This window comes from Artibeus jamaicensis, unplaced genomic scaffold (assembly GCF_021234435.1).
Source record: "Artibeus jamaicensis isolate MK-2021 breed Jamaican fruit bat unplaced genomic scaffold, CSHL_Jam_final contig_432, whole genome shotgun sequence".
Lineage (NCBI taxonomy): Eukaryota > Metazoa > Chordata > Mammalia > Chiroptera > Phyllostomidae > Artibeus > Artibeus jamaicensis.
In genome coordinates this window covers 10,150,970-10,295,148 of record NW_026521828.1, presented here as the reverse complement: position 1 = coordinate 10,295,148, position 144,179 = coordinate 10,150,970, and the positions used below count along the sequence as shown (strand labels likewise).

General features: G+C 43.2%; 2 protein-coding genes across 4 annotated transcripts; one reads left to right on the top strand and one right to left on the bottom strand.

The window, feature by feature from the left end:
* Positions 1 to 49,100: 49,100 nt before the first annotated feature.
* FAM114A2 (family with sequence similarity 114 member A2) lies at positions 49,101 to 75,514 on the bottom strand. Of its 2 annotated transcripts, none has more exons than XM_037156903.2 (14): positions 75,457 to 75,514; positions 71,684 to 71,928; positions 71,257 to 71,356; positions 70,720 to 70,812; positions 64,879 to 64,970; positions 63,348 to 63,482; positions 62,449 to 62,607; positions 61,718 to 61,841; positions 57,467 to 57,546; positions 54,420 to 54,542; positions 53,798 to 53,937; positions 51,931 to 52,003; positions 51,430 to 51,483; positions 49,101 to 49,605 (listed from the first exon to the last, which is right to left on the bottom strand). In XM_037156903.2, exons 2-14 carry the CDS (start codon positions 71,912 to 71,914, stop codon positions 49,504 to 49,506), a joined length of 1,506 nt encoding a protein of 501 aa, XP_037012798.2. In that variant the 5' UTR covers positions 71,915 to 71,928; positions 75,457 to 75,514; the 3' UTR covers positions 49,101 to 49,503. The 2 variants fall into 2 exon arrangements, with proteins under 2 accessions (XP_037012798.2, XP_037012797.2); XM_037156902.2 differs by having other exon boundaries at positions 75,436 to 75,508.
* Positions 75,515 to 75,520: 6 nt separating this feature from the next.
* MFAP3 (microfibril associated protein 3) lies at positions 75,521 to 92,584 on the top strand. 2 transcript variants are annotated; one of them, XM_037156905.2, is made up of 4 exons: positions 75,538 to 75,587; positions 84,305 to 84,401; positions 85,264 to 85,740; positions 89,099 to 92,584. In XM_037156905.2, exons 3-4 carry the CDS (start codon positions 85,446 to 85,448, stop codon positions 89,890 to 89,892), a joined length of 1,089 nt encoding a protein of 362 aa, XP_037012800.2. In that variant the 5' UTR covers positions 75,538 to 75,587; positions 84,305 to 84,401; positions 85,264 to 85,445; the 3' UTR covers positions 89,893 to 92,584. The 2 variants fall into 2 exon arrangements, with proteins under 2 accessions (XP_037012799.2, XP_037012800.2); XM_037156904.2 differs by lacking the exon at positions 84,305 to 84,401 and having other exon boundaries at positions 75,521 to 75,587.
* Positions 92,585 to 144,179: the final 51,595 nt, after the last annotated feature.

The window sequence follows — 144,179 nt, the reverse complement described above, 5'->3', positions numbered from 1 at the left end:
CATTCCATTTTAGCATGAGGTTGCTGAGGTCCGGAAAGCCAAAGTAACCTAACCAAGGTCAGAAACAAGAACAATGTCTTCAGGATCATCCTTTCCTCATCGCCACATCTTTTTTTTTTAAAGATTTAATTAATTTATTTAGAGACAGGGGAAGGGAGGGAGAAAGAGAGGGAGAGAAACATCAACGTGTGGTTGCCTCTCACATGGCCCCCACTGGGGATCTGGCCCACAGCCCAGGCATGTGCCCTGACTGGGAATCGAACTGGCAACTCTTTGGTTCACAGCCCAAGCTCAATCCACTGAGCTACATCAGCCCTCACTGCCACATCTTAACTGCTAATTCCACATCCCTTCCACCTGAAACTACCCATCTCAGCACATCTGCATTCAGTAGTACATCTCTTAAACCCACCTCCCACATCAAAACTCATCCACCCAGCATCACAACACAAGTTTCTGCTAGTTGACTGTTGTTACACTGAGAAACTGAAAGAACCCTAAAATGTTAGAGTAGGAAAGTCTTGAACACATAATCTTATTCATTTCCCTCATTTTAAAGATAAGAAACAGTGTCCCCCAAAAAAGAAGGGACTTCATAGTGTTTGTAAACCAAGGGATATGCAGAATTGGAATACAGGAAGAGAGTAAGTTAGAATGTCTTCTTATATTAATTTTTATGTTGAAACTGAGATATAAATAGACCTTTACTGCTACATATATGCACACAACAGTGTAGTGCATTATCTAAAGTACACAATGGATCCTGAAAGAAGAATGAAGTTACAAAGCTCAGAGGAGACAAAAGTGGGCCCTCTTTTGGTTTGTTTTACAGTATTACAGTATGTTAACATTTATATGCTCTAGGACATCTCTAAGGTTGTTAACTTCTAAAATGAAATAAGGCTGCTAAATAGTGAAATATTGATACTGCTTTTTAATGAAGTAGAAAGTAATCATGATTCATCTTTTATGCCCCACTGAGATTAGCTGATTATTTTAAGGGTAAATACTGAAGAGTTGTTGAAATGAAATTAAAGATACTCTTTCTTATAAACATTTAAATCTTCAAATTTTGACTGAAAAAAGAAAAACCTCTTGCTATGGATAGAGCATTTTGAAAAGGATCTTTGAAATGTTCCCCATTTTATATTGCCTAGGTCGAATCCTGAAAAACAATTCTTTCTAACCTGTTTAAATCTTCCAAATGAAGAAATTCAGTGGTTCTAACCCAATTTTAAAAATAATCCAACTAACTGACATCTTAAAAAGATAGAAATTTCTAGCTAAATTTCAACCAAAATCTTTACATGAAATGGATAGAATTTTAAAATGAGCTTCATGATTTATAAGGTACATCCAATTACACCCTCTTCTAACTGGATCAACATATCTCTCTGCAATATGTGATTTTGATGGTAAAAATCAAGTGTCAAAATAAATTCAACTTAAACAAGAATTTAAGATATCAAAGTCTTAAACCAAGGTTTTTTAAAAAGCACAGTAAAGCATAGTTCAATTATATTGATCTCTGTAAAATATTAATAATGTTTAACTATTTTACATGCTATATGAATTTACATGTTATATTTAACTGAATGCAAAAAAGAGTTTGCTTTTATTTTTAAATGTTTCATTTCCATTTTCATGCTTTTAGAAATTTAGTTTGCTGAACACTTTATAATGTACTAAATATCTAGTACAGTAGAACTTGAATGTAATTTTAAACATGCATATATTTGAGGCATATGCTCGACAATATTTTACTGAAAGAACTGATCCAGAATGTTTGGCAGCTTGTGCTCTAAAGGCTCCTTCCTCACAGCTGGGGATGCAGCAGCCCAAGGCCCAGAAGCACTCTGGCCTCTAGTCACCTTTGCCAGAGGAAGAGCTGCTCCACATCAGATGCCAAGTTCCTGCCATGGCAGTGGCCAGATAAGAACAACTAAGTCCTTTGAGTTCCCTGAATCCAGAGGAAACCCCAAGGGTCACCCTCCAGCCCTATCTCCAGTCTAACAGGCTATAAGCTATTTGAAAAGCTTTACAGACTTTGAAATTTGTGCCAAGCTGGTACCCAGTCATGTTAATACTCTCCTTGAATGTCTTCAAAATTTCCCCCTTGCCCAAAGTTTATAGCCCATGGACCTTTCCTCATTTTCCACTGGGTTTCTTTTACCAAATATAAAATCAACCTCACAAAAGGAAATAGGTTAAAGACTTTGGGGACATCAATTCAATGGAAGTGTAGGTAGCCATTAATGTAAGGAGGTAGTTACATGATTATTGATATGATATAGAATTATGTCTAAGATATAGTATAAAGTAAAAAACCATACATACAGGGTATGTACAAAATATATGTGAAGAATAGTCCCCCTCAACACACACACAAAATTCTAGCTAAAGTTACCTCTGAATGATAGGTTTAGGGTCAACTTTTTTCCTTATCTGTATTTTTTCCTATTATAAACTTGCATCATTTGCATAAAAAGTTGTTAATTGAATTGATCCAAGCACACATTTTCACTGAACAGACCCTAGTGAATGTTTTATTTACAACAATGAGAATGACAACTACCCCCAGCCAGAGAATGACAGTTTTATTTTAAAAAGCCCTTCTTAGTGCATTATCTCCTTCAACCTTTATAACACAGTGATATTCCCAAAGCACCATATGAAATTGTCTCTCCCCTGCAAAAAACCCTTTCTAAGCCTATCTGCTATTTCATGGAAGAAGCCCAAAATAATTTGCATGACATTCAGACCTTTCATAATCAGGCCTTACCCTACCACTTCAAGTTTGTTTAGTTCTGCTTCTCACTACCATGCATATTCCAAGCCACCCTTTGCTGAATCCACCATATATTTCCCTACCTCTTTTTGTGCCTTTCTCTCTACAATGGACATTCTGTACGTTCTGCTTTAAAAACACCTGTTCTTTAAAACACAAATCAAGTATTTCTCTATTGAAAAGTCATTACTCGGGCATCCTATTCTCTCTATCCCCACAGCCCTTTCCATTTTCTTTTATAGAATGCTTTCCTATGAGAAAAAGACCTGTTTATTCAATTCTAAGGTCTCAAGAACACACACGATTCCTGGCACATAGGAGGTACCCAATACCTACTAGTAGCTGCCTTAGAGAAAAGCAAGGCACCCTGCACATGACATAGAAAAGAAGTTAGATTAAGAAAGTATTCCCAAGAGACCCAGCCAGATTGATAATGGAAATCTCAATGTGCTTCAACAATAAGTGACAAGACAGACCCGCCCAGGAAAAAACCTTGCAGCTGCTCTGTTTGAGTCGCCCCACTCAATCAGGACTCCTAAATGTCTGAACTTCTCCTGTGGTCTCTGCCACCTAACGACAGAAATTGGATCCTCTCCAGGGACCTTTGGGAAGCCAAATAACCTGATGGAAGCTTTCCATGGTCCTGAAGCTTCATCCACCCATTTTCCTTCACTGTAAGGAATTGTGACACCAGTCCTTCTGTAATAGAATTATTCTTGGCTCTAGATTAGAAATGCAGTGGTCAGTAGACAAATAATAATTCTTCCTTCCTGAAATTTAAATTCTATTAGTGGATAGACACTGGATAAAAAAATATATGCTCACTACTGATAAAGACTATGCAGAGAATTAGAGTAAGGTGACATGACAGATAAAAATGGCCTGCCTTAGGCCTGACCAGTGTGGCTCCATTGGTTAGGCATCATCCACAAAGTGAAAGGTTGCCAGTTTGATTCCCAGTCAGGGTACATGTCTGGGTTGCGGGTCTGGTCCCCAGTCGGGGCATATACGAGAGGTAAATGATCAATGTTTCTCTCTTGTGTAGATGTTCATCTCCCTCTTTTTCTTCTGCCCTTCTGCTCTCTAAAAAATGTTTTTAATTAAAAATACATGCATACATACACACATACATAAGGCTACATTAGATGGAGTGGTCAGGAAAGGCCTCTCTGAGAGGATGGTATGTCAGAGAGGTCTGGAGACAAGAATCTGCCAGGCAAACTAAGGGCATTCCAGGCAGATAAAACATTGTGGGGAACAATGAACTTGGTGTGTTTGAAGAACAGAAACAAAGCCAGTGTGGCTGCAGCATGCTAAGTGAGGGAAACAAGATCTGGGAGAAAAGGCATGATCAAATAGGGCTTTTTATACTCTAGGAAAGTATTTCTGTCCTTTCTGAATGTGATGGCATAATCTTGCTGAGGAGAACTTTCTAGGCAGGGCCTACAGATGGATGGAGAACTCCACTGAACTAATCCTGAATCTTAATCCTTGGAACTAGCCAACCTTGTGATTTCTCTAGTAATATCAGATGATCTAATTTTGAGTTTAAAATAAAATAAAACAAAATTGAATGTAACAATCAAGCTACAGAAAATATGGGTAAGGACTACACAGAGGTGAAAAGTAGATTATTTGTAAGTCTATGGCAGATGAACATCAAACCCAGGGAAGTCCAATGGAAATTTGATAATCAGACCACTATAATGTAAACTTAATGAAGGCAGCGCCCTTCCTGTCTTATTTAAAACTAGATCTCCAGAGCCCATAATGGTGCCTGGCTATATTAGGTCCTCAATGTATACCTACTGAATAAAAATGAACAAAATTATGTGGTGGCCATACAAATCTTCATCTTCATACAAATCTCATACATCTTCCCCAGGGAAGATGAAGCCCCAGGGAACATGATTCACCAAGGACCCTGCTGATGACCTCCACCAAGTTTCTCCTGGTCTGTACCCAACCAATGGCTTAGTGTAGTAGGGACACTACAGCATCCACTCCTGAAGACACATGACACTCCTGATAGCCTCACTGAGCTTTCCTTTGACTGCATATCACCTATGATGCTTCTACTGAGACTTCCTTCCCTCTCTCCTTCATTAGGAGTCAGATTCATGAAGCAGTCAAATAGGTCTCTCAGACTCCCCTCTCTTCCTCTCCAGTTTTTTCCCAGTTGTTTCCACTAGAAAGTCCTTGGATATTCAATCCCGTCTTGGCTTCTGCTTCTTGGAAGACCCAGACAAAAGCAAAGGATTTAGGGCACTACCCAACTAAGCTAGATACTTAACAGAATCTCTTACTCCTGCAGAAGTACATCTACTTATGTACTTACTTCCAAGGCAAGAATTATGTGACCCTGAAGCTAAAATGGAGGGCAAGCAAACAACTGCTCCTAAATGGAGAGGGAAGTTGAGACAAGTTGAAGGAAGAGACTGAAAATCTTTCTTCTACTTTCTCCTGTTTCTTATTGTATAGGAGCTACTTTATATCTCTAGTTTCATACCATAGTAAATTTTATTTTTAATGTCTTTAAAAGTTAGTTCCTGCCCTGGCTGGTGTGGCTCAGTGGATTGAGCACCAGCCTGCAAACCCCAGGGTTGCCAGTTTGATTCCCAATCAGGACACACGCCTGGGTTGCAGGCCAGGTCCCCAGTAGAGGGGTGCATGAGAGGCAACCAGGCATTGATGTTTCTCTCCCTCTCTATCTATCTCCCTTCCCCTCTGTCTAAAAATAAAATAAATAAAATCTTTTTAAAAATAGCTATAGCTATAATTTCCTCTCTAGCTATAATTTCCATAACTCAAAAGTATTTGAACAGAAGGCAGTTTCTCATCCAGTCCCTCGAATTGCGTTTGGTTAATAAAGGAACCAGTGGTTGTGAATTATAAAATATTTGTGCTGTGCTTTAAGATCTACAAATCTCTTACATATCCTTGATCAAAATTTATTCTCCCAACAATCATGCAAATTGAGTGAGAAATATTAGCTCCATTTCACAAGGGAAGACACTGTCATTTAAAAGGCAAAGTAACTTTGTAGTAATTTTACAGAATACAGAGTACCCAGACCTAGGTCTTTTGACTTGGAGCACAGATCGCTTTTGTAGATACTCCATAAAGTGGATGCCTTTTTCTTTCCCAGCAACCATTCCACTTCCTTCTGGTTAAAGTACCTCTCCCCCATTTTCAGGTCATGTGTTAATTATGAGATGAATCCACTACAGCTCCAAAGGTGAACATGTGACCCAAGTCTGGCCAATCATAATACTCAATCACCCACGGAGAGGCACATAACTCAAGCAGGGCCACTGAGAGCCGCCTGAAATCCTTGCTGAATCCATTGGGGAAAAGGTATTTTCTCACATGGGTTGCTAAGCTGGTAGGCTATAAACCATGTTACCACCACATGCAAACTCCCTGCCTGAATGAATCAAGACAGTAAAAAGCAGGGCTGAAAAGTAGAGAAACATGAGCCCCTGATGATTTGAGAACCTGGATCCAGCTATGCCTAAAGCCATGTATCCTAGACTTTACAGTTATGAGAATCAATAAATGCCCTTTCAAAGATTTAGATTTTAGTTGTGTATCAGTCAACTGCCAAAATCTCGATGAAATGAATCAATATTATATAAGAAGCAATAGGAACAAAGTTACCTTAGAAAGGAAAAACATAATAATTAAATAATTTTTATGATTTAGATATAGAATTTCATGTGGCTTTATGCAAACCAATGCCCTCACCACTCATGTTTATTTCCCATTTCTACCAATGGCAGAGAACAGAACTGAAATGAAGAACCTGTGAAAGCGTTTTTCCTTGAACTTCAAGGACTCAGTTGGATAATTCTCCCTGGACATGTTAATGTCTTCACCAGAAAGAATAAAACATAATATCTATAATTCTATGAGCTTTAGATTGGGGAGGGGTAGTTGGTCACCGAAGTAAAGAGATGAAAAGTGGAGATGATAAAGCCATCTCTAAGATTCTCAAAGGAAAAAGAGGAAAAACTTTATATCATTACTAGATAATGTTAGAATTTATGACTGCAGTCTCATCCCACCACTCACTATTCCCCTTTCTCTATTTCTCTCCATAGCACTTACCTGACACCCAGTGTGCGCACTTGTTTCTTTATGGCCCACCCCCCACCAAGAACATGGAGCTCTGTGCAGGCAGTGACTGTGCCTGCTCTCATCCACTGTTCCCAGAACAATGCTGGTGCATAGTGAGTACTCACAGATAGTGGTGGAATATTTGTTGAAAGATATTTGCATTTCTCTAGCTCTTCTTCTAAAGTATGTATTATAGCAACATTAAAATATTATAGCAACACCTATTGATGATTGTGTTCAACTATTTACATAGATGGACCTATAACAAAGCAAAAATGTGTGTTGTAAGCCACACCTCCATTTACCATAGAAATTGGAACGATGGTTAACTGAGTCATGAATTGAGGTAGCATTGCCTTTGTAGCAAAAGCTACTCAAAAGCAGCAAAGAGGCTGTAGAATTGTGCTGTTTAATACATTAGCTACCAGCCACCTGTGGCTATTGAGCAATTGAAAGGTGGTGAGTCTGAATTGAGATGTACTATAAGCATAAAAAAATACTCAGAATTCGAAGCCTGAATACAAAAGAATGTAAAATATCTAACTGATAAGTTTTACTTCATTACATGTTGAAATGACAGTATTTTTTTATATATTTGGGTTAAATAAAATATATTTAACAATCTCTCCTGTTTCCTTTTCTTTAACATGGTTATCAGAAATTTGAAAATCTCTGTCTCGCACTCCTGGCTTATGGCTCACATACCAGGAAACCGAAAACCTGAGCCTTGAACAGGTGGCCCACCTCCTACTTCTACTGGACAGATCACTCTGGGGTGACAGCAGCACAGACTCAAGCCTGGAAAGTCAAAGGACTGACCTTGAAGTGCTTTGCCATCCTCTGGCTTGATCATTCCAGGAAGCATCGTTATAATAATTGTTGTAGTAAAACTTTCTCTTGGCTACATATTTTTTCTCTTGAGTCAACTTTTTAAAGGCTTCAGGAGATACTGCATTTGTTGTACCAAGGACTTCCGGTAGTGGAAGCCCTGACAGAGCAAATGCCATGGGAGCCGCCGCGATGTGCCCCGGGTACGTGAAATGTTTCACTCATCTACTCTGATACCAGAGACAGTTTGATATCTCTCTGTTTAAAAAATCTCCCACACCAAATCAGCAACTGTGGATAAAAATGGCTTCTCTTAATCCTTTTTCCCTTGCTGCATTGCAGTTCATAACGTTCTTTCTCCTTGAGATTCCTATTTCATTTCTATCAGTTTTATATGTTTTTTCATCTAGTCACATTAACAGGGAGACTGAAACTGTTGGTTAACTACTTTTGGTATCTATTTCGTTTCCTGTCACTCAGAGTGGGGTTAGATTAGGCTTCATAGTGCCCTTCTCTGTAACCCAGTATTGCTCTCAGAAACAAGGCCTTCTAATTCTTTCAGTCCTGGTTCCCAGGAGACAACAGCTGAAATGAATGAATGCATCCTTCTAAGTTCCCAGGATACTACCTACATTGTTTAGCTGATTTCTCAAAACCGAAAGAAACCCGGAGGAACTGCTCTGATTTCCCACAATCCAAGGTTTGGACCCCTTCCCTGCTTTCTCATGCCGAGTCTACTGGTAGACTTGCTTGTAGAAGGACTGGGAGGCAGGGAGATCAGGGAGTATGGTCCTCAGAGCAGGTAATCCAGAATCACCTCTAATATGGAATTGTGATGACATGTGTGAAGTGTTGTCACCTAGGAAGCCCATTAGAGACTTGGCACCTAGGGATTTTATTGCATTTGGGATTGCTCATGTAGCAACCCCCTATGTAGCACATGCCCAAATCCCAGACCCCCAGGAGGAAAGCAAGGGTGCAGCATAAACCACATTGTTTGTAGAGACAGTTTATGCACGATGGGGGAATCTGTTAAGAGAACAATGGGCGCCTCCCCAAAGCTGTTTCCAGACACCAGCCAAGGGCCCACCATGCAAGCAGCTCTCTCTCAGCATAGTTTTCTCAAGGCTGCTATTTCAACCTTTTTCTGCACAAGTGGGAAAGGCTTCCCTCACCCAGCTATGAGAATGAGAACGGAGAAAAGGTCACCACTTCAGAAAGGGATCTAGGAAAAATGCAACTCAGTCACAAAAGGTTGGACCCAGAAGTGGGCCTTCATCTGTCACAATATAAGGAGCTACAGATATGCTGTCCCCTGTGCAGAAGTCTGTGGAAGGTCATAGTAGTACCAACTACTTTAATGGTCACACAAAGTAGGTGACAAGTTCCCAACTCTGAGAGAATGTGGCTGTTCAGCCGGAACAAGTGGACAGAGATCACATGGTCCTTACTGAACAGTTCTTGTATCCTGAGGGCCCATTCACACTAGTAATCCACTCCAGCAGAAAGGCAAAATCCTGAATGCTAAGGACTGAAAACTAAGACTGTCTACTGGGGGCTGAGCAGAACTGAGTCTCCTCCCAGCTCCAGTGAAGGAGATGAACTGAAGTTGCTAGGTTGTAGCAGGAGTAAGGAACAAAACTACCAAACATTTGCAGTTGAGTGTCCCAATCTTTAGGATGTGACTATTTAATTATTCACTCATTGCACATAAGCTCTAACAGTGCTAAAAGGAGTAGTGTTGGCTATTACTAGAGTTTCTTTGGTTGCAATAAAATACTCTTTTTGTCATTCAGAAAATAAAATTTAAAACACTTGTAATTCAAGGAACATTTGCAGAAATATTTTTGCTCTGTTCGGTCATGAGGTTAGAACTACAAATATGTATCATATGTTTGAAGAAAAATGCCCTTAAATCAACAAGACACAAGGGCTCTGCTGAAAAGAGATTTTAGGGGCAAAAAAAAATCCTCTGGTGCTATATAACTACTCCTGCCTTAGAATTGGAGTTGTGGATATTTAGGTGATTGTTTTTATTTTTAAAAGTGACTTTCTAAAAATTCCTGGCATCATCTGAGAATAACCTCAAGGACAAAGAGAAACTCTAACTGCAGGAACACTGTGGGTAGAACGGACAGCTCTCCCTGGGTAGGACTGAAGAGCTCTGCTACGCACAGTTCCACAGAGTTCCTGCACTACAGCTACAGGAACATCTTCTATAAACACATAAATGTCTGCTATAATCAGAAAAATCCTTCAGACACCAACCCCAGGGGAAGACTGCAAAGCAAGGTGGGCCCATCTGTTAGCTCGACAGCAAGCGCTTGGAGACTGTGAAGGCACAAACAATGTGTTCCAAAGAGCATCTTACTCCTCACTCTGATTCTGTTATACCGATTGTCATCTGTTAGCAATTTGCTTTTTAAAAGACTAAAAAGTTGAATTCTGAAGTCAAGGGGAGCCACCATCTTTGTTAGGTTGGATAGGATCTAGGGAATTGTGAAGAAGAGATGAAAGTTCTGCCTCAGTGTATTAATGATAAAGCAGTCTATTCAGAGATGTAATCATCCAATACAGCGCTGTGTCCCATGCTCGTGGAAAAGATTCTCTAAAAGCCTTTAGTTGCAGACATCTTTTATCTTTCTCCATCTTCCTTACCACTAACAAGTGGTAGAAATAGTTGTACTTGGTATTTACCTTTGGGAGGAAATCTTGTTATGTTAAAAATGCACTTGATGATGCTATCGTAAATCTGAATGTAAAAAAACTAAATTGTGCTCCTGCTGAAAAGCAGTGGGAGGACACAGAGACAGTGATCAAGTTATCTTCGCCTTCAGTGAGGCTAGGCAAATGACAGTTTTTCCCATCACTCTCTTGGTTCCCAAACTATATTAAACGTCTTCCGTCTGTCTGTAATTTCTCCCCCGCACCACATATTTTTAGTTGCATTAGACAAAATGCATCAAGCCTAGCATACACTCATATTTTAAATGGTTGTGTCCAGAAATCTATTAGATTTCTTGTGAAGAATTTTTCAGTGTCAGAGTCAAGGTACAGTAAATGGTTTATGCAAGTGGAAAGGAAAACAAGAATAGTGGAGCTGCTTGCCACCCTTCCTCTAATTAGAGCCAGTCCACCCTATCTGTACGTGTCTACACATGTGTGTATATATGTACATGCATGTGCATACAGATATACATCATATGATTGATTTGGAAAAAGACTGTTGCAAAAAATAAAAATTTATAAACCATTTACAAAAACAATGGATTAGTAGACTAGGAATCAAAGATTAAACTCCTATGCAGCCTCAGGCAAGTCACTTCATCTCTCTAAACCATTTTATCCTGATCAGCTAAATAAAAAGGGGCATCTCTTCTGGTGTCCAAAGTTTCCTCCAACTCTGGAAGTTTGTGATGCTTTGGTGGTGAAGGGAACATACAGAAGGAAAGAATCAAACTGTCATGAGCATAAAGAACTCTCTCTGGAAATCAGAGCAGCCATAAACACCCTCAGAAAAAGTGAATTGCCTTTCCTATATTATATCAAATAAAAGACTTGGCAAAAAAAATGCCACTTCGAGTTATGTCTGAGTTTCCAGACACTTTCTGAGACAGCAGCAGAGCTGGAGAAAACAGCAGTCCACACCTTGCACTAAATGCAATGGCTGTGCTTGCCTGGAGACTCCTCACTTTGCTTTCGTACCCCTCCCCTCGTGACGTACCCAACACTAGTCTACCTACAAGCAAGAAAATCCTCCATCATCCTGGAACATTCAGAGGGTCCACAAGCTGAGATCTGAGACTAAGTTCTAGCAGTTCTCTGGAGAGGCAAATCATGAATAAGGCCCAAGTGACTCTGGCCCATCAGCTACCCTTTTTAACCTTTCCGTCTCTGACTCTTCAAGCACAACGTATCAATTTTATGATGCTCTGCTAGAATCTGATGCTACAGAGATGAATAAATCCAGTTCCCTCTTTGAGAAGCCCCTTAATGAGGAGGCAGAGGGCACCCACTCATTATAGAGCTGAGAACTCTGATGGGTGAGGGCAGAGCTGTCTTGGGCTTAACTCTCTATTCAGTGTCTACTAAAATGCCTGGTACTCAATAAATAATAAGTGCTTAACAAAGGCTTGTAAAATGAATAATGAACCTATGGAGATATAGAAAAGAGTGCAATTAAGGTTGACTGGGTTGTGCATGGAGGAGAGTGCAACTGAAACTTTTCTACTTAGTCACAGGAAGACTGATAAGGTATGAAATGCCAGATGAGATTTGTTGCTGTTCTAGTAGACATTCATCTTATCAGGATTCAAGAAACTTTCAGCCAAAGGAATAGATCTCTCATGATAAAAGTTTAGGCACAACTGAGAAGGGTTTTGTAGGAGTTGTTCTGTTTAGCTTATAGGGTAGAAAGGGGAACATGGACATGTTTAGTCTAAGTTCTAATATCTACCCAATGAATCTATACTTCTTTGTATTGCCCTCACCCCTACCTTCCAGGAATATGTACCCAAGGCAACAAATGAATTATGATTTAATGCCCTAAACACACTCACTTAATTGAGAGGTGCCAAAACACTAAATCCTCAAAAATATGATTAATATATTTCAATTTACTCAAACCTTTTTCTCCAATTATAATTAACAGTGTTATAGTTAGAATTGCCAAATAAAATACTGATGTCCAGTTAAATTATAATTTTCAACAAATAAATATTTTTAAGTATAAGAATGTCTTAAATATAACATGGGGACATACATAAACCCACAGACCGGTTAAATCTGGCAACCCCAGCTGTAAGAATAGTTAAACATAGTGAAGAAAGGGGTTCTTTAAAAAGTTACCACTAATTCTGAAGCTCATGTGCTAAAACTATTCCCTATTTTTCCATATGGTTCCAATTCCTTGGAATTCATTAGTCCTACAAACATTTTACCTCTTATGGATATTCTTATGAGATTGTGGCTTAAAATCAATTGAGTCCAGATATATAGAACACTGTAAGGGGAAAAGCTCAATACAGTTTAGCTAAAAAAGACAGCCTGCCCTACGCAGCACAAGACCAGGCTCACAACAGTAACTGTAAACCCCTTTATAGCGTCTGCAAAGCTCTCCGGGGACACAACATGACCCTGCCCCCCCGTCACAGTTGCTAGTCCCTTTTCTTTTGAAAATGGGACTGAGAGATTCTAACTCAATCTAGGCTAGTTCCTTGTACAGAGGAGATACAAATTCAGGAGCTATGACAGTGCTATAATCTAGCATCCCTGTGGTCCAAGAAGAGAAGAAAACTGGTCTTTGGGGTTATTTAAAAACTAGTAGACAAGAGCAGACATTCAGAAAGGAAAGAAAGTCCGGAGACTGAAAAGTCTCATTGTCTTCACTCCAGCCCCTGTCGGGGTTCAGCTGAATCTCTGCCTGTGACTCCCACAGCAGTGCAGGGGGAGATGGGGAACCTTACAATAAACCCCTGCTCTCACTTAATCTAGTTCAAGTCATTTTTCCCTTTTCTACTGACAGAGCCCCAGCTAATACTGCCATCGATTCATTTTTTAACCTGTCTATATTCACAAAAGATTTCAGACACCCATGAGTAAAGAATGGAAAGGCAGATGGGTAGAGGGTAGGGTCATTTCTTCCTGAGAGAGCAATCATAGATGGGCAAAGGAACTAAGCCGCTCACTTTTCAGGATCTTTTGTGGTGGTGCTAAGACGCAGCAGGCCCCCAGTAAGGGGAGCAGAGATGGGCCCTCCCAGAGCCATATGTGGGTACACACACCTGGGCGTACATACACGTCCAATGTGGCTGCAATCCAGACCTCAGTGACGCTGGGAAGCAGAGGACAGGCAAGTTCAAGTATAAGAAGAAACTGAAGATGATGGCACACTGAATAGAACATACGGAAAGAAGACACAGGTAAAAAGATGATTTCTGTGCCCGTTGTCCAGGAGAATAAAGGTGCCACTTAAAAAAAACAGAAATTAGGAAATACTAAAACTAATCTTAAGTTATGCTCCATGTACAATACAACTATTTATATTACTATCTCCAAATTATCAGCCTTCTTTTGACTTTCAACAAATCCATGATCTTCCCAGATTTCAAAAAGGTGATTCAAAAACTACTACCTCGGGTCTAATCAGAAAATCAGGAAGAAAAAGGAAAAGATTCATAGGAATAAAACTGATAGAACTGACCACACACACACAAAAAAAAAAAAAAAAGAAGAAAGAAAGAAAGAAAAGAAAGCCCTGGCTGGTGTGGTTCAGTGGACTGAGTGCTGGCCGGCATTCAAAGGGTCACCGGTTTGATTCCCAGTCCCCAGTGGGAGGCACACGAGAGGCAAATATACATTGATGTTTCCCTCCATCTCTCTCTTCCTCCCTTCCCCTCACTCTGAAAATAAAAAAGTTAAATAAAATAAATAAATGATATAAAAAAGAAAAAAGAATACATAGAGTTAACAAGGATAAATATCTCAGTGTAAACATCCCAAAAGAAAACTGGACCACATATGAACAAAAAAAACGTAAAGTAGGTGGTTGGTAAATTTAAAGTCTCTTTATCTAATAACCAAAACATAAATAAAAATAAGAAACTGACTTCTGGCCGAGATGGAGATGTGGGTGGAAATAACGTACCTCCTCGCGCAACCAAATTTAAGGACAACAAAGATTCAGAAACAAAACACAACCAGAACAGACAGAAAATTGAAAAGTACCGAAGTCCGACAACAATGAACCGTTCATCCAGACCGGTAAGAGGAGCGGAGTCAGCGGCTGGCAGAGAGGGGTCCCTGACAGGAAGAGGCGGTGGCTGGCAGAACTGGGTGCGGGGACAAATTGAGCAAACTGTGCGAGACGCATAAGGCGGCTGGCTGACCTCAGACACACATTCACGTGCAGACAAACCAGGCAGGTTGTGCGGTCAGTGAGACAGACCACACAACCCAGGGCCCCAGCGCTGGGAAATAGAGCCTAAAAGCACCAATTGAAAAACTTTCGGGGGTTGAGGTGCCGGGAGAGGTGCCCAGCCTAACGGGAGAGTTCATTGGGGAGACCCACAGGGTCCTAGAACATACACAAACCCACACACCCAGGAACCAGCACCAGAAGGGCCTAATTTGCTTGTAGGAAGCGGCAGAGGGGATCGAAATCCGAGAGAGAGCGAAACGCCATGGCTCCCTCTCTGACCCTGCGCCTAGTCAATACCCAGCAACTGGACTGACCCGCCCTGGTGAACACCTAAACGTTCACCCCTCAAACGTAACAGGCACGAACAGACCAAAACATTATGGCTCAAGAACAGTTCAAAGCCCCAGAGCCAATACTTTTAAGTGACCAAGAGATAGCCAACCTGTCAGATGCACGGTTCAAAACACTGGTGATCAGGATGCTCACAGAACTGGCTGATTTTGGTCGCAAATTAGATGGAAAAATGAAGGCTACACTAAGTGAAATGAAGCAAAATGCATAGGGAACCAATAGTGATGGAAACAAAACTGGGACTCAAATCAAGACAGTGGACCAGAAGGAAGAAAAAAAATGACCAACCAGAAATGAATGAAGAAACAAGAATTGCAAAAAATGAGAAGAGGCTTAGGAATCTCCAGGACATCTTTAAACATTCCAACATCCAAATTATAGGGGTACCAGAAGGGGAAGAAGAAGAGCAACAAGTGAAAACCTTATTTGAACAAATAATAAGATAACTTTCCCAATCTGGCAAAGGAAATAGACTTCCAGGAAGTCCAGGAAGCTGAGAGAGTCCCAAAGAAGGTGGACCCAAGGAGGAACACAACAAGATACATCATAATTACATTAGCCAAGATTAAAATGAAGGAGAGAATCCTAGAAGCAGCAAGAGATAAGGGGACAGTCACCTACAAAGGACTTCCCATCAGACTGTCAGCAGATTTCTCAAAAAAGACCTTACAGGCAAAAAGGAGCTGGAAAGAGGTATTCCAGGTCATGAAATCCAAAGACCTACATCCGAGATTGCTCTATCCAGCAAAGCTTTCATTTAGAATGGAAGGGCAGATAAAGTGTTTCTCAGATAAGGTCAAATTCAAGAAGTTCATCATCACCAAGCCCTTATTATATGAAATGTTAAAGGGACTTATCTAAGAAAAAGAAGATAAAAATATGAACAGTGAAAGGACAGCAAACTCACAGTTATTAACAACCACACCTAAAACAAATGCAAACTAAGCAGACAGCTAGATCAGGAATGGAGCCACAGAAATGGAGATCACATGGAGGGTTAGCAAGAGGAAAGTGGGAGGAGGAGAAGGGGGGAGAAGGTACAGAGAATAAGTAGCATAGACAGTAGGTAGAAAATAGACGGGGGGGGGAAGAATAGTATGGGAAATGTAGAAGCTAAAGAACTTGTGATAAACGGACATGAACTAAAGGGGGGAATGTGGGGGGAGGGGTGTGCAGGGAGGAGGGGAATGAAGAGGGGAAATGGGACATCTGCAATGACATAATCAATAAAATATATTTTTTTAAAAATAAGAAACTTATTTTTTACCTATCAGATTGGCGAAGTTGTAAAAGAACAGTAACCTTCAGTCAGCGTGGGCAACCTATGGGAAACACACTGTAGTGGACAAAAGAGAGGGTTCTTAACACTTCACAAAGAGCACTGTGTCAACACATATGGAAATGTTAAATGTGCTCACTCTGTGACCCAGCAATCTCACTTCTCTGAATTATTCCCCAGGAAAAAGGGCAGTGACATGTAGTTATTACTGCAATATATTCTCTGTAGATATGTTTAAAATAAAACAATGAAAACTTTTCAACTTACCTTTCAATCGATTAACAGGAGGAGTGATCAATAAACTATATATATCTGTACAATGAAATACTGTCCAAATAACATGATAATGTAGGTCTATATTACACGTATTGGCATGGAAAAGATGCCTACAATCTAGTACATGATAAAAGCAGTTGCAAAATAGTACAGAAACTGTCATCCACTTTTTCTCATTTCTAACATACATATTTCACATGCAACTTTATGATAAGGAGAAAAAACTCCATACGCACATTCACTACAGCCATCAATAGTGCTTATCTCCAGATGGTTGAATTATAGCTGATAATATACTTTCTTTTTTAAAAAATGTATCTTTATTTTCTGATTTTTTAAGAGAAACTTTACTATCAGAAAAACAGCTATTAAAAGCATTACTATATAAATATCTCAATGAGAAAAAATCACAATTTCAATAGAAGTAATTGGCCAAAAGATACCAGTGAGCAATTCACAAAAGTTTAAATAACATACAAACATATGTAAAAATATTCAGCTTTACAAGTAATCAAAGAGATAAAAATTAAAATATTTACATCTTTCAATTTAACATTTTTATTGGTTTAGAATACACAGTCAAGGAGTATTTATTTGTTTTTTTTTAAGATTTTATTTATTTATCATTAGAGGGGAAAGGAAGGAGGAGAGAGGGAGAGAAATAGCAATGTATGGTTGCTTCTTGTGCGTCCCTCCTGGGAACTGGCCTGCAACCCAGGCACGTGCCCTGAATGGGAATCAAACTGCGATCCTTTGGTTCACAGGCCCGTGCTCAATCCACTGAGCTACACCAGCCAGGGCTCAGTCAATAAGTATTTAAACAAACATGATCAAACACTGTTAGTAGACATATAAGGTGGTATCATACTTTTGGAAAGCAATTTCTTGGTATTTTCAAAAAATCTTAAATTTAATTTATTCATATATGTTAATGCAATATTTCTATTTTGAGTAACATTTTATTATAAAAAGCAATTTTCAAACAAAAGAAATATCTATCAACTGGAGAATGGTTTGGTGTATCTTAGAATATCATTAAACAAGTATATTTCTGCAGATTTATAATATAAAAGGTGTACATTCTTAAAGCATATAAAGTTAAATACATACATTTTACATATACAAACTATATGTGCATATGTAAAAACTAAGTAAAAGAAAATAAAAAATGTAACAAATTCTTTAAAATATCTGTGACTAGTAAGACTAACATTTTTCTTCTTGTACTTTTCTGCATTTTCAAAATGTTAAGCCACAAACAATCATTTTTATAACTGAATTTTCTGTCCAATATTTTTCTCTAGGCCAGGCAGATCTTCTACTCATTGTTTCTACTCATCGTTTTCTATACATTGTTGCACGTCCACTTTGTCATGTCACTCCCTCGTCAAAAAACTTCCTCCAGCTGTTCACTGCCTAGGATATCAAGTTCAAATGCCACATTGGCATGACTTTCCAAGACTCGATAAGCTGCCTCCAAGCTTCTGACCTGCTTTATTTTTTACTTCTCTCTGAAATGGCACCCACACACTTGTTTCCAACCCTCAGTTCATTCCTGGCCTCAAACCTTGGTCCCGGCTGTTTCGGCACCTGAATGGCCTCTCCCCATCACCTAGGACTCATCAAGAACTATCACTCCTTGTATGGTTTTGACAAGTCCCACTTCTTCAGGAAGCTTCCTGTGATTACTCTGGCTGTCCTGACCTCACTCTTCTCTAGCTCAGTCTATAGCTTATGACTCACTTTGGCCCTTACCTTACTCTGCCCTCCCTGGCTAATGGAGACAGCATTCTTCAGGTAGGCTATGTCTTGGCACAAAGAGACCTCACACACTTAAACCCGCTAAAAATATCTGAATACTTGCAAAAATAAGCCAGAAACTTAAAGGGAAATGTCCATTCAAAGCAAAAAACCAATAGAGCATTTCTCAGATGTCCCCAACACTTTCTCCGCCAAACCCACGATCTTCCCTGACCTGAAAAACTTCACCATTCAGGAAGGATTTACCCAAGCAACCTGTGCATACATGGATCCCATGAGAGGAAATATTTCTAGACATTGGAACTTCCTGATCCTTGAAACAGTCTTAGCATCGGTGAGGCCACATCTTCACCCAGGAAGGAGAAAAGTAGATTCTGTGCCCAGAACTTCCTCAGGAGCATAGCTCTTTCGAGCACCCCAGGGAGCCACTGTCCCTCCCTTGGTTACTGCACAGTTCACAAGCATACGGCTCCACCACCAATGAGACTGTCAGGGTGAGGGAATGGGAACCAGCGCTCGCTGATCACTCAACATAATCATCAGGGTCACCGTCACATTAAGCACCACGAATTCTGAGTCCCTCACGTGGACCCAGTATGTAGCACACATTACTCAGGCCTTCTGATAACGCTGCAGGGTAGGTATATCACCTCTGCTTTTTCAGACAGAGACACAGGGTCTCAAGGTCAGTACTTGACCCAAGGTTGCGTACCTCAAGAGTAGCACAGTCAGGCATGAAACCTGTCTTCGAAGCCTCTATCTTTCCACTACCCTGTGGGCCTCTCAATAATCCTCCACATCTACTCTAACCTGTTAAAGACCATCTCAGTCTAGGAATCCTTCCATTTGTCTAACCTAATTCCTTCTTGCTGCAGCTCCAGTTCTTTCCTCCTGTTCTGTTCTTAGAGGAACTGGTCCCCAGACTTTGAAATAATTGCTCTTCAGCCAAGATTGTTAAAGCACCCCTTAACCAGCTTTTAGGCTCAATCGGTCTAGGTATTTCCAGGACTGATTTTGGAGACCAGTATCCATTTCCTTGCTCTTGTCCCAAACACTCTGCTGCTTCCCTGCAGCCCTTGGACGTGCACTCTCCATTGTGAAAGGTTCTTAAGAATTTCCGGGTTTGTTTTTTTTTGAAGGTATGACAGTTGGGGGTAGGGAACCTTCCATCTGTCCAAACAGAATGCCTTGTTCCTGAGGGAAGAGAGATTAGAGGAAAGCTCGGAGGACTGGGGCCAGGGAAATAACATCAAGAATGAAAATAGATGAGTTTAAATGAAGATGGATCAGAAACACAGGATTAAATTTCCCCTGAGGCCTTCGATCTTACCAGGAAATGTGCTGGATAAAATAGATATGGATTTGATTTATCAAATGCAAAAGTAAAAAAAAAAAAAATTGGCAAGATGCTGAGTACACTCCCAGCCCACTGACTGTCCAGTTAGGCACTACGTCTGAGTAGGCATCAAGTCACAGGCAGGGGACAGCCTGGGTCTCCCTGCAGCCAGCATTTCCAGGCAAGGTGCCTCCCGTGATCATTCAGATAGGAGGCAGCAAGTGTGCAAGAGTAAACACCAGTCTGGGAATCAGGAGGCCAGGGTTCTAGGCCTGCCTCCTCCACTAATGACTGGATGACCTTGGATGACCTTGACAAGTCCCTTTACCTCCCTGGGCCTCAAACTTAACTTTCCCCAAATTTAAATGCAAGGGCTTCAGACTAGAATCTTCATCATACACCACTCGTCATGCATGGTCTCAGAGAACGCCACCTGGGCGCTGGAGGCTCGGAGCACTCCTCACCCTCCCAGGAGCAAGCGCACCGGACAGCACACAGCCAGGCTCGGAGCCCTCGTGAGCTGGCAAGGAGAATCAGTGCTCAGAGAGCAGGGTAATGACTTCGTGCACAGTGCTATTCTGCTCTTGGTGCCGTACAGACAGGCCACAGATGCTTCCCCATGGAGGGCCACACAGCACACTGCCTTTCCCACAGCCCCGAGTGCTTCTGGGCAAACAGGAAGAGCAAGGAGACCATCAGAAGCATGACTCCTCTCTTGACTTCTATTTTGGAAAAGCCTCACCTCACTGAGGTGCTATCTTAGTCTCCCCAGCTGTCATAACAAAATACCACAGTTTGTGCAGCTTGAACAACAGAAACTTGTTTTCTCACAGTTATTGGAAGCCCAAGATCAAGGTGCCATCAGGGCTGGTTTTTGGTGAGGCCTCTTCTCTGAGCCTACACATCCCTGCTGTCTCTTCCTTCTCTTACAAGATGTCAGTCCCAGCAGATTAGACCCCACCCTTATGACCCCCCCCACTTAAACTTAATTACCTCCTTAAAGGGCCCACCTCCCAATACAGTCACATTAGGGTTAGAGCTTGAACCTGTGAGGGTTTTTGTTTTTTTTTTTTTTAGATTTTATTTAGTTTTAGAGAGAGGAGAAGGGATGGAGAAAGAGAGGGAGAGAAACATCAGTGTGTGGTTGCTTCTCATGAACCTCTTACTGGGGACCCAGCCCACAACCCAGGCATGTGCCCTGACTAGGAATCAAACTGGTGACTCTTTGCTTTGCAGGTTGGCACTTAATGCACTGAGCCACAGAAGCCAGGGCTCAACCTGTGAGTTTTAGAGGGGACACAATTCAGTACAGAACAGGGGGAGTCCTACAGATTATTACAGAGAGGAGAGGCAAGAGGTGAGTTTAGAAGTTTAAGAAGCAGAAAATGCCAGAGAAGGAAATGTCCTCCAGGGCTTGAGCGGATCAAGGACAGCTGCCTATGAGCATCTCCTGCCCCTTGCTGGGCTGGAAGTGCTGGAAACTCAAAGGGGACACCTTGTGGTACAACTGGAGAGGCTGCCCACTGTCCCTATGTGTAATCCCCCAGGGGTCACCTGCCTACAGAGGCACACAGATTTGGACAAGGACAGTGCTAGCTGTGAATGTATAGACAACGGGTTCCAGCTGCCCACTAAGCACCCAAGACCTCAGGACATCTCCCCAGGCTCTGGCACAAGGAAGAACCCCAGGGATGACTGAAATTCGTCCCATACCACCCAAAACAATGAAACCTTACAGTATTCAACTTGTGTGAGAGTAAGCTTCACACTTGACACTCTGATGTTACTGCCTATGAGAGGGGTAAAACCCACATAGAGCAGAGTGAGCAGAGTGGGAGTCAAGGCCACAGAAGGCAGGTCCGAGCCCTGGGGAAAATGATTTGCGGGATTCCCAGCAAAGGTGGACCAGCTAAACCTCCTTATGCAGGACTGGTGATGATAAGCTACACAGTTGGCCCTGACCCCTTTAGGCCCCAGTGATTCATCCTGACTTAGCCACTTTCATCGACTTGGTGGGAGGAACATTAGTTTCCAGAAGTAACAACTTACCACAAACCTGATGGCTGAAAACAACAGAAATTTATTCTTTCACAATTCTGGAGGCCAGAAGTCCGAAATCAAGGTGTTGGCAGAGCCAGGCCCCCTCCAGGGACTCTAGGGGAGAATCTGTTCTTTACTTCTTCCAACTTGGCTGGTGGTTGCAGGTGCTCCTGGACGTGAGGCCACACCCCTCCAACCCTAACCTCCCTCCTCATGTTGCCTTCAGAACTCCCTCTGCCTCTCTCACAAGGATACATGTGATTGCACTTAGGGCCCACCAGATAACCCAGGGTGAACACCATCCTCTCAAGATCTTTAACTCAATAATAGGGTTCATTCACAGGTTCCCAAAATCAGAAAGTGGGTATCTTCTGGGTGGCATTCCAGCCTCTCACAAGAGGATCAAGAACTTCAGAAGCTGGACCAGGTACGACCCTCTTCACGACCAGTCAGGCCACCACCACAGCAAGGCCGAGAACAGGAAGAGCTCTTGAGATCTGCTGAACAAAGGGTGTTTGAACAAAAACCAACATGATAAGAACTAAAGCCAGGACTTAACAGTAGATCCTGCATTTTTGGATTTTTATCGACTAGACAAACTTACATCCAAAAAGAGAGGAGGCGGCGGCATACACCGAAAGGTACCCACATAGGACTTTCAGCTCTTTAAATTGCCCAGTGAGGAGGATGAAAGAAAATGTCATTTACTTTCATAATCACTTCATAAAAGAAAGAACATTTTAATACCAAAAGGAAGGTCATTGCCTCAGAATAAAGAACAGTCCTTAAAATTAAATAAACCCAGCCTCATTAAAAAAATCACTTCACAGTCCTTTTTTTCCTCCCCAGTTTGCCACAGACAAATAAAGATTCCATCACAGACCTACACCAGCTTGTAAATAGGCATTTGGAAGCACCCTCAGAGAAAAAATGGAAGGGGAAAAGCCACTTAATCCCAGGAATGACGGAATGAACATCTATCGTCCTTGGGGCCTCTGCCTCCCCAAAACGCCCCCAACCGACCATCAGAACTCTAAAGCATCGGCCTAAGCATGACCTTTTCCTACCACGAAGCAGACACAACAGCCTCCTGCCAGGACCCCTGGACAGCTCCTGAGGGGTGACAGCTTTGACTCCGCGCCTGCTGATGCTGGACCCAGGCCCCTCCCTCCAGCCTCTGCCCTCAGATTTCTTCCCTCTCATGACCAACTCAACCCCACCCACTCTGCCTCTCACAAGTGCTCCCCTTCCACTCTGCGACAACGTCCGCAAGGCCCTTGCCACCTCAGTGCCCATCACTCATCCCCCCAAGCCTCACCAGGTGGGCCTGCGGTATGCACAGGCTCCTAGGCACACCTGTGCACCCTTCAAGAGCATCTTCCCTCCTCAGGGAGGCACCAAAGGACTTTTCCAGCAGCATCTGTGTTTTAAAGACTTCCTACGTGTCTGTTGCCCATCAGCAGGCCCAGGCGAGGTGAGCTCCAGGTGCCGCGGCAAGAGCACAGGGCACATTCTGCCAGGTGCTACAGGACCAGCAGACTCCACTGCTGGACTCCATAAAGACTTCAGGATGTCTCACAGAAAGAAGCCACTGGCTCCCTAAGCCCAGGCCTGGTGAAGCCCCTGGAGCTACATAAACAGTCCACTCAGGACTCTGGTGTGTTGCTGACAGACCTGAAATATGCACAGTAGTCCGGAGGACAGAAAAGGACAAACGTCTTAAAAATGAGCCAGACCAGAGCTGGAGGGATGAAGACATGGGATGTGCTGTTCACTGCGTATACAATTTCAGTGTTGAAAAATGAGTAAATCCTAGAGAGCTGCTACACAAGACTGTGCTTATAAATAATACCTATGTACACTCAAAATCTATCAGGAGAGTAGATCTCCTGTTATCTGCTCTTACCACAATAAAAAATTAAACCTAATACATTATTTAAAAAAGTGCATACTCTCCCTGGCCAGTGTGACTCAGCTGGTTGGAGCACTGTCCTGTTAACCGAAAGGCTATGGGTTCAGTCCCAGGTCAGGGCATGTACAGGAGGCAACTGGTCCATGATTCTCTCTCCCATCAAGTCTCTCTCTCTCTCTCTCTCCCTCCCACCCCAACCCCACCTGTCTTTTCCTCTCTCTCTAAAAATCAATAAGCATGTCTTCAGGTGATAATTAATTAATTAAAACATGCAGACCCTTTGACCCTGTAATCCCAATGCTAAGAATTCTAAGAAAACATCAACGACTCGTCCACATTTTAGATATGAGTATGTTTATCACAGTTATATATAACAGTAAAGCACTGGAAAAATTGGAAATACCCATATATTGGAACCTCTTGCAGCTAATAAAGGTTACCCTGTAAAAGAATTCTTAGTGACATTTAAAAAACAGTCAGTGTGTAATAATAACTTGAAATATTTATTGGTATTTATTGCCACTGTGAATAACTGAGAAGAATGAGAACTATTGTTGTATTTTTAACTCTCCCACACAAGCCAAGACTGTGCTCACTACCTCAAGGGAGATTTGTGTTGCGAGACAACTTTCACTCTGGGTTCTGGTTCTTAATTCTAAATTCATTGGGGCGATCTGCAAGGAGCAGGGAGAAGCTGCTGATGGGGAGAGAAGGGTGAGAGAAGGGAGGGGTGGGGGAAAGGTTGGCAGGAACCAGCTCGTGCCCACTCCTGTCCCAGCACCGCCTCCCCACCTCCCCACCCACCCTCCCTGGCTGCAGCACAGGCAGATGGCAGTCCTCAGGGGAACAGAGGCGCGTGCCCCGTGGGGCTCTACCCAAGTCCCAGCCCCGTCCTGCCTCACCTGGCAGAGAACCTGCCGCAGCCCCACCCTCAGAGGACCTCCGCATTTGGCAATGAGTCCACATTCACACACAACCTGAGACAGGCCGTCGCTGTTGCCAGGCCAGTTCTGAGGACACCCAGGGGGTAGGTGTGGAGAGAGCCTCCAGTGAGGCAGGGTGGATGTGCAGAGTGAGAAAATGTTTTATTTAAAGAGCTAGTGCCCAAATTTATAGAATAGAATCCATATTGACTGTAGGAGCAAAGTGGAAAAAAATCGTATCACAGAATGATGGGTGTGCCTCATTCCATGAGGAAGGTAATATCATTACTCTCACTTCAAAGATCAAGAAACTCAGACACAAGGAAACCAAGCAGACCCCTGAAGGTCGTGCAGCTATCAAGCATCGGTGCAAGATTCTGAACCCAGGCCATCCAGTGCCAGAGTGTCCCTGACCTTCCACTGCCCCCACAGTCCACCACACCCATGGGACTGCGCCACTGCAGAGAGGACACTCAGAAGTATAAACACTAAAAGGCCCATAGAATGACCTTGGTCGAAATAATTTTTCTCTGTGCTCTCGTCTTCAGTTTCTGCAATGAACATGCATTTCTTTCATAATTAGAGAAAATTAACTTGTATTTAAAACAGAACCGAAAGGCCTCTGTGTTCCCTCAGGTCCCCAGAAGCTCCCCAAGCTCAGAACAGCCCTGAGGCAGAGCAACGCCTTGCAGCACACACAGCCTCTGGGACTGAGCTCCCGGCCTTGCTCCTTGCCCAGGAGCAGTCCAGCTGCCTCTCTGGGGCCCAGGGGAGGAAGCCACATAGACAGAGGGCTCCACTAAGTAGCCTTCCTCCCTCATTCAGAGACTCCAAAAGGGACCCCCAAAGGGCAGACCCATGGTGCTACTTTCCCTGCCCCCAGGCCCCCATTCCCTGAATCCCCTCACTCACTGGGTGGGCAGGCTCCTGGGGGCAGTCAGGCTGATGACGGCTGGCAGTGTGGGAGCTGCCCTCTGATTGATAACTTATATGGAAGGTTCTCTCCCCTCTCCCCGAGGTAAGGTCTGGCTTGAGCTCTTCATTTTAGCAGGTCCAGGGGCACAGAAAGTCCTTTTCTGCCTCAGGCCCTCTGGGCTTGCTCTGCCCTTTGAACACCCATCATAGGACCTCACCAAGTCCCAAGCGGAGCATCCCCAGGCCAAAGGTCAAAAGAATGAAACAGGACCAGTGTAGGTAGCTGAATGGCTATGGCACTGGACTGCTGGGCTGGACGATGGTGGGAAGAGTGGGTGCCCTGTCCCAAAGGGACAGCCACTGTGCATCCCCAGCTGGGGGTTGTCTTGCAAAAATAGGGGCTGTGCTGCAGAATGTCTAGTTTTCCAAGAGAAGCCAGAAACCTGGATTTCCATGCAAACTATTCAGACTGTTTATAACACCTTCCATACACTACCACAGGCACCAACAGGTTGCCTCTGGTCTCTCTGCAGAGTCCCGGTGGTTGAGGTCCACCCACAGCAGCCTGACCATCGCTTACCTGCCTTCTGGCTCCCCACCCCACACCCAAACTCAGGCCTTCCCCCCTCGCGCCTGTCCTCAGCTCACCCCCCACCCGCAGGATGTGCCGAGTGTCCAGGCTCTAACCTTGCTGGCTCCACTGCCCAGGAGGCAGAGTAGTGGCCCCTGAGCTACCCAACAGAAGGAAGGAGTCTGAGCCCCCTTCCAAAGGCTGCCAACCTCGTGTGACTGCCTGACAGCCTCGTTGCCAAATCACCAGGGAACACAGACAAACGCCTCCCCCGCCCCTGGAGCTGGCGAGCTACTTCCCACCACATCCTGTCCTCCCACCCACAGTCTGCAAACCAGCATGTGTGCCTCCACGGCACTAATTGCTGGCTGGCTGATGATGCTGAAACAGCCTTCTGGCTCCTGGGTCCCACCAGCAAGCAGAAGCCAGGCCAGAGCCTCAGGAAGGCACTGCCTGGACCCAAGTGGGCGGGGACAGGGATCAGACCCCTGCCCGGGGCCATGAGCCCTGGGATCCTCACCCTCATAGTCTGGGGCTGACCCCAACATTTTTCTAGCTCTGGGGCTCGGTTCCCATACTCCCCAGGACCAGCCTTCCAGCTGAAATAAAACTGTCAATCTTCCGGCCTCCTCAAGCCCTACCTCCACTGACCCACAGAGAAACAGCCTGAGAGTTTAGCTCTGGAGAACACAGCAGGGAGATGGAGTGACCTTCTCCAGCTCTTCAGTCGGGTGTGGAGATGCCCCATCCCCAATGCCAGCTTCCAGGCTGAAATCCTTCACTAGGTCAACACCCCACTGGGCAGTGCCCCAGAGCCGGGGGCTCATCATATGTTAGCTCATCGAATTCCCACAGCAGCCTGATGAGGCTGGCATGACATATCCTTTTTATAGACTAGGAAACCATGGCACAGAGCAGTTAAGGAACTTTCCCAATATCACAGAGCTTAGCCGTGGCAGCATTGGTATTGACACCCAGCCAGTGAAACGCCAAAGCCTTAACTGCTACACTGTACTTGTCAAGAATCTACTGTGACTATTGTACATGTGTATCTATTCACATGGAAACGATTCACATGCTCACAATCTATTATTACATGAAAAAAGTGGCAAAAGAACACATAGAGTACAAGCCCTTCAGGAGAAAAGACAAAGGAGCATGGAGTTGCAGAGGCTGGGATGTGAAAAGCCACGTCACGAAAACAAGGTGGTGGGGGACGTGCATCACCCCAGCTGAGCCCAGGCTCCTGCACCCACTACCCACGCAGCTCCCTCCGGCAAGGCACTCACCCTCACATAAAATCTCAGCCTCATCTGTGAAGAAGAACCTGCACCTGACACCATCAGGGTACAGATTAAATACAAAAGACCCTTTAGTGTACTGTTCCATTTACACGAAGTGTCCAGAAAAGGCAAACTTTCTCAGACAGACGGCAAACAGGCAGCGGCCGCCCAGGGCTGAGGGTTGGGAATGGGCATTCACAGGAACTGGGCCTGGGGGATTTTCCTGGGGCGATGGAATATTCTAAAACTAGGCTACGCTGATGGTTGCACAACTTGGTAAACTTACTCAAAATCTCTTCATTAAAATAATTCACTAAAATCAGTGGTTTTACCATATGTAAGTCATACTTCAATAAAGTTCTTTAAAAATTATGTAAACTCACTAGTACACAGCAGGCCCTCGACATATAAGGGTGGTTATTAACATTATCGTGGTTAATGGGACTGCTGACAGGCTTATGAGATGGCATTTCCAGTGAATTAAAATGCTTTGCTTACCTGTATTATTTACGTTTGTATGATATGTACTTCTCGCACAATAAAAAAAGGGAAAACTCAGTTCCATTAAAATATCATTTTAAAAAAGGATCCTTTTATCATGGGGGTGATTTTAATTTTCTTCCCTTGGCTTAGTTTCTGCTTTGCAACCGACTGTGCACTGCGTGGATAGAACAGCAGACTGTTATTTTCGTCTATAGCTTATTTTATGTTCAACTTTGTGCTAGACACCGTGAAGCATACACAGGAAGAGAAGAGATTGTCCCCCAGAGTCTTTCCATCTGGAGTGGAGGCAGGACAGACAAAGGACCGATCTGGGAAGATTAAGCACAAGGCAACAGTCTGTGTGTACTCCCAGCAGAGCTGAAGGACCCCAAGAACACAGAACACCCACTTGGTTAGGCAGCCAGGGAAGAGAGTCTGAGAAGATTCTCAAGAAGGAGGAATGTCCATTCCCTCCATAAGTATTGAGCACCGACTGTATGCCAGAGACCAAGCTGGGATGGGGACCCATGGTGACAGGACTGATCAGTTCCCGGACCCACAATCTCACTCTCCAGGTCACCTCTGGGCACAGCCCTCCTCCACAGACTCCCTGTTGCCCAGGCCCTCATCCACAGCTGTGTGAGATCAAGAGCTAGGGAAGGCCCAGAATTTGGAGAAGGCCTAGATTCTCAACCTAGTATTACCACGAAATCCCAGGAGTAAGTCCCTTCCTTTTTCAGGAGCCAGTTTCCCCATCCGTGTAAATGACAGCATAATATTACGTGCATGGCTCTGAGGCCAGAAACTTCTAGATCCAAGCCTGGCTTTGCCATTTAACCAGCTCCTTGACCTCCACCAAGTAATTTAACCTTCCGGAGCTCAGTTTTCCCTTCTGAACAAATGGATGGGATGATAGCCCCAAACACAGGTTTTGTGGAGTAGTGAGGATGAACCAAGGTAATGCAGAGGAAGCACTCAGGGTGCCACGCATATGCTTGGCAAATGCAAACTAAAACTACAGCTAGCATCCAGGTCTACAATCACTAGATGAAGGCTCTGGGGCATTTGGAATTCCTGGGGTGCCCCGACCTGGAAGATGCCTAGGTGCTAAAAAGCACTAGCTCAGCAAATGTAAATCCAACAGCCTAGGATGCCTAGAGAATGGGGGGAAAAGAGGCTGTAAAACCAGCTGAGGAAAACAAAAGATTATAGTCCTCCAATTAGTGGCACCATCATCTTACCCACAAACCTGGTCCAGCACTGCCACCTGCTGGCAGCAAAGGAGCTTTGCAAGAAAAGACACATTTTTTCCGTGGCTGGGGAATCTAGAACCTTCAATTGCAGAGGGGAAGTATGGGGGGAAACAGTTTTAGAAATGCAGGTGAGGAAGCGTGAGGATGGTTTCATTGGGAAGGTTTAGGTAAAAGGAATTTTGGCTGTGGAACTATGAGACCCAAGTTCAAATCCCAACTTTTCGAGTTTGGATAAATTGTGTAACCTCCCCAAGTCTCCGTTTTCTCTACAAAAAGAGATGGTGTTTCCTTCTCGGGTGACGATCCATTTAAAGTTCCCGACATGGTTGAACACTTAATGAAGATCACTTTTCCCCTCAGGACCTCTCCTAAACACCACCCCCTGGGATTTAGAAGGTGAGGGGCCCTCAAGCTCTGTCCTGTGTCACCATTCCTAAGCACCTGTCAAAAATACAGATGCTCAGGCCCCACGGACCCTACTGCGAATCTGCTCTCTGGGGATAATGGCCCAGGAGCCTGCATGGTAGGAAACTCTTGTGTGATTCTTATATGACTTCTGGCAGTTACCTGCACAGTGCAGAGAACTCCAGGCTACAAGTTCTAGTTCTGTCTGCTCAGGATTCACTCCCCCCTGTGACACGTGGCCCGGAATCCTGCCTGGCATGCCTCACGGGGGTGGGACGGGGATGTGCTTTGGAGACTGTGCCGCCTGTGCTGGCAGGAGCAGCAGAAGCGGTCAGAACAGCGGCGTGCTCCCCTTCCTGCGCGGGCAGAGATGAAGTCCCTGGAGTCGGTGGGCATGAAGAGTGTGATGGAGGGAAGCGGAGGCACAGGTATAGCTCCCTCTGGCCCCTCCAGGAATGGCCAGAATGCCCCGGGGGCTGAACGTGCAGGGCATTGAGCCCAGCGCTCAGCACCAACAGGATCTCATGGCCTGCGAGCCATGTAACCTGTCCCAGCAAGAAAGGAGGAGGAGAGGGAATTCCAGCTGTGGGACCCACAGCAGCTACACAACAGGCTGGTCCCTTCTGAGGAGCCAGCGGGTAGCAGGGGTGAAGAATCCTGATTATGCCTGAAGCAGAGGCCCTTCCATTTCCCCAGGGCCCTCCTGAGTCAGTCCTCTCCCCACTGGATGCTGACGTCCTGGCCAGACTCACAGCCTCCCTGCACCCTGGAGACAGTAAAACCAAGGCCCAGAGAGGAGAAGGGGGGCCCTGACCCAGCATGTCTCGGAGACTCCCAAGCCTAAATCCTCCCACCAATTACAGAGTAGTGTTGGGACGAAAACTTTTTCCTTCCTCTCTCCTAGGCTCTTTGGCTGGCCTAACAATTCAGTTGATAAAAGACAGCTTAATAGGAGAAAAACAAATTTGATTTTGTACATATGGAAACCCCATTTAAAAAATATGAGACTCAAAAAAAGTGACCACAGCAGGCAGCGTTTATACCTTTTGGACAAAGAAACAATAAATCTGTGAAGAACTGACAAGATAACGCTCTTTGGACCTGGTGTAGTAAATGAGTGAAGAGGTAACGAGTTTGTGTACCCAGCTTTTCTCTCTCCCGAAATCGTTCTCTCTGGTGATAAGGATGTCTCCCTTCCTCCTGCTACAGGGACAGCACCTATCACATGGGAAACTTATTTCCTGCTTTCAGGGACACAAAGGAGCTCAGAGAGCCCTTCTGGCACTGGCTGCTTTTTCAAATAACTTTAACTCGAGATAATAAATAGGCCAAAGTGGCATATTGGGGGGCGGCCGATTCGGTTCTCCTGCCGCAACCAGGGCAAGCATTTACAGAGCCCCCACGTTATCCACGGAGATGCAGTCCACACCCCCCAGGGGATGCCTGAGACCACCAACAGCATCAACGCCTGTATGTACTGTTTTTTCCTCTATACACGCACTTGTGATAAAGTTTAATTTATAAGGTAGGCACAGAGATTAACAATTACTAGTAACAAAATGGAACAATTATAACAATATACTGGAGTAAAAGCTAGGTGAACGTGGTCTCTCGCTCACAGAACATCTTATTAAACCGTACTCGCCTTTTCACTGAAAGGAGCACTTTACGGCTTCTCTTTAGTGTGTCCGCACTGCCGGCATCACGAGTCTTCGCTTCCAGGCTGCTCGGACGCACACCGAGGCCGCCTGGAAGGAACTCACCGAGAGAGGCGATCTGGTCATTAAAATGGCCGCTACGTGGCCGACGTCGCGGGAGCGCCGGCGACGTGCAGACGCTGCGCAAAGGGCGGATTCCCACGAGAGGACGCGAGATTTCATCACGCTTCTCTGAACAGCCGGCTCTTGTTTATTTTTGGAATTTTCCATTGAATATTGTTGGACCGAAGTCGATCGCAGGTAGATGAAACTGCAGACAAGGAAACCGCCCATAAGGGGAAATTACTACAGTGTTTCCGTCACACAAGAGCAGAAACCCAGATCAGAGATGGTATGTAATTTAGCCAAGAACACACAGCAGAGATGAGCCTCAGATCAGGCTCTCTTATTACCACCAAGTCATTCCTTTTTATTCCCACCACAGTTTGGGCCAGATGACCCCTGCCTCCACCCCCACCCCTATTCAACCTTTTAAGATTCCAGAGCCCACCCTATTCTTTTAGGTTTGTCTCCTCTGGTTCCCTCCGTGCGCCAACTACTCAAACTAAGGTAGCTCCTCTCGGTAGCCTCATCTTAGTCCCGCCCAGAGCAAACCCCCAGACTTCCCACTTGTCTTTTCCAACCTTCCCTCCACCATCCAGCCTCGTGCCCACTCCTGCATATTTGTGAAAACCCTCCAGTTCTTCAAAGCCCAGCTCAGTTCTCACCAGCTCCAGGAAGACTGCTCCAATCCGCCCAGGGAGAAATAGCATCAGCTTGGTGTGGAGCAGGGCCTGGGGTCAGAAATGCCAGCCATAGGGTGAGCGTGTCTGCCAGGCACTTTGCTGTGAATAAATGCACGAGCCTCTATTATATGGGCTGTGCACATATACGAGTACTTTGTATACATTGTATACATTGTATTCATGTATATACATTCTCCCCTTTATCCTCCAAACCTGCCTTTGGGGCAAGAGCCAACAGCACGTCCATCTTGCAGATGTGAAAACCACGTCTCAGACCCTGGCACAACACCCTTAACGTTTTCCGAAAGGCTGTCACACAGAAGAGAAAGGCTCGGGGGAAATACTCGAACCTAGTGTGACAAGGAGGGGGTGTTCTAGGGCAGCCGGGATCAGAGCAATATAAAAAAATAATGTGGATACAACCCCATGAGGATCTGGTCAGACAGCCCAGTTCCCAGAAGGCCGTGGTGCGGTCATTTTCCTTGTGAAAGCAGCTGGTAGGCGTCTCCAGGATTTGACAAACCTTGTCACTTAGTACAATAATCTTTTTAGTTAGATAGGATCACCGTTCTGTGCAGAAAGAACCAACATCTCAGTAAACCCTAAGGAAGCTCACACAGTCCATAGTGGAACCGGCACCTGGAGCAAACTGGACCCCAGAGTCCGTGTGCTTCCTTGTACACGTTTGATAGCATCATTTACCATGTCACCTGTAGCTGTTTATATGGAAGTCTCTCCCTCAGCTCGTGACCCCGCCCAGTGTCACAGTGCCCGTCCTGTCACTCAAGTCCTACTCAAGTCCTTTTGCTCTTCCAGAGCTCCGTGCAAGGATGAAACTGTCTCTGGAGTGGCTCGCCCATCAGCAGGTTCATGGGCGGGTGCCAAAACCAGGCCCTGATAAACAGAAAGCAGAGGGGAGGAAAGGGACTCAGAGAAGGGAGCGGACATCTGTCCAGTCACTCAGGGAAGGTCTGGGGTCCCTCTGCGGTTGTTGGAGGTTCGGCAAAAACAAGGCAAACGTGGCCCCTGCTCCCTGGAGTCCCAGACAGAAATTCTTCCTCCCCACCAAGTCTACTACTTTCCATAGTCAGACTGGTGTGAAGGGCATCAAGACACCCGCCGGGGGCTAACTGCCCTCCCTCTCTGCAGTCCCACATTGGGCTGTCCCACCCCTCCCTGTGTGCCCCTCTGGTCTGTCCAAACAGACCCCAGGCCAGAGGCAGGCTCTGATTGCCTCCGGATCCCCCCAGAGCCTAGCACCTTGGAGATGCTGAAAACATTTTTTTAAAACAGTGAGTGAGTGAGTGAGCAAGGTCAAACCAGGACCTAGGACAGGAGGAGGCTCCTGCTCCACAGTCCGAATGCTGTAAATGCCCCTGGACATTGAAGGACAGTGCCCCTGGACAGGGCATTGAAGGCCTGGAAGGAGGAAGATGTGGGTAGTTTGGGTCGATGTGTCTTGCCACCTGAGAAACCACCACGCGGCAGGCAAACCACCAAATGCAAACAAAGAGCAGCCAGTGCGTGTCCACAGAAAGCACTACGCACATAGTGACTGTGGCCAGCTGTGGCGTGGTTGCCCAGTGGGTTCTGGCAGCGTTTCTCACGGAAATCTCCATGAAAGTCTAGTCTGAGAGGCGACCTATGAGAACAGAGTGCCGGGGCCAATCCGTTTCAGTGACTAGAATACATTCCTCCCCTTCCTACAGGCTCACAGCGTGGGCCACCCCCCTCCCCCCCAGCTTGCTAAGGCTCCGAGAAGCCTTGCTACAGAGACAGCAGTTTGACTGGGCGCTTCCCACACTTCACATTTTTTTTTTTAAGTAAAACCTATTTAATGTTCCAAGGAAATAGCATCCTCCTCAGCTATCCCTCATGCCCCCCCTTAAAAAAGTTATCTGTATTATACAAATTACAGCCTTAATATAAAAGGACAAAGTTCCAACAGTGGACTTTCAGGAACTAGCCAGTAAAGTGGGAAAGGGGAGGAATCGGCCGTGAAATCTCCTTCACCCTCCATCACTGACTACAGATACAACCTTGAGCAAGTGACAATTTTCTGTGCTCCAGCTTCCTGTTCTGTAAATGGTCGTGAGCATCACGTGAGTTACTATATAACAGGTGCTTAGAACAGCACCTGGAGAACTCACAACATCCAATAACATTCTGTTTTATGAAGAAATCTTACTCTCTGAAACAATAGGAAGTTCGTGATTTTCTTTTTCACTCACAGGGTTAGTGCGATGGACTTATACAATAGCTCTTCATATGACATAATATGGAGCAAAATGCACTAAAGGACAAAAAACAATAGATACTAGGAAAGTTTAGAAAGGGAAGGCTTCCCCGGGGGAGTGGGGCTTGGCCTGAGCAGAGAGGACAGCTGGACACTCCTGGGAAAGGAAAAGCATCAAATGAACTTCAGCCTGGGGGTGTCAGTGGGCTGGGGCTGAGCCTCATTAACTCTGCTCTGGGTGAGCGGAAGTCCGCTCCTAGGAATGCCACCACTGATAAGAGACCCACCAACCACTGGGAGCTGGCGGCTCTGCTGATGTCTTCCGGAGAATAGAGTCATCTCCAGGTCCTGGAGGTAATAAGAAGTGACAGACGGTCTGTTGAGCAGAATGGAGCATTTGCTTCCCCAGCTTGCAACATTTGCTTCTGGGATAAATCAGCAAGTGCCCTCAGCCCCTCCCCAGATGCCTCCAGGGCAGGGTGGGTTGGGAATCTTTGCTAGAGGCAGAACCCCCTGAAGCCCGCTCTAGTGCAAAGGTGGTTGGGGGTGATTCAGGGGTATTTCAGGGGAGGTAAGGACAGGGAAGCCAGGTGGACCATAGGAAATCCTGGAAAAATTCCGAGTGCCAGGGCAGGGCTCTGTCTCTGTCTGTTTCATCACCTCTGTCTGTCTGTCTGTCTGTCTGTCTCTCTCTCTCTCTCTCACACACACACACACACACACACACACACTGTGGGGCCTCCCACCTCTATTTCTCTCTGCAGGCTGTCTTTCCCAGATACTCCCCAGCAGAAGGGAGATACCTGGAGGGCTGCAGAAATTAGAAAGGCAAGGAGGCCGTGCTTCGCCTGCCAGCCCTGACCAGGGAGGACCTGAGATGGCCACTGTTCTCATTTCTGGCTTCAGAATCTGGAGCCTCCTGGCAGGGTCTAGAGTTAAACTCACTCCTCCTGCCCAGATTCGATTTGTTTCTGGAAGGTGACTGAGTACAAGTTCAAGCGAGTATCTTGGAAGCACTTCGTTGACCTAGAATCCAGCCATTAAAAGCCCAGGAGATGTAAAGGGAGAGGCAGAGGAAGTGCCATTGGCCTCAGTTGCCCCTTCCTTTGTCTGAACGTGAGACCCACCACTTCTGGTTTAAACTGGAGGGAGGCCCAGAGGAGCAGCTCCAGGAAGAGGCTGAACTCATTCTCTGCCTGGGTGGGGAGCCCTCAGTGCAGTGATCAGAACTGACCAGAAGATGGAGCCAAATACCCTGGAAACCGAAACAGTTTTACTCTGGGGGTTCTAATTTCCAGGGCTACAGGGCACAAAGTAAGCCACAAAGGCGCTGAGAGATGTACTCAAGGTCTCCCATTAGCCCATTTACCCCCCACCTCCTGTCCCTGGGGCCAGCAAGTATCCTGCCTCACTCTCCTCTCTGCTCTGCCTTGGGATTCTGGTCCAGCCTAGTTTGTTCCAAATGCCCTGAGTAGTTACAGCTCCCGTGTTAGGCTGAGGGCGGCCTGGGTGGGAGCTGAGGGCAATATAGTGTACTGTGGTGTGGATGGGCTCAGGGTTTTCGTGTGTTTCCCATGTGGAGAGATCATTTGAACCTCTCCTGTGCCCCCACCCCACAGCCACGCTGACTTTGGGCAAGCCTCTTAACCTCTCTGACCTTTTCTCACCTGTAATTTAGAAGCTTGGCACTACAGACCTATTGGGTTGTTTGAGGGGTTGCATTAAACAAGCAATAACAGCTTGGAGCACCATGACCATGGTACACATAACAGAGGCTCAATAAATATGAGGGCTTTGCTGTTGCTAGAACACTGGGTCGAAATGACCTAAGTGAGACAGGAAAGCAACGATGAGCACGTAGGCTTGACTGATGTAAGTAACAGTGTCACTGGGTGTCATGCCTCCTTCACTCCCCCTCCCCCTGCCCTTTATCCTGGGCCCCCACGTCAGCTGGTTCCTGCAATTGACTGATGATCATCTTTTCCTTGGTGATCATCTCCTGGTTCTGTGTGACATGAAGAAAAGTCAGACCTTGCCAAGGAGACAAGGCAGAAAGGAAGTGGCAGGGGCGGCAGGGCCAAAGCACGTGAGAGCCCCAGGGAGGTCACAGGGTCCCAACCTCTGACCTCAGACTCTACTCCCTCATTCCCTGAATTCCTCCAGAGTTCAGTCACCCTTCCCTGCTGCTTCTATCTCCCTCTGCACTCCACGCCACATGCTCTGGCCCCTCCACGCCCCGGACCCTCGCCTGAAGGTTCCTGAGGGCCCGCAGAGGGCTGTGTCCCAAGGCCGGCTGCGATCCTGGGCTCCGGGCAGTGGACTCCATGGGGTCTGCTTCACAGGCACGCCTGTTTCTGCAGAGAGACCCGACACTTCCTCTGGGGACAGAGATGGTGCTTTCATCCCTTGTCTCCTCCAGCTCAAGGCCAGAAACTCAGTCTGCTTAGGGCAGTGGAAGGAGCCCTGTGCTAGGACTCAGTGACCCTGGTCCGAGGTCTGGCTCTGCTCTGACATCTGACGTTGGGCGTTCCCTCCAGCCACCCTGGGGTGACAGCAGCCCTGCAGCCAGAGCCTCCCCAATGAGTTCATTTCTGCACTGCAACTGAGCAGCCCCAGGATCAGGCCTACTCTGCTCTGACTCCAGGGTGACCTCTGGCAAGTCCTTTCCTTCAGGACTCAGTTTCCCTGGTTTTTCAGTGTGTGGGGAGTCCAAACCTATGGGCTGGAGCCTCTTACAGCACTTGTCTTCCTGTGAGGGAGACCCAGTGCCAGTGTCCAGGACCTGGTGCCGGGCCTCACGCTCCCTCAGTGACCAGTGCCCTTGCCATTCTCCTCCAGACCCTCGGCTGGGGTGGGAGATGCCCAGGGCAGCAAACCAGAAGAGGAGCCGTCCGGGGGAGGAGATATAACCTGGGGCAGCACGGAGCTGCGAAGGGAGCACTGTGATGGACAGAGGTTTTAATCTGGACTCCCACACTGTCTCAAGGCTATAACCTCACACCATGGATGGTGGATATCAGAGTCCTTCTGGAGAGCGTGGGGAAGGCAGAGGAGGGAGAGAATCTCCGGGCACTGAGAGGCTATGAGGAAAGGACAAAAGGGCGAGCAGCAACCAGAGGAGAATGCTGAGTGTCATCTAACTGTCCCAACTGTTCAACTTCAAGAGCCGCTCACCGCTGAAGGCAGCGACACTGATTCATCTGCTGCTTCGCAAGCTGCAGAGACGTTTGCTTGGAAGTTAAATTTCCAGGGATGAAGGAGGTTACCTGGGAATGTGGCTGCACTAGACAGAGGACCCTTAGAGCTGATGGCCCCCCTGACCAAGGTGAGGCTGGCACAGGACCGGGAACGGAGTTCCTCCAAACCACCGCTGCCCTGTGAATCCCACAGTCCCCTCTCCCAGGCCTCTGAGCCCCGCTTGGTCAGTAACTGCTATGGGTGGGGTTCCAGTCCACTGCTTCGTCAATTCACAAAGCAACGAAGTTCCTTCACAGTTAACCAACGGCTTTATCCCCGGTCCTCTTGTCCCCGAGCAGAGCTGCCCCTCCTCATGCCAGGACATCTGCCTGCCAGGAACTGCCTGGTCACCCAACTGTTCTGACCCAGGAGGAGTACGGGAGCCTCACCATCGGCTCCGCCCTCTCAGATGCTCCTCACACAGCCTCCCTCTGCTTTCTGCTGCTCCTTCTCTTTGTCATTATCTTTGCCAAACCCTGGAGGTGGAAGAAAAACAGGCCCAGGTGAGAGGCTGGTTTGATGGCGTGACCTGAAATCGTCGGGGCTCACTTCCTCTGCTGCCCACCCCGCCCCTTTTCCTTCCCCCTTTTGTATGTGCAGTTTTGTTTTGTTTTGTTTTGTTTTTTCAGTTTTCTCAAAGCACTTTCACAGCCATTATTCCATTTAATTAATGCCCACTGCCATTTTCAGAAGTGGGTATGGAAGGGGTTATAGACCCATTTTACAGAAAGGAAAACAAGTCCAGAGAAGAAAAGTGACGTCTCCAAAAACATACCAGGAAAGCGGTGCTGTGGTGGGAGTGGAATCTCGGATTGCTCCCTTCCATCCAGGCTCCTTCCCCAAGCCAAGCAGGGCATGGCTATTGTTGAGGAGACCTTCCTGTCCCTCGTCAACAGTAAGTGCTGGCCCTACAGTTAAGCACTTTCCCCAGGAATGACCTGGAGTCTCCACTAAGCACCACACACACTGGGATCCGCCTTGGGGCTCCTGTGGGCCATGGGAAGGGGCGCGGGCACCTGCGGTATGGGATGACAAGCGAGTGACCGCATGTGAAATATGTACACATGACATGCAAGAGCTTGTCTGTGCAAACGTGAACCACTCACAGGCGGGAGTGGCCATTTCTGCTCACATAGTCCCTGCCCCAGTATTGTTGTCTGCGGCTCCACTTTTTTTCCTGTAAATCCTAATCAGACCTCTGGTGACACTGGGGAGGTTTCCCGCTGAGCGAGCCCCTTCTCCCACCATGCCCAAAATCATAGCCCTTTGAAGGACATGCCCTGGACACAGAGGAAAAAAAATCCAGGCAAGTAGGAACTCTGGAACTCACACTTTAGGACAGAATCCACCTTGATAGAGTGTCCTTCTGTGCACACCAATCTGAGAACAAAGAATGACAGCAGCTGGCATCTGTCTGGCAGGCTACAGTTTACAGAGCCTGTGTGTGGACAACGTCTTCTATGATGAGCACATCAGCCCTGCGAGGTCCACATTGTCAACCCACTGGGCAGAGAAGGAAACAGAGGCCCTGACGGGTGACTTTCCCAGGAATCCACAGGGACTCAGTGCTCACCCCGAGTTCCCTCTGCCTGAAACCCCATGTATCTCCGGACAAAAGGAGACGGGTCAGGCAGAGACTTGGGCTGCAGAGTGAGGACTATAGGCCCTCCTTGCTTCCTGTTCTCTGTCTGCCTCTGCAAGGCCTTGGCCTCAGAGAGCCTGTGAGTCTAAGGGAGGCTGCCTCTAGCCCAGGAAGCACAGACTCCAGGGACCCAGAGCCCTGGACACTTGGTTTCAGAACAGGAGCAAGGGCCACTAGGGCCTACCTCTCCGCTCCTCACGATTCGATCGCCCGGCTCATTGAAGCCTGGAGGAACTGGACTTCGTCCGCTTGGCCTTAGTGGACAGAGTTGGGGAGACTGGGTAGAATTTCTAAAGAGGCAGATAGATCCCAACTCCACAGAAGGCAGAACTTTCTTATGGTCATAGCTGCTCCAAAATGGAAAAGGCTGTCTCCTGAAGTGGTGGGTTTCCCAACACCAGAGGCCATACTGGGGGCAACCTGCTAGGGATAAAACAGAACTGAGTTCCTCAAAGTGTAGCCCACCTGCATCCGCAGGAATGACCAGGGGGATTCGTACAGGGGCAGGTTCTCGAGCCCCACTCCAGACCCACCAAATCACACTCTGAGTGTGGGCCAGGATTTAACCTTTTTACAAGTCCCCAGTGATTCTGATGGAGGATCCTGACTCGCAAATGAATGTTTGAGATTTCCACTCTGTAAGAATACTCTATGAATGTTTTCCCTTTCATCTCTGCGATTCTATGCTTCTAGCATACTATGAAATATGTATTTGGGTATATATATAAGGGGTGTGCTAAAGACAAATTACTTTTAAATTACAAAGTTACCACTCCATGATGAAGGATGTCTGACCAAGGAGACATTTGGGGGCAGGCAGACCACAAAGGCAGCTGTTAATCCTCCTCGCCCCTCTACGCAGTGCTCAGCTGGCTATTTTCACAGGTCTCTGCCTATGTGAGTCTCAGTGGTCCCATCCAATCTCATCTCAACTCCCTTGCACCCAAGTCCCAACGTCCTTCATCACAGCAGGCACCTAGGAAGACACCTAATCTGGAGCTGGAGGGCAGACCGCTCTCTGTGCTGGGCTAGCTGATGCTGTTCTTCTGGGGCCCTCTCTAAAATTTTACACTCTCTCCCCTCCTGGTCTTCAGCCCTAAAGTGGACAAAGTGTAGTCCAAATGTCCTGAGACAGTCAGAGCATGTCCTGAGACAGTCAGATCATGACAAATGTTTCTAGCCAAAGCCTGGGGCCCAGTCCCACCCTCACCTCCCACCCCTTCCCCCTTGATCTCCCTGTCAGCTGCAGGGCACACCTTCCATAAATTGTGGGTACATTCCATGTCAGCTGTAACCATGCTCTCCCCTCAGACCCAGTGATGTAACTTCCAAAAATAATCACTTACATATTCAAAGATGCGTATATGGTATCAACTGTAGCATTATCAAAATAATAGAGCCAACAGAATATTGGCTAACACATACATAGTACTTGTTTCATTTCCTAAATGCTATTCTTGTATTAATTTATTAAATCCTCACAATGACCCACAAGCCAAGTGCTACAATTATCCTATTTAGAACTTGTGCATGGCCTTTCAGTAATTGAAAGATAATTGGAAAAAGCCGAAGAGTCTAACGATAGGGGATACCTCAAATAAATTACACAGCTTCCCTAAAATAGAACATTATAAAACTCTTAGAAGTAGAGTTAAAAATATTTAATGAGCCATAAATACACTTGTAGTATTTGGTAATATAAAAAGCACAGATAAAGCTACATTCCAAATGATTAAGTTTTGGATGAATATGCATGTGAAAGAAAAAAATATTGTGGGGAGGTCTTGGCGGGAAAGGCTTCCTGGGAGGCTGGCATTGAGCTGGGGCTCAGAAACCTATGCGGGGGCCTAGGGCGGGCTGCTCCTCAGTGGAAGCTGCATGAGCTGTTGCCACTCATAATCCCCAGGTCAAGGAGCCCAGGGGGCACTGAACTTGAGATGCTCAGTGCTGAGAGTCCAGAGATCACTGTTCCCTCCTGACTGTTAGTAACTATGGGTGAACACAGCCAGGTCCTACCCCCCCCTCTGGGCCTCAGCTTCCCATTTGTACAAAGGTGATAAGAATGCCTTCCCTGACTCTCCCCTGAGTCAGTCTGGAGGTGCAAAGCTCAAGTGAAAATGAGCTATGCGGTTCCTAAAGGAGTGAGGCTGGGCTCTCTCTACATTACTTGTTATTCAGGGCCAGCCTCACAGGCCTGTGACTGGGACAATGACACAAGGCCCACACTTGGAAGGGCTGACACTTGATGTGTAATGTTCTATAGTCGCCATCTTGAAATACTTACTAACTTTATCTTTGAATTTAACTCCTGTTAGCAAAGTCAGATGTGACCCTGAAGCAGGTGCTGGGGGCTTGAAGCCTCAGCTCACCCACGGCTGTTCACTCAGTCTCCTGGCGGGGCCCCGGGCACCTGTGCAGGTCCACACCCACCCAGCAAGCATCCCTGTGCCTGCAGTAGCACAGCTCTCAATCAGAAATAAAAAACAACATGACAAGCAAAGAGAGGGGACCACAGAAGAAGATGCAAAGCTTTATTCTTGCTTTTTAAACAAAAACCCCTACCCTCTCATTTTGCACTGGAGTCTGAAAATTAAGTAGCCAGCCCTGGGTAAGTCCAAAACTTATCCAGAGCTGGCTATAAGGAATAGCGCTTCCTTTCACAGGCAATGAAGTTGGGCTTAAAAGGAATTCAGACAAGCGAACACAGCTGGAAATCGCTCACCAGCGGTGTAAGGCAGAAGGTGAACCCAGGTCAGTTGGACCCCAGAGCCTGTGGCCTTGACACCGTGCGGCAGGCAGTGAGGTGACTGCGTGGGCGGGGAGCCGCTGCAGAGCTGGAGCCCCTGGTGCTCTCCAACCACAGTCGCAGCCATCAGGGTCCACACCAGGTCAGTCTCTCACCTGGAAGGAGAAGGAGGAGCCCACCTGGGGGTGCTGTTCTGTGTTCTCTCTCCCTCCTGTTGGATCCTGGTATCTCCCTTCCACACGCTGGCCTTCGTGCATCCTGTCCTAGTTTCTTTCTAATTTCTTAGCAGCGTCAGGTTCTTTCCCAGGTGGGCTTCATGTGAACTTGAATGAGCCAGCACACAGACATTTTATCTTCCCACTGCCTGTGTTTTAGGTAATCAAAAGAGACAGGTTATAATATGCATTTAACCAACACAACTCTTTAGAGACCAAAACTCTATTGGAAAGAAAGGGCGTATTGTTTACCTTCCTTCAGGATATAACAGAAAGTTCCAAGTTAAGTCACGTCCCTTGGAAGGGTGGAAAATCATTCAGTTACCCTCGGTCTCTTAGCTAGCCCAGGCTTGGCTTATCTTTTTCCCAGTAGGGCAAGATTGTCAGTTTTTGAATTATTTCTTTACTGCTCCCTGTTAAGTAGAGGTCAGAATTAGCTAATTGGCTCAGCATCTGCTGGCGCCACGGACGATCCCAACCCCTTGACTCCACCTCCTCTTTTGATGGCTGAGAACCAAGAAGTCAGTGCTGTGGTTATGGACACCAGTAGAGAATCTGCTCTACCGCCTCACGCTGTGTGACCTCAGGCTACCGTCTTAACCTCTGCAGGCCACAGCACCTTCCTCTGTAGCCAGAGATAGAACAGTTCCAACTTGGTGGGGCTGCTGTGAGGGTAAAGGCAATAATGTCTTTACAACCTTCGGCACAAAATAAGCACTCAGCTAACAGCTATGATTAATTAGTAATTAATAACTAGTAATCTTAATAACTCAGCTAACAGTTATTAAGATTAATAGATTGAAAGTGGCTCCATATCAGCCCTGTGAGTGAGGGGCTGAGCCAGAATTAGAACAGCTCTCCTGGGGAGCTGCTGTCAGAACCATTGTTCATGTAATTTGTACTGCATCGTTTCCCAGTCTGGTACAGGATGTGGCTTCAGTGATGCTGGAACAAGATTCCGTAAATATCTTCTCCACTAAACACGTGGATTTCAGGGAAGAATGACTGCTGGTCCAGAATCTCAAGGGGAAACCCTTCTCAAACTCATCCTGCTCGCCTCTTGCCCTGCTTTGAAACCTGCTCCCAAAGTCCCTGCTTATTAAGAGGAGCCAGACTGATCCACACTTGGCCCCACTCCTGCTTCCAAGTATCCGTGACAAGGACAATCACAGGACCCATGGGCGTTTGTTAAATCCAGGAAGTGGGCAATGTTTCTTCACACTTTGGTTCCCTTAGCCCAAAGACCCCTCCTACCCTCTTTAAAAATAGGAATTGTGCCCTGGCTGGTGTAGCTCAGTGGATTGATTGAGCATGGGCCTGTGAAGCAAAGGGTCGCTGGTTCGATTCCCAGTCAGGGCACATGCCTGGGTTGCAGGCCAAGTCCCCAGTAGGGGACACATGAGAGGCAACCACACATTGCTGTTTCTCTCCCACTCTTTCTCCTTCCCTTCCCCTCTCTCTAAAAATAAATAAAATATTTTTAAAAAATAGAAATTGTTATTGAGATCATTGTAGATCCACATGCAAATATAAGACACAGTGAGATCCTGTGTGCCCTTTACCCAATTTCACAACCAGACTATTGACAGCAATGCAATCCACCTCCCATTCAGAGTCCTCCGTTTTCCTTTGTACTCACATGTGTGTGAGTACACACTCAGCTCTGTACACTCTGTATCACAAGTAGGTCTGTGTAGTGGCCACCACAGCCAAGGTGCTCCATCACCACAGGGGTCTCTCCAGTCACCCTTTTAAAATCCTACCTTCCTCCCTCCTCCCCCAGCCTCATCCCTGACCCCTAGCAACTGTTCATCAGCTCTCTGTTTCTATAATTTGTCATTTCAATGTTATATAAATGGAACTACGCAGTAGGTAATATTTTAGGATTGGTTATTTTTTTCACTCAGCATAATCCCCTTGAGTTCTTCTGCGTATCAATAGTTTGTCCCTTTTAGTTGCTGAGCAGGAATCTGTGGGCGCACCACATTTGTTCAATCATTCCCCAGTTGAGGGGTGTCCGTGTAGTTTCCGGTTTGGGGCTATTACAAATAAAGCTATGAACATTCGGGCTCCTCCCTCCTTTGGTCGCGAAGCAGTACAGATGCTCTTACTTCGCTGTGAGCTTGGTTCCTGCTGTTGCAAACATGACTTGTCGGCCCACTGTCCTTTTCTACGCCAGCTCCTAGTGGCTTTCGATGGTCTGCCCAGATGTTCCCCTACACATATTTATCACCAGACAGGCACCTCCGAGCTCCTCCCCTAAAAGAAGTAAAATATAACAAACATGAGTCGGGGAGCCAGACAACCCGACCTCACACTGCAGGGGCTCTCACCCTTACAGCTGTGCAACCTCAGCAAGTCACTAACTCTCTGAATCTGGTGCATAATCGTCGTATTAAAGTAGCTGGTAGACAGTAACATTTCTTTACTGGTAGCTTATGGCAGCAGCTATCAGTGTAACGTAATGGTGAAAAACAGGAAGTCTGGTGCCGGACCACCTGGGTGGGGATCCTGACTCTACCACTTGTTGGGTATGGTGACCTTAGGCAACTTATTTAACCTCTCTGTGCCTCAGTTTTCCATCTGCGAATGGGCATGCTCCTAGTACCTATTTCATGATGAGGATCGAATACATGCAAAATGTTCAGAACAGTGCAGGCCACACAGTGTTCACGAAGCATCAGCTCATTTTGCTATGTGGCAGGCACTATTTTAAGTGCTGTACACAGATTATTTTGTGTAATCTTATCAATGACTTTATAATACAAGTGCTATTATGAGAACAATTTTACAGATGATGAAACTGCATTTAAGGGATTAAGTCACTTGCTCATGATCCTTGGGTTAGAAAATGAGGGAGACGAGATCTGATTTTGCATGTCTCTGCTCCTAACTTCCACATCACTCTGCAGGCTCATAAATGTGGGTGGCACTGTCCTGCCTAGCAGAGCAGTTGGGAAGATTTACAGAGAAAAGTGTACTCCACAGTGTCTTGTATTCAAACTGCTCCACACATGTTAGTGTCCTGTTAAGTATTACTGGTTGATGAATAACAGATCAATCTGCAGTTCTATATACAGCAGAAATTGGCCACTTAAGACACAAGCCACCAAAACAAAAGTAACAATTTAAGGGTTTTGATGGATGCATCTGCAAATATTTGCAATGCTGACTTGACCCAACTATCATAACCAGATTTGGGGTGAGTCCATCCAACTCACCCACAACTCATTATAACATAAGGCTTTGCATCTGTGATGCAGAAACTGCTCAGCCAGTGGCACCAGCGTGGCCTCCTACAGGACAGAGGCCGCACATTCTGCATTTTGTCCTCCAGCCCATGCCTGGGAGTAGCCTCTCAGTCAGTGTGTGCAGAACCCTGGTGCGGCTCTGGTGTAAAAAGAGACCGGGCCAGGCATCCAAAGACTTGTCGTATTCAGGTCCCCACAGAGCCTCCTATCAGCTGTGTGACTTCAGGGGAGTCACTTGCTTATGCGGACTCACTGTTCCTGGTGTGAAATGAGGCCTTTTAACCTTATTTTTCTGAGAGTCCCATTTCAGCTCTTGATTCTCGAATACCAGCAAAGCACTAGGCCACCCTCTCCCCGCCTCCCTTCCTTTTTCTTCCCTTTTCTTTCAGTCAGCCAACATATACGTCCTACCATGTGCCAGACCCTATGCCAGAAGCTGGAAACTCAGGGCAGGCAAAACAAAGACCAAAAAAAGGTAACTTAAGTGTCTGATGATTTACTGATGAAAATGTGTATATTCAATTCTGACTTGGAAACTTTTGCAACATACATGCGGACTCTGCAGTTCTTATTATTCTCAATGGTATGTGAGGGAGAAGTAAAGGAAGAAAACAGTTAAGAAAAACTCTTGAATTCTGACAGAAACATCTACAATTATTGTGAAGACAATTCAAGCCTCGACAGGCTTGGCTGAAACTGCCGAGGTCAGTTACACCAGTCACCCCGGTGAGACTGGCTGGAAGAAACTCTGCTACAAGATACTCCCCTTCCAACTTAAAAGTGTTCTAAGAATCTAAGCGTATCAATGCATTCGCAATGAAGTTGGGAAGATGAATTCCTCTTTAGAGCTAGATTAAAAGCATAGCAATGGTCCGTGTGTAGAGAGAGGCACAGGTGAGGCTGACAAGTAGGGACAGAGCATCCCATCCCTTTGTAGTCTCTGCGTGTGTCCTTCACAAAAGTGGGCCGGTCAGAAACTTCCACGTCTAGAAAACTCAACACTGTTGTGTGAGGGCCAAGCGATGCATCAGGGCGGTCTTCGTCTTTAGCTTCAAGGACAAATGAATTCAAAGAATGCTTGATTTTTAAAAAAAATTTCCTCTGAAGAGCAGATTGGGGAAGCAATAGTTAGATATGAATTTGACCAAATTTGGGGATTTGACCAAATGATGAAATAACAAGACAGTGAAATAACAGGAGTGGGAAGTAAAGCAGGGCGGAACGAGTGAACTGGTGCTTGAGGCGTAGCAGGGCGCGGTTCGAAAATGACACCATTGAGGGAGTCCTCAAAATTCTCCTCATACACATTAGCCAGAGATCTTGATGACATGTTAATTAGGAGGTCTGCTATTGTAAGAACTTCCTCATTTCTCAAATACTGCAAGTCTTTTCTGAAAATGAGCATCACACTGTTAAGACATAATGAGAGATTTCAATATTTACCATTTGTAAAATACGCTTATTGGGTGCTCACTGAGGCTACAATTTTATTCTGGATTTTCCCAACATGAAGAATATGCTCACCTTTATAACTGATAATGCATCTAAAAATACAGGAAAATGTCTTTCTCAAATGATGACCTCAATAGCAACTATTTATAAAACATCTCTCCCTCAAGCAGGTCTTTAGATAAAGACAAATACAAAGAGAGAGTCCTCATTCAGGTGGAGAACCCACAAGTCTTGTTTCCTGATTGTGGGAAGTGTGTGTGTGTGTGTGTGTGTGTGTGTGTGTGTGTGTGTGTGTGAGAGATAACTTCAGATTTGTGGGAATACCTCCTATATGAGTTACTATTTCACATTTCAGAGGCTTGTCAATCTGGGTATCTATGCCTTAAAAAAATTTATACACATACACACACATCAAAAGCAGTAAGAAAAAATAGCTTGTCCAACAAGTTTCTGAGGTACTACATAAAGAGGAAAATACAACAGGAATTAGTTCATGGAGGTCCCTTTCTTTTATATCAAATTTATAAAGTCTCTTTTTAATCATAGCTTCTAAAGATCTCAGTACTAGGAAAAGAAGCATTTACTCCAGCTATAACTGAACATTTTACCTATTGACTTGTTAAGTGAATTGGAAAGGGTGGTAGCGTGTATTAGGACATAACAGGAAATCTTAGACACCAGAAAACTAAGCACCAAAAGAGTAGGTATCATCAAAAAACTACATCATGTACCCACCTCAAACAGAATAATGAAGCAGATGCCATCCAAAAACCATTATCACAATCCAGTAGGTTCCAAAATGTCCCCTGAATTGGCCTATTTACCTAAGAATGCATGGTTTATACGCTCTTATTCTTCTATCTCTCCTGAATCAAGGAACTTTATTTTTCGTATATTTTAGGTGTTATTCAGAATTAATCGGTCCTTTTGTCATTTCACTGGTGGTCTCCTAAATATTTTGGGTGGATGGAGGGAAGCTAACGAGAGAAATGAGGAAGAAAAAAAGGCAGCGAGTCACACCTGGCTTTTGTAAAGTTTTATCTGAAACTGGTCAAATTCAGGACTACATTCTAGTTAGACACATCAAGAGAGTTACCGTTCTGTCCCTCACATCTATATATCCCTCTTCTTGAAAGAAAAGCCTTAGATGTGTCTCTGGATCAAAGAGTAAAAACTGCAGACTTTCAGTTTACAGGAGTCTGAACAGGCAGTCGGCAGTGTGTGACCGGTTCTCAATCTTCCTCACAGAGCACCCTGCTCAAGGGTTCCAAGCTCAGACCCAGCAACTGAGCTTGAGGCAACGTATCAGAACTGGAACACTAACTTTATTAAGAATGAGGCAACTGTTTTTCTGAAACTGCAATATTACTCACTTTGGAGAGGATAAAATTTGTCTATTAGAAAGAAATAGTCAATAATTTTTCTGATCACATGAGAAGAGAATAAAAGCAGAGCTACATTTTTGTGTGGTTGGCTCTGCCCCCCTACCCCTACACAGAGACAGTCTTGATATCAGTCTTTGTTATGGTTTTGCGATTTCTTTGGTCTAAGAAAGATATCAGGGCTCATATTTAAACAAATAAAGGAATCAATTAAAACAATTATCTCATTTTATTTAAAGATTTTAGCAGATGAATGGTAGAACTCACAAAAGTTCTCTAAATCATTAAAAATCACAAAGTTGAACAACTTTCTAAAAAAGAAAATGCCAAAATAACTTGTAGAATATACTTGTTTAACACCCTTTTACTCTCTTAAATTATCAAAGAGAACAAAAAGGAGGCTGAAGACCTAAAAGATAAAGTTGTATTTATAAACATGCTGAAGAATACATTAAAACAAAAAGAATGAAGAAAAATATACCATACCCAACAGGTCGAATCCTGTTACAAATGAACATCATTTCTACAGGACTCTACAGTCCACCTCAACAACATTCGAAGAGCCAAAACCCGATTACTAAAAGTGCTTCCACACTCCTTGGAGCTGGCTCTTACAGAATTTATCTTGCACACGGGACATGCATGGAAAACATCCTGCAGAGACTCAGAACGCATGCGAACATAACACTGTTTCTCTAAATGGCACTATTGGTCTTGAATCAGTTGAGTAGAGGTCAACTACAACTTGGAGCTTGTCACCTTGGGGTGGGAGAGCAATCTGAAGCCAAAGGGCACATTGCTATTGCTATAGTTAATTCGTGGGGCTACAAGTATACTCAATAACTTTTCTTCAATGCCAACTATCTGCTGAGAATTAAAGAGCAGATGAAACTTTCTAACCAATTCCAAGAATTTGTGTAATAAAGGGTAATCATCACAGAGTTTATATATGCTCGGTTTCTTAAAGCCATCGATTTTATTAAAGAAAGAAAGTGCATGACATTAACAGATCAAGCACATGAATTCCAGGTTAAATTAAGTACTTTTTCTCTTGCTTAATAACCAATCATATCCATGGGCTACAAAATCGTATCCTTAACAAAATCATTAGTGTTCTGCACAATCAAAGACAAGACCAATATTTTTTCCTGAATGTCCCACTCACCTTTACCTAGAGATAATATTTTTGAACATTCTTTAAAAAGTTTATTTCAAATAATTTCTTAATTATAACGACTGGGGAGAGCAGTGTGAGAATCTGAATACGTCAGCCAAACAGTGAAGGCAACGAACTTCCTGTGAAACTACCCTGCCTGAATTTTTACATGCTAACATAACTCTCCTCCCTCGGTTCTGCAAGGGTACCCAAAACAGAAGGGCACTTCTCGGCCATCACAAGTCTCAGGTCAGTCTTCTCTGTTCTTCAATGTTCTGACAAAGACTTCTGGCCCTGCAGCTCATTCCTCTGGCAACTCAGTCTTGTTCTCAATGAGTGAGATCTCCAGCACAGGTAAGAGGAGCTGAAAGGCATCCTGAATATAAGAAGCACTATTTGATGCCTGTTGGGAATGGAAAAGAAAAAGAAAAAAGCAGTCACTTCAAAAATATACCATAAGACAGCAATGACAGCAACAACAAAGATTAATTTTTATAAATCTAACTGAACTTGAAGCCTGGCAAATAAGGGTAGACTTAACCATTTCAGTAAAGATACAAAGGAAAAGAATAATCTAACTCTTAAGATGGCATGAAAGCACCAAAAAAAAAAAAAGTCAGCGTTTTGTCCAACTCGTCTATCAGAAATAATAGCCATTCTTTGGCATCCTGCTCAAACCTGGCAATCAAAGCTTATTTATTCCTTGATTGAATGCAAAGATCCTGTCACAGCATTTTAGTCAATTACTCAAAGAGGATTTCACAAGCCTATAAAACCTACACCAATAAGATTTCCAGCTCATTGCGATAATTCCTCTTTTATGGACTTACAATCAGTGAACATGAGATAGGTGCTCACAAATATAAACAGGAATACGGCTTTCGAAGATGATACAGTGTAGATATATTTCTGTCCAGTACAACAAATTTATGTATAACAAGCCTTATGAAATCATGCTCAGATTTTGTCAGACTTCTTTTATATCTGACAAATTCTGATTTTCCAAAAGAATAACAACAAAGTTCATTACATTAAGATAAAACATATACTTGTAAGGACATATGTTTCAAATCTGTAAGCAAGAACAACTAACTCACAATAGCAACAGAGAACCCATATCAAGTGAGTTTACCTGTTTTGAGTTTACCAATGGCAAGTACTCCTACTATTAATCTTCAGCAAGACATCCGATATCAAATTTTCAAGCCAAACCAGACCTCAGAGACTCTCCAGTTAAATTTCTCATTTTGTAAATAAAGAAAATGAGATTGCCAAGAAGATAAATAAATGCCTGGTGTCTAGTCATACAGCAAAAACCAGGGAAGACCTGCCAGGGCTGGGCTCCTGGTCCTCAAACTTCTCTCACCTACACTGCTCTGCCATCCACTAAATCACAAACTTACTTTAAAAAAGGTTGTTTAGTCGATCAGAATAATCCCTCTGACTGTTCAAGGTAAATTGTGCAGTTAAAAAAATTAAAGGTGTTTCATTGATGGTGACTTTAAAATAATTTAAAACTAAAGTAACAGTCCAAAAGCAAAAAAAAAAAAGTCTTTTTCAATTCATATTAACCAATTATCAAATATATTTTCTCCCCACCCCCAGACTTACATACATGTTTTAAACAAATCATCAAACATCTAAATTGTTCACACAATTAATTTATAAGATAGAGTTCTTAAAACATGGACTCCAGAAAGTGTCACCCATAGAAGCAATATAATCCATCGTGGGTCCTCTTGAACACCCCCTTTTCATGGATTTAAACAACCCACCTCCTCCTATCTAATGGACTAAGGATTATGTAATCGCGGTTACCCCTTTGACAAAACAAAGTAAATTTCTTGGCAAGAAAATGACAAACTACTTTGTTTCATTTTAATACATCTCTCATAAACCATAGTTCTTTAAGAAGCAATGCTTCCCCGTTTTTAGTTTTCAGCCCTTCATATTTACCCACTGAGAGTTGTCCATTAACTGCCAAGTACAAGTACGAAGTAATGATAGCTTATAGTACTTTTTCCTGTGTACTTTACCCAGCAGCTTCATCTTTTATATTTTGTAATTAATGAGGAGGGAATATTTATCAGATACATACCATTTCGGTCCTATATGCATTAATATGGCTAACCTACCAATCTCATTAAAAAAAACAAAAAAGCCAAAAAATAAAGACTTAAGAAGACTTAATACAAAATGCCCAGACTTAAAAACAATTACTACTAACCTCTAGAAATACTGCAGTAATTAACGGATTAAGGATGTCTGCCTTTTCTTTGACCTAGAATAAAGGGTGAAGTGGTAAATACTCACAGCAGATTAAAAAACAGGGTATGATCCCACTTTGAAGCTTGTGTTATGTTAAGTGAAGATTATGTTAAGTGAAGAAACCACATACAAAATACTATATATTGTATGATCCCATTAATATTAAATATCCAGAACAGACAAATCCATTGATGGGAAGTAGATTAGTGTTTCTTAGGGATAGAAGAATATGAGGGAAAGGGAATGACTGGTAATGGTATGAAGTTTTCTGGGAAATGATGAAAATAGTCTAAAATTAATTATGGCAATGGTTGCACAATTCTATAAATATATTATAAAACCACTGAATTGTCCACTTGACATGGGCAAATGTTATGGCATGTAAACTGTATCTTAATAAAGGTGTTTTGAAAAACGAAGCGAAACAGACAGTCGCCCCCCGGCAGGCGGGAACCCTCACCCCAGCAGCTGTTAGGCAGGTGGTCAGCTCTTTAGACAGAGTGGACAGCTCTCTACACAGCACAACTGTCACCCTAGAAAAGAAAGGAGAAATGTCAGGAGGGTTCCTTTTTCACTTTTCCTTCTCTCTGTCTTTTAATAAGCTATATTTAACAGCTGACACAAGAAAACAAATCACTCCTAGAACTAAATGTGAAAGAAGAAAGCTTTCAAAGGGAGTAAATACGCCTAAGTCAGCTGCCTACCATATTTGGGGACCCATGTGAGTAAGCATTCACGCAACAGGAAGAGGAGGTTCTCTCCTTGAAAAACACTTTTCTACAAAATCCTCTAGAAAGTAATCTACTTTTAAGTTAAATCAAAGAAAATAAAATACATTTTAAAGAGACAAGATGATGCTTAAAAGATCCTACATTCCATTTAGAAATATAGATAAAATATGCATTCATTCAACAAATATTTTTTGAAAGTCTTCTTTGTGCCTGACTCTAAGTCCTGGGAATGGATCAGTAAACAAGCAAAGTCCCAATTTTCATGGCTTCTAACCCACTTGCTAATTAAGGGAAAGACTATATATGTATATATAGATGGATGGAGGTGTGTATGTGTTTATACACACACATATATACTGTACATATAAACATATATATAAACATACACACACCCATACATCCATATATACATACACACACACACATACACTAGGTGGTGATATGAGCTAAGAAAATAAAGCAAGCGAAGGATTAGAAAACAGCAGAAGACACCAGTTTGGACTAGGTGATGAAAGGAAGCAGCACCGAGTGGAAGCCTGCATTCAGTGAGAAAGTGAGTCATGACTGGATGAGCATTCCAAGCAGAAGAAATAGCCATTTTTCCCCAGAGCAGGTTGCTCTGGGGTTCTGAGTCCCCCATCCTCAGGGTGTGCAAGACGAAGCCAGGCCTCTCTTGGTGGGATGTTACAGAGGGGCATCCAAACTGCAGGTGAAAGAGAGGCCTGGAGGACATCGAAGGCCCCTCCCAACTGCAGCAGGCCGGACACTCTCACACATCTTTTCAGTGGAAATTCTCATTATTCAATTAAGAGATTTATTTAAAAAGTAGTAGCTCTTCTTTTCCCTGCTTTGACTACATAAATTCCATTATTTGACTTATTTATTTATTATTTTTAGACAGAGGGGGAGTGGTTGCCTCTCACATGCCCCCCACCAGGAACATGGTGCCTGCAACCCAGGCATGTGCCCTGACTTGGAATCAAACCAACGACCCCTTTGATTCACAGGCCGGCACTCAATCCACTGAGCCACACCAGCCAGGGATATTTTTGAAATTTTTGTTAAATCACCAAAATAGTGGGGAAAAAAAGGGTTTAACTCCTAGTCTGCATAACCTGGGCAGATTACTTCTCTTAAGTCTGTACTTCTTCACATTTAAAGCTTTACTGATCATCTAGGGTTGTTATAAAAATTGGAAATGATACATATAAATGCCTTAGCATGGTGCCTGGCATATACTTAGCACTTAGTAACTTAATTATACAGAATTGAGATTCTTAGAACTGTTTTCTGCTTTTATTTATATAAAATCCTATTCCTACTAAAGCTAATAATCTGAGAAGAACTAATTTTTAAAGTAAAAAGTAGTTAATAAAAAGGGAAGAATTATAATGTAGACTTAATGGCTCAGTAAAAAGAAATACCATACTTGGCTACATACTAACTAAAACCCAAAATAAGCAAACATCTAATATGTGAATGATACAGTGTGAATAGTGGTGCATTTTATTGACAAGTAAAGTTTCTAAAATTTTGAAAATAAGCCGAGAAAACTTTCAGCAATCTGTAACATTTAGAGGGATACTGAGTACTCACTGGGAAAGGGTTCTGCTTCTTTCCATAGCTGTCACTTCCTGCTTCCCCCCATGCAGAACCAGAGCTGCTGTTTTGTGAAACAGTTCAATTGAGCAGGCAGTCAGTTCTGCTAGGCTCCGAATTGCAAATGCATGGATATCCTGGGTGGCAAAGAAAAGCATAGCATAGGTTTCTTTTTTTTTTAATCTTGGAGGAAATGACACCACCTTTTTTCTTTCATACTTAAAAGATTCAGTGTCTGGAAACCCTTCAGTGAACCTCTTCTTCTTCCACAGTAGTCATGTAACTACATCTTGACTCACAGCTGCAAAAACAGAGGCTGTCCTGAAGTCAGGTGTGAAATGGGACTAAGTTTTCGCCAAAAGATTTAAAGCGTCTTGTGGCAGCTTCTGGAAAGCCTCAGGACACCACGCATGTACCCTTCGTCTCTTTTTCTTTACTCCTTCCTTCCACCCTACAGTCGGGAACTAAGATGACGTAATCTTGGAAGACAAGTTAGAAATCATGGCTGGCAGAGCAACAAAATGCAGAGTGCTTTAGGTCCCTGACAGCAATACCCTCACATCCCAAAACTTTAACAAGGAAAAAAAATAAAAACAAAAACCTTAATTGCTTTGGTTACCTCTATTGAATTTTTAGTGATTTGTTCAGTTTTTTCTCCTTCCAACTGTTTTTCTCTTTCTTCCTTCTCTTCTAATGGCTTCTCCAGAGATGTCCTGATCCATTCATAGGCTGTATTTCTTGCCTGAATAGAAGAAATGATTACTATTTATCAACAAATCAATTCAGCTCACCAAGATTACTGTGCACTGACCAAGAACATGTCGGCATCATGAAAGCTGATGCTCGTGTTTATAACATCTGGCTTTTCAGTACTTAACTTACTAGATCTCTCTCCAACACTTAACACTGCTGTCCTTAGCATGGTGCCTGGCATATACTAAAAACTGAGCTATAACTTACATACAGTACAGTGCACAAATCTTCAGAGCACAACTCAAGAACTGTTTACATGTGCACATGGCTATGCATCTGTGACCTAGATCAAGATAAAGAAACATTTCCATCATCCTAGCAGGTCCCCCAAACCCCTTCCTAGTGAAAACTGCTCAAAGGGAGTATTCCTCGCCCTACCCAAAAGTAACCACCCTCCTGTCTCACTATAAATTAATTTTACCTCTCTTAAAATGCATGTTAAATGGAATTGTAAGTACGTTCTAATTTGTGTCTGGTTTCTTATGCACAACATGCTACCTGTTAGATTTATCCACACAATTGTTGCATCAGCAGCAGTTCATGCTTATTTACTGCTGTGTGTATTTCATTTTATACGCACACTACAATTTACCCATTCTGATGATGGACCTATGGGACCTTCCCATATAAAACGTACAAAATTTGAATTGCCTTTCTCTCCCAAAGTTTTGGAACAAACATATCAGTCACCCAAGCCAACATACGTGAGCCACCCAAATTCTTTCCTTCCCAGTCAGTCACCAAGATGGTCTGATTTTACTCTACATACTTCTCCAGTCAGCCCCTCCTCTTTCTCTCTATTACTGCTTAAATTCAGATCCAATTTGGGGCAACAGCCCTCTGATTGGTCTCCCTGCTTCTGATCTGGTTCTTCTTAAATCCATCTTCCACAGTGCTACCAGTGATTCTACATAAGCCCAGAGTTGATCATTCCTTTTCCCTTCGACAAACATTCCTCATCAAGTAGATCACATTCTTTCACATGATTTAAAACCCTGTATCTCCAGCTTCATCTCTTACCACTTTCCCCTTGATGATCCAGTACTAACGGCCTATAACATGTCTGCTCTTTGTTCACCTATCCTCTTGGTCCAGAATGTCCTTCCCATTTTTTTTCCTCCTAAATCAGGATAGCTCTTAATTTTATTTTTTTTGTAATTTAATCTTTATTGTATTTTTTCCATTACTATTTAGTAACTTTACACCCTCCTCCCCACAGCAATCACCACATTGTTGTCCACGTCCATGAGTCCTTTTTCCTTTTTGCTCAGTCCCTCCACTCAAACATCATCTCTTCCAGGTAACATTCAAGGGCCTTCCAGGAGACTGGCCATCTAAACAACTCCTCCTTGTATGGCCACGGTCCTCTGAGTATACCTTCATTAGTACTTACTAAAACACACAGACATTTACTACGGGACTACCTCCTTAACAAACTACATTGTTAGAGAATAGCGGCAGAGTGTCAGTTGGATATGCACACGTGGTGCCTGGCACACTGCAGAGAACAGGTACTCTTTTTACCACAGGCTCTATGTGGTACGGGTGGGGTTGCTTCCATCCTCTGGCTCCAAGGGCTGACAAACCATTCAGGTTTAGCTACTAACAATATTAATCCCCAGCCCAGTGATTATTAGTTCATGGAAGAAAGAGTGACCTAAGCCAGGTGAGTGGGCATCGGCCCAAGGACATCTGATAAAATCACTGCGAAAGGGGAATCTTTCTGTTGCAGTTACTCAACGGGAAAAAGTTACCCCGAGGCTTTCAGTAGTCACCTTACAAACATGTGGAAAGGCTTCCCTAGGAATGAAGCCAAACGAGAAAGCAGGTCAAGACATGGAGTCGGGCAGGCTTCTGGTGGACAGCCATGCCTAAAGCCAGTCTTGCCCCTTGATTTTAGATTTGAGCTAACAAATGCGCCTTTTTTCTTAAGCCAGTCTGACTTGAATTTCTGTCATTTGCAACTTAGAGAGTCCTGGTTTCCTAAGGAAATGTTTATTGTAATTAAATGAAGGCATCCACTTAAGTAACTTATAGACAGAATGTGTTCAGAGATGTAACCAGGCAACAGGCATCCAGAGAAGACTGAGAATATTTTAGCTGAGAACTGAAGGGAGCACAGTTTTTATTACAGATATAGCATTGGGGCTGAGCCTTTAAGGTGGGGCTACCAGCCGTCCCTGGCTAGGAAGCAATGGATACCTGATGTTAACTGGTCCCAAAATGTTTCTGGAGATCGAGAGAGTAGGGTGAAGAGGCAGCAAGCAGCCCAAAATCCAGTTAATAGTGTCCCGTTAGCTGACACTGGCATATAAACTATGTGGGTGCTGCTCTGGAAACAAGTTTTGCCTGAAGTCCCTCAGAGTCCAGATGTGTAAAGACAGCTCAGGAACCACCATCTACGACCAAGGCCTAGGCCATGGGACTCTCTTATTTCCACAAGCTAAATGGTCATTACCTGAGTCCTTGGGCTCTAGGAAATAGCAACCTCTAGCTTCCTAAGGGCTAGGGCCACAATCCTGAAATGTTCTCTGAAACATTCAGAGCACTGCCAAAAGTTAAAACCTCAACAGAGGCTGGCCCGTTGGTATCATGAAGGCTGGTGAGCACTGCCAACTTTAGCTAACCAACTCTGTGACCTAATTTAAACTTTCAGACAACCAAAGCACTCCAAATAAAAACAGGTGAGGATGGCACAGGTGTGTGTTCAGGGAAATGGGAGGGGGTGCGAAAGTGAGTTCAGCAAGCTAACCTGTGAGAGCAGGAAGCAGGCAGGAGGTATGAAACTCAGAATATACCCTCGATTTTGGTGACATCCTTGCCAGGTATTTACAGTCTTACCTTCTTTATCCACTGAATCCATGCAAGTAAAAAATGAAAAAGAAAGAAAATCACCAAGAAGTAATCACTTACCCTGGCAAGTTTCTCTGGTTTGGAGGAGACATGAAGCTGGGAAAACAGCTCTGTTATCTCTTTGGTAAAGTCTTCATCCCCTAAAAAAAAGAAAAGTCCAATAAAAACACTGTAGATAGATGGGTGAGTGAGGATCATGGGGACAGGAAGGGTGGGATGAGAAGACGACAAGAAGAGGAATGGTAGTAGCAGTAGTATTAATAGCAGTATAATAGCAGTAACTATGAGCACAGTGTCTTCGTGCCTATAGAATTCTGATAAATATATCAATGAATTCTTGCAATGGCCTTATAAAAAGTGTGTCATTATCCCATTTTTGAGGTGAAGAAACTAGACCTTGAAGACATTAATTTATTTCCCATAAATCTCATAACAAATTAGGAGTCAAATTTTGGCCTTTCTACCCCCAGCTCAAATCCTGTGCTCTGTGTATTACATCCCAGAAGTATAAAGGGACAACTAGTGCAGGCAGAGTCCTAAGCAAGTACTATGCATGTGCTTCCAAGGAAGTGTCCCAGTATAAATCCTAAATTGGACCCCAAAAATTAGTACAAGTTTAGTTAGGAGAATGGAAAGAGTTTCAAATATAGAAAACAAGTACAAAGATCCAAGGTGAAAAAAAGCATGGTTAGACATTTAATATGGCTGGGAGTGTCTTTTTTTTTTTAAGATTTTATTTATTTACTTTTAGACAGAGGGGAAGGGTGGGAGAAAGAGAGGGAAACTTCAGTGTGTGGTTGCATCTGGCGCACCTCCTACTGAGAACCTTGACTGCATGTGCCCTGACTAGGAACCAAAGCAGCACCACCCTTTGGTTCGCAGGCCAGCATTCAATCCACTGAGCCACACCACCCAGGGCTTGGGAATGTCTTAATATAAAAGAAAGGACAAGGGTAAAGTGAAGCTAGGTAATACAAGGCCTTAAAACCATGCTGAGGAACTCAAACTTTTAATTAAGCAAATGAGGAGCCACTGAATGATTTTAAACATAGACAGATATGTCCTATTTAAATTTTAGAAAGGTCAACTTTGGCTCCTGGGGGAGAGGGGCAGATTGAAAGGGGAGCAGGAAGGGAGGCAAGAAAGCTAAGGTGATAATCTAGAATGCAGGTGAAAAGTAATGGTGGGTAAAAAGAAAGAGGAAAGAAACTCTGGAATGTTGAAAGGATAGTAAGGAGGCTGTTGGAATAGGCCTGGTGGAAGATGATGGGGAACATGGAATACTCGTATTATGGAAATGTACATGTAAACAGGTGAGTCAAGATCAAAAACAATCAACACACACAAACAAATGGCAAAAAACTATCTTTTCCACTCTTCCATCTAAATCCTATCCAATATCCCCTTTGAAGCTCCGCCCAAGGCTTCTCTGTACTACAGAATGCATAGAGAACTCACACACGGAAATCTTCTACCACTAACAATCCATATGAGTCTTTCCTAGGCACCAGCTCATGGTTTATCAGAGACAATTACTACTGCTTCATAGCAGCTTTTTCTTCAAAATCCTTAGGGAAAAAATTCTATCTTGGCTCTCTCGCCATCTGCCATTTTTTTTGTCCTTCTCTTGGCAGTTAAAGCAGAGAAGTCAAAGGCTTAGTGATCCTGGGTATAATGGTTTTGGGAAAAGCTAACCTCACTAAATGATACTACCATAACTGATAGAACTCACAGAAGCAACTCCTGATCATATCTGTCTCAAAGTATGAAACCAGATTCTTAGGCAGGCATTTTGTTTTCCCAGCTAAGCTCAAAATTATGTGAGTGCAAGGGATGAATCTGAATCCACACTAGGATACATGCACCCAAAGGAGTTCACAAAATAATCCAATAGAGTACAGGGGGAAAAATATAAAACTTTAATTTATAGACATTTGTCTCATTCTTTTAGAAATTCTATTTTAGGGCATACTTTAGAATGTAAACAATATACTATTATAGTATTACATGTGTATAATTTAGAAATATTCAAATATGGCTACATTAGATCTAAGCGCTCAAAAAACTCTTACTGCTAAGGGTTGATGAAAAAATGTTTGGAGACCATTGTCTTGTATTCCCCCATAGACCTGAGCATAAAAAGCAACTGTTGCACTAGAATAAAAAAGTATGTAAGGATGGAAAGGAGGCAGGGCCAGTACTTTAGAGGGACTCAGGAGACAGGCTAACATCTCCCTAAACAGGATGTCTCCTTCCAAAGCAAAATGATCAGCTGTGTAAAACAGGGGCGAGGGCTATAGGCTGACCGCTATAAAGATAACCAGCATCACCAGAACCAGCTTCTGTGGTTTTCTCTCCCCTCTGCTACCACCACTTCTTTTTTTATCCACTTCACTGAGACGCAGTTAAATGCCAAGGCTGCATTCCCAACCCAAATCACTGGGAGGGCTGTAGGAACAGGGCATGCAGCCTCCACTGCCAGTTCTGCAGAGTCCTTATCTCTGGCAAATGAACTGAAGAGAAAAATATCACAGAACACAAACTGATCTGTTTCAAATCTCCCTCAGAGTTCTCTGAATGGTATTTAAAGATCGAGACTTCTGATTACTATGCAAAGCCAGATGTTGACTAAGTTGAACAAATACTGTTAATGGCACTATGTACAAACAACTTAAGTTTATAAATAACTAGGGATTGTCATTAGGAACACTAAAAAAACTTAAGCAAATCAAAATTAATTTATGGGTTTCCTGCTAAGTGAGACTTTTAAAATGCAGATCTTTATGTACTGGGTCCAGCAAAAATAATGCCCCTTTTTAATTAAAAAATCTCTTATTATAAAATCATAAGCATGTAATTCTATAATGTGACAATATCAGCACTAATGACATTTTAGGTATATGTTCAAATTAAAACTATAACTTATTGCACCCAATTATTACCCTCCCAACCTCTTCTTGAGGAGAAGCCGCCTTACTTCTCCGGGACCCTGTATTTACTTATGCCATCCCAATAATGAAAATAACAGCCATCATTTGTTGAGTGTTTATTGTGTAGCACAAATTATGTATAATATTTCACTTATTCCTTATAACAATCTGAGAAGACAGCATCCTCTTCTCATAGTTGAGGTAACGGAAACTCAGTGTTAAGTAACTTCCCAATGTTGCATGACTTAGTAAATGGTAGATCTTGACTTTGAACCCAGGTCTAAGCCCAGCTTTCACCCACCATGCTTGAGGTATTGCCTTCTCAATACCACGAGACTGTTTCAAATGCTTACTTTCAAAAACCATTTATCAGGATTCTTGACATAGAGTTAAGATGTCATTTAGCAAAAATGTTATATAACCAACCAGTCTGACTTCCTAGAACACAGCGCAGAACACAAATGGGAATAAAAAAGAAAAATGCATTTGAGTCCAGAATCCACACATTCAACTCTACTTCCTTCTCTCACAAGAAAGATCCTAAGAGTATCACTCAAAGCATTCTGCTTTTAACACATGACTTAAATGAGTTATCTGGTTTTCCACTCATAACAGATTAGAAATAGAAATGAGGGTTAGGAAGAGAATCAGGAGCAAGCTCAATGATAGTGAAGAGAATGTTAAAATGGGCAGATAAATGCACAGAAGGAAATAACAATGCACAATTTTAAAAAAACAATTAGAGACATTTCCAGAAGTACAGCAGTTTATGAGAATTTAACCTAGCAGATCTGAAACCTTTTGGTCCCCTTTACACTCTTAAAACTTTCTCAGAGCCCCTAAGACTTTTTTAATGTATGTTATATATTAAACCAACATTCATCATTTTAAAAATTAAAACTAAAATGTTTGAAGTATTCATTAAAATAACAATAAAACCACACTACTCATTAACACAAATAATATACCTTAAAAAATAATTAACATACTTTTTAAGAATATTATATTTTCCGAAAAAGGAAAATTTCGGTGATACAAGTGCCACGTTTTAGATCTTTGCAAACCTCTTTAATGTTTAATTTAAAGACAGGTCTTTAGATCTTTTTTACATCCAGTCTGTTACAATGTGTTGTTATGTGGAGAAGCCACAGAGTCTGGGGCAGAGAGTTGTGGCGGGCAGACACACACATAAGGCCAGCTGCTCACAACAATGTCTAGTCGGGGGGCAAGGCTGCGGAGAATCTGCATGAAACTTCTGAACGGAAAAAGTAAAATCAGGCTTGTGTAATCAGAGAGAAAGCAATTTATTTTAAGGGCAATATAATGCATTTAAACACACTACACACAGCCTTCCCACTCACATGCTGGGTTTTCCTATTACCTTTTTTCTCTTCCTCCTCTTCCTCAGAGAACTCTTCTAGAGAAAATGCTTCTTTCAGTTGATCCAATTCAAGTTTTAGAGTCTCTAATTCTTCTCCACTTAGAGAATTAAGGATAGATTTCACCTGAATCAATATAACATAAAATAATAAGTTGTAGGAATATAAAAGATGAAAAACATTCTCAAATGAAGAAGAGGCTATAGATCAAATTAAAATCAAATTATGAGCTCACTAGCCAACACACACTCTATTCCTTAAGAACCTTAATACAAGCTGGTCATTACAGAAAGGTAGAATCTGTACTTCCAAAAATAATATAAGACAGAAATGTCTGCAAATTATTAGTGTTTAACAATGGCTTAGAAATTAGGGGGAACATAAAAGTCTTGAATTAATTAAAAGCTAACAGTTAACTGTATCCAAATTGGCAGCTTAAGCCAAAAAAAAAAAAAAAAAAAAAGATCAAGGTGAAGAAAACATAACAAATGTGCTACTAAGACTTTTGTTAATTTCTCCTTTTTGTTTAAATTTAGAGAAATAGCACTTGACTCATTCTGTTTCTAGCAATTAGTTCAAACATTAGTTGTTAGTTTGTTTCTCAGAGTACTTCGTTTCACAGTATTCTCAGAGTCTCAAGGCTCCACCTGAAATTTCATCTTCTAACTACAAAAAAGAAAAGAAACTATTAAAAGACTATTCCAGTTGAAATTTCTGGTTTAGTTAGAATTACCTTTACTTCACTTTCGCGGGAAAGCATCTCCAGAGCTTCCAGATGTGAAAGGCCTTGAAATTCATCAAAGAGTAGCCCATAATGAGTTTTCTTGTCCGTTTCCATAGTAACCTCATTGGTGGTCCACTGCTCTTCTTTCTCCTTCGCCTCTCGTAAAACCTGAAAGAGAGAGAGAAGCATTACCCTGCAACAAGTAATGAGAGCTCAAGGGTGAGTTTTGAGAGTCCAGGGAAGCGAAGCTGAGATGGGTAACAGTATAAACCTACTACCCTTTCCTTCTTGGCATTGCGACTCAAATCTACTAGACTTAGGAGCTGCAGGGGAAAAATGATCACACATAATTTGATTCCAGACAGGGTACATAAACCCAAGGAACCAGGTGTTTCTCTGAAAGTATTTAAATATTAATCTAATACACAACTCTGAAAGGAGTTGGCATCTTATACTGCACTGACAGGAGGCTCCTGCCGGAAGGAAAGGCAGAGGAAAAAAAACAAGGGAGTTTTCTAACCTCCAGAGCTCTCCCACCTCTCTTATCCACACCGAAAAAAAAACTTTTTAAGCCTTAATTTAAAAGTTATTTAAAACTTCCCTAAAGGAAATGCTAACAACATCCCAAGTTACAACAGGCAAAAATACAGATCAATATAAAAACAGGGCCCCGGCTGGTGTGGTTCAGTGGATTGGGTGACAGCCTATGAACCAAAGGCTCACGGGTTCCATTCCCAGTCAGGGCAAATGTCTGGGTTGCAGGCCAGGCCTCCAGTAGGGGGCATGCGAGAAACAACCACACACTGATGCTTCTCTCCCTCTCCTTCTCCCTATCTTTCCCTCTCTAAAAACAAATAAATAATTTTTAAACAGCCCAGAAAGAAGAAGCAAACAGGTCAAGACAGTACCTGAGACAGTGTAGAATTCCGGTTCATTAGATCCTTGGTTCTTTTAAATCCAGGATCTCCTTCTGCTATTACATCCATTGTCTTTTTCCCAATGAATTCCAAGGCATCCAAACCCCCACTGATAACGGTCTTTCCCTAGGAAACACATGCAATCTCATGACAATAATACTGAAAAAAGACACCTGCATGTTTTGACTATATAAAATAATGGCTTACAATACCAAGTACAGGCAAGAATATAAAGCAACTGAAACAACGATACACTGCTTGTGAGAATATAACTTGGTGTAACCACTTTGAAAAACTGTCATCATCTACTACAACTAAACCTATGAATGTCCTGTGACCCAGCAATTCCGCACATGGTTACACACTCAGTAGATGTTTACACAGAGGTTCATCAAAAGACATACAAGAATGCTCACAGCAGCCTTTCTGTAAAAAAGCTAAAAACTAGAAATTACCCCAATACTCACCAACTGTAGAATGAATAAATATCACAGTCACACAACGAACACAGCAAAGAATACAGATATGTCACACAAATTTCACCATGGATAAGTCATACAAACATAATGTTGAGTGAAAGAAGCCAGATACAACAGCATACATTCTGTACGATTCCATTCATGTACACAGTTTAAAAGCAGGCAAAATTAATCTACGATGGTAGATATCAGGACTATGGTGATCTTGACAGGCAAGAGCAGAAGGCATGGGTGACAGGGAGCCAGGCTAGGGGCCATCTGACATACCACCACGTTGCTTGTTAGTCTCAGTGTGTTCACATCATGAAAATTCAAACTGAACACTTAGGACTTCACTTGTCTGTAAATGTGTTATACTTCAATAAAAAGTTAAAATTTGAAAGTACTAGCTATCTACACTCATATCGGAAATATACGTATATTACCCTTTAAAAAATGTTTCTAGTTGCCCTGGCTGGTGTAGCTCAGTGGATTGAGCACGGGCCTGCGAACCAGACAATCATGGTTTGATTCCCAGTCAGGGCACATGCCTGGACTGCAGGCCGGTTCCCTGCACCCAGTTCTCAGCAGGGGACGCACAAAAGGCAACCATACATTGATGTTTCTCCTCCTCTCTCCTTCCCTTCCCCTCTAAAGATAAAAGAATTAAAATTAAATAAATAAGTAAATAAAATATCCTAAAAAAAATGTTTCTAGTCATATATAGTTTTACAAGTATCCATCATATATAATACTTAACCTTTGCCTAAAAGATGCAGTTATGAGAAAAATGTTTTCTTAAAGCAGTTTTCTATGTCCACCAAAGTAAAAACCCTTAGTCCATAAAATATTATGTACACTGCCTGTTACGTTTCACCTCCTGTTCCTCCCTTTAAAGAATGTTTCCAAGTAGTTCTCACTCTATCCCTAAGAGCAAAGTAACTGATCTTCAGTGATTTGGAATGCCATAAGAGTAATTAGTCCCATGGCTTTTCAAGGAAGAAGGAGGGACAGAAACCCCAGTGTCACGGAAGGGAGGAGGACACCTTGCACTTTATACTCACTGTGCTCTGAACAGCAGTCGAGATGGTCGAGAATACACCAAACGGTCCAATCACTGGGGAGGAGTTTTCATTCTCTTTGGCATTTGTCTCCCCTACAGGAGGGAGGAGATATATAGACACAAAGAGATGGCTCACAAATAGTTTTACTTTGTTAGCACCTAGGTAATTTTTTTAAAAACTAGACCTTACTTCCCACATATAAGGTATTAGCCTTTTTTGTTTTATTAAACTATTTGCCTGTTTTAAAATAAAAGGTAAAATAGCTTTTTCCATTTTCATTTCAGAAATAAAATTCAGTCTTTTGGACAAACGAGATATATATATATATATATATATATATATATATATATGGCTATTTACCTTTTATTTTAAAATTGGCATATATATATATATATATATATATATATATATATATCACAACAGGTTTATATATCTTAAAGCAGTTTTCTGTGTCCACCAAAGTAAAAACCCTTAGTCCATAAAATATTATGTACACTGCCTCCCAACCGTTGAAAATACGGTTCTATTTACACAATCTTCTGAACAAAGTAAACTAGAGAGTCAGCAAGCTGAGATCAGTGACTGTCAAGAACTGAGAGTAGATGGACACAACGGAAGTTTTGGAGAATAATGAAAACATTCTTGTATCTTGATTGCCTATATATAGAAAATACTCATTATCTGTATAATCACAATGGACAGTGATTACAGTGTAAACAGGACTGTATGTCTGTCAAAACATGTAAAACTATATACTTAAGAAGAGTAAACTTTACCGTCTGTAAATTACAGCTCAGTAAACATGACTTTTTCAAATCTAGTCTATTTTAAATTTTATCCTAGGAAGGCTGAAGCACCTGGAATTTGCAAGTCGGAGTATGGAGAGGTAAGGAGATCCAGGAACCTACACAAGAGTGTTCCTGATTCTTCATCTAAATACTAAGCTATTTATACACTGACAGACTCCATGATACTAGACAAAAACTACTATGGAGCTATAAACTAAACAACACCCAAAGCTCACGCCAGGTTACATGACATCTGACTTCTGACCAATCACAGTTTAACTAGAGAGGCCTAGTTAAACGCCATGGAACTAGGTAGAGACTTCAGACAGATCAGAGGCCTTAGTAGTAGGGCTAAACTAGCACTTAAGAGTAATGGCTGCTTCAGATTCACCCTAAAGAAACTTAAAAATAAGTCTTAAAAGGATCAGTGTAAGCTACAAATATATAACTTAACAAATATCTTAGCCAAACAAAACTCATACCCTTTAAAAGATGACAAAATCTACTCAACAATGTAATACTCGTGATGTCCAGCATCCAGATGAATAAATGGTCAATAGAAACAGACTCAAATAACAGAGATAAGCTGTGCCTAATTTATAAATTAAACTTTATTGTATTAATTCAAAAATTAATAAAAAATAACAGATGATAAGAATTAGTAGACAAGGATACTAAAATATGTACATAAGGAAGTGAGAAGTGGAAGATATAAAAAAGAAACAAATAGAATTTCTAGAGTTGAAAATACAATATCTGAAAATAAAAAGTCATTGAATGGACTTAACAGCATTAGACACAACAAAAGAAAACAGCAGTGAACTTGAAGACAACTATAAAAAACTATCAACAATGAAGCGCAGAGAAAAAAGGCTTAAATTGTGGGACAATCACTGTCTTAAGAAATGTGTATATGGGATACTAGCGGGAAAAACCTGGGGACAGAAAAATTATGGGAGCAATGGCCAAACATTTCCAAATCTGATTCTATCTCATAAATCCATGAAGTCTGATGAATCTATAGCAGAATAAACACCAAAAAATGGTCATTATGGTGGTGGTATGTCATTAGAATCAAAACTGCTGAGTGAGGAGCAGTGATAAAAAGAAATTGTAGAAGCAGCCAGTTCCCAACAGAGAGAATGTAAGCCAGAACACAGTTAGATGCCACTTTTAAAGTGATGAAAGGGGGAAAAAATGTCATCCTGGAATTCTAGCCTTAAAAATGGAAGGATAAACTAAATAAATCCTTAAAAATATAAACAAAAACATTTTCAAACAGCTCCAAGCAGTGTGGCTCAGATGGTTGGGTATCATTCAGCAAAGCAAAAGGCTGCCAGTTCGATTCCAAGTCAGAAAACATGGCTGGTTTACAGGTACGGCCCCTCACTGGGGCACACATGAGAGGAAACCAGTCAATGTTTCTCTCACATGTCAATGTTTCTCTTCCTCTCTTTCTCCCTCCCTTCCCCCTCTCTAAAAATAAATAAATAAATAAGTGAATATCTTGAGAATTTTTTTCAAACAAAATCTGAGAGAACTCACTGTCAACAAATCTGCACTAATAAGAAATGTAAAGGAAATTCTTAAAGCTGAAGAGAAATGGAATCAGCTGGTGAACAAAAGAATGGTGAACAGAAACGGTAATTATGTGGATAAATATACAAGACTCCCCTGCACATTCTTAAACATACATGGAGTATAAATGGGGGAAAAGGTTTTCCTTTTTTTTCCCTCTTCAAAGAATGTTATTTAGACAGTAATCTGCCAAATTGCATCTCAAGTTTATCTGAGAGTACCCTGTGACTCAGCAATTCCAGGTTTAGAATTTTCTATTAAAAACTAATTGCAAAAAGACATAAGTATGAGAATATTATACTTAATTGTGCATAATGCTTCAAAAAGTGATTATATATTCAATATACACCTACATATATGGAATTCCCTACAGCTATTAAAAATGATGTTGGCATGTTACTGACACAGAACATGATGGATTTTTAAAAAGGTAGGTCATTTCTAAAAGTAGATACAATTACAGTTTTCTAAATGTGCTTACTCACATTCACAAAAAAAATTTGGAATGACCTGCCAAATGTTACTTCTGGATAGAATCTGATTTTTTCACTTACCTGCTTGTAACTTTCTTTTTTTTTAACTAAGTTTTTTTATAATGAACATTGCTATTTTCAAAGTTTTTTTAAAGTGATTTTCTTGATGAACTAAAATTTCTAGCACATGTAACCCACTCTTCAGGCTTGTCTCTCCTTTACCCCTACACAAATCCTGGGTTTCTCTCTTCCCCAGATACCTTCATGCCCTCTTGCTTTTTTAATTTTTTATACATGCTGTTCCCTTAACCTCAAAATTCCTGCACCACAGCTTCTCCATCTGTCAAAACCATACCCATTCTCAAGATCCAACTCAAATATTTTCCTTCATGAAAATGTAAGTTAATTGCTCAAAGTTTCCAGTCCTTTGCTTGAACCTCAACCACATCTGGCTTCACTTGATTTGTGCTCTGGTTAGTTCTTTCAACAATGGGTTTATCCATTAGATTCAAAATGAAAAACCTCTCTATTTCTTTCATTTCATTTTACCCCTGAAGTACAGACCTTGTTTGGTTTGTTCACTGATATCTCCACAGCACTTAAAATAGTGCCTCACAGGAGTAGACACTCAATAAATTTTTGCTGAATAAATTAGTAGGTTCAACTGAGCTCAGAAAAATAATCTTCCTACCATAGTTTTGATGCCTGAAGATAATGTTTAATTACACCAGGAAGGGAAATGAGCATTTGATGCAAATGCAAGCATAATACATGCTTTATTCCTTAACCCACTAGTGTACTCATTTCTCATATTCTGCCAGTTTTAGAAATGGCAAAGGACTGTGGAGTTAAAAAGCATAAAAGAATAAAGATAGGACACTTGAAGGGTAAACTCTTAACAAATAGTGTGAATCCCAGGTTACACCACCTATTTCTTATTTCCTTGATTACTCGTCTTTCCTGTCATTATCAGGTATATTCAACCACAGTCTTTGGATCAAACACTCCACCCACCCTGTCCCATCCCTAAAAGATGACTGAATGATTTCCACTGGTGGCCTCTGGTTTACCATCAAAATCCTGAAAAGAAACTTCCCAGCTACAACACCCTTAAGCAGAGGAATTAACCCCCCTCCTCAGGAATTTTAGTTCTCTTTATCACTTTAACTCTGTAAAAAACTCATTATCAGCCTTGGCTGGTATGGCTCAGTGGACTGAGTGCTAGCCTGTGAACCAAAGGGTTGCCAGTTCAATTCCCAGTTAGGGCACATGCCTGGGCTGGCCGTAGGGTGCCTGTAAGAGGCAACCACACATTGATGTTTCTCTCCTTCTCTTTCTCCCTACCTCTCTCTAAAAATAAATTAAATTAAATTTCAAAAACTCACTATTAAACTAAAATCTAAGTACATGTAACTTCCCATAGTAATAGTTCTCTTTTTATGAGCCACAAATAATAAACCTGTTCTCCAGAGTAGTCTTCAGACACATAAGAAGAGTCAATCTATTCTCCCAATCTCCCCTTTCCAGATTTCCAGATTCAATATCCATGATGCCTTCAACTTTCTCTCGTAAAACAGTACTTCTATTGGCTCACTTTTTTCAAGATTCACTCCAGTTCTTTTTTTCCCCCCACTCCAATTTTTCAATGCCCTTCTTAAAACATGGCTTGTGTGGTACACTTTTAGGTCTTGTGAAAGACACTGCAGTTATCCGAAGCCATTTCTAATCTCCTTTTCCTTTCCTGCCAAGCCTACCTCCTGATATGGAGATTTATTATTATGACCAAAACTCACTCTCCCAGCACCTCTTGCTGCTACAGCAAGAACACAAGATCCTGTTATAGCCAATGAAATCTGAGAAATATGCCAGGGGCTGCTGGGAAAACTTTTCCTCTTCAAAGGAAGGATAAACGGCATCCACTAACTTCCTGACTTTGAGCACAAATGTATTAGAACACTGTACTTGGAGCTGCAGTATTATCTGGCATCCACAAAGAGACAAGGAAAATTGCAGAAAATCCAATGCACAACTCTGCCATCAATGAGCCACTAACTCTGGAACAGCCTATTTCTGAAGTTCTCGTGAGAAAAATAAACTGACGTTTGGTCACATATTCTGTTCCTTGCAACCAAAGTAGCCTGATGCAGATATCACTAACAACACTGTTGCCAACTCATTCGTGTGGTCCTTTACGGTCATGTTATATAATGGGATCTTGTCTTGTAACCAGAGTTGACCTTGCAAGGGCACGTGACCCAAGCTTAGGTTAATATAATTCTCTCTCCTGGGAATTAAAAAATGGAAATAACTGATACCAAACAGTACCTGATGGGTACTTACATTAGGACTCAATATAAAGCTGGAGCAGGAGGACAACAAGCAGAGAAAGTCAGTGATTAGAAAGAAAAATGACAGAGATGAGCAGAGAAAAGCAAGAATGGGAGATAATAAAGCCCCTGAGGTATGAAGAAGCAAACTCAGGCCCTGAAAAAGCTTTCTATTTTATGATGCACGGCCTTCTTGATCCCTGGTTATAACTCTGTTCTTTAGGCTTAAAAGTTTTCTACTTGATCAAGGCAGGCCTCTAAAATTACATTTCACCTTCATAAAAGTCCAAGCACAAAAATACACCCCCAAAATTAACACATTAAAATATTTTTTTGTAGTATGATAGTTTCGAATTCAGCTCTTACTAAACTCTAATTGTGGCAAGCAATATAATGGCCAATTTTTACATTCTACATTCATGGCCTTATTTATTTAAGGTTTATAAAAATCCTTTGAAATATATATCATCCCATTTCACAGATGAAAAAAGTGAAGTGATACATGAGTGGTGAAATGACATAGACTTCTATCAGCCAAAGATTCCAACTGCCCTTTCTTACCAGTCCTCTATCATGCCCTGAATATCGGACACTCAATAATTTTCTACTAAAAAATGAGGTCAACCTTTCCATTTTGATACATAATTCTAGGTCTTCATGTTTCCATATACTGACCTGTTGCATATTGGACCTCACTTGAAATTTCACTGGGAGGAGGGATTCCAAGGGAAATCTCTGCCTTCTCAATGACATTTGTAATACCTTGTCCTAACGAGAAAAACGGTAACATTTTATATTTCAATATTTTATATTTTATATTTTATAAAATATTTTATAAAATATTTTATATTTTAATATTACTTGCTATTAGTCACTAAATCTAAACAAACCAAAAGTCAAACCCATGAATTTTTAATTTCATTGTAGCCACAGAAACATGTTATTTTTGAGCTTACATAATTTTGGAAAATGTATCCTTACCAAAAGAAAAAAAAATAATTCATTGTCACCAAAGAATAGTTTTATATTAACAAGTCCTAAACATCAACTTTGCAAGGAGAAAATGCTGCAAATTCTAGTGGCTGTAATACTCATTACTAATGCATCCTCAAACAATCAAGTAAACATAAAACAGAAATTAATAAAATCACTTTTAACACAGATCTACAGCAAAATACACATAAAAATTAATAAAATAGCTGACGACCTTACCTACTGTGGCTACTGTAGCGGAGGCTGAAGAAAGCAAGGACTTGCCCCAGCTGCCCCAATAACCCCATCCAGTCTGGGGTACATCTTTGGAAACAGTCTCCTATTTTTCCCAGTATCCAGAAAAACAAAAGGCAAAAGAAAATGTAAAAATTAGAGGAAAATAAGAGTCTATACACAAAGCATCTAATTACTGGCCAAAAGTATGAGCAAACAAATACATATTATTTGGCTAAAGAAATATATTGTTACATTGACAGATATATGTAACCTGCATGTAAGCACCACACAGCAAAGACAATTACTCAGTTACAAAACTGAGAATATTGTTTTATGGTTATAAAAAAAGGTATAATCCTAAATTGACATTGATTCCAAATTATTTTTAACCCTATCATTTTTTAATCTCAATTTTTAACAGACACTCTACTTTGCCTGCAGCCTGTGGTGCTTGAATAGGAAGAACTTCTGAAGTTTCAAGGTCACTGGAAGGTTTGGATTCTGGTCTCTTTCTAGTAGAAACTACAGGTTCTGGTTTACTCTCTGGCTTGATACTTTGGTCAACAGACTCAGAATTCTTGGCTGGCTCAGAGTTCCCATCTTCAAGGCTGGGGACTGCTTCAGTTGTCACTGGAGTCTCAATATCATCTTTATCCGACATGATTAGATCATCACCTGGTAAAATAAAGGCCCAAGAAAAAACTAACTATATAGGCTTTTTTGCGTAAGTTATTTTTAAACTTTTATTTTGGGATCACCACAGACTCACATGCAAGTTTAAGAAATAATAGAGAAATCTGACATACCCTTCACTCAGTTTCCCCCAATGGTAACAATTTGTATAATTATAGTATAATATAACAAACAGGATATTGATAATCTGCCAACCTTACTCAGATTTCAACAGTTCATTTTGTGCATGTGTAATCAGTTCTACAAAAAGTTATCATATATATATTTCTGTGATCATCACCAGTCAGGATACAGAAACGTTTAATCACAAGGATCCCTTGGGTTATTCTTTTATAGCTGCATCTCATCCTCCTCCTATCTTATGACAACCACTAGTCTGTTCATCTCTATAATTTTGTCATTTCAAGATGTTTTATAAATGCAATCATAGAGTATGTAACTTTTTGAGATCAACTTTTTTCACTTAGTATAGGACCCTCAAGATCCATCGAAGTTGTTGTGCTAACAGCTTCTCCTTTTTATTGCTGAGTAGTATTATTCCTTGATATGGTTGTATCTGTTTGTTTCACCATTTAACTGTTGAAGAATATCAGAGCTGTTCCAGTTTGGGACTATTACAAATAAAACAGATATGAATATTCATGGACAACTGTTCATGAAAACGTAAGCTTTCATTTCTCTGGAACAAATGACCAAGAGCACCATCACCAGTACTTATTCAAATTTTTAAGAAACTGTCATACTCTTTTCCAAAATAGCATTCTCACCAGCAATGTATTAGTGATCAAGTTTCTCTACACTCTTACCAGCATTTGGTAGTATTATTTTTTACTTGACCCATTCTGATAGGTGTGTAATATCTCACTGTGGCTTTAAGTTGCATTTCTCCAGTTGCTAATAGTACTGAACATCTTTTCATGTGCTCATTTGCCACCTGTACATATTCTTCAGTGAAATATTTATTTGTATCTTTTGCTCATTTTCTAATTGGATTTTATCTTTTAATGTGAAATTTCGAGCTCCTTTTATATTCTACATTCAAGTCTTTTGTCAGATATGTGGTTTGCAAATATTTCACCCCAGTTTGTAGTTTATATTTTCATCCTCTTTAATGCATCTTTCACAAAGCAAAATGTTTTAATTTCAATGAGGTCCAATTTATCAATTTTTCCTTTTATACTGACATTTTAAAAAATGTTTTTAGTCATTAATCATTCCATCATATATGATTTACATCAGACCAGCAACTGAATAGCAATGTTAACCAATTAAATTCTTTCCAGAAGTATAGCTGTTTCACAATTAAAGCCAAGATACTATCGGTGTTTTTACAAAGAGCTGATGTTAGTTTGCAGGACACCCAAATTTTCACCAGAGAAGAAATATATGTATTCCATACATACATACATATACACACAATGGGACCTTATGTATGTATAAGCACAGATTTTGTACTACTATATACTAAGTGCAGAATTAGACATAATCCATGCCATAAAAATATTTCTAATGCACTATAAAAGAGAGATGTGTTAACAATTAAGGCACCTTGGAAGGAGTTCTATAAATGAGGTATACACAAAATGCTGAAATATAGAGAGAGAAGCCTGCTAGAAATAAGGAATAATATTCATGGACAACATGTCTGAAATAAACATAGAATACTGGCCACAAACAAGGATTTTTAAATGTCAAAACCAACCTGCAGATGGTTTTATTTGACCTGCACAGGGCTTAAACCTTTTTTAATATTAATTGCTAACATCTAAAACTCAAACTTCGTTTACAAATAATCTCCACCCAAATCAACCTGTTTATAGCCCCTACAAGCATCTGACCTTGCAACACCTGCTTTAAAGAGCACTCAGGATTTTGACAGATGAAGACGTCGATGAGAGAGTTCGAGGGTGTGAAACAGCACATGGGAAAGCTCAAAGGCCTGAGGTCTGACAGTATGGAATAGGGACAGACGTCAGCAGTGGCAAATATGGCAGGGAGGAGAATGGTGGGAAAGCACAAGCTAGAAAGATTTTTATAACACCATGGGCCCTAGGTCATATGGCTATATGATATATATACTTTATAATTCCCAAAACACATAGGAAAAAATAATCTAGATACAATTATCTGTAGACATATAAACCAAGTCTGTAATACTCCTTCATTCATTCATTCCCTTACAAACATTTGTTGAGTACCTACTAGGTACCAAGCTCTGGAGACTGAGAAATAAAGATACAATCTCTGCCCCACTTACTTCAAGCACCTAAAAGGAAAGACTACACCGTTCTGGCATGAAATTTAATTAATATTTTATGTAGTTGAATATGTACTTTTTAACTATATTTTTCACTCTCCTTATGCTCTCTCCAAACACACAGTAATACATATATATATATATACATTTAAACACAGCATATTACACATAGTATATATACACTATGTAATTTCTATAATCTTATAAAAGGCTGGAAGGGCACACTGTAACACACTAAACACTGGTTATCACTATTCTTTCATTTGTGTAATAAAGACTTAATGAACATCTAGAATGTGCTAGACTTTTGAGCTAGGTGGGAAGAGTTTTTGTCGTGCTGGCTGTTTATTCCTTATTAGATGGCTTGCACCACCCCTATTCTCAATGGGTTCATAATCTAGCAGGAAAGGTGGGGAGAGGAATAAATACCAAGTACATGGATTGGCACTACTTAATGCTTTTGTAAGTTTTCCAAGTATTCTGTAATAAGTGTGTTATTTTCCTAATTGGAGGAGAAAGACTCCAAGAACTGGGACCTTACAAGCAAAACTAAATGGCTGAGTCATTTTTTAAAAAGGAAAAATGTATACACTTGACACACACACACACACACACACACACACACCCATCCCCACTCCCATTTTCTTGTAGAACTTCCAGCCACACAGCTACCAGAATGGAAAGAGATTTAGTTTAGTAACCAAGAGCTCGGGCTCTGGAGTTAGAGCGACTTCCTGCCGACTCTGTACTGCAGTAATTGTGAGGCAGTTTCTTCACCCATCTGCGAATCCGTTTCCTCGTTTGCAAAATGCTACCAGGAATAGTGCCATAATAGCTATTTGGCAAGGTTCATATAAACATTCAATGGCACGATGTACTTGAGGGGCTTGGAGCAGAGGCTGGGTCAGCTACTGACAGTACTTGTGGTTGTTCACATGATTAATATCGCTATTAATAAGCTGTCTCTAGAGGGACAATATGCGCTCTCACGTCTTCCCAGACACAAAAACAAGTCTAGTGTAAATAAGCACAAAGTTGACAACGTCTAGCCCAAGACCAGTTTTCCTAATACAAATGTAGCGCTTCACAAACCAAAGCGCTTCCGCAGCCTCAGCGTCCGGCCGCGAGGCATCCGCCGCCTAGCCCCACACCGCTTCATCTCCCTCCCCCGCCGCGGAGAGGCGGCTCCGGAACCCCGCACCCAACCAGCCTCCTCCCTGGAAGCCCCGCACCTAGCCTGCTGCTGCCCGCACCGCCGCCACTGTTGCCGACGAGCTGCTCCTATTACCCCGGAAGTATTCTTTCCGCGCAGAGTAGTCCACGCCTAGTCCAGGGCACTTCCGGGTCAAGGCGCTCCAGCCGGAAAGGGCCTGGCGCCGTACTGGTGAGTAAAAGCTTGGTGGGGGTCACTGCCCGGGAGCTGCCGGGGTGGCCAAGGCTTGCGTTCAGAGCGGTGGGCTGAGGCACGACGTGAAAGGAACTAGTGTGTCCGCGGGTTTTTTCCGAAGGCGTGGCCTGAGCTGCAGGAGTTGACCACCCCGTATTTACTTATCGAGCGCTAACTGCCAGGAACTACCCCGGGCGCTTGGGACAGACGCACTGGTTTAGAGCCAACAGTGGCCCTGCTGTCGAGTAGTCGACATTCTAGTGTAGAGGCCGACCCTGAAAAAGCAAACAGGGAGGGCGGTCGGGGGGCTGAGTGAAAAAGGTGAAGGGATTACGAAGTAGTTACAAAATAGCCATGGGGATGTAAAGTACAGCTATAGGGAATATAGTCAATAATATTGGAATAACTTTGTACCGTGCCAGGTGGATACTGGAAATATTGGGGGGGACACTTGGTGAAGTGTATGATAGGCTGTTCATCTTAAACTAATACAAAATAATATTGAATGTAACTATAATTGAAAAAATAATAAAAATAAAAATCATTTATAAGAGGGTAGTGAAAGCTTTAAAGAAAATTAAACAGGATAATGTGATGGAACAAAGTGAGGGAATAAGCCTTATGGACGTCTGGAGAAGAGCATTCAAGGCAGAAGAAATAGCAAGTGCAAAGGCCTTTTGGTGGAAATAAACTTAGCGAGGTCAAGAAAAAGAAGAATGACTGAAGCGAAAAGAGGAAGATGCAACCAGAGACTGAAACAGGCCAAAATCTTGTGGGGTCTGTGAGCCAGGACAAGGATTTTGGCTTTTATTTAGAAAGCAATGAAAAACAATTGAAGGTTTGTACGCAGAGAAATGACATGCTCTGACTTACCGCTAAGTTTGCAACTGACCCCTCATCGGAAAGAATCACCTCCCACCAGTGTGAATGCACGAAACCGGATTGACAGCCAGAAAGAAAGGCATTACAGACACCCCTCCTTGTACAGTCCTGAAAAACAGTCCTAGTGAAGTGAAGGGACTTGGCCCTTTCAGAACCCAAGTCTCTTCAACTACATTTCATGGCTTAAGAATCATGATTTTAATGTCTGTATATAAAATTGTCGCTTCTTAAAAGAAGCCATTGTTTCACATTTTTATAAGTCTTTTTCATATCTGGCTTAATAGAAAACAGCTAGATTCTCAATCTCCTGCATTCATTGTGATTATCACCCACCATGTAGCTTCTGGAAAATTGCAACATATTGTGTGAAAAAGAGTGAAAAAGGCAAATAATGTGCTTGTATTATTATGAAAGTTGATTTGAAAAATCATATTTAACAAGTCTCATGGAGCCCTGAGCAGTGTGGTTTAGTTGGTTGGGTGTCACCCCACAAAGCAAAAGGGTGCCAGTTTGATTCCCTGTGAGGGCACATGTCTGAGTTGTGGGTTTAGTCCCCTGTTGAGAGGCAACTGATCGATGTTCCTCTCCCTCCCTTCTCTCTCTAAAAATAAATAAAATCTTTTTTAAAGAATAAATAAATAAAAAGTCTCAGGGAAACCACCCCCAGACAAGGTATGACACACTTTGAGAATCACCAAATTACAATATTGTTATGACAATCAAAAGAACTACAAACTTGATTTGAAAATCATTAAAACTATATGCAATATGAAATGCTGGTGCCCAGGCCCCCATTATAGAATAGCCAAGTCAATAAGTCTGAGTGAGGCCAGAAAATCTGTATCCTTAGCAAGCACCCCAGATTAATTTGATGTCATCCTTAACAAGCACCACAGATTAATTTGATGTAATCGGTCCAAGAATTAATTGCAGTTTGAGAAAACAAATTATAGATAACATTCTTTCTAGAGTTTTCTGCCCACTAAAATTTTTTTTAAATAGTGACTGTTTTTATATCTTCAAATCATTAACAGTTTCCAGAGGCTGAGACTCCGGAAAGTCAGTGAGAAGTTTGTAGCAAGTACCTTTCTGACTACCAAGTTGCTGAGTCTCTAAATTCAAATTGTTTGAATTGTGTAAATCCAGTCCTTTGCCAAGGACTGAGGTTTTTAACTGTGTCATCTAAGCCTACAGTTTTGGATGAATAAATAACTGATACAGAAAGAAAGTGGTAAGTCTTAGAATCAGGTACTTTAAGTGGGCTAGGGTACTAACAGCAAAAGAAATTCATTCAAAATTAAGAGGGTAGAGATGAGAGTTTAAGTGAAAGGCTTTTGAATAAGGTGAAATTTCAGTTGGCTGTTGTAGAGAGGGTCAAATTTCCACAGGATATTGGTCTGGAGGGGCGGGAAGCTTTAAGCAAAAGAACAACTGTAACTAGAACTTCGGGTGAAAAATTATTTGGAGAGAATAGAGAGTAAAACAGGTGTAGTTAAGGCCAAGCCAGTCACGAAAGCTGGGAAGATTTCAGAATTTAAGCAAAGAAAGGAATGAAAATGATAATCAGCCTCGAGATAAGGAAACTAAGACCACTCAAAATCATAGCTAATTAGTGACAGGCATAAGTAAAGGCCAGACTTGACTTCTAAATCTATTTATTCCTTTAAGAAGCAATTCTTGTTCATGCAGGCACTGTTGGGCTCTTTCTAGCAACTTCTATTCTGCCACCTGATTCTATTCCTAGATAATTATGCATGCCAGACTAGAATTTGAAACTTATCTCATAGGCAATGGAAAATCGCCAATGGTTTCGAAATCTCTTTGACTTTCTTGGATTTGTGTTTGGGGCCAATTCTGAGAGAGCAGTATTTGAGACATCCAAGGGGTATAGTTGGAGTTAAGGAGTCCCATTTGGAAATTAAAAGGATAGTGTAATATCCAGGTAAGGTAGAATTTCTATGACCTAGGTTAGGGACGTAGGACTTAATTGAAAAACATCTAGGAGTTGGACTAATAATAACAATAATATGTATTTATAATGTACCCATATTACTTCACCTCAAAGAGTAGCTCACAGTTACCCTATGAGGTGCTTATTATTAATAACCTGATTCAGTAGATGTGAAAACTAAGGCCTCTCAAACCCACCACTTTACCTAGTGATAGAATCAGGCACTCTTAATTCCAGTGCTTCCAACCACCAAGCTGTAGTGATCCTATAACTTTGACCTTGAAAAACTGGAAGAATTCTATTGTGTAACTATAATTCAAGCTATGTATATGCCGAGCAAGTAGATCTGAGGATGGGAGTGAGGAGCTCTGTTTTAGTTACAGTGAATTTTATCACTTCTCGGCCTTTTGGCTAAGTATAGTACCTGTTCTTATCAGTTATACTGAGTTTTGGATACTGGGGTATTTTTCAAACTTAAAAAAATGGATATGGAGATCATAAATCAAACTTGTTATATCAGTGTTTTTGTCATTTGCATCTAGTAGCTTCAGCTCATGGCAAAAAGAATAAAACTTGTAAGTATAACAAATACTCCTGGGTTTAAAACAAAGCTCCAATAAATGCAGAAGGTGTTCCTCAGTGTGCCCGAAAATATGTTACAGTCAGAGCAGAGTGCCAAAGTGCCAGTTAGGAGGTGTGTGACGGCTCCAAGATACCACTGGGAACGCAGGAGCTGTTTTAATCAGAACTTTTTAGAAAATGGCCCTCAAAATGGTGATTTCTTTTAAAATCTTACCCTTTTATGTTATAGGTTCCTATAAAATGCTTCACTATAAGCAGAACAGCTTTGTTTGTTCTTTGCAAAGAATAGAGGAGTGCTAACAATCTGCTAACAAAATTGGATCTTCCTTTGCTTTTCCCCCCTTTGCCAATTCAGAATGCCACTCTGACCATTTGTGTGGCAGAGAGAGGGGAACCTCTCCATTTTTCCACTGTAACAATGCAGGCAGAGAAGAGCAGATGAGCTGTAAATACAGCCTAGAACACATTTAATTATGGAGACTGGAGCATTAATATCCCAGTATACTTGGAGCAAAAGCCAATACCATCTGGGCCTCAGTGTTTTCCTCCCTTTGAGTTATCCCAGAACTATTTCTGCAAACAGCCATTTCCTCAGCCAACTTAATCTTGAGCCACAAAAACGGAAACCAGCCACATTACTTCCTTATTTACTGCTGTTGAGAATTGGAACAGAACGCAAATATTTCATAGAAGTTGGCAGGAACAGCAACAAGGCAATCTGCTAGGGATGACAGTTTAGGCACTTTCTTTTTTTTTTAATGATATAACCAATATTCAGAATGGTTTTGTAGGGTAAAATCATTTACATTTCTGATTATTCATGAACTTAGAAAAGCTTATGTTTTACTACACTTAAAAAATGAAAAAGGCGTTGGAATAAATTTGAGCATTACACTTTTCTGTTTTTCTTATTCATGCTGAAGCAAGGTAGTAAAAAATTCTACCAAGTAACTTCATCCACAAGCATAGCATAGCCCCTTTTAACTGTTTGCAGGAAGGTGGCACTTTGATTTTTTTTTTTTTAACCCTTTCTTCATAGCCTCCAAATGTCAGCTGCTGCACTGAGACTAGCAGGCATGATATCTGGGAAGTTCCAAACTTACAAGTGAATTCAAGTTCTTTCTCTTTTGCGAACACAGCACAATTATACTTCTCTCATTACATCTCACACTGTCTTGTACAGAGCTGTTTCTCCCTCCAGGCTAGTTTGTCAATTCTTGAGGGTCTGGGACAGTATCCTACTTCACCTCAGCTTCCTTTGCACACCCAGGACTTTGTCTTGTGCATGATGAGCCCCTGGCGATTCTAAGCTGTTTTAAAATCATTACTCCAGAATGAGTACAATGGTTTTAATCAATGTAGTTTTTGTTGCTGATAGCAGAAACCAATTCACACTAACTTAAGTAAAAGGAAATTTAGTATAAGGAGATAAGTCAAGGGTTTCCTGATCCCAAGTGTGATTTGTTGCTTTACTCTCTTGTCTGCTTCTGTCACTTTGAACATGCACATATCTTGGCCAGTGTGTTCCCTCCCAACTGCCAAATAGCCTCTTATCTCCAATGGGCTGTATCTTTTAGTAGCTCAGGCTAGAAGGTCTTAGTGTTCGGGGATGCCATGCTATGAGTATGAAGCACCCCAGCTGGGCCTATCTTTACCGGCTGGCCGGAAAGGACAGTGTGCGACCCGTTGCTCTCCCTCCCGGCCTGAATTAGTGGGCCCGGATACTTCCGCCCCCTTTGACCTAAGAGCAGTTTAAGGGTGTTCATAGTACTTTCTAGACCCTGTCGTACAGTTTTCTCTAAATTTCTCTGAGAGGCACATGGCTATGTCTGCGTAGAACAGGACCTGAAATCTTCACGGCGTGAGCAGCTTGTGCGCCACCCCAGTGTGTGGGGAGGCAGGGCGGGCTGCCTGCTAGCCCTAGCACAGCCTAGAGCCTTCTGCTGAACTCCATCTTTTTTCTCCTTTCTAGCCATGTCTTCCCTTCCTTGTTTGCACATTTCCTTTACTTTCATGGTCTTCATTTTGAATAAAGTTGAATAAAGATGCTTGTTTCTTTTGGGGGCGGGGGGGTAATCTTATCGAAACCAGGAAGTAGAATTTTGTCAGGAGCCAGAACCGCATGTGCGAGTCTCTTTCTCTTCCTGACTCCGCTCCTCTCTACCACCCGCTCTCTCCCTTCTCCCTCCCTGTCGTCCTTTCTCTCTGTTGCTCTTTGTATGTGTGGCCCACACCTGACTGCCTCAGCCCCCTATATTCCTTCTCTTCTTCAAAAAGCCCCAACCCCTAGTGTCTCGATTCCAAATTCCAGGAACAAAGGTTTTAATGAGTTTAGTCAGCCAGTGGGTTGGCTTCCTCCTGGGCCTGAGAAGGCAGGGTTCAAAACGGGGAAGCATGGGCTAGGTAAATCACAATGAAGGTTTCCTACCACAAACTCAGGACATGTGAAAACAATGTTAGCTTATATGTGCTTGGAGTCTAAGCATGGTTTACAATGCCCGTTTGATCCGTGTTTTTGCAAACTATTTATTTGCAGTAAGAAAAAGAAAAATATGAAACTTAAAATTAAAGGTTGAAATTATGTAATGGAGTTTTACCCCACCCCTTAAGATTTTTAAATAGTTGGCAGTATTCTGAATAAAAGTGTTAAACTAATAAAAGTAATAGTTTTGCTGTAAGGTGTAGAATTTAGTACAATATCTCAAAGGACCACTAACAATAATAACTAGAGTTTATTCCGTGATTACTATTGCTAGACTCTGTTTTATATATCCTGGCTCATTCAGACCTCTCAATAGTCCTATGAGAGTACATACTGTTATTTCCCCTACTTTAAAGATGAGGGGACTGGGGCATAGAGAGATTATTGTCATTAACAAAAGTTACAAGGCTGTTAAAATTGGAGCCAGATTGGAATCCAGGAAATCTGGCTCCAGAGTCTGTGCTTTGAACTTCCCTGCTACCCTGCCTTTATCAGAGGCCTGCAGTTACGATGTTCCAGGGTGATCGACGCCAAAATGGCATGCGAGTGACAGCCGTGTTGTACTGGAGGTGTCCGCCCAGTCTGGAGCACCATTCGACGGCGCTGTCGTAGAGGACGTAAGCAAGTGTATTAGTGGTCTCTGGCTGCCACTCGTGGACACTCTGCCTCAGAATCACTCAGGGAGCTAATTAAAAACCCTGAATTCCAAGGTCTGACCCCAGTGGTTCTTACTCTGTAGATGATTGATATTCAACCTGGTTTGGAAGCTCTGCACTTGGTAATCTTTTATTCCCACCGTCATCTTCTAGAACAAGGTAGTAAATGAGACTTTGGTGGCTGGTTCAAGGAATTTCTTTAAGCATTACACCCTTAAGTTCTTTCGAGATAGTCAGCATTGTCTCTTTTGTGTCAGAAAATATAAGCACTATAAATGCCTGTCGGTTTGAGTAACTATGATCCCTGTTGCATAGCATTCTTCAATTTACAAAGATCTATCACATACTTGATCAAGTTTAAACTAATCTCCATCAGTAGCTATTTACTGACCATGTGCTAGTTATGCAGTACAGCAATAAAAATTATAGTCCCTGTGTCACAGGTGAGATGTGATAGACTGCCTAGCAGTGCAGAGCAGCGTGTACTAGAGCCAGGCATGTAGAGTAATGGCAGGGCTACAGGGTCTGGAGCCATCCTGGGTCCCGGTGTACACTGCATCCACGTGGGAGGAAGAGCCAGGCCTAGAGAGGAGGCTCGGAGGCTGCCTGAAGAAGGGGTTCCACACAGCAGTAACACAGTCAGGACGCTGCTTGCCGGAAAGCCCTCGCCTGTGGAGACCGTCCATTCCCCAGAAGTTCCTGCATCTCAGGGCAGGGGAGTCCATTTCTTCTATTTCCAGTGTCTTCTACGCTCGCTGCCTTGATCTGGGGGGATATCACCATGCTTGCATCTGCCCCACTCTTGAGCCTTTCACTGTGGCCTCTTCATCTTAGACAAGTTATCTCCTTCACTCACTTCAGCCTCCCAGTCCAATTCCCAAAGTCCACCTCCAATTTTGCTGTTGGCTCAGACTGTTCTCCCCCAGAATCAGGAATCCGACCCAGTTCTCTCCGGTCACCACCTCTCCTTATCGCAACCGCAACTCACAACTCGTAGCTCTTATTCCTGACCACCTCCTAACCAGTGACCCTTCTGTTTTTCCGTACCCCCTAGAACACTAGAACACTTTACCTAGAAAATTTTACCTAGAACACTTCTCTTGCACTCTCGAATGTTGTTTATCCCTCAGGTCCTGCTGCACATCTCACTTTCTGAGGGAGGCTTTCTGCAGTGAGGTTAGTGTCCCATGTTGGGTGCTCCTGTCACATCCTATACTTTTCCTTGGGTAGCATTTAGTATAGTTTGTGTGTCTGTAGTTAGTGTCTATGTCCTCTTGCAGACTGAGCTCCATGAAGGCAGAGGCAGTGTCTGTAGTACAGTAAGTTGTACGTATAGACATTATTGAGTAGAATAAAAATATATACCTTCAGTCTAAAATAGTGGTTCTAAATCAGTGGTGGGCAGAAGTGTGGGGGAAGGAAATGGCAGGATAAGAAACACTGTGGTATTACACTATAGTGGAGTTTGGGGGGAGTTACTTGTTTTATTTGTTTTCGTGTTTCGTTTCACTACAAAGAGCACAGGCCTCTAGCTCAGAGCCTTCAGCAGATGGCAATATCTCTGAAAGTTAATAACACTGCTTTGTTTTCATTGTGCTTATGTGTACAGTTACTTTTATGTGCAGATGTGATATAGACTTCTAAAATAAATGTATGAAAGTGAAATAATGGTTTATTTTTTTAAGCATGCATAATAATAACTTGGTACAGGGATATAACAAAAAATGCATGAAAGGGACACCTCATCAAAGTCCCGAGGAGCGCCTGGGCCCGAGCGCCTTGCTTCCTTCGCGTCATTTCAGTGGGGTGTGGGGAGGAAATGGAAATAGGTGCATGTGTCCACCTATTATGTACAGCAAAGTCTGAAGTTCTTCTGCTTTACTCTAAATATTAGTCTGTCCTTAAATTAGAAAGATATAGAAAGATACAGAAAATTATTTTCATCATTCAACCATCCTTTCAAGGGCTAATGAAAATTAAATGACATTTACAGCTTATTGTGATTCAGACTTTGGCAAAATACAATGACCCGTTGCTTTTTATGTTACGTGAGTAAGAAGCCTTCATGAAAATATAAAGGGGAGTAAATGTCATTTCCAAAACTAATTATTTGGGGCCTTTGTAAGAAATAAAGCTAGTTGTTTCATCCCATATTTTACAGAAATAAGAGGTGAAATTTTTCTTCAAAAGACAGTGATTTAAAAGAGGAGTCAAATTACCAGGCCAGTGACCACCAATACATGAACTCTTAGACTGAGGTACCATTTTCCTTTTTAATTCATGGTATTTTACTCTTCTTTTAAATTTGTTTGGTAATCATTCCCTGTGGCTTACATTTGCATTTCTACCAACTAGTTGTTTAAGATGTCAGTTTCTCTCTTAGCTAATTTTGCAGCCTTTGAGCTAGAAATTTGGTATTCTTACAAACTTAAATGTACTATATTTTGTCTCTTGATATTGAAGAAACTATTAAAGGAAAATTATTTTGTCTAACATTCTTGCCCAAGTGTTATACCTCAGAAGTCAGTATATGTATATTTATGTATATAGAGTAGTTCAATTTTCTTTCTAATATTAAATCAAAAGAACTACCTCAACTGTCTCTGCATTATTTATATCTAATATAGCTATGTACTTGAGCTACTCAGATTTTGAGCTCCATGGTAGTGATCACAATATACCAGTTGATTTACATTATTGATACAATAACAGATGGTACAGGTTGAAATAAAAGATCATTAGGCTAGATATTTTAGCCTTCAGTGGCTCCCTGGAATTTGTCAGAGTGAAATAGAATCATAGGTTTTCAGAACTAGAAGAGTCTTTAAAAATTGTTTTTTCCAGTCCTGTATTTAACTGATGAGAAAACAAGCCCAGCTACATGCCAGGGTTGTACAGCCCGTTTGCAGGACCAGAACCCAGGTCTGCCATTTCCCAATTCAGTGTTCTTTCTGCTGTCTCTGTGTGAGATTTTTAGGTGGTATTCTCTCTATTGTACTCACTCCCTAATGTTGGCCCTGATTATTCTAATCAATTTTACATCTCTTCATTTATTGAACCTAAAGTTTTACCTCATTATGAGTCTTTGTTGGTTAAACTTTATATCTGACTTTCTTTTAGGTTGGTCTTCACTCACATGTTTTAATCTTCAAGATCCATTTCAAAGTGGAAGACTTCAAAATCCATTTGGATCTACCACTTTTTTGGAAAACTCCAATATCAAGCAATAAATTACCCGTTGTACTCTTGTTTCAGTATAGAAGCTTTCTCCAAATCTAAAGAAGATTGTCTCCCATTTTCCCATGAAGCCACATTGTTGTTTATTCACTTTAGTGGTGAGTGTTACTATGCCAGCTGCTTTTGTTTTGGAAGATATAGGCTTCAACCACATAGACCCACTGGGAGCAAATCACAGTTCTTCCAATACATCGTTTCCTCTAAGCTTTGAACTCTCAGCAGGCTCCCACACGGGTGATGATGTCATCATAGCCAAAGAGGGAGCTAGCGTTTCAATCGAGTGTCTTCTCACAGTCGAGCACTATGAAGATGTCCATTGGTACAACTCGAAAGGACAGCAGCTGGATGACAGAGGCAGAGGTAACTGCACCAGGGTATAATTTAATCAAGGTTACTCATTTCCTGTTAACTTCTTTCTTCTTAGTTTTATGGCATATTCAACAAGAAATCTCAAAGGCAAGGTACCAGGGTGACTAGTTAAAACTTTTGAAAGGCCCAGAGCATTATACCTATCAGAAAAAGTCAGTTAATTATAATTAACCAAAAGGAGAACAAAGTAAGGAATAGTTATACATTTAAAAGGTGTTCATATGATGACAGTGAACCACTTTCTCTCCTCTTCGTGAGTTGGTTTCCTTTTCCTTGAAGGTGGACTCCATCAGGGCTGCTGCCAGCAGCAGGGCAGGCCCTGCCGTGCACGGCTCTGGGGGACCATTCACCTAGACTGTGATGTGGACAGAACAGTGTGGCGGCCCTGTGGGAGTGCAGCAAGAAGGATGTGGGCTAGACTTAAGTAAATTTGTGAAGACATTTTTGCTCAGAAATGAGTTGAGTTACTAAAAATGTTAGAGGAAATCCAGGGTTTTAGAGTCTTTTTTTTGTGTGTGACTATAGATCTGTGCAAAAACTTTCAGTCCCTCTGGGAATTGGAAGCCCACTGCGGAGGAGCTCTATAATCCCTTCTGGCTCATTTTTTCCTTTCTATGCACTTAATTTATTTGAAAACAGGAGAGTTTCTCTTGTAATTTTTTTTTTTGTATCTCCATCTTAAAAATCACACAAACGTCAATCATAATGTGACCAAGGTCTACTTTTTGGCAGGTTTTTAACTTTGTTGCTTTGGGATCTGTGAACACATCTTAATCAGCAGAATGTTTCTTTCCTCAACTAGTTTTCTGTTAGAAAGATTTTTTTAAAATACTGCTTGGGTTAAAATACATCAAAAAGACATCACCATGAAAAATCATTAGGGTAAACATTAAATCTAGGATTCTTACAAGGTTCACTTTTGGAAAAGGCCCCTTATCTTTCTTGCTAGAAAGATAGTCTAATCTCTTGGAATATAAAGGATATTTGGTTATTCACAATAGAATGAAAAACAAGAGGAGACAGGTGGTGTTTCCTTCTAAAGTGTATATACTAAACATTTTAAATGTCTACAAACTGAGTAACTGATCACCAGGGGATTTGAAGTGTTTGAGTTATTAGAAAGAGCAATGCATGTTTAACCAGCTTCTTAAGAACATAGACCTATGAAATCAGAATCTCGAGAGTGATGTCCAGAATGTGTGTTTGGAACCTGATTTGGGGTTCCACATTTGGACTCACCGAACTGGACTCTTACCTCCTTTGGGCTGTAAGGTCCTGACCAAATACCACTGAGATTTGAATCCTTCAGTTAATGTGATTATTACAGACTGACTGCATAAACAAAGCTTAGGTTGAGTTGAGACCAGCCAATTGGAATGGCAGTTTTATTTTCCCTTTACTTGGAAAACCACTAAACTAACATTTGTCATTGATGCTTTCAACAGCAGCTCTAAAAAATTGTATTAAGTTTTATGAATCTCAAGTGAGAGGAGTTTAAAGAGCTTGCCAGTCTAGTATGAGGTTCATAAAGCTTGAGCTATTGTCAGCAAGTGAGCTGGAGAGTTTATATTGCGGTCATAGCACAGTAACTGATGAATGGAGTCTATGTAGCTCATCATATCTTCAATTCCTGGGGTATCCTTTTCATAGCTCCAAGTTCAAAACACAGGAGCTTGAGGAATAATTGCTTTATTTATAGCTACATATTTTCCTCCTCCTTTTTTGTTGGTGAAGTGATGGCTCTTAACTATAACTATAGAATTTACATAAATGTTGATGATGAAAACCATAAGCAAAATCCAAAGTGCTTACTAAGAAATGTGCCACTAAAATAATCTAGAACTATAGGATCTTGGGGATTAAAGAGATCCGGAAGATTAGGATTCAGGTGGTGCTCAAGAAGCAGTCACCTAGCCTCCTCTGGGACACCAGCTGTAGTCACACCTACACCCCAGATTAGCCCATCGATCCCAGCTTTGAACAACTGTTATAGTCAAAGCACAGAATATGCTGAAAATTTACTGTGAACATGAGAGTGAGAACCGAGCAAGGAGAACCAGGTTATTAAAGGCTACCGAGTCCAGGTCAGCATGCTTTGCTTTTCATATCCTTTTATAGTTTTGTACACACGTTTCCTGAATGAAATACCTTCATATATGGAAGAGAAGTGGCATGTTTAGGTTAAAAACAGAAGCCCAGGCAACTTTAAGGCATCTTAAAGGCAACTTTATTCTTTTAGCAAGCTGCTCGCTTACCCTGACTTGTAAGACATGTCTTTTGGCCTGTGCATCGATTACTCATGCCAGAAAATCAAGATGATATCATCAGCAAACTTTTTCTAACATAACAAATTAAGGTGTGCAAGGCATGCTCCATTAGCCAATTAGTAATTAAACAAATTCATTAAATTGGATTTTTTAAAAAACAATTTTGCCCATTATATAAGTTCATTATCTAAAATAAGCACAGTTAAATTAAGTGAAAATCACTCATAACCCATCGTCCAGAAATGACCACTGTTTTATATTTCTGAGGCATATTCTTCTGGTATATGAAAGTGTGTGGGTAGACACTGTGATGTAGACACACATACGACACACCTGATTTTATTGCACTGTGCTCTATTGTACTTCACATATGTTACAGTTTTTTTTTTACATATTAAAGGCATGACCTCAACCAGTAAAATGATTAGGACTTGCTTTGTTACAATACTCGCTTTATAGAGGTGGTCTGGAACTGAACCCTCAATATCTCTGAGGTATGCCTGTATAAATAGAAACATTTTTGTAAGATTACTCATTTAGTGTTATGTAGATGTAACTGTCTCCCTAAAAGGCTGGTCAGGTTTAGCAGTGAAAAGGTAGCCACAATAATCATTACTGTCAAGAAGGAAGATCTTAGCCCTGGCTGGTGTAGCTCGGTAGATTGAGCGCGGGCCTGCAAACCAGACAATCGCGGTTTGATTCCCAGTCAGGGCACATGCCAGGGTTGCAGGCAGGTTCCCTGCAGGCCAGTTCCCAGCAGGGGACGCACGAAAGGCAACCATACATTGATGTTTCTCTCCCTCTCTCCTTCCCTTCCCCTCTAAAGATAAATAAATAAAATCTTAAAAAAAAAAAAAAAAAAAGAAGGAAGATCTTCATTCCCTTTTGAAGTTCCAGGCTATTTAAATTCTGACCCTGTACATAACCGTCTGCCGTTTGTTACGTGATTTGCACAAACAGCACGACCTAACAGATGAGTTAAAGTACTTTTGTGAAGAACAGGAATATTGATAAGCCAGTTGGCATATTAAGTGGTAATAATCTTTATGCTGTAATCTTTTTTATTTCTGTTGGGTTATCAGGTGGAAAATGGTTTGTTTCTGGTAACTTCCTGAATATCACCAACGTAGCCTTTGATGACCGTGGGCTCTATACGTGTTTCGTCACCTCTCCAGTCCATGCCTCCTACTCTGTCACCCTGCGTGTCATCTTCACCTCAGGAGACATGAGTGTCTACTACATGATCGTTTGCCTGATTGCCTTCACAATCACTCTCATCTTGAATGTCACACGGCTCTGCATGATGAGCAGCCATCTTCGTAAGACCGAAAAGGCTATCAATGAGTTCTTCAGAACAGAAGGGGCTGAGAAACTTCAGAAGGCCTTTGAGATTGCAAAACGCATCCCCATCATCACCTCTGCCAAGACCCTGGAGCTCGCCAAAGTCACACAATTTAAGACCATGGAGTTTGCTCGTTACATAGAAGAACTGGCACGAAGCGTCCCTCTCCCACCACTTATTCTAAACTGCAGGGCCTTTGTTGAGGAGATGTTTGAGGCTGTGCGAATGGATGACCCGGATGACATGGGAGAAAGAATTAAAGAGAGACCTGCCTTGAACGCTCAAGGTGCCATCTATGTCATTAACCCAGAGATGGGGCGGAGCAACTCACCAGGAGGAGATTCGGATGACGGTTCTCTGAATGAACAAGGCCAGGAAATAGCAGTTCAGGTTTCTGTCCACCTTCAGTCAGAGACCAAAAGTATTGGAACAGATTCTCAAGACAGCAGTCATTTCAGCCCGCCTGATGATATGGGATCTGCCGAGTTGAACTCTAACTACAAAGATGGGGTATATGAAAACTGCCAGCTTTGAGCTCTCCCAGTACCTACAGAAACTGCTCTCAGAACAGGAACCTGTTTCATGCAGGAAATAACCTTTTTAACAAAAGATCACTAGGGTTTTCCCCTCATTCCAACTAAGCACATCAGAAGGTGCATTATTGCCAAAAATCTTTGTTAAAAAGGCAGCACTTTCCTGTCTGATATTTCTCATTCGTTTTTCTCAAACTTGAGTAATACACGTGAAAATTGAAAGGAGCCTCAGAGGTCAACGTGATGGGAAAAGCACTGCACTGAGAGTTCCATGGATTCTCTGATCATGGTTCATCCATTGGTTTAGGGCTGACACGTATCTTGCAGCCTCAGTTTTTCTACCAATAAGACGAGGTATTTACATTAAATAATACCTAAAGGTGTTTCTAGCCTTATAACTTCTTATCCATCACCTTGAATCCACTGAAATCTTTAGCATGTCTCTGAATAAGTCCTTCCCTGGACTTTTAGTCCCCCTTAATGGAAAGGGCCAAGCCGAGACTCTTCTGTGGTGTAGATTTCTCTACCAATGCCATAGCGCATGAAGATGTGGGTGTTGTGCCGTCGTGGTGCCGTGTGGAGTGTGCAATTGCATGTGCTAGGTTGGATCTCTTCAGCGTAGTCCCTGTCTGTGTTACAGTTATCAGGAAGCTGACTACTCATTAGTAAACTACTTTCCATGAGTAAATTGGTCCTTTGGGGGATATATTCCATCTTTTTAACTTACTGAGGTGCCACTGAGCTGGCAGTGATTTCTCAACTGATCTCCAAAAGCGAGCTATTTGTTTCTAAGGAATAGCATCCCCTGCTTTTAGAATAAGAAACCATGTCAAATCATCTGTCTCTGGTAAATCATGGGTTTTCACATTCCTGTTAAGAGAATTTCTCAGGCTTCCCCTTTCTAAAAGTACTGGACTCGACAAGGGGGTTCTGTATTTGGGATCTTATTCCCAGGGGAAACCCAGAGTTGGATTCCTCTTTAGACTGCTGTCAACCCTCTTGCCCCTTGTGGTCTTAAATATGGTGCTAAAGGTTGCATGCATGCCTCCTTACCTTGTTTCGTTTATATGTTATTGTTGAGGGTTTCATTTTTGTACTTCAGATAAAGAATTGAGTTAAGGCTCCTGCAGCCATTCTGGGAAGCACTAACCTGAAATAAGATTTAATAATGGTATATAGCGTATGTTACTGTATTAAATATATTATTAAATAGATATGGATACATAGATATTTATATACACATACATACAAATGATCGAGACATAAAGAGGGAGAAAAATTATGAATGATGCCGCCTGATTCAACTGTTTGTAATAAACACTTTAAGACTGTTTCTTGCCTGGCTGAGATCTGGTATGATGGAATTGTCGATATTCTTCAGAATAATTTCTTTAGCTACCGGAAGCTTGGTGTCATTTAATTTTAAGAACTTGGCAGTGGAGCTCCATTTGGTACTTCACGTTTCTTCATTTGGCTTCTGATTATCGAAGCATTGCTTGAACTAGGGGGTCCTGCGGGAAATGTTCACAGGAGGTTTTATCAGGATTTTAATTTAAGGTTTCAAATAGAGGAAGGGAGGAAGTTCAAAGTGTGACCAGACAGAACTCATTCCTCCCTTTGTCCAGGTTTATCAGAAATAATACATCTGTTCTGGAGAGCACGAATGAATCAATGTGCAGTTTTATCAGGTAGCGTTGTAGATAAATATAATGATGCTGCCTTTTCTCTCTCTCAGGCTGTTCCCATGGAAACCTCAGAGCCAAACAAAAGCTACCAGTCGTTTGGCCATTTAGCCAAAGCTTGCCTTGGCTCCTAGACCTGTATTTCTCTAAGGAAAACTATTTTCATACTCTTGGTTACGAGAGCAAGGGCTCTGGAACATTCCCTAGCTTATAGAACATGTTTCCCCTCCCAGAATGTTTCTCTTGAAAAATGGAAACTTTTTAAAATCCCTTGTTTGTGATCTGTGCCCTGAACTTTCCTCAGCTCTTCAGAAGCATCCCCAGTCCTGCCCCAGTGTAGCATCTCTGGGCTCATTTCTTCCAATGTAACTTGTCACATTAAAGAGAATGGATTTGCCCAACATGTCTTCATAATGGACGTGAGTGTTTGGAACCCTAAGGTAGACCTTATTTAATGCAAAGTCGTGGGAATCAGGGCTTTGTAAAAATGCGGGAAACATTGAAAAGCCTGTCAGTTCACACTATCATATAATAATTAAATGCAGGCTATTTCAGTATATCCTGGATAAATTATTTTAGAAACATAATGCTGACTTAATTTGGTGGCCAAACTGGATTACTTTGAATATTCCAGGTTATGGTATCATCACTAAAGAATTAAAGTAGGTCAAAATTTAATCAGAGTTGGTATTTCTAAAGCTAGTTTTGAAGAGAAAGGAAATTGTACTTACTAGTGTTTTCTGTATCTAATCAAATACTCTTCATTATAAGTAATAGTCTCATGTTTTTGTAAAATCTTTAACCTTTTCAACTTAAACTATAGTCTAAAAGTCTTTTGATAATAACTGATATAAATATACTTGCGTCTTATTGGATTTTATAGTTAGTGGAAAGGCATTTACTCAATAAAATGTATTCAAAATATTTATGTCATTTATAAATTTTGTCTTGTATTTAATGAAACTTGTCTTTATGAAATGGTGGCTTTGTGAAATAAATTTACCAAAAATAGACACATAAGCATTTTTATACATTTTTTACCAGCTGAAAGCAGGCAGGCATCTTTTGAGCTGATAAGCTGATCCTCAAAGCTGCATCTGTTGTGATAGGTTAAGTCTTAAGTCTGGCCCAGTGAGCGTCTATATTTCCTACCAGCTTCGTTGTTATAAACATCTCAGAGTTGCTGACCTGGAATGGTTATGAGAAGGCCTCTGGCTTCTTTGCTTCACTTAACGTATGTTTTAAAGTCAAAGCACACTGCTTTCCTTTCAGCCCTTCAGCCTCAGTGAAGCCCTTGGTACAGCCCTCACCACACCCTGCATGTAGTCTCACCTAGGTCAGACTTGGTCTTTGTGTCCCAGAGTGGCGCGGGAGCACGGCGTGCTTATTTCCCAGAAAGAGTCCAGCCACTCGTGGACGCTAGCCTTGTCTCCACACACTAGCAGTTATGACACAAGTGTACCTCATTTCCCACGTCACCAGTTAGAGAACACAGTCCTTTCTCTTCTAGGCCAGTAAGGTTGAAAATGCTAAGCCTTATACAAAAACTTGTAGGTTCTCAACACATTTCATAAAGGTAAATGAGTATTATTTGATATAGTTCAGATGATATTTAAATGGTCACAGTTTTAATGGATGCATTAAAATTTTGTCCTTTTTAAAGTCATAGTCGAATGTAAAATATTAAATGTTTAATGTATTATGTTTTATTTGTCTCATGTCTTCTATGGAGTATGTACTCATTTTAACGTGTGATGGAATTTGATGTTAATGATTTTCATTTAACCAGGAGTAAGTTTGGATTCAAGGTGGATGCCACCATGGCTGCCCATTTTAATTTTACAAATATTTACTAAGCATTTGTGTTTTTGGTGCTGTGATTCATACTGCCTTACGTGGGTTTCCTGCCCACAGTTCCCACAGGGATGCAGTTACCGAACCATCCTCGCTGGGGCCGAACGCAGCGGTTTCCCACTTCTGAAGTGAGGCGTTCCTGGCAGGGGCAAGAGCTTGAGCCAAGTCCTGCAGATACAAGGATTTCGCACATGTTTTGGAAAACAAGTGGCTAACAGAAAAAGCCCATGATGTGATGTGGCAGGTGGAAGGGGTAGCTCTGTTAGAAGCAAGCAGTTGCAGTCCAGTGGGGATGAAGAGTGATGATGGGGAAGCACAGAATCTCAGAAGACAGGCAAAGGAAACAGGTAGAGAGGTGTGACTCATTACTTACATGCCACAGACTCCTGAGAATGAAAACAGCCCGTGTCTCCCTGAGGCAAAGGTCACTGGACTTGGAGTTCTGATCTCACCACTGGCCATGTAACCGTGGGACTTGGCCTCTCTGGACTTTAGTAAAATGGGGTGATGAGGCCTACCTCACAAAGTTAGCACATAATACAGCATCAAAACCAGATGCTAGCTGTAACATGCCATGCAGTGTGGGGCTAGAAATCAGTGTCAGCCTTGTTAGCAGCCATGTCCAGCTGACGACCCGTTGCATTTGTACTCAACTAAAAATTCCTCCAGCTCTCTGTCAGTTGCAGGTGCATCTGTACCATAACCAAACTGGTGGCTAACCCAAATAAGAGGTTTCTTTTTCTCAAATAGGAAGTCCAGAGGAAAGCAGAACAAGGCTGCTGCAGGAGCTCAAGTCTGGCATCTAGGGCTCAAGCTCCTTCGAGATTCCTCTCCACCTTCAGTATGTGGCTTTCTTCTGCATGGTCACAAGATGTCTTAGATTGGGTTCTTCCAGGAGTCCCCAAGAGGACTCATGTGCAAGTGGTTTATCAGGAAGATGATCCCAGGCAGGTAGGGGAGCAGGGAAGTGAGGCAGAAGAGAAGAAAGCTAATACAGGATGCATTGATGAGTGGGTTACTGCTGTGGGCAACTGATGTTCATTCCTACTGAGGACCTCAGGGAGCTCTGTCTGCCTCACTGTATGTAGTTCATGCTTCAGAGTAGTTCCCGGTTGTCACTGAGAACTGCTTCCGGGTCACTAACTCTGCAACTTCCAACCTGCCCCGCACAGGCAAAGCATGATCCTATAACTTGCAAAGCCTCTCAGGTACAGAGTCACAGGAGCTTTTGGTAGGAAGCCTATGGCAAATATAGGAATGGTGTCAATGAACCCATTGGCACAGCACCCATGGGCACAGCACCTACAGTACCTGCTACACAGGATAACTTCACCTCCATGTCTGTTCCAGTCAGAGAGAAAGGTAGAAGGTCAAAGGAGAAAAGACACATAGCAGCTGAGTCTACCTTTTTATCAACAAGGCAATAGCTTTCTTGAAGCCTCACCCAATGACTGCTACTCAGCTGCCAGAACTGGATTACATGGCTATCTGTGTAGTGGTTAGAATGCCTGGGGTGATGAGTACGTGTATTTTTAACTGAATACATTGCCCCCAAAGGGTTCTATAATTTTAAAAAGAGGAAAGAATGGAAGTTGTACACAACTGGTAATATACAACAAGGTCATCTTCACCTGAATTACAGAAGCAGATAAAATTGCAGCCGTTTTCCTTAAGAAATTTACATGCATGAACCAAGTGAGAAGCAGAAGCAATAAATCTTAGGCTAAATTATCAAGCTGTCACATTGTTTCCAATCATGCGGCTCAAACAACAGACAGACAAGGGGTTCTGCAGGGGCATGATTGGCTTAGCCTTTTCCTTCATTGGCATGTTTACTGACCACCTGCCAAAAACACGCAATGACAAAGTTCCTGGAGGAGAACAAGGTTGGCCTCCGGAGAGAGAGAAGAAATAGGCCCGTGTGGCTGTGAGGGGAGACAGTTGGAAGCAGGCAGGGGCCCGAAGTATGGTTAAAAGATTTCAAACGTCTTTTCGGCTGGCCCCAGAAAAGCATTTCTTAGAAGAAGTACTGGATCTGGAAGAGGAGATTGACATATTTAGGGAACAAAGATCATTCAAATACTACTAGTTGGTTTCTCCTGAAGTCGACTGCAGGGGAAAAAACAAACAATTGTGCTAATTTCCTTTAATTCAACTCCTTCAGAATCCCTTAAGTTCCAATTGTGTTCTTGAGTTTTCATGTTTTCTCCGGACTCTATTGATTAGGAAATATGTATGTAAATATGCATATGTCACTCCATCTGCCTAGAAGATCAGTAGCGGCTGCCAGCACACTCACTCATCCTGACAGTGGGGAACACTCTGCTCCACCTCCCACTCAGCTGTGTGAAAAGGAGGACTCCAGCGTCTTAAGTGATGATACATTAGCCTTCAAGGGGCCCCCTTCACATATAAGAGCCACTCTCTGGGAAATTGTTCCTAAGGAGAAGGGGACTTCATCAAGAGGAACTCCCTCTGTGAGACAGTTTTGCTGTGTGAATCTCATTGCTCTTTCAGAAACTTCAGGCAGATGTCGGACCATTCCAGAAGCTACTTCACTTAAGCCCTTTGACCCTGAACACCTGAGACATGTCTATTCAATTTTTCAGCAAATGTCTGTAGCACAAACTAGGGATACTACCCTGAACAAAGTCAGAGGTGACCCCTTCTCTCTGGGAACTTAGAGCTTGTGGGAATACATACCCTATTCAAATAGTCACGCATATGGTAGAGAGTTAAAAATGCAGAAGTGTGCCAGAAAGTGATGCCACAAGAGCCTAGAACAGAGGAACCTGATCTGATCAGAGGTCAGAGAAGAATTCCCTGAAGAAGTGGCACTTGAAGCAACAGGCACTGCTTGCAGCTCTTATGGTCCTGTCTCTGAGCCAGAGAGTAGATGTAAGTCATGACACTTTGCTTAGAAGGAATTTGTAGATCAGGTCAAAAAGTAAGATGTTCCTGCAATAAACCATCTGGAAGAAACCATGTCATCAAGTGCTAAATGGATCAGCACTAGATGATAAACACAAGGATTTAAAGATGAAACACAAGGACTTAAAGATGAAAAGTGAGTGGTAGCAGAAGGTGGACAATACTTTGTAGAGGAGGCAAGATTTCAGATAGACACAGGAGAAGGAGCGCACCATGAATGGGGAAGGAAATCTGTTACTCTGATCACGGAACTCAGAAATCTTCCATGGTGTCCTGCTATCTCAGCAGGAAAAAAATATCCAAATCCTTGACCCTTCGCGATCTGCTCCCACCTCTCTTCCCAAGTTTATCCTTGGAAGCTCCCCTCCACATCCTTGGAACTGCATTCACCTATTCTATCTTTTATGTTATTGTTACTCATTCGTTACCAGTTTGTGAGCGATTTGAGAGATGGCATTATATATTAGTTGCCTGTCTTTGTAGCCCCTTATTCTTTAGGGTAACTCCTTTCATATAGAAGAGCCCGTGATTGTTTGTTTAATTTAATGGAGTGGGGGGGGTGGTAAAATTGTGCTATGGTGTATGACCATGACCATGGGCCAGTGTGGGACTTAGTGATGAAGGTTTGGCTGCTGCTTTTCCGCCAGCATTAGTTTCCTTGGTGACATCACCCACTTTCAACATTTTAAATACAATCTTCACACTGGTGACTCCAAAATGGGTACTCCCAGCTCTAAATTCTCTCTTTCCAACTAATGGATCCAACACCTCCCGACTTGGCATCTCTACTTCAGGCATCTCTAAAAGGCATCTCAAAATTAATATGTTCAAAACAAGTTTTGGTTCCCTGCCCTGATAACAAACATACATCAGTGTCATCTCCACCATCTTTTCTTAATAAATGGCACTACCATCTACTCAGTTGCTCGGGCTGAAAACCTGTGTCATCCTTGATTTATTCGCCTCACTCTGCATTCAAAAGGTCAGCACGTCCTGGTGTCTCATTTCAAAAGACACATCTAACCTCTACTCTCTACTCCATTGACATCATCCTAGTCCAAAACATCATCTCTTACCTGCTCTGTTCAATGGCCTCCCTGAGCTTCTTGCTTCTACTCTTGTCCCCAGGTCATTCCTCCTCCACACTGTGGCCAGAATGAGCTGTGAAAAGCACACATTACATGATGTCATCCTCTGCTGATATTCTACAGTGCTTCCCATCACAAGCAGACAATTCTAGAGAAAAATCTGTACCCCTTATGATGGCCTGCAAGACCCACTGTGAGCTGTCTCCTTCCTGTGTGTCTGGCTCATCGCCCACCTCCCTTCACCTCACTCATGACATCCAACCACCCAGACCTTGCTGTTCCTCAAACACACCAAGCTTGCTCCCACCTCAAAACCTTTGGTTTTGTGGTTCCCTTTGCTTAGAAATTATCTCCCCCCAGATGTCCCCTTCACTGGCTTCTTCTTGGCACCCAGATCTCAGCTCATTTGTCACTATTTCAGAGAGACCTCCCAACCACACAACAGTAGGTGCTCCCAGGGTTGGGGTTAGAGTCAGGGTTAAAGAACTCTAACCCCATTTTTATCACAGCGTTTGTCACCGTTTGTCTTAGTCCACTTGTACTGCTGTAACAGAATACCATGGACTGGGCAGATTAAACAATAGTCATTTATTTCTCACAGTTCTGGGGGTTGGGAAGTCCAGGATCAATGTACCAGCAGATTTGTTGTCTGGTGAGAACCTGCTTCCTTGTTCACAGGTGGCTGCCTTCTGGCTATATCCTCACCTGGTGGAAAGTAGTGAGAAAGCTCTCTCTTTCATAAGGGCACTGATCTTGTTCACGAGGAATCCACCTCCATGACCTGATGACCCCCCAACGGCCCACTCCTAATACCATCACATTGAGACTATGTTTCAACATATGAATTTTGGGAGACACAAACATTCAGTCTGTAGCACTATTTGATATATTTTTTATTTCTGTGTTTACTGGTTATTATCCATTTCCCCCACCTAGAACATCAGCTACACAAAAACAGGGACCTTATCTATTGAAATATCTTATTTCCCATTGTACTCCCAGCAGCAAAGCCAAGTGTGGCACGAAGTTGGCAATCACTAAATATTTGTTGTATCATTGATGTGGATGGATGGTCAATGCTGATTAGTTGTATGAACCTAAGTCTTGTAGCATCTTTGCCTCAATTTACCTCCTTCCCTGATATAGATGGAAGGTGACATACTTCTCATCTCTTTTAGAACACAAAGAAGATAACCAAGACAAATGAGAGGGCCAAAGGCTCTGCCACTTATGAGAAAAATATTGGAGTGTATGGGCAAGGAGCCATTGGAAAGTGGCAATGACAGGCTAATGGAGAAAGTCATTTGTTTTATTACCTGTAAACCTCCTGGGGACTGAATTAGATGGGGGAAATTGAAATGTACCCATTTGTAATAGAAAAATTTATAAACCCAGCTTACATTAATTCAAAGTAGAGTAACACTTTGTTTATCTGGCATCAATAGATACTTGGCTAAAATATAAATATAAATATAAATATATATATAAATATATATATGTGTTTCTTCCATTGTAAGGAGATTTTTTTCAATTTGACCAGTGTAATGGAAGTGGTTTTCAAATGAATTTCAGTGCCACTCCTCTGGCGGCACGCTGAACAGAGCCTTTTGTCAGTAACTTGAGGACATCATTAGGCTTATATTATCGTATTTCAGTATAAAATAGTGGTAAACTCTGAAATCATGTATGTGTGGAACTGTTATGTTTTCTGAGCTCTCTTATGCGTATTGCATAGGTTTTTCTCTCCTCTCTCATTTATTTAATCAACACGTAGGGCGCCTGGCACCTGCAGACTGGACCTATTGGGATAAAGAAGAAAAAGGTGGTCCCTGCCCTCTTGGAGCCCACAGTGTGCCGGGAAGACTACAGCAATTAAGTAAGTGCAAGTGGGGTGAGAATCGCTAAGGCCTGCCCTGGGGCTCAGAGAGGCCTCCCCAAAGAAGTGGCCTTGAAGCTGTTTCCTGCCGAAGGAGTTGCTCAGGGCAGGAATGTTCCAGGAGGGTGGAAAAGCATGTGCAGTGGTTTTGAGAGCCAAGGTGCAGTAGAGCAGACGAAAGAAGAGCAGCGTGGCTCCACAGAATCACTGGGCCAGATTGCAGGCCCCTCTGCCCCTAGGCCCATGCTAGGAATTTGAGCCTCAGTCCTTACAGACAATGTTAACAAGGGGAGCAGCATTACACTTCAAAACGTGTTAGAAGAAAATAAACTAAGGCACTAAGCCTGGTGCTTTCACAGATATTTTTGGTCTAGACACAGTTAAAGTAAGTGGCACCACAGAAAGCCACCACCTATAAATTACGGCATTTTGACAGGTGGTGCTCGGGGGCACAGGGACAGTGTAGACATCACGACGTGAATATTCAGGTTTGGGAAGTGCGAATTCCAGAAAGGACCTCATTATCGGACGCATGTTACAAAATTGTCCATGTAAGAGCACAGGTGAATTCCGTTCGACGTGGTCTGAACCACCTGGTGTACACCCAGGGCCTAAAGAGAGGTGTGTGAGAGCGGACGACCATGCACTGGAGACAGACGCTCGAGTCCCACACCTGCCTCAGCCACTACCTGTACCTGGCCGTGAGCAAGCCTCTTGCCCCGTGGACCTCAGTTTTCGCTCCTCCAAATTAACATGATACCTAAGGTCCTACCCTGCCTGGAATGCTGAGATGCACACACAAGAGGCTCAAAGGGGGGTGTGGAGGCTCCAACACCCACTTACCAAGTGCCCCTGGACAGGTTACTTAACTTCTTTGAACATCAGTTTGTGAAAAACTATTTTCACTATTTGTGAAAAACCTTCTCATCAGGTGATTGTGAGGGCTGAAGCACCTGGCACAGAGAAAGAAATCAGTCAATACTAAGATCACTCTGTAATTTTATAGCTGATAGATCGTATATTAATCTGTTAAAGCAGGAGCAAGAATTTGAAAATGTTTCCTTCAGTGGGGAAAAAAGAAGCCTCTTATGAATTAAGAACTCAAGCTACATATTATATTTTTCTGTATCCTCTGAGACTTAGTAACATTTTGGAAAGCATCTGGTAGCATCCATCTGCCCAACATTTGTGCTCTGGAATATTTCCTCTCACAGTTTGGCCAAACTCTGTTTTAAAATGTGTTCAGTTCTGCTATTCCTGGTCTATCTATTCTAGCATGTTATTAACCTGAACTTGCATGGATCAATATAAGTTCTGCCAAAAGCCAATGCTTTTGAATTTCTGAGCACAAGAGCAGAAAAAAGCTTGCATGGTTTCTCTGGGGTCTCTGCAGACCCCGGGGTGTTCGTTAATAACAAGTCACGTCCCATCAACTTTTCTTATTATTTTTAAATAACTGGGTTTTAAACAATAAGCTTAACACATGCACATGGTTTAAAAATATGAAAAGGTTTTTAGGTAATAAAAGAAATCTTTTCTTTGCTTCCCACTCCTTGCTCCTTAGCTATACACTCCACATACATTAGCATTTTATACATTCTTCCAGAAATGTTTTCCCTCTTTCTATAGATTTTCTACATGATTGTCTTTATTTTATGAAAAATCGTACCATCCTTCTTTCCTACCTTCCTTTCTATATGTGTTTATTACCATTGTACTTATTTTTGCACAGATGAGACTGTACTGCTCAGATCCTATATCTTGGACATTTTTCCATAGGAATACCTACACATCTGCCTTATTTTTTTGTTTAGGCTGCCTGGCATTTTATTTATGGGATGTACCCTTTAACCATCCCTGTTGATGGACACTTTAGATGTTCCAAGTTTTTTGCTCCTATGCACATTTCTGTACCATATATCTCTGCACATATGCCTTTGTACACTAAAGGGACTTGATCTGTAGGACAAGTTCTTAGAAGTTTTAAAACCTGGAAAAGTATTTTTCTATATGTTCACAAAGCCTATTACTGCTAATATCAGGCCTCCAAAAAGAGCTCCTTCCCAGCTAATGGCTGCCTTATTAGACAACATACATATAATCAATACCTTGAAAGATATTATTAATCTTTATTGTAAAGATAGGTGATAACATAGAAAAGTGCTTAACGAATATCTAATGCACTATTGTTACCTGATAAATGGTGGCTATTAGTTATATTGCCTTTATCCTTGTGAATAACCAGTCAAGGATTTATCTCCAAGGCCTGAGGCTAAATATAACTAGAGTCAAAGTGTTGGTATAATATTAGTAAATTTTAAGTGGTACTATTTTTAGGATGTTCAGCCATTTATTTAAGAGGAACATCAAATGAAACAGGAAAGCCCTTTTCAGGTGGCAAAGGAAAACCTACAAAAAATTGTGTTTCTATATCAGAAATTTTCTTTAATCTCTAAGAAGTGTTGACATTTTCTTTAGTTGTTCTATTCCCCCCTTCATTCCCCTCCACCCTACCCCCCCCCCATCCCCACCATTACCCCCCCTTTAGTTTATGACCATGTGTCTCAAGTTCTTTAGATTCTATATTTCCCATGCTATTCTCGCCCCCCATCTATTTTCTATCTACTGTCTATGCTACTTATTTTCTGTACCTTCTCCCCCATCTCCTCCTCCCACTCCCCTGTTGCTAACCCTCCTTGAGATCTTCATTTCTATGTTTCCACTCCTGATCTAGCTGTCCTTTTAGTTTGCTTTCATTTTAGGTGTGGTTGTTAATAACTGTGAGTTTGTTGTCCTTTCACTGTTCATGTTTCTTTAACTTCTTTTTCTTAGATAAGTCCCTTTAACATTTCATATAATAAGGGCTTGGTGATGATGAACTCCTTGAATTTGATCTTATCTGAGAAGCACTTTATCTGTCCTTCCATTCTAAATGAAAGTTTTGCTGGATAGAGCAATCTTGGTTGTAGGTCTTTGGATTTCATGACTTGGAATACCTCTTTCCAGCCCCTTCTTGCCTGTAAGGTCTCTTTTGAGAAATCTGCTGACAGTCTGATGGGGACTCCTTTGTAGGTGACTGTCCCCTTAGCTCTTGCTGCTTCTAGGATTCTCTCCTTTATTTTAATTTTGGCTAATGTAATTATGATGTGCCTTGGTGTGTTTCTTCTTGGGTTCAACTTCTTTGGTACTCTCTGAGCTTCCTGGATTTCCTGGATGTCTATTTCCTTTGCCAGATTGGGGAAATTTTCCTTTATTATTTGTGCAAATAAGTTTTCCACTGGTGGCTGTGCCTTTCCCCTTTCTGGTACCCCTATAATTCGGATATTGGAGCGTTTAAAGATGTCCTGGAGGTTCCTAAGACTCTCCTCATTTCTTTGAATTCTTGCTTCCTGACTCTTTTCTGTTTGGCCATTATTTGCTTTCTTCTGGTCCACTCCATTGATTTGAGTCCCAGTTTCCTTTTCATCGCTATTGGTTTCCTGTGCAATTCCATTCATTTCAATTAGTTTCACCTTCATATGTTTCTCTAATTTGTCGGTATAATCAACCAGTTCTATGAGGATCCTGATGACCAGTGTTTTAAACTGTGCGTCTGAGAGTTTTGCTATTTCTTCATCACTTAGATTTATAGGCTCTGGGGCTTTGAGATCTTCTTGAGCCATTTTTGGTCTGTTCTGGCCCTTTAAGTGTGAGAAGCGGTGCCTTGGACTCCCAGGTCGCTGGGTTGTGACGCTGTATGTGGGGGCGTGGTCAGAGCGGGGAAATGGCGGCGCCCTCTACTGCCGCTTGCTGCGGGGACGCCGGCCCCGGTCCAACCGCCCACTCCCTCGCCTGTCCGCTCGCGCACAAATAGGCGACCACAGTCAACACGCAGCACCGCTTCCCCGCTGTCTCCTCCGCGGTCGCTCGCCTAGTCGCTTGCTCAGTCTCTCACTAGGTCCAACCCTGCGCCTGGATTCCGCGTCTGGATTCCGCGCCTGAGCCCTTCTGACCGAGTCTTCCTGTGCTACCCCGCTCCACCAGCCGCTGGTTTCGCCCCTTACCGGTCAGGCTGAAGAATTTGTTGTTAACGGACTTCCGAAAAGTTCAATTTTCCGTGTTCTGGCTATGATTTCTGTTGCTAATATTTAGTTGTCCCTAAACTTGGTTGTGTGAGAAGGCACGGCACATCCACCTATACCTCCATCTTGGCGGAAGTCCAGAAGAGTTTTAGAGTGTACAGCTCTCTCAGTTGTTGACACGCGTCAGCCGCGCCTCAATCTCACGTGTGAATTCCCGGGTGTTAGGCTCCAGTCCCTGGAGTCTCCAGAGTTGCCCGCGCTTTTCCTAGAAAGCTACGGATCAGACTATAGAGGGTGAGGGCCAGAGTACAGCCAATCCTCTCCAGCGCCGGTGCTCTTCCTGGAAGCCCGACCCCTCCCGGGGCCCAGGTAAACCTGCGACCGGACTCCTGCTTGCCCTTCCGCTGCGACGAACCCCCCACAATCGACATTTTCAACAACAAAAATCAACCCATAGCGGGTAAGTGTTAGTTTGAGCATTTGTAGAAAAGGAATTGCCAATTTAAACAAAGTAGTGTTGGTTTTAATCTTAGCAGGCCATAAGATACGATTTGAAGGAAGGAACCAGGCATTTGGGTTCCATTTACTAACTCATTCATTCGTTCGATAAATGCTTATTGAGCATCTGCTAGGTACGAGGCAGGGTTGCGGATTACAGATGATGCAATGTGAACCAAATAGATATGGCACCTGCAATTAAATAATCATGTGACCATGGACAAGCCTCTTGTCCTTCTTGGACTTTACCTTCCCTGTCTTGAAGCTGGCTGAACTACATTATCTCTAAGGGTCCTCCCAGGTGGCACTCTGTGCCTCCCCTTAATGTGCACTTAATGGTGATCACGATGAAATGCAGCACGAACTGACATGCGTGGCACATGGGGTACCACGGAACCCTTTACTGGCCAGGGGGTACTGTATTAGTTTCCTTAGGCTTCCATAACAAAGGACCACAAATGTGGCCATTTCAGACAGCAGGGATTCATTCTCTCACAGCTCTGAAACCTCTAAGTCTGAAGACAATGTGTCGGCGGGGTCATGCTCTCTCTGTGGGCTCTGCAGAAGGGTTCTTCCGTGCCTAGTCCAGGCTTCTGCTGTTGCCAGCAAATCCTCAGCATTCCTGGGCTTGTAGCTGCATCGCTCCGATCTTGTGGTCTCATGGCATTCTCTCTGAGGCTCTGTCTGTGACTCTTTTCTCTCCTTATAAGGGTAACAATCACTGGAGTAAGGCCCACCCTAATCCACTATGGCTCATCTGTAACTTTGCTCTTAACTCCTACAAAGACCCATTTGCAAATAAGGTCACATTCTGAGGTTGCAGGTGGACATGAAGCTTGGTCAGGGGCCAGGGGGGACTCAAGCCAGTACAGATGTTTGTTCTTTTTGCTTCTACAAAGGGCGTGGTCTGTTATGAGCTGGAGATGTCATTCATCCTGGTGCAGAGAGGAGTGCTCTGTGTGGGAGAGTAGGGAGTTATTCCACCCCTTCTAGCTGAGCACCAGAAATTCAAGCATTTAAAAGGGTGTCCACATGCAGGAAGCTTGATGTCCAGACTTTGCAGAACTGGGGTCAAAGGTTCTAGCTCTGGAGCCAATTCCAGGGTGGAATCTCTGCTCTCCCATCTTACTGGCTGTGTCTTTAGGAATATTAGTTCACTTCTGAGAGCTCAGGTTCCTTTGTCTATAAATTGGCAATAATAATAGAACCTTTCATTAGGATTGTAGCAAAGGAAGAGATGTTATGAGGAAAATGATTCATATGTGACATTAAGCACAGAGCCAGGAGCATAAAAATGTGCTTAATCAGTGTTTGTTGTTATCAAAATATCTACTCATTTTTCTCTGTGCTGGAATATCTTTTCCAAACAAAGATAGAAATATGTTATTTCTCATATTAAAAAAAAACCCACAACATTACTTGACCCTATTCTTCTCCACAATATCCCTTTACAGAAAAACTTTGCAAAAGAATTATTTGTCCTTTGTGTCTCCATTTCTCTTCCCCGTTCGTACATACAGGACTTTGCCCCTCCCCGTGCACCTCCACTGACGTCATTCCCAGTCACTGTGGCCCCTGACCTCGGGGCTGCTGAGTCCAGCAATCAGTCCTCAGCCTCATCTTACTTGGCCAGTCAGCAGCTCATGACAGTCCACGATTTCCTCCTTCCTGAAGTATTTTTTCACTTGGGTTCCTGGGCATCACTGGCTCTTGGTTCTCTTCTTCTCCCTTCCTACACTGGGTTCCCTCCTGTGTCTTGTTTTTACCTGCACTCCCTCGCTCCCTAAGCGATCTCTCTCTCTTCTGGCGTCTATCAGTGACAGCTCCCAGATCAGATGTCCAATGCAGATGTCTCCCCAAGCCTAGTCAGCTTCTCCATTTGGATCTCAAATAGACATCTGAAACTTAACAAGTTCAAAATCAAACTCCTGATTCCCTTCCCCCACATACACACCTGTTCCTCCCACCATCTTCCCCATCGTAGCAGATGGAGACCGAAGCCTTCCACTTGCTCAGAGTAAAAACCTGAGAGTCACTCTGACTTTGCACTTTCTCCTACACCCTGAATCAAATCCATCAGAAAATCTTCATAATTCTGCCTTCAAAACATATGCAGAATCTGACCGCTTCTCACCACATCCACTGCTGCCACTCAGCCAATGACCACCAGCATCCCTCACCCACATTACAGCAGTAGCCTCTCCACGTTGAGCTCCCGGAGGCTTTTAGAAGGTCCCGTGCCCAGCCCCATTGCAGACTGGTTAAATTAGACTCTCAGGGGTAGGACCAGGGCGTGTGTGTGTGTGTGTGTGTGTGTGTGTTGTCAGATTATCACTCCTCCGCCCCCAAACTTCCAATGCCTTCTCATCTTAGAGTGAAAGTCGAAGTCCCCAGTGGCTTTTGAGGCCCCCTATTGCTGGCTTTGAGACCGCAGTGGCATCAGACTCACCTGGAGGGCTTGTTAAAACACAGGCTGCCGGAACCCACTCTCAGAGTTTCTGACCCGGTACAGTAGTCCTGGGGCAGGGCCCAGTAATTGGTATTTCTAACAAGTTCCTACGTGGCTTGATGCTGCAAGTCTTGGGAACACGTGTCTGTTAAGGCTTGTGCCTTGCATGGCCTGTCTGCTAGCCCCTCAGACAGCCTCTCTTGCCGCTGGTCCCTGGCTCGGTCTGTTCCAGCCAGACCGGCCTCCTCGTTGTTCCTGAAACCAGCCGAGTGTCTTCCCACCTCTAGGAGGCCTTACCTCCGGGCTGTTTTATCACATATCCTCCCCATTTTCTTCAGTGCCTCCTCAATGTCACCTTATCGGTGAGGCTTTTCTGACCACCTTAGTGAAAAGTATTACCCTTCTCCCCATTCCTACTTCTCTTTCCTGCTTTATTTTTTCATAATTCTTCTGAACTTCAACGTAGACACATATGTATGTATATTTTCTGCCCCCTACATACTAAAGTATTTGCACTTGTGAGTAAAAGGATTGTTATGTTTACTGCTGTGTTCACAGTGTCTAGAATCATGGCTGTCACACAGTAGGTCTCAATAAATATAAATGAAAAGAATGAAGAAAACCAGGCAAAAGTGTCTGTAGTTCTATTGGTGGACACGAGAGGCCGCTGTCGTGCCACAGAATGGAGCGCAGCTGCACTTCCTCCCACTGAGAATCCTGTTCATATAGAAGAATCTTGCGTGGGAATCAACAGGCAGGTGGCCACACAGGCCCAGCTGGGACATGGAAACGTTATTATTGTCTCCTACAGCCTTGAGGCAAACACCAAGCCAAGCTACTCCTGGAGAATAGCTGCAGTCCATATTCAATGAGCTTTGGAACAAAATATTATCAGGGTGAAAGCATTTCGGCAAGTCCCCAGCAGGATTTAGTGGACACCAGCTCCTGGGGAAGGCTGAGGGAAAGGAGTGGAGCTGGCCTGGTCCAGGTAGACACAGACCAGGGTTGGAATTAGAGGGAGTGGGGCAGTCACCGTGAGTTCAAGTCCAGAAACCAAATTTCCAAGAAAACCAGAGGGGATAGGTGAGGGGCAGAGCTTGAACACTTTCCTTCCTGAATCTGGGCTGTCCCAGGGCCCACTGTTTTTTTCTCATTAATATAGCCATCTGTCTATCCCTGTGTGCATACCGGCATGTGTCCATGCACCTACAGGCTCCAGGAGAGCCTGTTCTCACTCTCTCTGACACAGCAGTGAACGCTCTGGGTTTGGGAACAAAAAAACAAGACTTTGCTTTACCTCCAGCCTTGTGACTCATCTTACCTGGAGAAAGTGGCCAGTACTTTGTTCCCTGCCTCAAAGATTAGTTGTGCTGATTGAAGAGACGAAATCTTGTGAAAGCTCCTGTGACCCACCCCAATGGCAGGGCGGGTTTTCTGGTGATGATGGCAATGACTTCTCAGCTTGCACAAGGGCACTTGAAGCCAGTAGAGATTTACCAGAAGATCCCACCCAGCTGTGGAATTCAGGGGAGCCACCGGTTTAGTCACATGTGCTTTGCATGCAATTTAAGAATGATGTTAATTATAATAATGACAAAAACTATGAAGCCCTTGCTATGGGCCTGTAAACCCATTCCATACTAAATTTTATTTAATCCTCACAACAAATCTATAAAAGAAGGGCTATCTAATGCTCCATTACATAGATAAGGAAATTAAGGCTCAGGGAGGTTAAGCAACTTGCCCCAAGTGACAGGCTAATAAATGAGATTTGGACCCAGCCAGCCTCCTTCTGCACCAGAGCCTGTCAAATGACAGTGATAGGGGGACAGTGACAGCTGGTTCCTTTGTAAAATGGTAGCAGGATGTGGTGGACCAGCCTGGGGCCTTAGGGTCAGACAGACCCAGTGGGCACCCCAGCTTTGCTGCTTCTGACTGCATAAACTTGAGCAAGTGATTTATCTTTCTCGAAGTATTGTTTCTTCCTCTATAAAATGAAGACAGTATTTTCCTAGAAGGGTAGTTTTGAGGATTAAATGAGATAACACTAACATCAATACTAGTCCACCCCTGACTTCTCATTAAAGATGAAAATAAACAAAACCAAACAAAGCACTAGAAGCTAAATGTCTTAGCTGCCGGTTTCCCAGCTGTTCCTTTAGACTTGTGCTCGGTCCTCAGGCCATCTTCAGAGAGGATTTTATCTTCACCTTTCTCCCTTCTCTTTTAGTCAATTCTTGGCCTCCTGCCCCCCAAGGTGGGACCCTGGGAAGCAGAACCTTCTGGAAGCCTTTGCCCTGCCACCCTCCCCTCCTGCTGGCCCCTCCTACCTGTCCCTCTCTATAGGTGGACATTTCTCCTAAAAAGGAGAAATGGACAAGGAGAAGTTAAAAGTTCCCTTAGTCATCAAGAGAGTTAAGAGAAGAAGGGGTAAGGGGAGAGATCAGTGGCTTGGGTCGCGCCTGCTCTCCAGTCAGGAGCCTCTCAAGTGTAAGCCACCCAGGCACAGCAAGATTCACTTAGCAGGACCCAGGTGTAGAATCACACTGGTCATAGACCTGAAAGAGACCTCAAAGGTCACTTCATTTGCAGCCAAGCTTCCTGCTTGGTAGATGAGGAGTCGAGGGTGATTAACTTGCCTTGTCTCACACATTAGCAGAGTCATCCCAGCACCCCAGGATCCTGGATTCCCAGCCTCTCTGACTCCTGTGAGTCACCAAGTCCCAGCAGGGGTGTTGCCCTGGAGTTTGGCGGGGTTGAGGCTGCTGCAGTGGTGGACTTCTTGCTCTGCCGAGGTACCACTTAGACCCCAAATATTGTTTTACTGCCTTCTGGCTGCTCAGGACCCCACATTAAGGTAACATCCTTGGGCAAAAACCCATATTCTGAAACCTCCCCTCCACCCATTTTTCTGTCACAACTTAACTAACCTTTCCTACATCCCAGCCAACTGCCATTTTCAAAAGGAAATCTGAGACGTAACAAGCTCCAACATGTTTATGACTCATAATGGACTCAAATAGTTCTGTGGGTGTTTATTCTTTAAAAATGGTGTCGTACAGGAACGAAACCTTTGTCCAAAAGGATAAGGCCCTCATGGTGGAATTCTGGGAACTCTGACACAGGATATCCTGGCCAGCACCTCTGCATGTCCAGTGGAGGCAGCCCTCGTACTTCCCCAGATGAAACCAGCCTGGAGCTGGAGGTGTGTGTGGCTTCCAGAATAGCCCAATAATGGCCTAGTCTCTTTTCTGGATCTAAGAGACTTCTTGGTCCTATCATAGCAACTCCAAAGTCATTTATCTTCATTTCCTTGGATTATTCTTTTAATCCATCTCTCCTTTTCAGCCAGTGCCTGCAGTCAGAGGGTGAAGGAAGGGGGAGGGGAGAACTGGTGGGGGATGGCACTGCCTCCTCTTTGCCTCCTTCTCTTAGCAACTCCAGAGCAACTAAACTCACCTCTTCCTGAAAATCTCAAACACCAAACACCTCTTTTCAACAGGACTTTACCTCTTTCCTAACACGCTCCGTAAGGTCACTATGTGTTCACTCTAGTAATGGTGGTGCTGCCAGCCGCAGTAGATCTCCTCTCCATGGCGTGGTTTACCGTGGTCCTGACAGGGAGGGAGGACCTGTGGTCAAGAGCTGGGGCGGCCCTGTTTCTGCCTGCTGTCCTGGCATAACCACTAAAGTGCCTTTGCTCTCACTGTCCTGGGCTGGAAGGTAAACCCTGTAGTCATCCCCACTACCAACATGGGCTGTGGAGTTAGTTTGGCTTGGATTCAAACCTCAGCCTTGCTACTTGGTAGCTGAGTGACCTTGGACAAATTACTCAAGGTCTATAAGCTTCAGTCTTCAAATCTGCAGAGTCTACTGTCAGCCCCCAGCTGATAGGGTCATCTGGAAGCACTGGCCTCGCACCGTGACAAGTCCCTGAGAAGAGTGCAGGATGAGTCAGCTCTGACTCCAGAATACAGAACATGCATGTACATTCTCCTCATCTGTCGACTCACCTCAGAGGGGATGTAGAATCCCCTACGGAGTACGACACACTAGAAAAACCTGGACTTGCAGCCAGGCAGACTATCACTCAAATCCCAGCCTCACAGCTCAGTAGCCCCCTATGACCCTGGGCTAATTTAAATGCTCTTTCTGAGCCTCACCTTGCTCATCTGCACAATGGGCGTAAAAATCTCAGGGCTTTTGTGAGGAGAAAATGAGGCAAAGCTATTGGAAGGCAGTGTGCCCTCTGTCTGAAATCACTAAGTGCTGCTTCCTCTTAGTACATGTGGGGAAAGTGGGGTGCAGAGAGGTGAGACGATCTGCCTGGGTACTCAGCCAGGGGTCACCAGTGGAACACAGAGAAGGTCTGCCCTCCCCCACCCCTGCACTTTCTACTCTTTGGTTTCTGAGGACTGGCTGTATTTTCCCTCCTTTTTGGGTCACAGTTGTGCCTGAAGCCATCAGCAATATCTCCAACTCTGAATCGCTCCCTCTCAAGCTCCTCCCTTCTTTAGCGTGGCGATCAGAAATAGGGAAAGGAATCATCACTGACATGCAGCTGGCCCTGGGGTTTCTGGACTGGAACCAAGTTTCGTGTTTGTGGGATTGATGTCAATTTGCTGGCTGTGTGACATTGGGCTATTACTCCACGCTGCTGAGCTGGAATTTTCTCATGTGTAAAAAGAAAATGATACTCTTATGCAGGATAGGTGGCAAACCGAAGTCATTGTCTCCCTAACCCATGCTTTTAACCTTGATTCTCCTCAAGGTCAGGATTCACTGAGCCCTATGGCCATTTGGGAGACAGTTAAGATGATGGTACATAGTAAGGATAGAATCGACATTTCAGGTGTGTGAGGCTGACTTCAAAAGTTTGGGATGTGAGCTCAAGTATGAGGTACACTGTCTCTGTGAGCAAGTATTTTATTCAAAATAATGTACAAAGCATTTGCTTTTATAGATTAAAGTTTTTGTCTTTCATACCTATAAGCCTTTAGCACAGACTACAGCTTGTAGGTCAAATCCAGCCTGCCACCTATTTTTGTAAATAAGACTTTACTGGTTTTGTTTATGCCTATTTGTTTGTGTGCTGCTTGTTGCCACTTTCTCACTACTATGGCAGAGTTGAATACTTGTAACAGAGACCATATAAATCACAAAGGTTAAAATACATGCTCCCGGCCCTCTGCAAAGAAGGTTTGCAATCCTGCTGTGTCATATAAGATCATTTAAGTTTTAATAATAGTAATTACAGTAATACCTGATGCTGCATTGTACTTACTCCGTGCAAAGTCCTGTCCTAATGGCTTTATAGGGCCTATCTAATTTAATACTTGCAACAATTCTGTGATACACACACTATTATTCCCATTTTACAAGGGAAAAAACTAAGGCAGGAAGAGGTTAAGTCACCTGCTCAAAGTCTTGTAGCTGATAAGTGGCACAGCTGGGATTTTAATTCAGATAAGTGTTAAGTATTAGACTTCCTTAGAAAATTGACGGCCATTTTCCTTTTTTGACCAACTTGGCCATTCATGGTATGAGAGACAATTTTAGTTGCTTCACAAATGCATTTAAAAAAATCATCTCCTGTGATAAGAAGGCCATTTCATTGTAAGTTCTCCTTAACACTATGAATCTCCCTTTTAACAGAGTGATCTCCTCACATACCGCAGCACCTTGCTAGAAGTTAACTGCATTGCTTTGTTTCATAGTATTTATTTGTATAGTTGTCTTCTATTTGTGGCAAACAATCCTTGCTTTTCTTTTACAGCAGTTTCCTTTAAAAAAATTGATTTAGGAATAAAACAGAATCAATTCAAGTATTAAAGAAGCCATGTTAATAAAGGTGCAGATGGTGTGTAGGTGTAACAAAAAACATGGCAATGGTGCAGAGATGAATGACGGAGCCCCAAGTACTGGCCCCTGACACAGACGAGCTGGCCCTGGTCTCAGTCTGGTACGTGGCTGTGGGCACTTCAGGCATCCCCTGAGCCTGGGGTTCCTTTTTCTATGGAGAGAGGGAGTTGAATTAAATTGTCTCTAACATTCAGTGGCATCCTACTTTATTCTTCTTGGGCTGGAATTTACTGTGATTTAACTTGAGCCAAGATTAAATTAGATTTGTTAGAAACCCATCCTTTCAAATCCCGTAAACACGGACTCAGGACCCCTGTGTGTTTCCCTCAGTGAGTGAGTCCATTAATCCCCATCCCGATTACACAGAAAAGGGGGCGGGGGGCAAATGCATATGGTATGGGATTCAATTTGTGCTTCTAGCCCGGAAATTAAACAGGTCCAGGTTGGCCCAAGGCATTTGTCCAGAGAAAGAGAAGGTCCTTGACATTTCCTTTTTCGTAGTTATCTATCTGGCCCCAGCAGGCCTGGCCTAAGGGGGTTTCTCTCCCCCTGGAGGGCTGTGTCTCTTCACCCAGAGCATATGTGGTCATATGCTCATGATGACTGAAGGAAAAAGAGAAGGATTCTCATTAGAAAACACAAGATGCAGCACTTCATTGGGGTTCCAAGCCCATATGGGAAATAACCTGTCCAGTGGTAGCAACAGTGGGGAGATCCATTCTTCTTATGTTTAAGGAGACCCAGGGGATGGAGGGTGGCCAGGATGGGCCAGGTACAGTAGCCTATTTACAGCATGCTGATAGATTTCATTCTTAACCCCCCACATTAATTCTGAGAGGGTTATCAGCATCATCATTAATTTTTAACCTTTATTGTACAGATGCAGAAATTAAAATGCAAAAAGGTTACAGTTCCCTCTAAGTTCTGTATAGTTCTGATAGGTGCAGCTATTATCATTCCCTACTTGATGTGTAAAGAACTTGAGATTTGGGAAGGTTAATTTACTCAGCTAGCAAAAGATAGAGAGTCAGGAGTTGAACCCAGGTTTGACTCTAAGTCTTATCTCTGAGCTTCCTCTCATGCAGGCCTTGGGTTAACTTGACCTTTCTTTTCTCACCTTTTAGCACTTAGCAGAAGAAATGGGGAGGGAGGAAGCGGAGAGGGGGAGAGAGGCAGGGAGAATTTCCCCCTCTCGTCATATCTTCATAAGGGCCCCAACCTCACTCAACAGCATTGTCATTTTTCATTCCTCACTGTGTGTCAAGAATTCCTATGTGGTCAATACAATGCACTTTTTTCCCCTAGCCATCCATGTAGATTTGAAACCATCTGTCAGTCCTTTCCAATGACAGCTAATAGAGGCATCTGTAGCCACAAGCCACCAGGGTCCCTCCCACCACTGCCAGCAAGGAACAAGTTAAGAGGCGTGTTGTCTGTCTTGATTAAAATCTCTCTCCACAGGCTCTTACTTAGGCTCTGTACATAGTTATCTGAAGGTCCAAAACCTCCGTCTCCAAGGAGCCTCCATCTGCAGTGGCACCATCAGGGCTCCACCCCACCCCTCAGATGCTTCTCCATTTCTGTGATCCCTTGGACAGCTTTGGTGTGCCCCGCTTCATTTTGCTCACCCCTGTGACTTTCTTCAGAGGCCAGCCCTTGGGCTGCCCAGTCTGCTCTGCCCTCAGAGAGCCAGGAGTGCCTGGGAGCCAATGACCAATCAGGGTCAGAGTATGAAAGTCCAGCTTCCTTGCTTCAAGTCAAAGCCAATTAAGTTATCACTTAAGCTCCAGAGCTCCCCCTGGGATGAGGCTGGGCTGGAGCCTGAAATCTCACCCTGGCTTCCCCTCTTCTCCACAGGTCCTGCTACCTGACTCCCCCATCAGCACTGCCTTAATAAGTCACATGCAAATACAGAATCATCTCAGAGTCTCCTTCTGGGAGCCTGTCCTAAGGCACCGTCTCTCATCCATCATCGCCGTCCTTTCCCTCCATGTCCACAGATGATATTCCCTTGAGCAAACATCCCCTCTTCATCATCTCCTGAATCAGGCTCCGATAGGGGAGGTTGTCTTATGGGTATAAATGTGGTAAATGGGAATGTCACTCTTCAAAGTTATCCACTTTATCAGCAGGTTTCTAGGCAACAATAAACTCAATCTGGTGTCTCGAGTGTCCATGTCCATCTTCTGCGTGAAGACTTTTGGATAAGGGGGTTTCACTATGCAGAATGGTGACCTCATCCCATCCCTTTAATAGAGAGAAATTTAAAGCTGAGTTTCTTCTGCTCCATCTACTTATGAACCTTCAGTAAGTAAACTAACCTTTATTTTACTTAAAAAAGCAAAAGCTGTTTTCCTATTTTTTCTATGCCAATATGTTTTTTGTTGTTTAACTTTCTTTTCTTAATATATTTTATTGATTATGCCATTACAGTTGTTCCATTTCCCCCCTTCATTCCCCTCCACCCTGCACACCCCTCCCCCACCATTCCCCCCCTTTAGTTTATGACCACGTGTCTCAGGCTCTTTAGATTCTATACTTCCCATACTATTCTTGCCCTCCCCCCTATCTATTTTCTACCTACCGTCTATGCTACTTATTTTCTGTACCTTCTCCCCCCTTCTCCTCCTCCCACTCCCCTGTTGCTAACCCTCCATGTGATCATTTCTATGGTTCTGCTCCTGATCTAGCTGTCTTCTTAGTTTGCTTTTGTTTTAGGTGTGGTTCTTAATAACTGTGAGTTTGCTGTCCTTTCACTGTTCATCTTTTTTATCTTCTTTTTCTTAGGTAAGTCCCTTTAACATTTCATACAATAAGGGCTTGGTGATGATGAACTCCTTGAATTTGATCTTATCTGAGAAACACTTTATCTGTCCTTCCATTCTAAATGAAAGCTTTGCTGGATAGATCAATCTTGGTTGTAGGTCTTTGGATTTCATGACTTGGAATACCTCTTTCCAGCCCCTTCTTGCCTGTAAGGTCTCTTTTGAGAAATCAGCTGACAGTCTGATGGGAACTCCTTTGTATGTGACTGTCCCCTTATTTCTTGCTGCTTCTAGGATTCTCTCCTTCATTTGAATCTTGGCTAATATAATTATGATGTGCCTTGGTGTGTTCCTTTTTGGGTCCAACTTCTTTGGGACTCTCTGAGCTTCCTGGATTTCCTGGAAGTCTATTTCCTTTGCCAGATTGGGGAAGTTCTCCTTTATTATTTGTTCAAATAAGTTTTCCACTCATGGCTGTTTCTCTTCCCCTTCTGGTACCCCTATAATTCAGATGTTGGAGTGTTTAAAGATGTCCTGGAGGTTCCTAAGCCTCTCCTCATTTTTTTGAATTCTTGTTTCTTCATCCTTTTCTGTTTGGTTGTTTTTTTCTTCCTTCTGGTCTACTCCCCTGATTTGAGTCCCAGTTTCCTTTCCATTACTATTGGTTTCCTGTGCATTTCCCATCATTTCAATTAGTGTATCCTTCATTTTTTCATCTAATTTGTGACTAAAATCAACCAGTTCTGTGAGGATCCTGATCACCAGTGTTTTGAACTGTGCATCTCAAAGTTTGGCTATTTCTTCGTCGCTTAGAGTTATGGGCTCTGGGGCTTTGAGTTCTTCTTGAGCCATGTTTTGATCTGTTCGTGCCCGTTACATATGAGGAGCGGAGCCTTAGGTGTTCACCAGAGCAGGGCCACCCAGGTCACTGGTTTGTGATGCTGTATGTGGGGGCGGGGTCAAAGGGGGGCAATAGCAGTCCTTTCTGCTGCTTCTGGCCGCTGGGGCATGTGGGATCTGTCTCACTGCTCCCTCCTTTGCTGGTTTATCTGCGTGTGAATGTGTGACCGCAGTCAGCCTGCCACCTTGTACCCTCAGTGGATCCGCCTATCGTCACCCCACACCTGGGATCCACACACGGCTGCCTGCGCGCCTGGGCCAGTTTGGTGGATCTTTCCTACCCCATCCCGCTCCGCTTCTGGCTTTGCCCCTCTTACCAGTCTGGCTGAAAGGTTCATTGTTGTCAGACTTTCGTTTAGTTCAATTTTCTGTGTTTTGGCTGAGTTTTTTGTTACTAAAACTTTATTATCTTTAAACTTGGTTGTGCGAGAAGGCACAATGTTTCCACCTACGCCTCCATCTTGGCGGAAGTCCTGTTTAACTTTCATTTTATTTTATTTTTTAAAGTATTTTTAGTGGTTATGCTATTACAGTTTTACCAATTTTTCCCCTTTATCCCCTCTCCACCCTGACCCCCTAACCCTTCAGCATTCCCCCATCTTAGTTCATGTCCATGGGTTGTACATATAAGTTCTTTGAGTCCTCTGTTTCCTATACCATTTTTATCTTTCCTGTCTGTTTTATTTCTACTAATTATGCTTCTTCTTCCCTGTACCTTTTTCCCTGCCCCTCTCTTCCCCCTCCCCACTGACTTCCCTCCATGTGATGTCCATTTCTCTGATTCTGTTTCTGTTCTGGTTGTTTGTTTAGTTTTTGTTTTCATTATTTTTCTTGTCTTTTAGGTTCATTTGTTAATAGTTGTGAGTTTATTGTCATTTTATTATTCATATTTTTATCCTTTTTTCTTAGAGAAGTCCCTTTAACCTTTCATATAATAAGGGCTTGGTGATGATGAACTCCTTTAACTTGACCTTCTCTGGGAAGCACTTTATCTGCCCTTCCATTAAATGAAAGCTTTGCTGGATAGAGCAATCTTGGATGTAGGTCCTTGCCTTTCATGACTTCAAATACTTCTTTCCAGTCCATTCTTGCCTGTAAGGTTTCTTTTGAGAAGTCAGTTGATAGCCTTATGAAACTCCTTTATAGGTAACTGTGTCCTCTTGCTGCTTTTAAGATTCTCTCCTTGTCTTTTATCTTGGGTAACTTAATAATGTTGTGCCTTGGTGTGTTTCTCTTTGGGTCCAACTTCTTTGGGACTTCCTAGAAGTCTATTTTCTTCTCCAGATTGGGGACGTTTTCCTTCATTATTTGTTCAAATATGTTTTGAATTTCTTGCTCTTGTTCTTTTCCTTTTGGCACCCCTATAATTCAGATATTGGAATGTTTCAGATTGTCCCAGGGAATCCTCAGCCTCTCTTCATTTTTGTGGATTCTTGTTTCTTTGTTCTGATTCAGTTGGATGTTTATTTCTTCCCTTTGTTCCAAATTATTGCTTTGAATCCTGGTTTCCTTCTTGTCACTATTGGTTCCCTGAATATTTTTCTTTATTTCATTTTGGGTATCTTTCATTTGTTCTTTCACTTTTCAACCAAGCTCAATCAGTTCTGTGGGCATTTTGATTACCAGGGCTTTAAATTCTCCATCAGATAGGTTGGCAATCTCCCCATTGGTTAGTTCTGAGGTTTTTCTGTGTTATTTCATTTGGGCCATATTTCTTTGTCTTGGCGCACCAGTCTGGTTATTCTGGTTGATTTTTTCTTAATTCCTTGATTGTCAGAGTTTCATGCAGTTTGGTTTTTCTGGTGTTTTTTGTTGTTTATTGATTTTAGACTGGTGGTTGTCCTCCTTTTGGTTGTTCAGGGAAGTGAAGAGTTTCTACCTATGCCTCCATCTTGGCCAAAGCCCCTCTATGCTGATATCCTTAAATAATTGTGATAAACATTAGTTGTGCCCATCACCTGGTTTTCTTCTCCTTCCAGGTTATGGTATACTTCCTCTCCCCCTCAATATTAGGCATGGTCATGTGACTTGATTTGGTCAATGAAATGTGAACAGTGTGTTTAAGAGCAAATGGTCATTCTCCGTGCCCTCATCCTTTGCTGGAGTGAACGCTGAAGCTCCAGGTTGAGATGGTGGCTGCTCCATCAGCATGGGTACCTGCAAGACTATGATAGCAGAGTCCCCTGCAACCCAAAATGGACAGGTAGCATATGCAAGAAATGAAGTGTTGCTTTAAGTCATTCAGTGGATATATTATATTTGCTAGGGGTGCTGTAACAAAGTACACAAACTGGGTGGCTTAACATCAAAAATGTATCGTCTCACAGTTTTGGAAGTTAAAGGTCTAAGATCGGGATGTTGGCATGGCTTTGTCTCTCCCTAAGGGCTGTGTAGGAGAACCCGTCCCATGACTCTCTGCTAGATTCTAGTGGTCTGCTTCTCATCTTTGGCATTCCTTGGCCTGGACAAGCATCACCTTGATCTTTATCTTTATCTTTACCTGTCATCCTGCCAGTGTGCATGTCTATATCCAAATTCCCCCCTTTTAATAAGGATGCCAGTCATATTTGATTAGGGCCCACCCCAATGACCTCATCTTATTTAGTCATACATGTAATGATTCCACTTCCAAACAAGGTTACATTCTTATGTACTAGGAGTTAGGACTTCAACATATGACTTTTCAGAGGACACAATTCACCCATAATAGGGGATATTTGTTTCAACAGTGTATCTTAGCCTAAACTGACTAGTATAAGGATCATCTTTCTCATACTGCATTTTAACCTCTTACTTGCACTTTATGAGAGTAAATAACTTACCTACGGTAAGAAACTCAGTAAGAGGGGAAACTAATCCAGGTTTCCTGATTCAACAGACTATGCTTTCAACTACTCCCCAGAGGCTGGTCCCTGACAGTCAAGAGCTTTGCAGTTACTGCAGTCCCCACCACTCGGTAGTAAGCCCAGATGCTGAGGGTAAGTACTTTTTGTCTCTGGGCTTCTCCAAACTCCCTATCTATATTACTTGTTTTCCCTCTGTGGACATTGCATTTACAACCTTGCCTTATGCTATAGTTCTTCTATAATAAAGATTAAAAGGGTAACTCATATCCTTTCCATTCAACTTCCAGGTCACCCAAAACCTGAGAGTCATTCAGACCACCTGTGCCACTCTCACTCTGAATGCACGTGCCCCCTACTCTCTGCTCCCACTTTCTGAGCACAGACCCATGGACTAGGTGCCCATTACTAATCTCATACTTGCTTTCTGCTAAGCAAATTTCCCCTCAAAGGGATTTTATTCCCTCAAAGGGAATAAAAATATTTGGTTGATGAAAGCAAGTGGGTTCGTGGGAAATGGCAGCTCCTCCTGTGTACATCCTTGACAAAAGAATCTCCCCATTGCAAGGGACTCAATCAAATGGCAACTTTCATTCCTGACATTCGCATCTCGCAGTGCAGAGGAAAAAAAGAAATCCTGCTTTGTGAGGCTTATGCTCAGGCAAAGACTCAGAAGCTCTTCAATCATTTATTGATTTTTCCCTCTTGCCATTCCTATTGAGCATGATGTCTTTTTTATCCCACACCGAGGGGCTTTGTGTGTGTGCTACTCCTCATTAATCTGATCACAGAGGGCAGATCTAAGATGTGATTCAAGTAAATGAAAGGTTCTCCAGAAGCTATGCAGGTATAGGCATTCTTTCCTAAGCCCTCATGCGTGTCTTTGAATTCATTAGCGCTGAGCACACAGCACCTCCAAAGAGGCACGCAGACCATGTGCACACGCCCCAGAGAGCCCGACTCGGCAGAGTGGCACCGAGTCACCTTCCCCCAACCTGAGCAGACAAGACACGCATTGTGTTTACTCCAATTTTCTCATTAATTTTGCTGGCTGCCTGACAGCCTCTGCCTCCCCAGATTAGATTTCTGGAATTAGACTGATCTTAGTGCTGCAAGAAAGCAGTGGACCCACCCCCCCTCCTTCCAGGCAAAAAAGTTTCCATCCCCATTTTGCAGATTAAGGCAGCTGAAGCTCCTCCAGCAAAGATGTCTCTGAACTGGTAAGTGCTGAGGAAATGCCTTTATGTGCAGGTCAAGTGATTTGCCTAACCAGAGAGAAAACCTCACCAAAGGCAGCCTGCCACTGTGCTACAGTGTACAGGATTTAGATGGGATATTTGAAAATGCAGCACTTCCCCAGAAGCATTGCCATAATAAATAAGCCATTAACGCTTTAGTGCCAATGAGCTTGATCAAATTGACTTCAGCCCACCTAACAGAATCAGGAGGGACACAGAGAAAAATTCTAGCAAAAGAAAGAAAATAAAAAAGGCAGCACAGGCTTGAATAATAAGGGTGCCGGCACCCTAGAAACATCAAACAGACATTGAACACCAGGTGGGCGGAATGAAATGGAGAAAGGCCAGGAGAGCACAGAAAGATGGGTCAGACAATTCATAATCACCCAACAACCCTAGGGGGACTTGAGATGATGTCAAACACATTTCTGAATATCCAAGCTGTGTGACCTTGAATGAGCCCCTTAAAAAATTCCTTACCCTTTTGCAAGTATCAAAAGCAATTAATAATGACTTTATCTACCCAAGGTCAAAGGGGTAAAGCAAAAAATCCCTGGAGACCCCTTCCTCCAGGAAGACTCTGTGACACCCAGGGAATCCTCTGGCTCAACCCTTCCCAGCCTCAGCATCATCGTCACAGCCAGACAGACTTTAATTCTGAGCTTGGCCGTTGCACAACTCCCTGAGCAACCCTGCATGGGTCCTTCGGTCTCTTTGGGCCTCAAGTTTCTTGTCTACAAATAAATCAAAAAACCTACCTCACTGGGTTGTTGGAAGATTTCAGTAGGACAATGTATGTGAATCACTTAGGACAGTGTTGGGCACAAATTAAGGCTTAATAATAATAATAACAACAATAATAATAATAATTTAGCTCCTGTGTCATCATCATCATCACCATCAGCAGCAGCATGCCATACCCACCAGTGACCTTGTGCCTCCCGGTGGGTAGTAGTTCAGCAACGTCATGGTGAAGGGAATAGGAGTTCTAATGGTGGCCAGGTATCTTACCTTGAACAAGTTATTTATTCTTCACTTTGGTTTCCTCATCTGTAAATGGGGATAATAAAAATGCCTACCCTCAAAGGTGAGGTAAAGTGAGATGGTGCATGGGGCTTGCTGAGTGTGTAGCCTGGCACACAGGAAGAGTCTAATAATGGGAGCTAGGGGCCCGGAACTCCCCTTGTCATCCTCGGTCTTCCGTGTCTGTATCTCTTCCTTTCTGTGACAGATGTGGATAAGGAGTTGTAGTGAAATCCAGTTCCGTAGAACTGGAACATCAAATAGACACTGAACACCAGGATGATCAGAGCAGATACAGAAACCCTGCTTCTCAGCCGTGAGCCAATTTAAGGAGCCAAATCTGGTTTCTTCCAGTTCTTCTAGGCCAAATCTGGTATCTTAGCTTCTGGGCTACAGTACAGAAAACTTAGTTCCTCAGAAGTTGTCCACATCATAGCGGAGCTAGGGAAGATAAAGAGCGGCTAAATAGCTCTGAACAGTGGCTGATCTTCTAATTCACACTGCACAGAGAAGTGATAACAGGAATCCAGGCTCAGCAATAAGTCCTGGAGAACCATGGGGTCTGATCAATGTTTCCGGGGCAAAACCACTGGACTCTTGCCTTGTTGAGTTTGTGTTTTCCTCCTGGGTTGTTACCTTCTCACCCTCTCTTTTATTTTTCTCTTCTTTTTCCTTTTCCCCCTCTTTCTATCTTCCTGTTCCCTCTGGCTTTCAGAACTCCCAAATCCCACCCCCAGGTCTTCCATCTCTTCTGCCTTAACTGCCATAATATGGGGTGCATGCAACACCTGGGTGTTCCTTTGTTTATGAGACATTTACTGAATATGCATTGGGTGCTAACAATATAGAAAAGGCTGTCTCTTTGTTCTCAAGGAGATGGACTAACAAACAGTGGACAATGCTTCCAAACAACTACAATTGCTTCATCAAGTATACATGGAGTGGGCGTATACAGGAATTGCCAAATTCTGGCTGGGTGGGCCAGAGAACGCTACTTAGAAGGGTGGTTGCTGGGCCTTAAACTGAGGGAGAAGTCTAGGATTTTAAATAGTCTAGTCACTCAGTCAACTCTAGTTCTTGGTCTTCGTTCATACAGCTGTGACTTAGAAATGAATTTGTCAAACAGGATCCAACATTCCTAAACTAACTCTGTTGTTTCGACATATGTGTAACCCTCAGTTTTTCCCTCTGTGTGCCGGTGATCCAGTAGGAAAAAGCCTCCCCTCCTTTGGGACTCCTTAATCCCGGTGGGAGACTGCGGTGGTGATGAGTGGGGAACTGGACCAGGGAAGTCGTTAGGGCAGTCACTAATAAGGCTCCTCGCTCAGATCTGAGGGATGAGGTTTCTATGCTTTCCAGTCTCTGGGGTTTATTCCTTATGATTAAGCCAAGGTTGTCAATGTAACCTAGTACATTCCCTTCCCCTTCTCTCTCCAAGGCCAGAACCCACAAGTATGAAAAACATGAACTTGAAAGCCAGACCCCGTCCTACCCAACCATTGATGTGTCTCCCTCCCACCAGATCAGTGGGTGGAGCAATCTGTGACTGACAGCTCACGGAGATAGCATGCTTTATTTAAGCCATCAGGGGTTTGAAGCCACTGTGTCCCTGTTGGAGATCAGACCCTCAGCCTGGGCCCAGGATTGTCTTTTCTCCACGGGGCATGGAAGTACCAGCTTTGTAAGTTTCCACTTTTCCCAGTAAAATCTATTTCTTAACTCTTGTGATTCAACGCACAACTTGATGCATGACAAGCAGAGACCAGGAGGAGGCCCACATGACACAGGCATGAGGACATGTAGAAATAGGCAGAATGGGCATCCCAGAGTGGGCAGGGCATGCACTGGAGGAAATGCAGGGATACAGGGAGAGAGAGGGGGCATGCATGTTGGGAGTCATGGGGAATGGCCAGTAGGGACGGCTGGGACCTCATCATATGGGGCCTCTGTGCAGGCAGCTGCTGTTCTTGCCTGTTTGCCTGCCTTCCCTTTTTCCTGGTAGCAGCCACCCCCACTGTGCATCTGATATCTGTACACCTTTCGGGAAACCTGCTTCCTCAGCATGCAGTTCGGTGGGCCTGTCGTTCCTTGCCACAGACTGGCCAAGAGAGAGAAGATCTACACCATCAGCAATTGTCAGGGATTGAAATCCTGAGCAAAATGACACAGAGACAGAAAACCACAGTGCCTACTCACCAGATAGTCCCAAGGGAGCGAGTCTGTTTCTGCCCTGGACCCTGAAGCTGCCTCTGCGGGCTCTGTCACAGGCCTCAGCTTTTCTTTTGATTCTGTCAGCCCCACAGCCTTCCATTAACCCCCCTCCAGGCCTGAGTTAGCCTCAGTCAGCCTGGTGGTTTGCTGGCCTTAAAGATGGCCTTGAGCACCGGGCTGTGGCGAAAGGATGCCAGCCCAGGGCACAAGTCACACCAAAATCCACGCCTTCTGCTTGGTGTTGGGTGGTTCCTTCACACCTTTCTCTAAAGTGGCACAGTGGGACCCTTTTACTCTCTCTAGAGGTACTGAGAGTTGAGATTCAGAGACCTAGGGACCTCCCAACCTACCACTGTGACCTCAGTCTCCTGCGGGGGATGTTCGAATAGAGAGAGATGTGTTGGTGATCAGGAAGGGGGCTTTATGTTGCCAACTCCAAGCTACCTCTGAAGCTTGATAAACAAATTAAAGTGCCGTGTGCACTGTGGGCGTGTACGTATGCCGAAGTGTCCCTGGATGGTATTCCCAAAAGCCATGAAATGTATTTGACAGTGTCATTTGCACACATTGCTCTTATTGATAAAAATCCAAACTCACCACATCCTCCAGAACCTGGTGGCAACCACTCTGCCCTGGAGCTCTGCCTGGGGTCAGGCTTCCCTGACTCTGCTCTCTGCTTTTCCGAATAGGGTCCTGGCCATGGGGCGATACCTAGGTTGGCCCTAGGGGGAGGCCCTCCCAACCAAAAGCCCTTAATCTTCAGGCTCACCTGCCTGAAGGTGACAGGCTGTACACACATGCCAGTCTCCTCCCAAGATTTTACTTCCCTGGGTAGAAAGAAGGAAGAAATCACAGGTGATGTCAGTTCCAAAACTCTTGAGGGAAAGGGCAGGTTGAGCAGATTCCAGGGCTCTAACCGTTTGGCTGCTGGGGCTCCACCCCCTTGAGGCTGTGCTCCAGCAGCAGCAGCAGGCAACCTCGTTCCTTGCCATCAAGCACAGTTGCCTCCAAACCCTCTTCCACTTTCCCAAGCATGCTTCTTGCCTGGTGCACACTGGGTAAGGAAATCAAATCTAAATCCAGGCAAGGGAAGACAGCTTAGGTCTCCTCCTATTAAATATAAGGTCTGATTAATGAGGAATATTTTATCACCTTAGAATCTCAGAGCCAGAAGCAATTTTAAAGGTCATCTATTTCAAACCTTCATCTAATCCCCTCAAATTAAAAAACATATATACATAGATACTCTGCATGCTGAAGGCTTCCAGGTGCTGTGCTAAGTATTTTATATGGATTTCTCTCATGAACAGACTTTGAATCCTTACAAAAAACCCTCTGCAGTAGCCACCGTTACTTTCTACACCGTGCAGAAGTTTCTGTCACACACTCCAGGTCACATGGTGAGTGAGTAGCAGGGCCTCTTCAGAGACAGGGGTCCAGCAGCTCTTGGCCAAACCTTACGTGTATGTGCTTTTAAGTTTTCCAGTATGCTGTTAGTAAGTGAAAATTGGGAGTTTGACATTTAAAATAGCCAGGTTTCAAGTTTTCCCTGAGAAGTCAGAAGACCGAGCCAGCCACTCTGGGCCATAGGCATGTTTCTACGCGGCAAGTGTGAGCTGGAGCTGAGTGGCAGTCACCCCTCCAGAAACAAATCAGGTCACGTCAGTCACCGGCTTCAGCTTTCCAGGGGCTTTTCATCACACATGGAGTAAAATCCAAAGCCCTCAGCACACCCCGCAGCAGGCCTGACCCCTGCGGCCGGCTCCAGCCTCCTCTTGTCTGTTCCTTGTCCCTGTGCCCCGCCACACTGGGGTTCTCTCAGGTGCTTGGGCTTAAAGAGCTCTCTCCTCATGGTTTTTGCCGTTGCTGTTTCATCCGTGGAGAAAGCTTTTTTTTTCCCTTCCCATATCTAACTTGTGCTGAGTCTTTAGTTTAACTATTACTTCCTCAGAGTAGCCTTCCCGACCCCTGTGACCCCTGTGGTAGGAAGTATAATGCCTATGCCCCTCTCCTAAAGATGTATACACCCCCATCTCTGGAACCTGTGAATATGTTACTTTACCTGACAGAAGGGACTTTGCAAGTGTGATTAGGGGTGTTGAGTTGGGGCGATTATCCTGGTGGCCCTGGTTTAATCACAGGAGTCCTTATAAGAGGGAGGTGGGAGGGTCAGAGTCAGGGAGGTTGGTGAGATTTGAGGAAGGGGTCATGAGTCAAGGAACGAGAGTGGCCTCTACAAGATGGCAAAGGCAAGGAAAGCCATTCTCCCCCAGAACCTCCAGAAGAAAAGCAGTCCTGAGACACCTTGCTTGACCTTACTTATTAGCTCAGTGACGCTGATTTTGAACTTCTGACCTCCATAACTGAAAGGGAATACATCTGTGTTGTTTTCAATCACTAAATTTGCATCGATTTGTTACAGTAACAGTTGGAAACAAACACACCCACTATTCCAAAAATCCTCTCTCTCCCCTCGTTAGTCTGCAACCCAGTCTCTCGTCAGTATTCATCATGCACTTACCACAACCTGAAATTACTTCAACTGCTTGCTTAGTCTGGGCCCCTTTGACTGCTAGACTAGTAATCCCAAAAGGACAGTGTCTGTCATAGAAGGTTGGCAGATATTTATTGAAAGGCTAAATTGGTTATTGAATAACTGACCTCATTATCCATCCCAGGTGCCTCCATCTGAGCACACTGCAGGTTGAAAACGTCTCTACTTAATGGTGGAACTTAGAATCAAACTCAGCCAGGTACAAGTTTTTCTCTGAAGCATAAGAAACAACCAAAGCTTTTAAAGGAATTCACCAGCAAGCCCAATACATATAGGCAATGTATTCCAGATACATTCATTACTTGTTTTCTACATCCTTGCTACTCTCAGCACTATCTGGGAGCTTGTTAGGGATGTAGAATATCTGCCCCAGATTGCTGAATTAGAATCTTCACTTTAACCAGATGCCCAAGAAATCCATATGCATGTTAAAGTCTCAAAAGTGCCACACAACATATATGGTTTGGGGGGGGCTGTTCTTCTAAAGGAGATGTTATCGGTATGTTTGCCACAGGCAGGTGCCATCAGCATTAGCTACCCCACTGCAGCCCAAGGGAGCCCCTGACCCAAGAGCTCTTTGCTGCCCCATCCCATCACCTGCTCCCCATGTTGAATTTTCTGATTCTGCTGATGATGCCTTAGTCCCATCTCTCCACTCATCGCCACCTTCCAAGTCTGTGGAATTGGGCAAACAGATGATGAGTTTCTAAGCACTCATAAGCCCAGCGGCAACCAGGCCTAGTCAGTGGAAGAAGTCCTTTCCTACCAATGGTAGTGGTGGGAAGGCCTAGCTTTGCTGAATCCTTCCCTGCATTATTTTCCCAGGCAGTGGAAGGATTCCACTAGAAACTACTGAGGGCTTCTTGGCAGCTGGGTCTGGAGTTGGAGATGGTAAAAAGATCAGTGGTTGCCAAGAGTTGGAGGAAGGGATGAACAGCTGGGGCACAGGGGATTTTTATAGTAGTGAAACTATTCTGTTTGATATTGTAATGGTAGATACATGTCATCATATATTTGTTAAAACCTGTAGAATGTACAACTCCAAGAGTGGACCCTAACGTGAACTGTTAGAGTAGGGAGTGGAGATAAGGCATTATATAGTAACTCGATATAATTTTCACCGAGTTTTTCTATAAACCTAAAACTACTTTAAAAAATAAAGCCTGTTAATAGTAATAATAAAAAAGACAAATGTTTTTTTTTAATTTCTAAACCAATTTAAATTTTGGTTCAATCTTAAAAATTGGGAGATCTTAGGCAGGTTACTTAATCTCTCTCAGCACTAATATGAGGATATTAATACCCACCTCATAGGACTGTTGTGAAAAGTAAGTTAATGCATGAAGTACCTAGCAGTGTTCCTAGCATAATGTAGCAACCCCCTGATAAGCATTAGGCTTGAGATTAGGGGTCAGGAGCATTGTTCAATTGTTTTCTGTAAACACTCAAAAAGCCATTGAAATTTCCCATGCTGGGAAGCTGCTACTCAGAATTACCCTTCAGTAGTCTTCAGATGCCAATGACCTGCAGAATGAATTGTCATACAGATAAGTTAGAGGCAGAAAGATAAGTTAGGACATTATTTCAAGAAGACATAGCAGCAGAGACGGAGGAAAGGTAATGATGAAGGAGGTGCTGATCAATGGGGAATGTGGAGAGGAGCTTTGGGAGGGGAATGGGTGCCTCGTATGAAAACTGAGAATGTGAGAGTAGAGAGAGCCATCACTGGAATGTTAAGCTGGTCAAAGAACTGGCTGGATTACTGAAATTTTTTGCCCCTTCTTTTGGCCAAAGGCGCTCCTTATGTCCAACTGCCATCAGGGAATCTTACATCATTTCCCTGCTCCTAAACAGAAAGTGGATTTTTACACAGTAATTTACCTTCCAGCTGCACTGCTGCCCTGACATTTTAAGTGGTACCTGCCCTTTTGTGTCAGACACTTACCACAAATAAGAAAGTGATAAGCTTCCCTAATGGGCATTCATTGTTCATTGAAATGAGAACCCTGTTAGGGGTGGGAAAATCTGATGCCTGCAGAAGACCAAGGGAGCTTCAACAACAAATATATTTTGAGCAGTTATCTTGGGGGCCTCCCACCCACTGTCCCAGTGCTCAGCCAAGCAAGATCTTCTGGAGTAAAGCTGAGCAAATGGGTGCCACCTCCCTGCCTCCGTTGTAAATTGAAGCAGGCGAATAGAGCTGCCTTGCAATCAGCAGGACCAAGCCCCCGCGAGCAGATATGTTGGCCTTCTTGATTTGAAAATAGGTGAGAAAATGTTAGCCTCAGAATCTTATAAGAGAAAGAACTATAAAGGTCACATGGGCTCATCTCACCATCCCGTGATGGAATCCCTTTTGTGACTTTGTTGTCATGTGCTTCCCTACCTATGTCTCAAGCTTACTTCCAATGACAGGGAGCTTACCACTAAACCCAGACTACCTGGTGAGTTGGAGGCCTTAGAACCCACAACTTCAGCTGGGGAATTCAAGACCTAGGTGTGAGAACTGGCTTGATCTAAGTAACATACTGAGCTGGAGGCTGACCTTTCTGGGTCTTCTAGATGCCAGTCTTGAGCACATTCACTAGATATAACATGGTGGTTAAAAGAATGATTCTTGGGTCAAAACCCAGCCCTTGTCTTAAGTCAAGCCATTGTTGTTTTTTAAGTTCCAGTTTTCCTGACTAAAAAAAAAGGACAATAATAGCACCTAACTTACTGAGTAATTATAAAGATTAACTGAGAAAATGGATACCTAGTACTTAGCACTATGTCTGGCATATAGCAATATATAATAATTTTGCCTACTAAATATAATTAATACTAATTCTTTCAGTATTCACCTACAAGTGCAGTTGAGTGTTAGAGAATCATATTTACCACAGACTCTTGACTGCTCATTATTTGCACCTGTGTGGATCCCAGGATCTCAGAGACAGCCAAGTTGCCGGAGACTTCCAAAAAGCCATGCTGACAGGAAAGGACTCCATGTGGCTGGGGACAGCCCCTCTCTACCAAGCTTTGTAGCCCTGTCTTTGACCACCAACCATCCATCTTCCTGATTACACAATGCAGTCTTTGAGCTGGCCAAGAACTCTCGTCTGAGATGAGATTTTTATAATAGCACTTATCAGAACCATGGACAGCGCACAAAAATGATTCCAGGCACCAGGGAGATGTCAATTCCTTGACAATGCCAGATGTGTGGCATCTGCAACATTTGGGGAGAAGGGCTGCAGCAATATCCTTTACCTGACACAACTTCGAAGGGAAATTGTGCAGGCAAGGAAATAAAGCAAGCAAACCAAGAATAAAATCTTCCAGAGGTATGGCTTTCATTTTCCATTTCCCACAGAAAGCCCGCCACTTATTAAAAGTTTGGAATAGAGGGGGAAGAAAACAAGGTAGCTACACATTCATGATTGGAACAAAGTAAGCACATTTCACCGGGCTGGCTGATTTGCAAGCTTCCTCTCTGCGGCATTGTTACAATTATAGCTATTCTTAGGTATGTAATTCATTGTGGACCCATTATTCCCAAGAAGCAGAGAGGAGCAGAAATCAAAGGTTTATCATCTGGCTGTGGTGCATAAAACCACAGCAGGTTGCCTGCTGGGCACATCCTGGGTGGCAATCAAAAAGCTCAGGGACATATACGTTCTACTGAGCTGCTCCATCAGCCTGTATAAAATGACACTATTTGCATCAAGACTGCTGGCCTCTCAGCCTTCTGCAAAATTTCTAATCAGCTGACCAATGGAGGATTTGCTGCCTGGAAAAGAGGGGGGAACGGCCACCAGTACTCCAGAGCTCAGGGGAAGACCTGTTGTGGAGCTCACACCATGTGCCAGCACTCTGCTGGATGTGTGTGGGGGGGGGCATTGTTAAACCCCATCTAGCAGCAAACAAGCCTGAGGTGGAGAGGGTGAAAGAAACCCAATTCTGACTGCATTAAGTAAAAAAGGGAAAATATTGGCTCAAGTAACTAAAAAGTCTAGAGGTAAGTTGGTCTTCAAGATATCAACTGACTAGAAGGACTCAAAGATGCCATGACTATACATGTCTTGCCTTGACGTTCTTCTGAATTGCCATCACCCTGGACAGGCTTTTCCTCTTGGTTGTAAGGTGGAGGCTGCAAACTTCTGGCATCACCCTTCTATCCTGACAACCCAGAGAGAGAGAGAAAGAGAGAGAAGGGCAGGGAGGAAAGAGAGAGCGTCCTTTATAGTTCCAGCAAAAGTTCCAGAACCAACACTCATTGACCTGACATGGATCCTGTGCCTATCTCCAAGGCAAGCTCTACTCAGAGTAATGCAGTGCCCTTGTTGGTCAAGCCTGATTTGAGGGATCATAGCCACCAGAGTTGGAGGAAAACCCACCCCTTAATAATCACACAGACAGAGAAGCAGAATAGGCATAATTTCCTGATAAAATTTGATTGGCAACATTAAGAGAGGGAGGAAAAGATATAAGCAGGCAACAAAAACCCAGTATATTCACCCTGCTGACAAGTGACCACGTTCTTCCCATTATCACCTATGTAAATCACTCACCACACACCATGTGCTATATCAGGCTGTCACCCTGGACGGAGCCAAGCTACATCACTAGCAGATAGTATCGTATGTTCCCACTGGGTTCCAAAGGAGAGGACCAGAAAATTGTGCTAGGTAATCGAGACTACAACCTGATACCTCAAAATCAGCTGTTTTTCTATCTGGGGTGATTGGATGACCAGGAAGAAAGTCATCAGGGTCCTTCTGATGAGAGGACAGATTCCTTCATCTTGCCCAAGGAACCCATAGAAACATGAGTGTCTACCATGTGTAAAGCTTTATGCAGTGGACTGAGAATGGAAATAAAAGTAAGACAGAATAAATAAAGGGTAAAGGGATAATTAAGCCATCATTCTTGCCATCAAGAGAGTAAGGCATAACAAAAATCTTTTTAAATAATAGCAGTTGTTAAATTTGTACCAAGTGATTTATACACATTGTTTCATTCACCCTTCAAGGGTGTATAATATAAAGCAGCCATTTGATCCAGGTTTAGAGACATTAAGTGCTGTGCCAGGTACCTACAGCTAGCAAATGATGAATCCATGATCTGAAGACAAGTCTCTCTGACTTGAAACTAAGGTTCTTAACCATAGGAAGAAGTCAACAGGCACCTCCCTTCTTCCTGGGAGGTGAGGTACCATTTGTTACAAGAGAAAGCATTTGGGCAGCATATCAGAAATGGTTGGTTACAAATGACGGAGAGCACATGCATACTGGGTTAAACAGAAATATAGGATATTTTCGTCCTATGCAGTTGAAAACCCAGGAACTGCAGTTTACTGGTCCAGGGGCACATGTGATGTTTGCAGGGCTCACTATCTCTCAGTTCTTTTCTCTTCTGAGTGAGCTCCACCCTCAGGCTGCTCCAGGCTGACATTCCCCTGGCTTAGGCACCTTATTGGGGAAAAGGGCATCATTTTTCTAAGAATTTCAACGCAAGTCCCAGATCTGAGACTTACTGGACTATTTGAGCTGTGTGCCCATCCTTATGGCCAGGGATACACTGACCAACTCTCCCTCCAGTCAGAGGAGCAGGTTGAATTAGCTTCAACAGAAACATGTGCACAGACTCAGAATGGGGGAACACTTATCAACATAAAATCAGGTTGCTGTCACCAACAGAAGGGGTAAGAGATAGTAGACTGATAAGAACAGCTAAAGGCTCCCCCATTCAGTATCTATTGTGCTTAAGAAACCACCCCCAAAAAGTATAACTTAAAACAATGACTGTTTAGCACAGAGTTCTGTGGTTCACAATCTGGGCTTACTTATGTGTCTGCAAACTGATGCTGAGTCCACTGGGGGCTGACTGGTTTGGGGCCCTTGGCTGGAATGGCTCATGTTTCATGAGGGTCCCCTGCCTCCAGCAGGCTGGCCCAGGTGCATTCTTTTTTTCTTTTTTCTTTCTTTCTTTATTTAATTTATTTTTATTGATTATGCCATTACAGTTATTCTGTTCCCCCTTCATTCCCCTCTACCCTGCACACCCCTCCCCCACCATTACCCCCCTTTAGTTTATGACCACGTGTCTCAAGTTCTTTAGATTCTATATTTCCCCTACTATTCTTGCCCTCCCCCTATCTATTTTCTACCTACCATCTATGCTACTTATTTTCTGTACCTTCTCCCCCCTTCTCCTTCTCCCACTCCCCTGTTGCTAACCCTCCTTGAGATCTTCATTTCTATGTTTCCACTCCTGATCTAGCTGTCCTTTTAGTTTGCTTTTGTTTTAGGTGCGGTTGTTAATGATGGTGGCAGGTTTCCAAGAGAACAAAGAAGAGTTTGAGCACTTTTTTAGGCTCCTACCTGCGTCACACTTGCTAACATCCCGTTGGCCAGAATGAATCACATGACTGAACCCAGCATCAGAATGGGAGGATACTCAGAGTTACGAGGCAAGGAGGCATGGATTCAAGCAAGGGATGAATCTGTGGCCTTTCTTGCAATCTGGCGCACTGCCATTTCAAAACCATTCAAACAAAATCTTATCAAATTAATGACAGATTAGGAGAGGAAAGAGCAGGGGAGCCCTTCAGGCAGAGGAGACAGCATTAGCAAAGGCCCAGAGAGAGTAGGTACAGGTTTATTTGTGGTATGTGCTCTGTGGTTAAAACATGGAATGGAGGAAGTGGTGGGATTTAAGGGCCGGCCATATTAGATAGGGCTGTAAATGCTGAGCCTAGGATTTGGACTTCTATCTACATCAGGGAGCTTTTGGAGGTTTCTGAGCAGTGACATGATCCAATTAACAAGTTCCAAGCAGGGTTTTGGAGAGTGGCTACAGGCAGGTCTCTTCTTCTGAAGGATGAAATCCCAGGAAAGCAGTGGGGGGGGGGGAGCGGGGGCGGGGTGCAGATAATAACATCCTTGAAGGCACAGAGACAGAGCAGCTGCGGAGTCTACTGTGCTCCAGTGTGCACCAAAACAGTTTTGAACTCATTTTTTGCCCTGGCATGTCCCAGATACTGAGCTTCCTCCTGTCTCCTCCTCCAGGCTGTGAGAACTTGGAGATGTTCTGTATCAGGAGCGCCAAACAATTGCTGCTTGTTTTCCTCATAAGCTTGTAGTAACAGCCCACCCCTCCCCACATACCTGGGACCAGCTGGATGTTGGTGCTCGCAGCCACAGATGTTTCTTGGTGGGTGTTTAAGGCGCTGAGCTCCTTGGGGAATAAGATTTCAGCCCTAAATTCCCACCTACTGCTCTTTTCTGAAATCCAATTCCACTCACAGCTGACCTGTCCTGGTCTTTGCCTGCCCCTCCCACATGAGGCCAGCAAAGAGCAAAGGCCCAAGAACCACTCCGGAAAGCCATTTCTGTGCAGAACCTCTCCAAGCCCAGTCACAAATTCAGCAGGCTGTGAAAATGGCTATGATGGAGCGTTACTGTCCCAATTTGCCGAAATATGTGTCCCACCTCTCCATAGAAATTCTTTGCAGTGTGAGCTTTTTGTTTGTTTATTTATATGTGTGTTTTAGCAACAGGACAAAAGCTGGTCTGTGGCAAACAAAAAGCAAACTCACAGGCCGCATGGTTGTCTTTTGAGAAACAATAAGCATCACGTTCATATGCCGAGGGCTGTCCCGCCGTGGCCCTCACAGCAGCGCTGCAGACTAACCGTGGCCTTGTGTGCAGCTCCCTGGAGCCAGGTTTGGAAATTGCCAGTGTCTGGATTGCTGCGGTCACTCATTCATACTCAATTTTCACATAATGGTGTGTTCTGGGGCAGAAGGCAAGAATCATAGTGTAGTGCAGGGTCCTGTTCTGAGTACTTCACATATTTTAACGCATCCAGTCTTTCCAAGCACCCTTTGCAAAAACTGAGATGTAAAGGGGTTTGGGTACCTGGTAAAACTCACACAGCTTGATGATAATGCTTCCTCCATAATTACATGTTCAAACTAGAACAAAACTGAAACTAAAAACAAATAAGTGAATTTTTTAACCTTTAATAAAGTGATTTTAAGCAAATGGAGAACTCTGATAAATTTTATTGGAAAGAACAGAAGAAAGTTCAAGCATTACTTTTGCATTAACCCTTTGAGACCCCATGTACCCCGCCCTCTTCACCAATGAAGAAGTGTTGATTCCCCTCTTTGGGTCTCCCTGGAGGTGACCCACACCCATTCATATCACATCACTCCTATTGCAGTGCTCATAACTGTTCCTCTTTCTCTCTTCCTCAGTAGAAGTGAGCTTATTGGGGTCTAGTGAAGTACCTTGCAGATAGCAGATACTCAACATGTGGCTGAAGCCAAGACCTACAAGGGTCACTAGGTTCTAGCCAGAGCTCATAACTTCAATGACCATATACATATTATTGTCTGATCTGTGCTTCTCTTTCCCCGTAAAGGCAAATTTTAGGCAGTGTGTACCACTGGTTAGTTTTGAGTAGTGGTAAACTCAGAAAAGTTGTGTCTATGGAATCCTGAACTCAGAACCTGAAGATTCGGAAGGCGTGCATGCTAGGCTGCACGCGGAAACCAGCCTGCCCAGCCTCCCTGCCCACCACTGGCACTGTGTCTGGCAGTGAAAACCTGCCCTCAGCATTCCTGCTGTGGTTCTGTGGCTGCCACGTGCAACGGGGGTGTGATGGAGTGAGTAATGGCACTTCCCTTCATCACTGCATTAGCCAAAGGCTGCCAGGTGGCAGCTGGCATCTTTGGCTGCCATGGTAGACCAGGCACCATGTGTCGCTCTAGGCACCCAGCTGGCTCTGTTGGGGAAGAACTGGTGAGGACTGCCTTCCTCTTACTGGGTATATTGGCTGGCCATGCTAAGCAGGAGTGTGGGGAGTCATCAGTATCACTTGGCTTAAAGCTGATCATATCCCAACCCAGGAGTTAGGGGTCGGTGTGAATGGCGCAATCATCTGGATTCCTGACACCCACATCTGAGGTCTTTGGGTGCTCAGTGCATGTGGGTAAACTCTGAACAACTGGCTTCAAGTCCCAGCTTCTCTGTGGCATGGGGCAAGTTCTGATTTTCTGAGCTACAGTGTCCTCATTGGAAAAAGAAGGGGGAGTTAGGGAGGTGAGAGGATAAAGAATAGGTACCTGTCTAGGCTATTGCAAGATTCCAAGATGAAATATATCATTTCCATACTCAAGCTAAACGCCCGGCCTTCTGGGTGCCTGTTCTCTTTGCAGTCTCAGGCCCCGATTACCCGTGTCTCCCTATCACACAGTCCTATTTCCTATGTAGCACTTATCACAGGCTGAGTAAGCTCTCGTTTAATTATTTTTTTCAAAAAATATGTATTTTTTAATTTTTATTTAGAACATTAGTTAATTAAATTAATTCCATATTAAGTTGTGTACCTCTGCCCCTCTAGAATATAAGTCCCATGAAAGCACAGGCTTTGCCAGTCCTGGTCCCTATTGTTTTCCCAGCACCTTGGGCAATGCCTGGCATAGAATAGACATTCAAAAATAATAGTGAAACTTCTATTCAATATAGTATTAGAAGTTTTGGCCACAGCGATCAGGCAGGAAAAGGAAATAAAAGGCATCCAAATAGGAAAGGAGGAAGCAAAACTGTCACTGTTTGCAGATGACATGATAGTGTACATGGAAAATCCTATAGACTCTACCAAAAACTGCTTGAACTAATTAATGAATTTGGCAAAACAGCTGGTTACAAAGTCAATATCCAGAAATCAAAGGCATTTTTGTATACCAACAATGAATCAGCAGAAACAGAAATCAAGGAAAAAATCCCATTCGATATAGCAAAAAGAAAAATAAAATATCTGGGAATAAACCTAACCAAGGAGGTAAAAGACCTGTATGCAGAAAACTACACAGCACTGAAGAAAGAAATCAGGGGAAGACACAAACAAATGGAAACATATACCTTGTTCATGGATTGGAAGAATTAACATCATCAAAATATCCATACTACCCAAAGCAATATACAGATTCAATGCAATACCTATTAAAGTACCAATGGCATATTTCACAGACATAGAACAAACACTTCAAAAATTTATATGGAACCATAAACGAGCCCGAATAGCAGCTGCTCTTTTGAGAAAGAAGAACAAAGTAGGAGGGATCACAATACCTGATATCAAACTGTATTACAAAGCCACTGTAATCAAAACAGCCTGGTACTGGCATAAAAACAGGCGCATAGACCAATGGAACAGAACAGAGAGCCCAGAAATCAACCCAACTCTCTACAGTCAATTAATATTTGACAAAGGAGGCAGTAACATAAAATGGAGTAAAGATAGCCTCTTCAACAAATGGTGTTGGGAGAACTGGACAGCTACGTGCAAAAAAATGAAACTTGAGCACCAACTTACACCATACACCAAAATAAATTCAAGGTGGATAAAAGACTTAAATATAAGCCGTGACACCATTAAAGTCCTAGAGGAAAACATTGGCAAGAAAATCTCAGATATTCCACGCAGCAACATTTTTACCGATATGTCCCCTAGAGCAAGGAATATAAAGGAAAGAGTAAACGAATGGAATCTCATCAAAATAAAAAGCTTCTGCATGGCTAAGGAAAACAGTATTAAATTAAAAAGACAACCAACTGTATGGGAAAACATATTTGCCAATGATACCTCAGACAAAGGTTTAATCTCCAAAATATACAAAGAACTTATACGACTCCACTCTAGGAAGACATCTAACCCAATTAAAATATGGGAAAAGGACTTGAACAGACACTTCTCTAAAGAGGACATACAGAATATCCAGAGACACATGAAGAGATGCTCAATATCGTTAGCTATCAGAGAGATGCAAATTAAAACCACAATGAGACACCACTTTACACCAATCAGGATGGCTATCATAAACAAAGCAACAAACAACAAATGTTGGAGAGGGTGTGGGGAAAAGGGGTCCTTAGTTCACTGTTGGTGGGATTGCAGACTGGTACAACCATTATGGAAAACAGTATGGAATTTTCTCAGAAAAATAAAAATCGACCTGCCTTTTGACCCAGCAATTCCACTGCTAGGATTATACCCCAAGAATCCTAAAACATCAATATTAAAGAACCTATGCACCACAATGTTCATAGCAGCACAATTTACAATAGCCAAGAGTTGGAAGCAACCTAGGTGCCCATCAGTAAATGAATGGATCCAAAAATTGTGGTACATATACACAATGGAATTCTATGCTGCAGAGAGAAAGAAGGAGCTACTACCTTTTGCAACAACATGGATGGAACTGGAAAACATTATGCTGAGTGAAATAGGCCAGGTGCTGAAAGACAAATACCATATGATCTCACCTTTAACAGGAAGCTAAACAACAAAACATATAAGCAAGCAGAAAAAAAAACAAAGACACTGAAATAGAGAACAAGTGGGCAGTGACCAGAGGGGAGAGGGAAGGGAATTTAAGGGGAAAAATGGGGAGGAATTTTGAGGAACAAGTATGAAAGACACAGGGATGAGGACTGGGGGGGGGGGGGAATGGGAGGGAGGGGGGGAGATGGGGCGGGGGGGGGGTGGGATGGGAGAAATAGATTAAAAAATGTACTTGAAAAATAACTAAATAAAATTTATTTTAAAAAAAATAATAGTGAAATTAATAAATGGTGAGTGAATGAATATTAACTCATTTTACGAACTCTTAAAATACTCTTTAGACAGCATGGATTATTATTACTATTGAGGCCAAACCAGGGGTTTCAAGGAAAACAGGTATCCACTGAGTCCAGATGTTCAAGGAACAAGCAAGGAAAATCTACCAAGAAGATTCCTGGGGACGATGCCAAGTGCACCCCAACTAAAGTATACAGAAGTTGCTTTCATCAGACTTATCATCATCATTATTATTACGGTTGCCATTTATTGGATGCTAACTGTCTGCTTGGCACTGCACTGAGAAAGAGAAAAACAATTATTTACAAAAAGAAAAATGTTTACTTCTTCTTTATAGCATCTGTACATTTGTGCATACTTATACATGTGTTTGAAGTTCAATTCCTCCAGAAATAGACCCTGAGACAAAGGTCAGGGTGCACATGGCTTATTTGGGAAGTGATCCCAACAGTGATGATAACTGAGTGGATTCGGAAAGACAGGTAGGGAAAGAAGTCAATACCGTGTAGTTGAGAGTCGAGAGGATGATGCTGTGGACAGCTGGGGCTCAGTTAGCTGGTCCTCATGAGGACAGAACATTGCCTCAGAGCTGCCCATTCCAATGGGTAAAGAAGCTGAGGAATTTGTCCACCCACTTCTGTCCATCACCCAATAAAGTTGTCTCCCTGGCATTTCTCTCCTGCCCCCACACGGGCTGAGCAAGGTCTTTGGACAAAAAGTCACAGGTATATCCATGAAGAATCAGAAGAAGTGTCAGTCTGGGAACAGTGAGTGCCAAAAGGCTATAGACATAGCAATGATAGTGTCTCCCACACCATCTAAGGGGATGGATCTTGGCAATGAAGTCTCGCTGGCTGCTGGTCTTGGGTGGTGCTGAGGACAGCATTCACTGTAGTAGCTTCTCTGTGTTAGTTAGCTGTGGCCACAATAATGCTGCGTAACAAACCACCACCCAAAAAATCAATGGCTTATAATAAAAAGCATTTTATGTCCTAGTTCATGGGTGTATAGGCTAGTTTGAGAGGGACTTAGCTTCTCTCTCATAGATGCAAGAACCAAACCAAACCTTGGGAGCATATGTATGGTCTCTGCTCACACCAAGTCTTTAGCATTCCATTGGCCCAAGCAACTCACATGGCCAAGTCCAGCATCCATAGATTAGAAAATACACTTCTGTGCATGTATGTGCACTGTGAAATCACACGGAAGAGAGAGGGTGAGAAGAACTGAGAACAATTCCACCTACTACTACCTCTTTTTACCCCATGGGAAAGCAAACTCTTTGCTTAACCTGTGTGTCTGAAGTCACAAGCTTTGTCCGGAATGCAGCTGGATTTTGGACCCAGCTTTGTCTGACACCAAAGCTTGTGTGTTTAATGTGCTGAACTCCTCTGCTGGAGGGCAAGGTGAGCTACCCCCCACAGGCAAGGGGGTCCTGGAGTTCAGTCTCAGAAGCTCCACACCCGCCCGGCAATATGCAAAGTACCCAAGTTAAGTAGAGATCACCTGTCTGCTCAAGGTCGTGCCACCTGTCAGTGTCAGGGGGGACCCTGAAGCCTTGTTCTTCCTGCTCCTTGCACCCTTCTCCCCAACAGAACCATGTGCTCTTGGCTCTAAACCATCACCCAGAGGAGTTTCTCCTCTCTGAGAAATTTTATTCAAAACAGGCTCAGGAGACTCACAGTTAACAAATAGTTCCATTTTCACTTCCTTGAATTTTCTCCTAAATGTGTCTACTCTGTGAACAGTATCAGCAAAAGGAATGAGGTGAAGTTCATACTATTCACCTCCTGGCTGTTGCCATGGAGCCCATCCAGCCACCAGCAGGCCAGCCACTCTGACTGCCTTTGCAATGGAATCAAAGCGGGGGAAATAATCAGCAGGGGAGCAAACTCTAGTTTAAATGCAAATACCTTTGAGAGGAAGCAATTGAGGGAAAAGAAATGATGAAAACCCCAGTAAAGTACAGAGCTGGGACTAAGGCTGGTAAGCTACCACCGTCCCCCAGTGCGATAGTCCCTGCTCCATCTCCTGCCCAAGTGGGAAACTCATTTCCAGAAGTGATCTGCCAACACTACACACCCCAACCGCCCCTAACAAGGTTCTTACAATGAAGCAGAGCGGACTTCCCGATGGGCAAAGAGAGCCTGTCCTCAGGATAGGCCCTTTGTCTGTTTGGCTTGTCATTTTGTCCCCAGTGCCTGGCTAAGCACCCAACATAAAATAAGTGCCCAATGAACATTTACTGAATGAATGAACATCCGACTTGAAAGCCCATGCACTAACTACCATGCGAAGTAGAAAAAGCAGATGTTCAAAAATGATTGTATCGCTGAGAGACTAGATGGAGGAGGTGAGCATCCTCAGCACACCAGCTGGGAAAGACCAGTTGCTTGCTTGGCTAATAGAAAATGTGGAGGCCCAGGAGGCTGCTGGGCTACTTCTAACAGAATAAGCTTCTTGTTTGGCAAAAAAAAAAAAAAAAAGAAAAGAAAGAAAAAAGAAAAGAAAAAAGAAAACGATTTCGTTTTCCACTTTCTCTTTTCACTAACTCCTGGGGCCCCGTGGCTGGGGTAGCCACCATCTGCACCTGAAAGAACAGTTCAGCTCAAATCAGAAATGAGTATTTAAGGACATCCTATGACTTCTTTCCTCCCAAGAACTTCACACTCGGCTTTGTGGGAGGACTACTGTATTAGCCCAGCCCCTAAAGTCATGTGGGCAGTCTATTTTTTTTCCCCAAATTGGGTTTTCAAACTTCCACTTAAAGAAAGATGGAGAGAAGGAGGGTATGACCTGAAGTGACAGGAAAATCAATAGCAGTGTTTCAAAGTCATTCTGGATGAAAGGCTCAAAGACCATATGAGAGAAAGGAAGAGAAAGAACCATGGGGGTCTGTTGCAGGCCCCCCATATCTGCTCAGAAGACATGTTCCCGTTACCTTAGGAGTGGAAAAAAGTGGGCACATGCAGATAGAGAGTGGCTGCGTAGAACCCACGCGTAAAGCTTACATGTAGAAGCATATGAAGTTGGGGCTAGAAGGTGCCTGTGAAAGGGATTATCTGGCCTGGCCCTTCATGTTCTATCTACTGAGTTTAGAAAGGCAAGGGATTGGCCCCCAGCCCCACAGTGAGTCAACACGGGGTCTAGACTAGAACCTGAGCTCCTGAGTCCCACCCCAGGGCTCCTTCCATTACATCAGGTTCCTTACACAGCACCTACAGTACCTAGCCCTTTATGACAGGCAGAATAGTGCCCCATCCACGAAAATATGTCCATGTCCTAATCCCCAGAGCCTGTGACTATGCACTTCACGTGGCAAAGGAGGACTTCGCAGATGTGATTAAGTAAAGGATCCTGAGATGGGAGATTATCCTGGATTATCTGGATATAGCTGCTGTAATAATCAGGGGCCCGAGGAGAGAGAGGCAGGGGTCAGAGTAAGAGAAGGTGTGAAGGTGGAAGCCAGTGAGCCGGCGCGATGCACCTGCTGGGGAAGGGCACAGCACCACCTGCGGAACAGTGGCGCTGAAGAAAACTGAAGCTGCGCCTGCGGAAGCCTTAACTACGGAGGACAGAGGAGCAAGTCAGGCAACTCGTGGTGACACAGTCGTGGAAGCTTCATTTCTCTCAGGGATGCCCTACAGGACAGCTTGGTTTCCTCAACAAACAAGATGCAGTGAGGAAGAGAGAGAAAGAGGCAAGGAGAAGCGCCACACGGATTAAAGAGACTTACCTGCCGTCTCAAGCAAACCAAGTACATGGACCTTACTTGCATTGTAATCCAAATAAACAGAGGAAACAAAAGTCTTTATGAGAGAATTGGAAATATGAACACTGAACATTTAATATCGAAATATTAATTTTAGATAATTTCCTTATTAATAATAAGTAAATAATATATTAACATTAATATTTTGTCGTTTTAGAGTTCTTTTTCTAGAAATACATACTGAAATTTTCATAGATGAAGTAATGTAGGGTTTGAGGGATTTGGGGGCTCATCAAGGAAAGACACACGACCATGAGAAGCACTAACTAATGGATGGTAAGCTGTACCATGTGACACTTTGGTGCATGAGCAGTCTGTCACAGCGTCAGACTGTCCAGAGCTTAGGGCAGGGAGGGGGTGAGGGGACACCCAAGGGACAGGGCATCAGAGAGGAGTCTAGGTGACATCTGTCACTCATCAATGTGGTAGAAAGTTGCTGTGTCAGAGAGACTCAGAAGGGCTGCCCAGGGCCTCACAACCATAAGGCTCCATCTTCCCGATGGTCAGCAGGTGCTGGCTGAGGTTTCTGGGGTGTGAAAAGCAGACAGGCTCTAAGTGGCTCAAAATTTGCTTATTTGGAATGTTTTTTAAAACAAATGGATATGTAAAAATTTCAATTTGGCTTCTGTGGGCTTTTAAACTAATGGGTTTAGCCTGCAGTGAAGAAATAAACAATCTAGGGGCCAATACACACAGGCTGATCTTTGGCTTATTTATAGCAATATGTATTTCAGTGTTTGATTTCTGAGAGTTCCCAAAGTAATCTGGGGGGCGGGGGAAGTGGGTGATCAAACAGCACTGGCCATGAGTTGCTCATTGTTCAGCCTGAGTGGTGGGTACATGCAGGTTCATTAATACTCATTCTACTTTTGTATAGGTTTGAAATGTTCTCTAGGAAAGATGAAATATTCCATGAATCTTGTGACCCTGGGAAAAAAAGCACAGATGTTCATCCCTCACTATAATCTAGATCTAAAAACCCTTCCGAAGAAGCTTTCGGGGTTTTGGGGGGAGCTTTCCTCTGGGGCTTGCTTTTCTGGAGGGTTCTACAGTTCAGTGATGTTGGGAGAGCACCCTGAGCTCCCAGGCCTTGACAGGGACTCTACTGGAGACCGGGAGAACATGAAAAGAGCGATCACAAGCAGAGGACCTAGCTGGGAGGGAGACACAGCAAAGGGAAAGACCCCACCACCACCACCACCAAGGACGACTTTTATTGTTCTGCTCAAGGGCCAAGCACCAGAGGACAACATTCCTTCTCGCTGATCTGGGAGGAGGCAGTGGGGAGAGGAATGAAATGAGACTGGCCACAAGTTGCTAAGTGTTGAGGTTGGGTGGTGGGTGCATAAGGGTTCAGTGATAGTCTTCATATTTTTGTGCAGGTTCAGTGCCAGCAATCCTCTTGCCATGTGACCTTGGGCAAATCCCATCCCTTCTCTAGGCCACCACTTCCTCATCAGTGGTCCGACCTCCTGCCCCAGGTCACACTTTTTACCAGGAATGGTTTTCATTGAGGCATCACTGAGCAGTAAACTTTGGGAAAGAGAAGAGGGCTGATGGAAGAGAAAAGAAAGAGCCAGGGAATCGGGGGTCGAAGTATCACAGAAACAAACAGAAAAGTTGCCAAGTGTATTCCGAGCTGAATAAGGAGGGAGAGACGGAGGCATGGGTCTCATTTAGAGAAGCACTTCACTGCAACGATGTGGCAGAAATCACCCCATCCCCGCCTGGCTCCCCAAGCCCGACTCTTGAATCATCAGTGAGTAATGATGCGGAGACCCGCAGGCAGACACTCAGGTTTGGATTTGAGAGCGCAGTCCTTTGATTTGTTTTGTTAACACTAACTGTACCCCTGCAGGTCCTTCACTTCAGAGGCCTGATGAGAGTTTGGGAACACAGGGCCTGTAGCTACTGCACAGAGAGAAGCAAAACAGTGGGAAGGGGGTTTTGCCACAGGCACCAAGAAGAATTGCTTTGGCTTCCCAGTCAAGGCTTCAGGCTGTGGAATCAAATCTTAGCTCCACCACTTCTTAGCTGTGTTTCCTTTGGCAAGTTTCTTAAAGTCTCAGAGCCTCTTCATCTATAAATAAGGATGCATACAGTTCCCAACTCCGAGTGTCCTCGTGAGGATTAAAAGAGCTAATAACGCATGCAAGATGCTTTCTCCACGCATTCTGTTATCAAACGGTAAACAAGCCATAGTCTCTGCTTGCAAGGAACTCGTAATCTAGTAGGCGAGATTAAGCTAGGGAAACGCAGAAGGCATAAAATGCTAATGTCTCAGTGGAGGAAAAGATAAAGTGTGAAGTGAGTATGGAAGAGAGAAAAAATCATTCTGGCAACCAAACCCAGGCCAGCCTCCAGGGTGGTGACATTTTGGCTGGACGGAGGATGGGTAAATTACAATGGCAAGAGCAAGAGAGAGTAGGAGCTCAAGGAGGCCTCCTAGCAAAGGGAGGTGCACATGGACAAGGTCAAGAGCCCCATTTGACTGAAGAGCAGGGTCCATGGTGAGATGTGTGGCAGAGGAACCTGAGAAAAGGCTGGAGCTGGCTTCTGGGGTGGGCTCTTTCGGATGCAAAAAGCAGAGAGACACTCAAGCTCACTGGAACGGCAGAGCTATTTTTAAGGGAGAAATGCAGGAAACCCCATGGAAAAGAGGCAATGGAGATTTTCCGAGTGCTGGGTTTTATGCAGGCTGGGCGGTTGGTTCTTTTATTTAACGAAGGATGACTGGGTACCCCACAGTGGTCTAGGTGCTGAGAACAAGGTCCCTGCCCTGTGGGCACATAATAAACATGGAAACAAATCAATAAGATAATTCCACCTAGTGAAACATGTTGTAAAGAAAAGAAAAGGCAGAATAATGGGATCGTGACCAGCAGGGTCAAGGGGATCCGTATTGATTAGGTTGGGGTTGGGGGCCAGTAGTAAATTAGAAAGGTCTCTGAGCTGAGACCTGAGTGGTGGAAAATCTATTTAGCAAAGATGGTGCGGGAAGGTTGCTGACTGAGGGAACTGTGAGAGTAGAGGTTGAATGATCTTGG

Coding starts and splice junctions, on each gene's coding strand:
- FAM114A2 (XM_037156903.2), bottom strand. CDS start 71,914: ATGTCGGATAAAGATGATATTGAGACTCCAGTGACAACTGAAGCAGTC. Junction 63,483..64,878: donor CGACTGCTGTTCAGAGCACA/GTGAGTATAAAG, acceptor TGTGTTTCCTAG/GGAAAGACCGTTATCAGTGG. Junction 49,606..51,429: donor TTACTGCAGTATTTCTAGAG/GTTAGTAGTAAT, acceptor CATTCCCAACAG/GCATCAAATAGTGCTTCTTA.
- MFAP3 (XM_037156904.2), top strand. CDS start 85,446: ATGAAGCCACATTGTTGTTTATTCACTTTAGTGGTGAGTGTTACTATG. Junction 85,741..89,098: donor GCTGGATGACAGAGGCAGAG/GTAACTGCACCA, acceptor TTGGGTTATCAG/GTGGAAAATGGTTTGTTTCT.